Source organism: Rhinoraja longicauda, chromosome 13 (genome assembly GCF_053455715.1).
Source record: "Rhinoraja longicauda isolate Sanriku21f chromosome 13, sRhiLon1.1, whole genome shotgun sequence".
Classification (NCBI taxonomy): domain Eukaryota; kingdom Metazoa; phylum Chordata; class Chondrichthyes; order Rajiformes; family Arhynchobatidae; genus Rhinoraja; species Rhinoraja longicauda.
Genome location: NC_135965.1, coordinates 510,210 through 654,388, shown reverse-complemented (window position 1 = coordinate 654,388; position 144,179 = coordinate 510,210). Strand labels below are relative to the sequence as shown.

Here is a 144,179-nt window from a genome sequence, read left to right as displayed (position 1 = left end):
ACTGCAGCGGCGGTTTGTACCATGCACAGGATGCATTGCAGCAACTTATCAAGCCTCCTCCGACAGCACCAGCCCAACCCAGAGCACCTGCCCAACGTACAGCACCCGCCCAACCCACAGCACCCGCCCAACCCACAGCACCCGCCCAACCCACAGCACCCGCCCAACCCACAGCACCCGCCCAACCCACAGCACCCGCCCAACCCACAGCACCCGCCCAACCCACAGCACCCGCCCAACCCACAGCACCCGCCCAACCCACAGCACCCGCCCAACCCACAGCACCCGCCCAACCCACAGCACCCGCCCAACCCACAGCACCCGCCCAACCCACAGCACCCGCCCAACCCACAGCACCCGCCCAACCCACAGCACCCGCCCAACCCACAGCACCCGCCCAACCCACAGCACCCGCCCAACCCACAGCACCCGCCCAACCCACAGCACCCGCCCAACCCACAGCACCAGCCCAACCCACAGCACCCGCCCAACCCACAGCACCCGCCCAACCCACAGCACCTGCCCAACCCACAGCACCTGCCCAACCCACAGCACCTGCCCACAGCACCTGCCCCACCCATAGCACCTGCCCCACCCACAGCACCTGCCCACAGCACCTGCTCAACCCACAGCACCTGCCCAACCCACAGCACCTGCCCAACACACAGCACCTGCCCAACACACAGCACCTTCCCCACCCACAGCACCTGCCCAACCCACAGCACTTGCCCAACCCGGATTACCTGCCCACAGCACCTGCCCAACCCACAGCACATGCCCAACCCACAGCACCTGCCCAACCCACAGTACCTGCCCACTGCACCCGCCCAACCCTCAGCACCTGCCCAACCCACAGCACCTGCCCAACCCACAGCACCTGCCCAACCCACAGCACCTGCCCAACCCACAGCACCTTCCCAACCCACAGCACCTGCCCACAGCACCTGCCCAACCCACAGCACCTGCCCAACCCACAGCACCTGCCCAACCCACAGCACCTGCCCAACCCACAGCACCTGCCCAACCCACAGCACCTGCCCAACCCACAGCACCTGCCCAACCCACAGCACCAGCCCAACCCACAGCACCTGCCCAACCCACAGCACCTGCCCACAGCACCTGCCCAACCCACAGCACCTGCCCAACCCACAGCACCTGCCCAACCCACAGCACCTGCCCAACCCACAGCACCTGCCCAACCTGTGGTGTTATTGCAATGTGCCTTTAAGACTACACAGGTCTATTGGTAGGGGGTCATCAGAGGGCGACAGGGAGGAGCCCGGGGGAGCAGATGGCGGTTGAATAAACACTCGCGTAAAAACACAGTCGGACTCACTGTATCTTTTTAAAGAACACAACATGGTGTCAGAAGTCCTGTAGGGTGCGTGAAGTGTACTTTGAGTCAAACAACTATCGTTTGGAGCTTGTTGACGGCAAAAGAGAAAGAAGAGTGCGACATGCAAGACGACAACGCACAGAGAGCCCCGGTAGGACCAAATGCTACATTTAGCATCCAGCCTCCGGAGTCCTTCGACTTTTCAAAGCCGCAAGAGTGGGCCAAATGGATACGGAGGTTCGAAAGGTTCCGTCTGGCAAGTAACTTGAATGCCAGCTCCGAAGATAATCAAGTTAACACGCTGATTTATTGCATGGGAAATGAGGCAGACGATGTTCTGCGCGGGTTAACCCTGACAGTAGCACAAAGCGGAACGTACATAGGGGTGCGTGATGGCTTCCAACGATTTTTCATAGTAAAGACAAATATAATCTATGAGCGTGCCAAGTTCAACATGCGCAGGCAGGGAGAACATGAAACAGTGGATGCCTTTGTCACTGCGTTATATGCGCTGGCAGAGCACTGTAACTACGGGGTGCTACACGACGAGCTGATACGCGACAGGCTTGTTGTCGGACTGATGGATAAGCGGCTGTCCGAACGTATGCAGCTTGACGCAGAATTGACGCTCGAAAAGGCCGTCAATATGGCGAGGCAGAGTGAGGAGGTGAAACGGCAACAATCTTCTCTGCGAGGTGACACAAGGACAGAGACAAGTGATGCTAAATCTGTGGACAGAGTGTATAAGAGCAGTAGAAAAGGTGCCAAAAACAAACCTCACCAGGCTTATGGCCACCAACTCAAAACACACAGCGCCCAAGACAGCAGGGGGAAAAGTGTACAGTGCCATAAATGTGGCAGCTCTCCGTCCCATCCAAGGCAGGATTGCCCGGCAAAGGATGCGAAATGCCATTTATGTGGGAGAAAGGGACATTACAAGCATGTATGTAGATCACCCAAAACCATGCAGGAAGTTGAAGAGGACGAGGATGTTATGTTCCTAGGCAGCGTCACAGCCGATGGAGAGCCATGGATGGCAAACATCGACATAAATGATAAAAACGTGTCATTCAAAATTGACACCGGCGCCGATGTTACAGTCCTACCCCACACCGTGTTTAAAGAGATCTATAGAGACAGCGATCCACCTACCCTCCGTAAAGCAACCAAGCCACTGCTGGGACCCGGGAGGAGTCCACTAGAAGTTGTGGGCGTCGCTGGGCTGTTCCTGGTGAAAGGAGAGAAAAGGGTGATGGAGGATGAGTACGTCACACGACACCTGCACACTGCATTGCTGGGGAAGCCTGCTATCGGCAAGCTGGAGCTTGTGGTTCGGCTAGACAGCATCACCATAGAGACACTTAAGACTAGCTACCCGACTAGCTATGCAGCGGTCTCGGGGAGGTACGACAGCAGTATGCCATCAAGCTGAAACCAGGGGCCCAACCGTTCTCATTGAAGACACCCAGAAGGATTCCGTTGCCGCTGATGGGTAAAGTCGAGCGAGAACTGTCCCGCATGGAAGGCCTGGGGGTGATCACTAGTGTTGAAGAGCCTACTGACTGGTGTTCAGGCATGGTGGTGGTGCCGAAAAAGACAGGAGCCGTACGCATATGCGTCGATCTCACTAACCTCAACGAGTCGGTGTGTCGAGAAAAGTACATCCTGCCATCGGTGGAGGAAACACTGGGGATGCTGGCTGGAGCCAGAATATTCAGCAAGTTGGATGCCAACACGGGGTTTTGGCAAATACCCCTGACCGAAGACTCAGCAAAATACACAACATTCATCACACCCTTCGGTCGTTACTACTTCAAGCGGCTGCCCTTCGGCATTGCCTCTGCCCCCGAACACTTTCAAAACAGGATGGTGTCAGAGGTCACGGAGGGACTCGAGGGAATCGTCTGCCACATGGATGATGTACTGGTCTGGGGCCAAACACGAGAGGAGCACGACGCTCGTCTGCATACTGTGCTGGCGAGGATCCAAAAGGCGGGCATTACGCTTAACATTGACAAATGTGACCTGTCGAAGGAAGAGGTGACCTTTCTTGGTCAGGTCCTCTCCTCCAGTGGCATTAGTCCTGACCCGAGCAAGACTGAGGCTGTAAGGAAGATGGAGGAGCCGACCAATGTGAGTGAGCTGAGGAGCTTTCTCGGAATGGTTAACCAGCTGGGGAAGTTCATTCCGCAACTAGCAGAGAGAGACAAGGCTCTGCGAGACCTCCTGTCAAAGAGGAACTGCTGGCTGTGGGGCGTCGACCAGGCAAGAGCGTTTCAAGATTTGAAAAATGCACTGGTATCCCCACCTGTACTAGCCATGTACGACACGAACCGTGAATGCAAAGTCTCAGCAGACACGTCATCTTACGGCCTGGGAAGTGTACTTCTCCAAAAATGGGATGAGGAGTGGAGACCGGTAGCCTACGTGTCGCTATCTCTCACACAGACGGAGCAGAGATACGCGCAGGTGGAGAAAGAGGCCTTGGGCCTGACCTGGGCTTGTGAAAGGTTCCGCAACTTTCTCATCGGTAAACACTTCCAGATGGAGACGGATCATAAGCCTCTCCTGAGTCTGCTGGGGTCACAGGCACTGGATGCTCTCCCTCCACGGATTCAGCGTTTCCGGATGCGCCTCATGCGCTATTCTTACTCCATTTCTCATGTGCCAGGAAAGTGTCTGTGGACAGCTGATACGCTGTCGCGTGCTCCTGTGAAAATGGGGGAAACGCCTGACGAAAAGGAGTTGTTTGAGAATACAAACATCTATGTGGACATGATAATAGAGAACCTGCCGGCAAGCACTGCCTACCTGGATGAGTTGAGAGCGGAGCTAAAAAGGGACAGTGTGTGCGCACGGGTAATGCAGCTGTGTCAGGAAGGATGGCCAACGAATAGCAACAGTGAACCGGCACTCAGGCTGTACTGGGCAGAACAAGCATTGCTCACGGTAAATGACCGACTGTTACTCAAAGGGGACAGATTAGTCATACCCTCAACTATGAGGAACGACGTGCTGACCAGACTACATGAAGGTCACCAGGGAGTGGTGAAGTGTAGAGAGCGTGCACAACGGTCAGTGTGGTGGCCTGGACTAAGTCAGCAGCTGAACGAATTGGTCCTCAACTGCCGGACATGCAGCAAAGAGAGACAGAACCACACAGAGCCGCTGATGCCATCACAATACCCAGGCCGACCATGGCAAAAGCTGGGAGCTGACTTGTTCATGCTGGGAAGCAAGAACTACCTGCTGGTAGTGGATTATGCATCGAGATACGTGGAAATCGCTCCACTCAGCCCCACCAAGTCGACAGATGTAATCCACCACCTCAAATCAATGTTTGCACGTCACGGCATTCCGGAGACATTGGTCACAGACAATGGGCCTCAGTTTGCCGGAACCGCCATTGCTGCGTTTGCAAAGTCGTATGGTTTCCGCCATGTCACAAGCAGCCCGAGATATCCTCAGAGTAACGGGGAGGCCGAACGTGCAGTCAAGACAGTGAAGGGTCTCCTGAAGAAAGCGGCGGATCCCTACCTCGCTTTACTTGCATATAGAGCGACCCCACTGCAAAACGGGTACAGCCCAGCCCAACTCCTTATGGGGAGAAGGCTTCGCACTACGGTACCAACACTTCCAGCCCTGCTGAATCCTGCTCTTCCCGACAATGAAGTGGTTGCGTGGAAGGAAAAGGAGAAGAGAATCAGAGATGCACAACGGTACAACCTGCGGCATCGTGCACGGAGTCTGGACAGGCTCTTTCCCGGACAAGAAGTGTGGGTCACGGATCAAGGCGAAGCTGGAGCTGAGATCGGCAGCCACACCGCCCCCCGCTCTTACATCGTGGAGGGACCTCACGGGTCGGTCAGGCGAAACCGTCGCCATCTAATTCCCATGAAACCCTTGCCGGACCAGAGTGGGGGTGGTATGAAAGAGCAACTCCCGACTGGGTTGCATTCCAGAGCAGAGCTCAGCAGAACCACCAAAAGAGAACATTCCAGAGCAGAGCTCAGCAGAGCCACCAAAAGAGAACATTCCAGAACTGCCATCCACTCCCAGAACCAGGTTTGGGAGAAGAGCAGTGAGACCAGATAGGTTGAACTATAAGTGGAAAAAAAAGAGTTTCTAAAGAAAATGTTTTTCTAATTTAGTGAAAAGGGTAAAATCCTTTTCACTAAGACAATGTGTTTACATGTACTTATGTTGAATTAATTTAGTTCAGATAGGAACAGACCTTTCAGCTAAAGAGGCAGAATAATCCTCTAAGGTCTGGTGAATCAACCGCAGTCTACCGATTGATTCTAGAAAGGGGAGAGGTGGTGTTATTGCAATGTGCCTTTAAGACTACACAGGTCTATTGGTAGGGGGTCATCAGAGGGCGACAGGGAGGAGCCCGGGGGAGCAGATGTGCGGTTGAATAAACACTCGCGTAAAAACACAGTCGGACTCACTGTATCTTTTTAAAGAACACAACACAACCCACAGCACCTGCCCAACCCACAGCACCTGGCCGACCCACAGCAACTGCCCCACCCACAGCATCTTCCCAACCAACCTCCCAGTCACAACAAAGGCAGCAACGGCACAGGGAACACCACCACCTGGGAGTTGCCCTCTAAGCACACACCATCCTGACTTGGAAATATATTGCTGTTCCTTCACTGTCTCTGGGTCAAACTCCAAGAACTCCAGGATTTCAATGGATTAAATTAACGTACACTATTCTGAAGAGAATAGGAAAAGGGGGATCTGACATGTGTAGAATAGTTAGAAATAAGATAGAGCAAAGATAAGGCAAATAGAGCACAGAGCTGTATAGAGGTAGCGTGCATGTGCAAGGAAGTCACGATGGACCTTTACAAAACAGTGTTTTGGCCACAATTGGTGTAATATACACAGCTCTAAATGCATCTTTAGAAAACATCTGAAGGCCTTTGAGTGCAAAAGAGACTAATTAGAGAATTGTACGGCACAGAAACAGGCTCTTTGGTTCAACTCGTCCATTCCGACCAAGATGTCTATCTGACCTGACTCCATTTGCTGCACTACCTTTCCAAGTCATTTCCATCCAACTATTTGTCTAACTGTCTTTTTAATGTTGTTAGCTTACCTGCTTCAACTACTTCCTCTCACAGCTCATTCCATATACACACCAGCTGTGTGAAGAAGTTGCCCCTCAGGCTCCTTTTAAATCTTCCCTCTCTCACTTTAAACCTATGCCCTTTATTTCTTGGGTTCCCTACCCCTGACCCCCCCCCCCCCCCCCCCCATTTTATGCACTTCAGCCTTAACACTCAGTGTTCTTTGCTCCAAGGAATAAAGATCTACCCAACCTCTCCTTATAGATCCATCCCTCGAGTCTTGGCAACATCCTTGTGAATCCCTGGGAGGAAGACTGTCACCATTCACCGTATGCATGTTCCTCATGATTTTATAAATTTCCCAAAGGTCACCCCTCGTGTTCCTTGCTCTCCCTCATCCACCACCCTGCCCTCATCAATCCTATTCATCACCTCAACCAGATATGATTTTCCGCACACAAAGCCATGCTGACTATCCCTTCTTATCTTTCCCAATCCTGGTGGATCCTGGCCCTCAGAATCCCCTCCAGTACCTTACCACTGGCGTCAGTCAGGCTTACCACTGTAGTTCCCAGTCTTGAACTTGCAACTCTTCTGAAATAACATTCAACATCAGCCACCCTCCAGTCTTCCAGTACCTCACCCTTGGCTAAAGATGATGCCATTATCATCAGAGATACAAGATACTGCAGATGCTGGAATCTTGAGCAAAAAAATATAGTGCGAGAGGAACTCAGGAGGTCAGGTAGCATCTGTGGAGGGAATGGCCAGATGACATTTTGGGCCGTGACCCTTCGTCAGTCTGATGGATGTGGGGAGAGAAATCTGGAAAAGAGAGATGGAGGAACAGCCTGGCAAGTGATAGGTGGGTAGAAGTGAGGGACAGGTTGATTGGCAGATGGGTTTACTTTTATTATTGTCACGTGTACCGAGGGTTTTGATGAAGATAGTGACAATGCCAAGAGGTAATAGCGGATAAAAGGGTGTCAGATAAGGAAGGAAGTGGAGCAATGAAACATATCGAGCCCATTCGGCCCGAAGGGACCAGACTAACCACACAACATCTGTCCATGGTGGCAAGGCTTGCATGCTTTAACAGGCTAAAAGTGAAGATAACCAGAACCGCTGGCCACAATGCAACCCTCCCCAACTAACTCGATGCACTCTCTGCTTGTTTTGAGCAGGAGGTAAGTAGAATGATGGCACCTGCCCCGGAAGTCTCGATGCCCACCTGTACCCACAGTCAGCATCACAGACATCAGATCAGCCTTCATGTCAGTGAACCCACGGAAAGCTACTGGTCAAGATGGAGATCCCGACCGTTCCTCAAAACCTACACAGACCAGCTGCAGGAGTATTCACAAACCTCCGTAATCCAATCTGAGCTTCTCACTTGCTTTAAGAAGACCACTATCATCCCAGTGCCAAAGAAAACCCAGGTACCATGCCTTAGTGGTTCTGACACCCACCTTCAACACACTTGCCGTTGCACATTAACTCCAGCCTTACGGACAACTTTGATCTGCTGCAACATAGACAGCAAAGACTCCTATGGAAGAGTCCTACTTATTGTCTATAGCTCCAGCTTCAATACCATAATTCCAACCAAACCAATCGGCAAGCTGCTGGACCAAGTTGTCAGCACTGCCCTCTGCCATTGGATCTCGACATCTGACTCATAGATCACAATCTGTAAGGATAGGTGACAAAATGTACTCCATGATAAACCTCAACACCAATTCCCTGCAAGGTCACATTATCAACCCCATACGATACCCCTAAACACGCAGAGGAACGAGGCCCAGTTAAACGCAAACTCTGTTTACAAGTTTGGAGATGATACTCTAAAGTGCACCAGAAACCAAACAATGACAAGACACAAGGAGACAGAAGCAATGCAACCTTGCCCTGAATGTCAGTAAATGAAGGAGCTGGTCATTGATTTCAGGAAGCAGGGAGGACACACTGGTCAATGTTGCTGGTAAAGATTGTTGAGAGCTTCCACATTTCTAGCTGTGAAACAATTTGTCCTAGTCCTACCACATTGCCAAGAAAGCACACTTCTTCAGAATTACTTTACTTCTTCAGAATGCTGTGAAAATTTGGCATGTCTCCAATAACTTACCAAATTCTATAGATGCACAGTAGAAAGAATGTAGACTCTCACAGCTCGGTTTGGCAACTGCTCTGCCCAAAACGACGTAATTGTCAATAATTGTTCTTATAGCCCAGTCCATCATGTAAACCAGCCTCCCCTCCCCCCACCCCATCAACTCCATCTAGACAATAGACAATAGGTGCAGGAGTAGGCCATTCAGCCCTTCGAGCCAGCACCGCCATTCAATGCGATCATGGCTGATCACTCTCAATCAGTACCCCGTTCCTGCCTTCTCCCCATACCCCCTCACTCCGCTATCCTTAAGAGCTCTATCCAGCTCTCTCTTGAAAGCATCCAACGAACTGGCCTCCACTGCCTTCTGAGGCAGAGAATTCCACACCTTCACCACCCTCTGACTGAAAAAGTTCTTCCTCATCTCCGTTCTAAATGGCCTACCCCTTATTCTTAAACTGTGGCCCCTTGTTCTGGACTCCCCCAACATTGGAACATGTTATCTGCCTCTAATGTGTCCAATCCCCTAATTATCTTATATGTTTCAATAAGATCCCCCCTCATCCTTCTAAATTCCAGTGTATACAAGCCCAATCGCTCCAGCCTTTCAACATACGACAGCCCCGCCATTCCGGGAATTAACCTAGTGAACCTACGCTGCACGCCCTCCATAGCAAGAATATCCTTCCTCAAATTTGGAGACCAAAACTGCACACAGTACTCCAGGTGCGGTCTCACCAGGGCCCGGTACAACTGTAGAAGGACCTCTTTGCTCCTATACTCAACTCCTCTTGTTACGAAGGCCAACATTCCATTGGCTTTCTTCACTGCCTGCTGTACCTGCATGCTTCCTTTCATTGACTGATGCACTAGGACACCCAGATCTCGTTGAACTCCCCCTCCTCCTAACTTGACACCATTCAGATAATAATCTGCCTTTCTATTCTTACTTCCAAAGTGAATAACCTCACACTTATCTACATTAAACTGCATCTGCCATGTATCCGCCCACTCACACAACCTGTCCAAGTCACCCTGCAGCCTTATTGCATCTTCCTCACAATTCACACTACCCCCCAACTTAGTATCATCTGCAAATTTGCTAAGCGTCTTTGAGTATATGAAAAGCGCTATATAAATAAAATGTATTATTATTATTATTATTATGGTACTTTTAATCCCTTCGTCTAAGTCATTAATGTATATCGTAAATAGCTGGGGTCCCAGCACCGAACCTTGCGGTACCCCACTGGTCACTGCCTGCCATTCCAAAAGGGACCCATTTATCCCCACTCTTTGCTTTCTGTCTGTCAACCAATTTTCTATCCATGTCAGTACCCTACCCCCAATTAGTGCCCTAATTTTGCCCACTAATCTCCTATGTGGGACCTTGTCGAAGGCTTTCTGAAAGTCGAGGTACACCACATCCACTGACTCTCCCTTGTCAATTTTCCTAGTTACATCCTCAAAAAATTCCAGTAGATTTGTCAAGCATGATTTCCCCTTCGTAAATCCATGCTGACTCGGAATGATCCCGTTACTGCTATCCAAATGCTCAGCAATTTCGTCTTTTATAATTGACTCCAGCATCTTCCCCACCACTGATGTCAGACTAACTGGTCTATAATTACCCGTTTTCTCTCTCCCTCCTTTCTTAAAAAGTGGGATAACATTTGCTATCCTCCAATCCACAGGAACTGATCCTGAATCTATAGAACATTGAAAAATGATCTCCAATGCTTCCACTATTTCTAGAGCCACCTCCTTAAGTACTCTGGGATGCAGACCATCAGGCCCTGGGGATTTATCAGCCTTCAGTCCCATCAGTCTACCCAAAACCATTTCCTGCCTAATGTGGATTTCCTTCAGTTCCTCCATCACCCTAGGTTCTCCGGCCCCTAGAACATTTGGGAGATTGTGTGTATCTTCCTCAGTGAAGACAGATCCAAAGTAACGGTTTAACTCGTCTGCCATTTCTTTGTTCCCCATAATAAATTCCCCTGCTTCTGTCTTCAAGGGACCCACATTTGCCTTGACTATTTTTTTCCTCTTCACGTACCTAAAAAAACTTTTGCTATCCTCCTTTATATTATTGGCTAGTTTACCCTCGTACCTCATCTTTTCTCCCCGTATTGCCTTTTTAGTTAACTTTTGTTGCTCTTTAAAAGAGTCCCAATCCTCTGTCTTCCCACTCTTCTTTGCTATGTTATACTTCCTCTCCTTAATTTTTATGCTGTCCCTGACTTCCCTCGTCAGCCACAGGTGTCTCTTACTCCCCTTAGAGTCTTTCCACCTCTTTGGAATAAATTGATCCTGCAACCTCTGCATTATTCCCAGGAATACCTGCCATTGCTGTTCTACCGTCTTCCCTGCTAGGGCCTCCTTCCAATCAATTTTGGCCAGCTCCTGCCTCATGCCTCTGTAATCCCCTTTGCTATACTGTAATACCGACCCTTCCGATTTTCCCTTCTGCCTTTCCATTTGCAGAGTAAAACTTATCATGTTGTGATCACTGCCTCCTAATGGCTCTTTTACCTCTAGTCCCCTTATCAGATCAGGATCATTACACAACACTAAATCCAGAATTGCCTTCTCCCTGGTAGGCTCCAGTACAAGCTGTTCTAAGAATCCATCTCGAAGGCACTCTACAAACTCTCTTTCCTGGGGTCCATTTCCAACCTGATTTTCCCAGTCTACCTGCATGTTGAAATCTCCCATAACCACCGTAGCATTACATTTTTGACACACCAATTTTATCTCCTGATTCAACTTGCACCCTATGTCGAGGCTACTGTTTGGGGGCCTATAGATAACTCCCATTAGGGTCTTTTTACCCTTACAATTTCTCATTTCTATCCATACTGATTCAATATCTCCTGATTCTATGTCACCCCTTGCAAGGGAATGAATATCATTCCTTACCATCAGAGCAACCCCACCCCCTCTGCCCACCTGTCTGTCTTTTCTATACGTTGTGTACCCCTGAATATTCAGTTCCCAGCCCTGGTCCTCTTGTAGCCATGTCTCAGTGATCCCTACAACATCATACTCGCCCATGACTAACTGAGCCTCAAGCTCATCCACTTTATTTTTTATACTACGCGCATTTAAGTACAACACTTTAACTTCTGTATTTACCTCCCCTCTCACATCGTTCACAATTGGCCCTGCCCTTAATTTCTTTTCCCCTCTAGAACTTCTGTTCCCATTCTTCCGAGAGTCTTTTGCAATATCTCCTGTATTCCCTTTTACCTCATCTTCATATTCACAATTTGTTAACCCCTCCCCCCCACTACTTAGTTTAAAGCCACAGGTGTCACACTAGCAAACCTGCCTGCCAGAATGTTTGTCCCCCTGCTGTTAAGATGCAACCCGTCCCTTTTGTACAAGTCACCCCTAGCCCAGAAGAGATCCCAGTGGTCCAGAAATCTAAATCCCTGCTCTCTGCACCAGTCCCTCAGCCATAAATTCATACCCTCTATCTCTCTGTTCCTGGCCTCACCAGCACGAGGTACCGGTAGCAGTCCAGAGATAACCACCTTCGACGTCCTACTTCTCAGTGTTTTTCCCAGCTCTCTAAACTCCCGCTGTAGCACCTCCTTCCTCTTCCGCCCGACGTCATTCGTGCCCACATGCACAACGACTTCAGGTTGATCGCCTTCCCTCACTAGGATTTTCTGAAGCCGGTCCGTGATGTGTTGAACCCTGGCACCAGGGAGGCAACAGACCATCCTCAAGTCCCTCCTGCTGCCACAGAATCTTCTGTCCGTCCCTCGGACTATGGAGTCACCGACCACTACGGCTCTTCCAGACTTCGGTCTCCCCTGTCGAGTATCCTTGCCAACAGGTCCGCCACTCGGACTGGAAACGTCTTCTGCCCCGACAGTTCCCAAGAGGGTATACCTATTTGCAATAGGCACAGCCACTGGGGTCTCCTGTAGTCCACGTCCACTCCCCCCTGAAACAGTCTCCCACCTTCGCTCGACCTGGACCCTTGGCGTGACAGCCTCACAATAGGTCCTGTCAAGGAAACTCTCGCATTCCCGGATGGCCCTGAGGTCATCCAACTGCCTCTCCAACTCCACCACACGTCCCTTCAGGAGCTGCACCTGGACACAGTTCTTGCAGGTGTAGCTCGCAGAAGCTCCAGCGACGTCCCTGTCTTCCCACATCCTGCAGGAAACACACTGCACCAACTTTTCCGCCATCACCTTGTGCCTATAACCAGCTCTGGCTTAAAACAATTGTATCCTCCTCACCTCAGCCTCCTTGCCGAAGACTCGCACTTTTCTCACTGGGCACTTTTCTCACTGGGCACTTTTCTCACTGGGCACTTTTCTCACTGGGCACTTTTCTCACTGGGCACTTTTCTCACTGGGCACTTTTCTCACTGGGCACTTTTCTCACTGGGCACTTTTCTCACTGGGCACTTTTCTCACTGGGCACTTTTCTCACTGGGCTGCACCTGAACAGGGCTGCACCCTTTTGTAAGCCTTGCTTATATCACCAATTAAATTGCCTGATTGTCCAATTTACCTGACTTCTCACTTAAACTAGCACTTACTTTTCTGCTCAGCCAACGGGCGTCCTTGCTCTGCTCCCGGACTTTACAAATTGACTACTAGCTTCCTTTTGGCGCTCTTTTTAAACTGCCTGTTCAACTGTAATTAGCACTTACTTTTCTGCTCAGCCAACGGGCGTCCTTGCTCTGCTCCCGGACTTTTCAGTTCATGCTGCCTCACGAAAGCAGCGAATACAATCAAGGACCATTAACACACCCTACTCAATCTCTCTTCTCCCCTCTCCCATTGGGCAGAAGTTGCAAAAGCTGGAAAGCAGGTACCACTAGATTTAGCAACAGTCTCTTCCCAATGATATCTTGAATGGTATCTATCATACGTTGTAATCCCGATCAGCCAATATAGCTGGTCACAGCCTTGCACTGTTTTGATCTGCACTTTCTGTGTAGCTGTAACACTACATTCTGCCCTCTGCTCGTTATCTCTTTTACACTAACATGCATGATATCATTTGCCTGTTTGATTTCTGCAGTAACTTGTGACAATAATAAACAAATCCCAATCCCATATTCAGGCAAACGAGACAAGTGTAGGAAGGCAAGTTGGGCCAAAATAAACACAAAATGCTGGAGTACCTCAGCAGGACAGGCTGCCGCCCGGAGTTACTCCAGCACTTCGTGTCTATCTTTGGTTGAAACCAGCATCTGCAGTTCCTTCCCACACATTGGGCCGATCCTGTTTCTGTGCTGTGTAACTCCATAACCCTCTGGCCTTGGCAAAATAGAATGGAGTTCCTCCAGGAAGCGGAATGGAGGAGGTTTAGTCAAAATGGCCAGGGGGCATCCAACACCAAATACAAAGTGCTGGAGGAACTCAGCGGGTCAGGCAGCATCTGTGCAGGGAATGGATCGATGACGCTTCAGGTCGGGACCCTTCTTCAGACTAATTGAATGTTAATTCAGAACATTACCAATGCCCCAAACACTGATGTTCGCAATGTTGTTAATTTACCCGTATGTAGAGTTGAAGTAGAGTTCTTTGGCAGACAGATCGGCATTATCAAGTCCATCATTCGCACTTTATTCGGTAGTTCCAACAGCGCAATGTCATATTCAAATGTTGACCCGTTGTAACGGGGATGAGTGATGATATTTATGGCATGATACTCTTGTTCGGTCCCTTCTTTTCTCAATGTTTTCTGCCTTCCTGAAACACAAAGGCTGGGAAGTGATGGAAATTAATACAATCCCTAACTTCCAGTCTGCAGTAACTCAGCCCCTTGAGATCCACCTAATTCCATAACTTTTCAATTTAGAAACACAGAAAATAGGTGCAGGAGGAGGGCATTTGGCCCTTCAAGCCAGCACCGCCATTCATTGTGATCATGGCTAATCATCCACAATCAATAACCCGTGCCTGCCTTCTCTCCATATCCCTTGATTCCGCTAGCCCCAAGAGCTCTATCTAACTCTCTTTTAAATTCATCCAGTGAATTGGCCTCCACTGCCCTCTGTGGCAGAGAATTCTACAAATTCACAACTCTCTGGGAGAAAAAGTTTTTTTCTCATCTCAATTTGAAATAGCCTTCCATAGAAACATAGAAAATAGGTGCATGAGGAGGCCATTCGGCCCTTCGAACCAGCACCGCCATTCATTGTGATCATGGCTGATCATCCACAATCAGTAACTCATGCCTGCCTTCTCCCCATATCCCTTGATTCCACTAGCCCCTAGAGCTCTATCTAACTCTATCTTCAATCCATCCAGTGATTTGGCCTCCACTGCCCTCTATGGCAGAGAATCCCACAAATTCACAACTCTCTGGGTGAAAACGTTCCTTCTCACCTCAGTTTTATTCTAAGACTGTGACCCCTGGTTCTGGACTCCCACAACATTGGGAACATTTTTCCTGCATCCAGCTTATCCAGTCCTTTTATACTTTTATATGTCTCTATAAGATCCCCACTCATCCTTCTAAACTCCAGTGAATACAAGCCTAGTCTTTTCAATCTTTCCTCATATGACAGTCCTGCCATCCCTGGGGTCAATCTCGTGAACCTATGCTGCACTGCCTCAATTACAAGGATGTCCTTCCTCAAATTAGGAGACCAAAACTGTACACAATACTCCAGATGTGGTCTTACCAGGGCCCTGTACAACTGCAGAAGACCCTCTTTACTCCTATACTGAAATCCTCTCGTTATGAAGGCCAACATGCCATTAGCTTTCTTCACTGCCTGCTGTACCTGCACGCCAACTTTCAGTGACTGGTGTACAAGGACACACAGTCCCTTTATTCTAAGACAGTGACCCCTGGTTCTGGAGTCTCCCAACATTGGGAACATGTTTCCTGCATCTAGCTTGCACAGACCATTCTCTGTTCATTGTGACCAACACAAAGAGCATGGAATTCTGAAGTCCTGTTACATTTTGTGTGGCTAGAGTTTCCAGGATCAATATGTGAGAGATGTTGTGACTACAGACCTAGCCAGACATTGACAGATCATCAGTCAGCAGTGTCTGAGATGCAGCTTGAACTATAGTCTGACATTTGTAAAGCACTTCAAGAAAACAACAACTTACTCAGTATAATTAGAAAATATTTTCTATCTTTCTAAAGATAAATTGCAGCAATTTAAAATCTGGTCATTCACAAGTGATGGCGAATTAAAAAAAAGATTTTCTATAAACTGATTAATCACACCACCTAATTACCTCCCGAGGTAATTTAAAAATGACATTTTGACAAAATGACATGCATTGAGGCAGATTTTTGGTAAGGCATTATGAAAATAAACTTAATTGGGGACTAGGTGGGTGAATGGGAATAACGTTCCAAGATGGGTCTTTATCTGTTTCTGCGGTGTAGATGTTAGAAACATAGAAACATAGAAAATAGGTGCAGGAGGAGGCCATTTGGCTGATCATCCACAATTAGTAACCTGTGCATGCCTTCTCCTTATATCCCTTGATTCCACTAGCCCCTAGAGCTCTATCTAACTCTCTTTTCAATTCATCCAGTGAACTGGCCTCCCCTGCCTTCTGTGGCAGAGAATTCCACAAATTCACAACTCTCTAGGCCTTCAAGTGGAAGGTGCAGTCTTGGGTTTAAGATGGATTAGCTCTCCGGTGATTCTCTCAGTATAGGTTCTTTTGCAGTTGTATGGGGCCCTGGTGAGACCACATCTGGAGTATTGTGTACAGTTTTGGTCTCCGAATTTGAGGAAGGACATCCTTGTAATTGAGGCAGTGCAGCGTAGGTTCACGAGATTGATCCCTGGGATGGCGGGACTGTCATATGAGGAAAGATTGAAAAGACTGGGCTTGTATTCACTGGAGTTTAGAAGGATGAGAAGGGATCTTATAGAAACATATAAAATTATAAAAGGACTGGACAAGCTAGATGCAGGAAAAATGTTCCCAATGTTGGGCAATTCCAGAACCAGGGGCCACAGTCTTAGAATAAAGGGGAGGCCATTTAAAACTGAGGTGAGAAAAAACTTTTTCACCCAGAGAGTTGTGAATTTGTGGAATTCTCTGCCACAGAGGGTAGTGGAGGCCAAATGACTGGATGGATTTAAGAGAGAGTTAGATAGAGCTCTCGGGGCTAGTGGAATCAAGGGATATGGGGAGAAGGCAGGCACGCGTTATTGATTGTGGACGATCAGCCATGATCACAATGAATGGCGGTGCTGGCTCAAAGGGCTGAATGGCCTCCCCCTGCACCTATTTTCTATGTTCTATGAAAAAGTTTTTTCTCATCTCATCTCATCAAATGGCCTCCCCTTTATTCTTAGACTGTGCCCCCTGGTTCTGGACTCCCTCAACATTGGGAACATTTTTCCTGCATCTAGCATCCAGTCCTTTTATAATTTTATACGTTTCTATAAGATCCCCGCTCATCCTTCTAAACTCCTTCTAAAACCCAGTCTTTCCAATCTTTCCTCATCTGACAGTCCTGCCACCCCGGGGATTAACCTCGTGAACCTACGCTGCACTGCCTCAATAGCAAGGATGTCCTTCCTCAAATTAGGAGACCAAAACTGTACACAATACTCCAGATATGGTCTCACTAGGGTCCCGTACAACTGCAGAAGGACCTCTTTACACCTATACTTTACACCTTCGAAATTCTGAGAAACAATCTTCTCAAATACCAGGAAGCAGTAAAGTCTGCTAGAGCACAATACTTCTCCGACCTTATTTCCAAAAACTCTCATAACTCCAAGGTCCTATTTAGAACAATTACCTCTGTCATATGTCCCGCTCCCAGTACCAGCTTAGTTGGGTCCCCTGCTAAGTGCGAAGAATTCGCTAAAGTTGAGAACATTAGAATGAACATTTCCCCTCCCACCCGTGACCTAGCTGTCTCACTGGTCTGTTCATCTAAATTGGACTGCTTCCAACCCGTCACTCTATCCTCCCTTGCAAAGCTTGTCTCCGCTATGAAACCTGCAACCTGCCCCCTTGATCCTGCCCCCACTGCCCTTCTGAAGGATGTCATTGCAATAGCCGGTCCCAGCATCCTCTCTATTATCAACAGTTCTCTGGCCACTGGCACTGTTCCAACCAGTTTCAAGCACGCGGTGGTCCAGCCCCTACTGAAAAAACCTAACCTAGACCCCACCTTGCCTAGCAACTACAGACCCATTTCCAAACTGCCATTCCTGTCAAAAGTCCTTGAAAAGGCAATTCTAAACCAATTAGTGCCCTACCTGCACCAAAACACCATCCTGGAAAGTTTCCAGTCAGGTTTCAGAGCCCACCACAGCACAGAGTCTGCCTTGTTGAAGCTACACAACGACCTGCTTCTCGCCATCGTCACCGGCGACTGTGCAATCCTGCTCCTTCTCGACCTCAGCGCAGCGTTCGATACAGTGGACCACACCATCCTTATTGACCATCTCCGGTACGCGGTTGGCATTGATGGCACTGCCCTGAGCTGGTTAGCTTCGTACCTCAAAGATAGGAGTTTCGCCATCAACATAGGCAGTTATTCCACTGCTCCAGCTAGCCTCTCCTGCGGAGTTCCACAAGGCTCCATCCTAGGCCCCATTCTCTTCTCTCTATACATGCTCCCCCTTGGCCAAATCATTCAAAGGCAAGGCATTTCTTTCCACTGCTATGCCGATGACACTCAGCTTTACCTCCCCCTGAAACCCAACAACCAGTCAAATTTAAACAGCCTCTTACACTGCCTTGAGGACATAAAATGTTGGATGGCACAGAACTTCCTCCAATTAAATGAGAGCAAGTCTGAGGTCATCCTATTCGGCCCCCCCCCCCCGACTCCATCAAATCGATTACAGGCAGTCTTGGAAGTCTATCCTGCCTAGTCAAACCGCATGTCAAAAACCTCGGCATGATATTTGACTCTGCATTAAAATTTGATAAGCAAGTCAACGCTGTGGTAAAAGCCAGCTTCTTCCAACTTCGAACCATAGCTAAAATCAAATCTTTCCTCCAATTTGACGACACAGAAAAAATCATTCACGCTTTCATTTCCTCCCGCCTAGACTACTGCAACTCCCTATACACTGGGATCAGCCAATCTTCCCTGTCCTGCCTGCAACTGGTCCAAAACGCCGCAGCGAGACTCCTGACGGGTACCCGTAAAAGGGACCACATCACCCCGATTCTGGCCTCTCTCCACTGGCTCCCTGTACGGTACAGAATCAACTTCAAGCTCCTCCTATTCACGTATAAAGCCCTAAATGGACATTCCCCCACCACATCAAAAATCTTCTAACCCCCCTCTCTAACTCCAGGTCCCTTGGGGCTTGGGGCTACTCACTATCCCGCGGTCTAGGCTTAAGCTCAGGGGTGACCGCGCTTTTGCGGTTGCAGCTCCTAGACTGTGGAACAGCATCCCTCTCCCCATCAGAACTGCCCCCTCCATCGACTCCTTTAAATCCAGGCTCAAAACCTATTTCTACTCCCTAGCGTTTGAGGCTCATTGAGGAGGCGCTGTGAACTGTTTGCGTGCTACTGTATGTTTCATTTTTTTCCTTAGTACCTAATCAGATGTACAGCACTTTGGTCAACGTGGGTTGTTTTTAAATGTGCTATACAAGTAAAATTGACTTGACTTGACTTGACTTGACTATACTGAAATCCTTTAGTTATGAAGGCCAACATGCCATTAGCTTTCTTCACTGCCTGCTGTACCGGCATGTTTACTTTCAGTGACTGCTGTACAAGGACACCAAGGTCTCGTTGCACTTCCCTTTTTCCGAATCTAACACCTTTGAGATAATAATCTGCCTCCTTGTTTTTGCCGCCAAAGTGGATAACCTCACATTTATCTACATTATACTGCATCTGCCATGCATCTACCCACTCACTCAACCTGTCCAAGTCACCCTGCTAACATCCTCTTTGCCGTTCACACTGCCGCCCAGCTTTGTGTCATCTGCAAATATGCTAGTGTTACTTTTAATTCCATCATCCAAATTATTCATATATATTGTAAATAGTTGCGGCCCCAACACCGAGCCTTGTGGCACTCCACTCGCCACTGCCTGCCGTTCTGAAAAGGACCCATTTATTCCTACTCTTTGCTTCCTGTCTGCCAACCAATTCTCTATCCATATCAATACCCTACCCCCAATACCATGTGCTCTAATTTTGCCCACAAATCTCCCGTGTGGGTCCTTATCAAAGGCTTTCTGAAAGTCTAGATACACTACATCCACTGGCTCTCCTTCAACCATTTTACTTGTCACATCCTCAAAAAATTCCAGAAGATTAATCGAGCAGGATTTCCCCTTCATGCTGACTCGGACCAATCCTTTTACTGCTATCCAAATGCACCATTATTACTTTAATAATTGACTCCAGCATCTTCCCCACCACCGATGTCAGGCTAATTAATTCCCCGTTTTCTCTTGAGCTCTCTTCTGGAATTCTTTGAGGATGTAACTTGGAAAATTGACAGGGGAGAGCCGGTGGATGTGGTGTACCTCGACTTTCAGAAAGCCTTCGACAAGGTCCCACATAGGAGATTAGTGGGCAAAATTAGAGCACATGGTATTGGGGGTAGGGTACTGACATGGATAGAAAATTAGTTGACAGACAGAAAGCAAAGAGTGGGGATAAATGGGTCCCTTTCAGAATGGCAGGCAGTGACTAGTGGAGTACCGCAAGGCTCGGTGCTGGGACCGCAGCTATTTACAATATACATTAATGACTTGGATGAAGGGATTAAAAGTACCATTAGCAAATTTGTAGATGACACAAAGCTGTGTGAACTGTGAGGAAGATGCTATGAGGTTGCAGGATGACTTGGACAGGTTGTGTGAGTGGGCGGATGCATGGCAGATGCAGTTTAATGTGGATAAGTGTGAAGTTATCCACTTTGGTGGCAAGAACAGGAAGGCAGATTATTATCTGAATGGTGTCAAGTTAGGAAAAGGGGAGGTACAACGAGACCTGGGTGTCCTTGTACACCAGTCACTGAAAGTAAGCATGCAGGTACAATAGGCAGTGAAGAAAGCCAATGGAATGTTGACCTTCATAACAAGAGGACTTGAGTATAGGAGCAAAGAGGTCCTTCTGCAGTTGTACAGGGCCCTAGTGAGACCGCACCTGGAGTACAGTGTGCAGTTTTGATCTCCAAATTTCAGGAAGGATATTCTTGCTATTGAAGGCGTGCAGCGTAGGTTTACTAGGTTAATTCCCGGAATGGCGGGACTGTAATATGTTGAAAGACTGGAGCGACTAGGCTTGTATACACTGGAATTTAGAAGGATGAGAGGGGATCTTATCGAAACATATAAGATTATTAAGGGGTTGGACACGTTAGAGGCAGGAACCATGTTCCCAATGTTGGGGGAGTCCAGAACCAGGGGCCACAGTTTAAGAATAAGGGGTAGGTCGAATGGCCTACTCCTGCACCTATTGTCTATGAAAAGTGAGATAATATTAGCGACCCTCCAATCCACAGGAACTAGAAACATAGAAAATAGGTGCAGGAGGAGGCCATTCGGCCCTTCGAGCCAGCACTGCCATTCATTGTGATCATGGCTGATCATCCCCAATCAATAACCCGTGCCTGCCTTCTCCCCATATCCTTTGATTTCACTATCCCATAGAGCTCTATCTAACTCTCTCTTAAATCCATTCAGTGATTTGGCTTCCACTGCCCTCTGTGGCAGATAATTCCACAAATTCACAACTCTGGGTGAAAAAGTTTTTTCTCACCTCAGTTTTAAATGGCCTCCCCTTTATTCTAAGACTGTGGCCCCTGGTTCTGGACTCGCCCAACATTGGGAACATTTTCCCTGCATCTAGCTTGTCCAGTCCTTTTATAATTTTATATGTCTCTATAAGATCCCCTCTCATCCTTCTAAACTCCAGTGAATACAAGCCTAATCTTTTCAATCTTTCCTCATATGACAGTCCCACCATCCCAGGGATCAATCTCGTGAACCTACGCTGCACTGCCTCAATTACAAGGATGTCCTTCCTCAAATTAGGAGACCAAAACTGTACACAATACTCCAGATGTGGTCTTACCAGGGCCCTATACAACTGCAAAAGAACCTCTTTACTCCTATACTGAAATCCTCTCGTTATGAAGGCCAACATGCCATTAGCTTTCTTCACTGCCTGCTGTACCTGCACGCCAACATTCAGTGACTGGTGTACAAGGAAACCCAGGCCTCACTGCACCTACCTCCCCCTTACCTAAACTAACTCCATTGAGATAATACTGATTCTGAATCTACTGAACATTGGAAAATGATCACCAATGCGTCCACGATTTCTGGAGCTACCTCCTTGAGTACCTTCCAGCAATGTTGGGGAGAGACCAGCATTTGATCCCAGCCCTTCATTCCCTCAACTGGTGATGGTGTCCAACGCAGCAGTATGTTTCTAAAAGACAGAACTTTGGGGAGGCAAATGCAGGAAAGACCATTTCCCCCTCAGTCAATCCTTCTTGTCCCACTGCCGTCGGGCAGAAGACACAGAAGCTTGAAAGTGCACAACACCAGACTCAGAAACAGCTTCTTCCCTTCTCTTATCGAGCTTCTAAACAGTCTTCCTAATAGTTAGGGCACTGATTGATTCACCTCATTAAGCTGGAAAGAATTCAGAGAAGAGTTACGAAGATGTTACAAGGACTCGAGGGCCTGAGTTATAGGGAGAAGTTGGGCGCGCTAGGACTTTATTCCTTAGAGTATAGGAAGTCCGATCCTGGGTCTCGACGGCTGAGAATGAAGGGCAGGCCGTGAAACCTCTTCAACTCTTCCCACCGTCCAACTCTGGACAGACAGCGGCCTGGTGTAAAGTTGTTTTCAGAGGCAGGACACTCACCCAAGATGACTTTAAATGACGTGATGTTGATGAGCACAGTGTCGCTCTGGTCTGGGTTGTCTGGGTCTGAGGGAAGATGAAGACAGTGTGCAGCAGTCACGACCCACTCCTTTCCTGCAGCACAGAGGGAACCATGGCTTAGTGTTAGCATGCACAGGCTTCTGTCAGCACGAACAACAAGCCTGTCCCCATGGGTCTCTACAGTACCGGGCCCCACCCTACAGTACCGGACCCCACCCTTTTCTCCAGAGAAGCTGCTGTACCGCCACTTCTTTGCCTTCTCTTCCAACCTGTCCATGTCTTCTGCTGCTTCCTTGACATTACCTGCCCCTCCACCTACCTTCATAACATCCTCAAACCTGGCCACAAAGCCATCAATTTCATCATCCAGATCATTAAAATACAATGTGAAAAGTAGCAGCCCTAATATTAGGGTTGCCAACTGTCCCGTATTAGCCAGGACATCCCGTATTTTGGGCTAAATTGATTTGTCCCATTCGGGGCAACCCGCCTCCCGGCCCAGGCGGCCGCCATTGGTGGAGCGGGAGCACGTGGCCCTTGGCTGGGTGAGGTCACGTGGGACACGGGGTGGTGACATCATCATGTCCCTTATTTGGGAGTGAGATAGTTGGCACCCCTACCTAACACCCACCCCAGCAGATCACCACTAGTCTGGCAGCCAACCAGAAAAAGCCCCCTTTTATTGCCACTCTTTGCCTTCTGCCATCCAGCCAATCTTCTATCTATGCTAATACCTTGCCTCTAATACCATGGGTCCCTATCTTGTTTAGCAACCTCACCTGCAGCAGCTTATCAAAGGCCTTCTGAAAATCCAAGTAAACATCCCTCACTACTCTCCTTTGTCTATCCTCCTCCATGAAGTCCAATAGATTTGACAGGCAAGGTCTTCTCTGAACGACTGCTGATCACACTGCCTTTGGCTTGTTTTATCAGGTGCTTCCAAGTACCTGATCCTTAATAATGGACTTAAGAATCTTGCCCACCATTGAAGTCAAGCTAACTGGCCCACAATTTCCTGTTGGAGACTTCATCAGAACAAAGTGTTTCTAGCACTTTCTGCTGTTATTTCCGGTTTCAGTACCTGCGATGTTTTCACTGAGTTTCACTCACCGATTAAGGAGCCTCCACAGAATGGGATGCCGCTCTTTGATAACATTGCCATCCAGGGTGAAGATCCCCTTGACACCACTCTGCCCTGAGCGATTTTGGCTTGGATTGATGGCCTCTGTATTCGGGGCTCTCCACACACTGGAAGGTTGTACACAAACAGTCATTCAACGTTGTACATTGCAAGTAACGTTCCGAGACTAAAGAATCAATGCACAAGGTTCAACACACTGAATTCTCAGACACATTCACTTCAGGCCCATTCGGGCAAGGTTCCCATGTTCCCATGTTCCCATGTTCCCTGCTGCACTGGTAAAAGGGTCTTGTTCTTTTGTTTCCCAACACACTTCACTGCACATCGAGTATGTGTATGTGACAAATAAATTTGACTTGACTTGACAGCTAATTTCTGCCTGAGGGCAATGGTTAGAATTATCCTGCTGATCTTACTGGCAATTAAAGCAGAGGACACACCGTGTGCAGGGAGGGCACAACATACAAGTGTGAGTAGGTGTGACAGAAGTGCAAAGATCACGTTGATCAATGTAAAATGCTTCATGCCACAAATGTGGAATGAAAGAGAGAGATGTTCACTATCAGGAAATAAGAAATGTCCCACAGCAGAAATATTTGCAAATTCAGCTGATAGTTAATAGCAAGTTTCAACTTTCCACTAAGCAACCAATAAGGTTAAAAGTCATGGAGACACAAGAGATTGCTGATACTGGAATCTTCATCAAAATATAGAACATAGAAAAGTGTAGCACATGAACGGATCATTCAGACCACAATGTCTGTTCCGAACATGATACCATGATAAACTAATCTCCTCTGCCTGCATGTGATCCATAGCCCTCATTCCCTGCACACCCAGCTGCCTATCTACATGGCTCCTGAACATCGCATCTGCCTCCACCACAACCCCCTGGCAGCATGTTCCAAGCCCACCCTCTGAATAATAATCATTCCCTGCACATTCCCTTTACACTTTGGCCTTGTACTTTACACCTATACACTCTAGTCCTTGAGATTTGGACCCTGGAAAAAAGATTCTGACTTTTCCCCCGAGACTACAAGCTTTTAATTTAGTTTAGCTTATCATTATCATGTGCACCGAGCTATAGTGAAGAAGGATCTTGACCCGAAACATCACCTATTCCTTCTCTCCAGAGATGCTGTCTGACCCGCTGAGTTACTCCAGCTTTTTGTGTCTGTCTATAGTGAAAAGCTTTTGTTTGCGTGCCATCTAGTCAACCAAAAGACATTCATGAATACAATCAAACCCTCCACAGTGCACAGTGCTTGCAGGGGCAATGCTACCCCACATGGCCTTGCGAATCCTCGTCCCTCCCTGCCCCAACTGGTGGAGTGACAGGATCCTAGGATTGTTGATGATCTCGGCCTGCACCCACCGCCTCACCTATGGACCGCCCCTCCCCTGGTTAACTTGAGGAAGGACCCTCACATCTAATGGTGCCAGTCCGCCTGGAGATTGCAGGTCTGGCCGCCTTCACAAAGTCCCTCTTCCCCTCCAATCCCCCTCTCCCGTTCCTCCTTCTCCAACGGCTGCCCTTCCTGGTCTCTCTCCATTTGCAGAATATCAACTTTCCCAATCGCAAATCACAATGAGAATTTCCCAGATGAACCAGCACCTGAAATGACAAACCAGCAACTGACCTGTGAGTTGTGGATGATCCCTTTAACTAGTGGTGCTGAGGGTCCTTCCTGCCACGAATGGTTGACTGTGACTCTGGGGCCGGGCAGTCACCAAGGGTCCTGTAAGAAGCACAGGACCCTGATTTAAATCACAATCAACATTTACAACAAACCAGCTGACTGCTCCCAAAGGCCCCGACCACAGACCACACTCACTGTGCCATCCACCAGCAACTCGCCCATCACTGCACAGGCCACGACCATAAACAACCCACCGGCACAGGGGAAGTCAAACAGAAAATGCAGAGACAGGCCTCAGTCAGGAGCAAAGATACCAGAGTAACAAGATGGACCACTCCGTTGACATCGCCTACACTGAAGTGGAGTGCACAAAGGAGCCGAGCGGCCGCCATCTTAGTAGGCAAAACCCGCCGTGCCCTCTGTCTCTCGCAGTGTAATCAGTGTTGTGGGGGAACAGTGTGTGTGATTATACCATTAAAATGCAGAATATATCTCATCTATCAACTCACATTTTGTTATTTTTATTTTTTAATGTTTTCCTCCTGCTTAATCTCTCAGATTTTATTATTTCTTCCTGTCTCTGTCCATTTCCCTCCCATCTTTCCTCCCCAGCCCCCTCTTTTGTGCAATTTCCCCTCTCTCTCTCTCTCTCTCTCTCTCTCTCTCTCTCTCTCTCTCTCTCTCTCTCTCTCTCTCTCTCTCTCTCTCTCTCTCTCTCTCTCTCTCTCTCTCTCTCTCTCTCTCTCTCTCTCTCTCTCTCTCTCTCTCTCTCTCTCTCTCTCTCTCTCTCTCTCTCTCTCTCTCTCTCTCTCTCTCTCTCTCTCTCTCTCCACACTTCTCATCACATGGTTCTCCCTATCATGATCACTGTTCTCTCACACATTTCATTAGTGCCTACCCATACACATTCACAATCAGTGACATCAAACTTATTTCCGTTACAGAGGTGCTAGCTTTAGACATGAATAGTTTAGTTTTGAATTTAACATATAATTGAGGGGGTTGATGCAATATAGTGCTAACCCTCACTTTTGTGAAAAATGCGTTACATGCATTAACACGATCCTTACCCTCTACCCTACAACCTGTAAAAAAATCATATTTAAATTCAACTGATAAATTGGTCAAATAACATAGGCACCTTCTTGATTTTTTTGTAATTTATGGATTTTTCAAATGTGAATATCTCATAACGACACATTTGTGGGTAAGCAGTATATTGCACCAACCCCCTTCAATTTTACATCATTCAAAAATGAGCTTCATAAACAAGGATAACACTTTTTATTTCTGTCATTGATGGTAAGATTTACATCATTTTGTGTGCAAGATATGCAGGGTTGCACTGTTTCGCATATCAACTAACCAATGAAAAGATCAGGTCCTGATTTATACCAGCTCTTCATCCCCCCCCCCCCCCCCCCTTGTCTGAAGAAGGGTCCCAACCTGAAACACCTCCTATCCTTTTTCTCCAGAGATGCTGCCTGTGTCTATTTGAATTGAATTCATGCTTCTGTACCACATCAGGCAGCATTGGTCATTTTAGTGGCTGTCAAGCGTTTTTAACTAATCAATTCATCAATTGAAAATTTCTTGGCTCTAAGTATTAAGTTAAATGTCTTTGCAATTATATTGTGGATACAGTAGAGTTCTATTGTTTGTAAATGCCTAATCTCTGCTTCCATGACTTTTTAAATTAAAACAACCCAGAGTGTTGTGAATTTGTGGAATTCTCTGCCACAGAGGGCAGTGGAGGCCAAGTCACTGGATGGATTTAAGAGAGAGTTAGATAGAGCTCTAGGGGCTAGTGGAATCACGGGATATGGGGAGAAGGCAGGCACGGGTTACTGTGTGGATGATCAGCCATGATCACAATGAATGGCGGTGCTGGCTCGAAGGGCCGAATGACCTCCTAGTGCACCTATTTTCTATGTTTCTATGTTTCTAAAAAGAGATACAGCTTGTGGAGGTGAAATTAAAATTAACAGAGAAAGTAAAGAAGAACAGTTCATTAAATATGTTCAATTGGCCTGATACAGACAGAGTGGATCTCTAGTGCAAATATTCAATCAGTAACATCCAAAGTTTAAAGATCACGAAGCAGCAACTCTTCAAGAAATAGTTATAAATGTCAACTATCAACTTATCCAAGAAGTGGAACAAAAATAATTGTTTGCAAACATTTTATATACGAAGAAATCGCTGAGTTGTGTACACTGCCCAGTCTAGCACACAGAATCTGCCTACTAAAATGGCGCTGAAATGTACCCATGCCCGACTACAGTTTTCAGAGTCGAGTGGTCTGTCTTGGTACTCCAGTATCTTTGGCCAGGAGCTTCTGGGAAGATGTTTCATTAGAATTATTCTGATGAATGGTCTGTGGATTTAAAAGTTGACAAAAGCTCAGCGAGGGAAACTGGCTGAATCTCTGGAATTGAAGCCGAATAGAGAAGAACGTTCCACCTGATACAAATTTCTCCTTCAGCAGATGCTGCCTGCTGAGCTGTGTGCTTCCAACGTTTTCAGTTTTATTACCGCACTGTCACCTCTGTCAAAACATCAGAGGTTGGAGTCTCATGCCAGAAACAAGACTAGCGATGGAGGGAGGATAGTGCTGAAGGATTGCACTGAAACACACCAGCCCTCTCAGACCCTCCACTTCAACGTGGAACAGCAGCGCCGGAACAAAGGGCTGAGGGAGGAAGCACTGAGGTGCTGTGGTGATGTCTGTGTGTATGTGTGTGTGTGTTTGTGTGTGCGTGAGGGCTGTGTGTGTGTGTGTGAGGCGTGTGTGTGTGTGTGAGGGCTGTGTGTGTGTGTGTGCGTGAGGGCTGTGTGTGTGTGTGTGAGGCGTGTGTGTGTGTGTGTGTGCGTGAGGGCTGTGTGTGTGTGTGCGTGTGTGGGCTGTGTGTGTGTGTGTGAGAGGGCTGTGTGTGTGTGTGTGAGGGCTGTGTGTGTGTGTGTGCATGAGGGCTGTGTGTGTGTGTGTGTGTGCATGAGGGCTGTGTGTGTGTGTGCGTGTGTGGGCTGTGTGTGTGTGTGTGAGAGGGCTGTGTGTGTGTGTGAGGGCTGTGTGTGTGTGTGCGTGAGGGCTGTGTGTGTGCGTGAGGGCTGTGTGTGTGCGTGTGTGGGCTGTGTGTGTGTGTGAGAGGGTTGTGTGTGTGTGTGTGAGGGGTGTGTGTGTGTGAGGGCTGTGTGTGTGTGTGTGTGCGGGCTATGTGTGTGTGTGTGAGAGGGCGGCGTGTGTGTGTGTGAGGGGTGTGTGTGTGTGAGGGCTGTGTGTGTGTGTGTGTGCGGGCTATGTGTGTGTGTGTGAGAGGGCGGCGTGTGTGTGTGTGAGGGGTGTGTGTGTGTGAGGGCTGTGTGTGTGTGTGTGCGGGCTATGTGTGTGTGTGTGTGTGTGTGTGCCAGGGCTGTGTGTATGTGTGTGGGCTGTGTGTGTGTGAGGGCTGTGGTGCTGTGTGTGTGAGGGGTATGTGTGTGTGTGTGTTTATATGTGGTTGTATGAGGGCTGTGTGTGTGTGTGAGGGCTGTGTGTGTGAGGGTGTGTGAGGGTGTGTGTGTGTGAGGGCTGTGTGTGTGGGTGTGTGTGTGTGTGAGGGTGTGTGTGTGTGTGAGGGCTGTGTGTGTGTGAGGGCTGTGTGTGTGTGAGGGCTGTGTGTGTGTGTGTGTGTGTGTGTGTGTGTGTGTGCACGCGCATGTGAGGGCTGTGTGTGTGTGTGTGTGTGTGTGCACGCGCATGTGAGGGCTGTGTGTGTGTGAGGGCTGTGTATGTGAGGGCTGTGTGTGTGTATGTGTGTGAGGGCGCTGTGTGTGTGTGTGGGCTGTGTGTGTGAAGGCTGTGTGTGTGTATGTGTGTGAGGGCGCTGTGTGTGTGTGTGTGTGTGTGTGGGCTGTGTGTGTGTGGGCTGTGTGTGTGTGTGAAGGCTGTGTGTGTGTGTGTGTGGGCGCGCTTGTGTGTGAGCTGTGTGTGTGTGTGTGTGTGTGTGTGTGTCTGTCTGTGTGAGGGCTGTGTGTGTGAGAGGGCTGTGTGGGCTATGTGTGTGTGTGAGTGTGTGGGCTGTGTGAGTGTGTCTAAGGGATGTGTGTGTGTGTGCGCGCATGTGTGTGTGTGTGCGTGTGTGTATGTGTGTGAGTGTGTGCTGTTTGTGTGTGAGGGCTGTGTGTGAGTGGTGTGTGTGTGTGCGTGCGTGTGCGCGCGTGTATGTGTGGGCTGTGTGTATCTGTGTGTGGGCTGTGGTGCTGTGTGAGTGAGCACATGATTTAATTGACATCATGGGCGGATGGAACAGTTCCTGATCTCTCAGATCGGGGTGCACAAACAAAAGCTAGCTGGAAAGTACGGGAAAGGTTAACATGGGAGAAAGGCTGGCAAATAGGTGGATAAAAGTGAGGGTTGCCTTGCTGAAGTCTTGTATTCTTACACTGCAGTCATTGCACTTGTGTACATATCTGTGGTTATGCTGATCTATAGAGGGAGAGTGAGGAAGGGGAATAAAGGGGGAATATGGGACAGGGATGGGAGGTGAGGATACGGGGAAGGAGAAATGTGTGTGCATAGAGGTGGAAGGGGCTGGGAAATGTGTGTGCATAGAGGTGGAAGGGGCTGGGAAATGTGTGTGCATAGAGGTGGAAGGGGCTGGGAAATGTGTGTGCATAGAGGTGGAAGGGGCTGGGAAATGGAGACATTTGATAAAAAGAAAGCTTGATTACAATGTTTATAAATAGAAGCATAAAATACAAAAGGCTGGATTTTCTGCTCTAAATGAATCACAATTATTAGACCACGCTTGAGTGTGGTGTCCAGTTCCTCGTGTGAAGACCAGGACTATAAGAAATTACTCATCTCAATGCTCCAGTGAAAGTCATCTTCATTCATGACGCACAATTGAAAATTGAAAGAAAAAGTTGCAGGAAATAGCAATGGGACAAAGCAGCTTTGCAGGGAAGGGTAAAGAAATTGGTGAAGAAATGCAAACTGGAATATGAGAGTAAACTGGAGAGCCTTGTATAGTCTTGTAAAAAGGAGACTATCGAGGGCAAATGTGGGCCCTTTATAGAGACAGATTTTAACAGGAATTAAATTATTCTCCACATCTGTCTTTACAGGCGTGAACACACAAAACTCACTGGATCTGTTACAGACTCAAGGGTCATTGAGAATAAGCAAGCTTTAGTAAGAATATCAGAAGCAAAAGCATAACTAGGGAAAGAGCAGGCCCCTCAGGGACCAAGAGAGAGGTTTGAGTGGAGCCAGAGACACAGGTGGATATTTCACCAACATTCCTCAGAAGGATGGAGTTGGTGGAGCTGCACACTGATAGCTCAGTGCATCTGTTGATATGGATGCACATTGAGCTGACACAGAGCCGAGGAAATCTGTGGAGAAGCGGGAATGCGTAGGGAGTCAGCATTGTGTATCAGCGGCTCCCACCCCCCACTTCATATAAATGGGGAGGAAGTGGAGAGGGTCTCCACCTTCAAGTTCCTAGGGACCACCATCTCCCAGGACCTCTCCTGGACTGCAAATACCAAGGCGGTAGTGAAAAAGTCACAGCAGAGACTGCACTTCTTAAGATTACTCCGGAAAAACAGACTGAAGGAGAATCTGCTGGTGACCTTCTACCGCTCCACCATTGAGAGCGTACTGGCATACTGCACCACTGTGTGGTATGCTGGCTGCTCGGCTGCAGACCAGAAGGTCATCAGGACAGCAGAGAAAATCATCGGCTGTCCACTACCTTCTCTGAAGAACATCACCAGCTCGCGCTGTCTGAACAGGGCCAGAATCATAATCAAGGACAGCACTCATCCAGGACACAAACTGTTTGCTCTCCTGCCCTCTGGGAGGCGCTACAGGAGCCTAAGGGCCAGGATGTGAGAGGGGAGGTAAATATAGAAGTTAAAGTGTTGTACTTAAATGCGCGTAGTATAAAAAATAAAGTGGATGAGCTTGAGGCTCAGTTAGTCATGGGCAAGTATGATGTTGTAGGGATCACTGAGACATGGCTACAAGAGGACCAGGGCTGGGAACTGAATATTCAGGGGTACACAACGTATAGAAAAGACAGACAGGTGGGCAGGGGGGGTGGGGTTGCTCTGATGGTAAGGAATGATATTCATTCCCTTGCAAGGGGTGACATAGAATCAGGAGATGTTGAATCAGTATGGATAGAAATGAGAAATTGTAAGGGTAAAAAGACCCTAATGGGAGTTATCTATAGGCCCCCAAACAGTAGCCTCGAGTGCAAGTTGAATCAGGAGATAAAATTGGCGTGTTAAAAATGTAATGCTACGGTGGTTATGGGAGATTTCAACATGCAGGTAGACTGGGAAAATCAGGTTGGAAATGGACCCCAGGAAAGAGAGTTTGTAGAGTGCCTTCGAGATGGATTCTTAGAACAGCTTGTACTGGAGCCTACCAGGGAGAAGGCAATTCTGGATTTAGTGTTGTGTAATGATCCTGATCTGATAAGGGGACTAGAGGTAAAAGAGCTATTAGGAGGCAGTGATCACAACATGATAAGTTTTACTCTGCAAATGGAAAGGCAGAAGGGAAAATCGGAAGTGTCAGTATTACAGTATAGCAAAGGGGATTACAGAGGCATGAGGCGGGAGCTGGCCAAAATTGATTGGAAGGAGGCCCTAGCAGTGAAGACGGTAGAACAGCAATGGCAGGTATTCCTGGGAATAATGCAGAGGTTGCAGGATCAATTTATTCCAAAGAGGTGGAAAGACTCTAAGGGGAGTAAGAGACACCTGTGGCTGACAAGGGAAGTCAGGAACAGCATAAAAATTAAGGAGAGGAAGTATAACATAGCAAAGAAGAGTGGGAAGACAGAGGATTGGGACTCTTTTAAAGAGCAACAAAAGTTAACTAAAAAGGCAATACGGGGAGAAAAGATGAGGTACGAGGGTAAACTAGCCAATAATATAAAGGAGGATAGCAAAAGTTTTTTTTGGTACGTGAAGAGGAAAAAAATAGTCAAGGCAAATGTGGGTCCCTTGAAGACAGAAGCAGGGGAATTTATTATGGGGAACAAAGAAATGGCAGACGAGTTAACCCGTTTCTTTGGATCTGTCTTCATTGAGGAAGATACACACAATCTCCCAAATGTTCTAGGGGCCGGAGAACCTAGGGTGATGGAGGAACTGAAGGAAATCCACATTAGGCAGGAAATGGTTTTGGGTAGACTGATGGGACTGAAGGCTGATAAATCCCCAGGGCCTGATGGTCTGCATCCCAGGGTACTTAAGGAGGTGGCTCTAGAAATAGTGGAAGCATTGGAGATCATTTTTCAATGTTCTATAGATTCAGGATCAGTTCCTGTGGATTGGAGGATAGCAAATGTTATCCCACTTTTTAAGAAAGGAGGGAGAGAGAAAACGGGTAATTATAGACCAGTTAGTCTGACATCAGTGGTGGGGAAGATGCTAGAGTCAATTATAAAAAACGAAATTGCTGAGCATTTGGATAGCAGTAACAGGATCATTCCGAGTCAGCATGGATTTACGAAGGGGAAATCATGCTTGACAAATCTACTGGAATTTTTTGAGGATGTAACTAGGAAAATTGACAGGGGAGTCAGTGGATGTGGTGTACCTCGACTTTCAGAAAGCCTTCGACAAGGTCCCACATAGGAGATTAGTGGGCAAAATTAGGGCACATGGTATTGGGGGTAGGGTACTGACATGGATAGAAAATTGGTTGACAGACAGAAAGCAAAGAGTGGGGACAAATGGGTCCCTTTCGGAATGGCAGGACCCCAGCTATTTACGATATACATTAATGACTTAGACGAAGGGATTAAAAGTACAATTAGCAAATTTGCAGATGATACTAAGCTGGGGGGTAATGTGAATTGTGAGGAAGATGCAATAAGGCTGCAGGGTGACTTGGACAGGTTGTGTGAGTGGGCGGATACATGGCAGATGCAGTTTAATGTAGATAAGTGTGAGGTTATTCACTTTGGAAGAAAGAATAGAAAGGCAGATTATTATCTGAATGGTGCCAAGTTAGGAGGAGGGGGAGTTCAACGAGATCTGGGTGTCCTAGTGCATCAGTCAATGAAAGGAAGCATGCAGGTACAGCAGGCAGTGAAGAAAGCCAATGGAATGTTGGCCTTCATAACAAGAGGAGTTGAGTATAGGAGCAAAGAGGTCCTTCTGCAGTTGTACAGGGCCCCGGTGAGACCGCACCTGGAGTATTGTGTGCCGTTTTGGTCTCCAAATTTGAGGAAGGATATTCTTGCTATGGAGGGCGTGCAGCGTAGGTTCACTAGGTTAATTACCGGAATGGCGGGACTGTCGTATGTTGAAAGGTTGGAGCGATTGGGCTTGTATACACTGGAATTTAGAAGGATGAGGGGGGGATCTTATTGAAACATATAAGATAATTAGGGGATTGGACACATTAGAGGCAGGAAACATGTTCCCAATGTTGGGGGAGTCCAGAACAAGGGGCCACAGTTTAAGAATAAGGGGTAGGCCATTTAGAACGGAGATGAGGAAGAACTTTTTCAGTCAGAGTGGTGAAGGTGTGGAATTCTCTGCCTCAGAAGGCAGTGGAGGCCAGTTCGTTGGATGCTTTCAAGAGAGAGCTGGATAGAGCTCTTAAGGATAGCGGAGTGAGGGGGTATGGGGAGAAGGCAGGAACGGGGTACTGATTGAGAGTGATCAGCCATGATCGCATTGAATGGCGGTGCTGGCTCGAAGGGCTGAATGGCCTACTCCTGCACCTATTGTCTATTGTCTATTGACAAATCGACTCAAAAACAGTTTATTTCCCTGGGCCATAAGAACAGTGAATGGAAGCACAAGACTTGTCTACTCTAATTTTCGTCGCACATTTTAAAAAAGGAACTTTTTTTTTAGAATTTTAAGTGTATAACCCATTCATTATTTATTAGGTTTTTAAATTGTTTTTTTTAATTGATACTGGCATTTGTTGTGTTGGTTCGTATGTCTGTGCGATTGTCTTTGAAGGATATGCACTGTCGCACTGTTATCAGCTGTAGCACTTCTAATTTCGTTGTACCTTGTGTACAATGACAATAAAGGCATATTATTATTATTATTATGCCACAGATATCCTGCCTCAAAAAAATGATCAAGTTTTTTCTGAAGGCTATTTGAAAAATTGGAGGCAAGATGTTATTTTATACATGGACTTTAGAAAGGCCTTTGACAAGGTACAGGCACAAAGGATGCAAGATGTTTTGGCAAACTGGCTGGGAGGGGGTTGACGGTGGTGAGGGACGTTTCTCTAACTGGAGGTCTGTATCCAGTGGTGTACGACAGGAATCTGGTGGGAACTTCGTTGTTCATCATAAATCTCAGGCATTCAAATCTGGCAATACAGGGTCAGAGAAGAATCCTGCTATGATGTCGGTGAGGCCGTAAAGAAAGCGAAAAGATACCTGGTGTAAACTGGAAGCTCAGGCAGACATTCGACAGCTGAGGCAGGGTGGCACGCTGTCACTTCCTATAGCTGAAGTTATAGCGAGGCATCTCTCCTGGACAAGCTCAACGACTTCTATGCTTGCTTCGCAAGAGAGAACACACCATATACCTTTTCAGGCCTCCAGTCACGCTGGCCTATTGAGGTGGTTCACGATTGTGGCAGCACCATGGGGTCAGAATCACGGAGGTGTATAGCAGGAACAGGCCCTTCAGCCCACGCGTACTGAGGACTATCCACTGCCGGTGGGATCCCACTGCCTGAGTGTGGGGCAGCTCACTGTAGGTAACGGGGAAACAGGCCTGGTGGCTGCTGGTGTCCATGTCCATGACTGTGGAGTCTACAGTCTCTGCTGTCCCGAGGCAGTGGGTCCACCGAGGCAGCATCTCCACACGTCACACAACACCGACATCACTCTCCTCATCTCCACACATCACACAACACCGACATCACTCTCCTCATCTCCACACGTCATACACCACTCTCCTCATCTCCACACGTCATCCACCACCGACATCACCCTCTCATCTCCACACGTCATACACCACCGACATCACCCTCATCTCCACACGTCATACACCACCGACATCACCCTCATCTCCACACGTCATACACCACAGACATCACCCTCTCATCTCCACACGTCATACACCACAGACATCACCCTCTCATCTCCACACGTCACACACCACCGACATCACTCTCCTCATCTCGGCTCTTCCCTGATCTCAGAAGGAAACGTGCGGACACTGTGGAACGTGTAAGTCTAGGGTTCGTGTTGCAAGTGAGCCTTTATTTAATTATATAATGTACAGTGCGATGATAATATGGAGCTTAATTCACAAGCAGTTGCTGAGGTGACCAGTAACGACACGTTTCAGAGGAACACACAAGGGAGATGAGGAATTTCCTGGTGTGTGGAAAGACTTGTACAATTACAACACTGATGCTCACTCACCCACAGGGCTGAATGGCTGGCATGGTGCTCTACAACTTTACATGATGTTGTACTTTATTCATTCACTGCACATGGTGGGTTGGAAAGGCCACCATTAATCCCTGGCTCTAATTGCTCTGTACTGGAGTGACGTGCTTGGGCTTCACCAGAATCAAGAGCAGGAGGAAGCTGATGAGCCTCTCACACCTGCTTCACCATCGACATGATCACGGATCAACCGGTCTCGATGTCAGCACCACCCTCCCTCCCGGTCTCTCCCCCTACCCTACGCCTCCCTCCCACTTCACATATCTGGCAATCTCCACACTGAATACATTCAATGACTCCAGCTCCACACTTCTCCAGGAGAGGGAACTCCAGCTGTCCAGGAGCATCAGACAGTCCTCCCTCTTCATTTGAAATTCTGCCCCCTAGCTCCAGATGTGCCCATTAGGGGAAACATCTGCCATCAGCCATTCTGTCAATCCCCATCAGAACCTTATGTCCAATAAGATCACCTCACGCTTCTACAATGCATTGAGGCTCTGTAGCTGGACACTATATTCTGCAGTTTATTTTCTTGTTTGCACTGCCCAATGTACTCATGTACAGTATGATCTGCCTAGACAGCACCCAGAACAAAGGTTTTCACTGGATCTCAGTACACAAGACAGTAACACAACCTGCTCAACCTCTCTTCACACATCAACTCCTTTGGTCCAGGCTTCAAGCTTGTGAACCTTCTCTGTACGGTCTCCAACACAGACACACACTTGCTCAGATCACAGATTGAGGTCGTACAATGCTCAGTCAACATACAATGCTCAGCAGGTCAGCATTATTACTCTGCATCTGGAGCCATGATGGGCCAAGGTGGACAAGGGCATCCTAAACACCTACTGGTGCTGGAAACACCGACTGCCACAGTGCACATTTAGTCTACTCAACCTTTGGCAATGGCGGAAAGATTCGTCCAAGTGTCACAAACCCCAACTTTCCTCTCAACCTACAAATCATTTCTCCTCAACATCATCCCTTGCTGTATCTAATTCCACTGCCCATTCCAGACGGTGCTTTACAACATCACTCTGTGTGAGGAACTTCCTCCACATTCCCCGTCATTTGAGAATCACCTGAACTTATAACTTCTGATTGTTCCACCTGCAGAGTCCAGCTGTGATGAATCCTCGATTTCGAGTCTCTGCTCCTGACTGTGAGAATATCAACCTCACTATACCTAGCCCCTGCACATCACTCTCCCATATCCTCCACATAATCCTGTTTGCTCTCTGTTCCTTCTCCACGGTCTTGGCATTCTTCTGGTTTCCAGATGGAGCCCTGCACTTAAGCGGTGGCCTAACCAGTGACTTGATTTTGCATGACTCCCTTGTTTTTGCTTTCAAAGCCCTATGAAAGTGAGCAGCTGTCAGGACCCAGACCCTGTGCAAGTGTCTGGGACAGTGGTCTGGTGTTTCTCCCAGTGCTGCCCACTCTCTGGCACCAGCCATTACTCAGAAGGATTGCTCATGTTATCCTCCAGCCACCGGGCATACTTGGAGATCTTGGTGTACACCCCGTAGACGCGTTTGCTACCACATCTCTCAGGGCCGCCCCAGGATACCAGGCCTTGAGCTACCCAGCTTTGGCTTTCCGACTCAAAGGTAACAAATGCCCCTCCACTGTCTCCCAGGCAGGTGTCTCTGCCACCCTCATAGAAGCCGGCACAGAACATGTTATCAGTCACGTTGTAGCTGTCAGACCGCGACTCGTAGCTGCTGCGGCACTCTGTCTGCAGTGTGACAGGCAGCTTCACATACTGCAGGATGTTGGACAGTGCGGGATGATCACTCCCAGGACCATCGTCCAGAGTCAGGTTAGTGTTGGTGATGCCCCAACCAGCCACCACCCCCAGTGTATTTGGTGCTGGCCCTTCCGTCCCCTGATGAAGACTGGGCAAACACAGAGGCATCACAAAGACACTCATCGAGACCTTTTCCTTCAACTTTACCAAAGCAATGTCATTGTTGTAAGTTCTGGGATCATAGGCTTTGTGGAGAATGATTTTTTCCACCATCCTCTTCACTGCAGTCTCCGTTTGCCGGACATCATGGAGCCCCAGGTAGATGGTGACATATTCGCTGGGCACCAGGGTGATGGAGTTGTCATGTCTCTGAGACCGTAACACGTGTGCTGCGGTCAGCACCCATGCTCCGGACAGCAAGGCCCCACTCCCAAACCACTTGGCCTTCGGCACACGGCTCACGTCCTCCACCACCATCAGCAACTGCCAGGGGAAGACGCCAGGGAGGGCAGTCCGCCCTCCAATGATCCGCTTGCTGAGAGGAGGCAAGGATCGAACTGGCTGCCCACAGACTATCATGGCAAATAAAAACAGGTCAGCAGTCCATTCAATAGCAGTGGCACAAGATGACCAGCAGTAGGCCATGTGCATGTGAGCCAGACACTGCTGTTGGTCATTTAATCTCCATTCCAATATTACAAAACACAAATCCTGAAAAACTTTGCTCTCTCTAAATTTGCCGGTGAACAGATTGAAGTCAGAAGTGAACAGGTTGCAGATGTTAACCAAACTAGCAATGGCATGCATGCACTCTGTAAGTTAGAACTAGGCATAAGCACCAACTATATTGGCCACAGGGCATTCACACTAATTACACTGGACACAAGAATAAAGCTGGGTAGGTATCACACTGGATATGATGCTGGTTATACAACTAGTGGTTGACAATATAAGGTATTAATGTGGTTAAACCAGAACAATGTAACATGCTGGTTCTACATTGCACTGGATGTTAGTTTTGAAAAACAGGCACATAACAGAATGAGTAGGAACGGGTGTTAATTATGACTGATTTTAATTTCCACAGGGAAGTTGAAAGTGGAATTAGGGAACTAGGCTAATCAAGAACATGTAAGAAATGATCTAGACACAGAAATTGTCCAATGACGAGGCAAAGGACAGAGATGAACTGTCACTGCATCCGAAGCAAACTGCAACAGTGGAATGGAAATGGAGGGAGAAATATTTCAGTAAATGGATGAGTAAAAGATCAAATAACATTGATTATAAGACAGGGAAAAGAGAAAGGCACCGAGAAAGGGATGGACGGCAGTGGGTGACTGGAACAGGAACTGAAGAAACAAATTCAGAAGATTGAAAAAAATGCCAGCCCACAACAAAAGGACATGGATACAAAGAAGGACAATGGCGAGGGGGTTGTTGTGGAGAGCATGCACTGCTCAGGAGGTGGGAACAGAGAGGGGGAAGGGTGCGGTGTGGGATGCAAGCATGAGAAAAGCAAGCAGCTGGAAGCACCGGAACAGTTAAACATATTCTGAGATGCAACAGCAATGACGTCACATCACCAGTGATTAAAGTGCATCTGCGTTCACACCAAAACCTCCAGCAGTGAAGAATGCAAAAAATACTTTGCATTCAGGGAGGCTAAGCAAGCACAAGAGGAGCAGAGGGACTCCTGTTATTTCCCAGGTTTCCCAAATATATCACACTGTCGACTTTCACAATTGCTGGAGTTCATTTTATAAGCATTTTCATCAACTTTGTACTAAATTACTTGTATTGCATAATAAAAACAGAAAATGCTGGAAACAGCATGCCAAGCAAAAGCTGCAGAGTGAAACAGAGTTAACTTGTCAGAGGGAGGACCCTTCAATGGAAGCAGGAAAGAGAAAATAGTTTGTTTTTAACAGGAGAGAAGGTGTGAGAAAGGTGGGTGGCAAAGGCAACTTCAGACAGGGTGAAGCTAAGAAGCCCTCATTTCTTTGCCTTTCTGTCCCTTTGTTTAGATTCCCTTTGCCACTACCTGTCCCCATTAACACCATGACCTATAACCTACCCATCAGAAATATCCCCGTTACCCTCTCATCCCTCCCGGCAACCTCATACTAACTTGTTTTCTTTCCCTCCCAGTTTTGACAAATGGTGTTCAATGTGAAACTGATTTTGATTTTGATTTCATTTGGGGCCAGATGGAACTCTTATTACTATCCCAGGGATTGTGTGCACATTAGAAACCAGCACAACAACATACTCCCAATGCTGGCGACACAGGAGACTGCAGACGCTGGAATAAGGAGGGGGAGATAAACCGCTGGAGAACTTCCGCAGGTCAGGCAGCATCTGTGGAGGGAAAAAACATCCTCGCCTATCCAGTCCCTCCTTACAACTCAAATCTTCTAGTCCTGGTAATATCATGAATCTTTTCCGCACCCTTTCCAATTTAGTGACACTAGTGACGAGAACTGCCCCCCAGGTCTTGAACTCTCCCCCCCCAAAACCTGTGGACAGGAAGGAGTCAGATAGTTGCATTACTAACAGCTCTTGAACTGCTGGGCGAGGGAGCTGAAGGAGATGAATGAAGATGCCAGCCTAGCGTGAACTAAACTGGTGGGACATCAGATTCAAGGGAATGTATCAGCACCCCCCACCCAATCCCAGGTTCTGCTCTCAATTAGTCAATCCACTGTTGTGTTCATAAAATTAGTATCAAATACACAAAGCAGAAACTCACTTGGCCCACTGCACCTGTGCTGCACTTATACTCAACTCAGGCTTCATTACATTCTGACTGCCTCTCCTCAGTCTTCCAACATCTCCTCTTATTCCCTTTCCTCTCATAGACTCATCGCTGTTTCCAGAAATGATCTGCTGTAACTGCCTCACCGCCGCTGTGTAATGAGTTCAATGCTCATTGCTTGGCGAGCAGGAAACTATTCTTTTTATCCTATTGCCTTCATTAATCACAGTATTTTATCTATGGGCTCCATAAGCAGAACCTCCCGTAAGTGGAAACAAGATCTAACCTATCCAACTCCTTCATCATTTTAAAAACCTTGGTCCAGCACACTGATACATCACGTTTTACAGAAAATGGAGGCTGGCCGTTCTTGCTATTGAGGGCGTGCAGCGTAGGTTTACTAGGTTAATTCCCGGAATGGCTGGACTGTCATATGTTAAAAGACTGGAGCGACTAGGCTTGTATACACTGGAATTTAGAAGGATGAGAGGAGATCTTATCGAAACGTATAAGATTATTAAGGGGTTGGACACGTTAGAGGCAGGACACATGTTCCCAATGTTGGGACCAGGGGCCACAGTTTAAGAATAAGGGGTAGGCCATTTAGAACTGAAATGAGGAAAAACTTTTTCAGTCAGAGAGTTGTGAATCTGTGGAATTCTCTGCCTCAGAAGGCAGTGGAGGCCAATTCTCTGAATGCATTCAAGAGAGAGCTAGATAGAGCTCTTAAGGATAGCGGAGTCAGGGGGTATGGGGAGAAGGCAAGAATGGGGTACTGATTGAGAATGATCAGCCATGATCACATTGAATGGCGGTGCTGGCTCGAAGGGCCGAATGGCCTCCTCCTGCACCTATTGTCTATTGTTCTGCCCTGCTCACTGTAATCACACAACACAGACACATTCCCTGTGTACAAAAAAGGCCAAAGACAAAGTTCTGGAGAAACTCAGTGGGTCAGGCACATCTGTGGAGAGAATGGACAGACAACGTTTCAGGTCAGAATGTTTCTTTAGACTCCTGACCTGCTGAGTTCCTCCAGCACTTAGTGTTTTGCTCAAATTTCCAGCATCTGCAGTTTCTTGTGTCTCCATTCCAGGTAACTGTTTTCACATTTCTCCTCTTCCATTTCCTTCCATTATGTACAGAGGAAAAATATGCTGTGTTGCTCGTATGGTGCTCCAGGATTTTGTAAAAATATATAACGTAATGTACAATATTATTCCAACCCCTGAAAATAAACTGCAGTGGATTGTGTTAAGCTGAAATCTCTTTCATTGGTTTGTTACATTTTCTAAAAAGCTTTTCTTTAGTTGTTTAAAAGCTGCACTGACCTGGTGTCCACACAGAATGGAACTTATGGAGATTTCTGATCAAAGATGGCGAGTTTTATTCATGTAATTCTTGGATTTAGCCATGGCCTTCCCTGCCCTCACCTTGGCCCACTGGCTCCCACTGGCTCCGACCCCTCTGGCCCCACACTACCCTCTTCCTTCAATTTCATCCCAGTGAGGGAGCCTCAGCTTCATAGAATCACATAATCGACAGCACAGGACCAGGAGCCTGCAGCCCACCCCATCCACACCACCATGATGCTCAACCACTCTATTCCCGTTTGACTCCTCCAGAAGATATCACAAGGATCTAAAAACCTGAAGCTTCCCCCCTGCACCTGCTCTTTAACCACACATTTATCCCTCCCAGATTTCAATATTTAACAGCACATGGCATGGCACGTAATTCTGAGATTACCACCCTCAAGATCCTCCTCCCTTTCGTACTTTGTACCCAACTCTTTAATCCCTCTGCAGACCCTCACCTCTCCTCTTACCCATATCATTAGCACCAGGATGGAGTGTGATCTCTGGCTACAGTCCCTACCTGCTTGCCATTCAGTATTTCTCTACTTCCTCAGAGACACCCTTGACCCTGACACCATCCTGGAGTGTTGCTCTTCACCAATGAAACGCCGATCTGTGCCCCGCCACAGTGGAGCCCACTATCACCACCACTCGAATACACTCTGATCAGCCAGCAGGAATCATCTTGTGCCTAACTCTTGCTTGATAAGGACACACTAGAATTGTCCTGCTCAGTGTCCTGTGCCTTACTGTATAAGTCTAAGCCTCCGAGACACATTTGCAGACATTCTGACTGCAGAGTATCACATGTTCCGATCACTTTACAAACAGAGCTGCCAGCTGTATAATTCAGGCCCTGAATCTCCATCCGCAAAATACTGACCAGGCCCACAATACGATAGATTCTGCACATTGTTTGCTTACTGTTAGCCTGACCCAGGACAGCTCAGAGCACAAGCTAGAGCAGCAAGCGTAAGGAAGGCCAACCTTGCCAAGGCAGCCTTACCTGGGTGGCAGCTCGGGAGATCTGTGCCCAGTTCATCATTCACCCAGAAGTTGTTTTCCATACACGTGTACGTAGCTGGAGAAAAACATTGCATTCAAATTAGCATGATCTAGAAAATGATACAGAAACAGGACACAGAGTAATTCCATTTGGATTTAAAACACAGCACTGCACACATGAAACGCAACCCAACAATGCTGCAGTAATGGCCACTCTGTCGAAGACAGGAGTAAGCTGTTGAGAGCTTCACAAGTTTTGGTGAGTGTGAGGGACTTTGGGAATGTCACCCTCAGCTTCCCTGACTCGGGATCACCCCCGCCTGCTTGCCTGCTGCAGTCTGCCACATCTCGCAGTCCACAAATTTCCAACCAAGGTGGCAATTCAGCTGCCCGAATCTGTGCTGGCTCTGAGACATCCCATCTCCATTGATTTCCCCATCGCTCTCACAGACCCATTAGTGTGCTCCTCGTTACCATCCTTAGTCAGAGCCTAATTAGGAGTCGTTTATAGCAGCCAATTGACTGACCGACCAACCTGCCTACCTTTGGGACAAGGTAGGAAACCAGAGCAATTCAAATTGGATATGGAGCCATGTTCAAACCCCACACCTGCAACACCTGGACCCCTACAACACCTGGACCCCTGCAGCACCTGGACCACTGCAGCACCTGGACCCCTGCAGCACCTGGACCCCTGCAACACCTGGACACCTGCAACACCTGGACACCTGCAACACCTGGACACCTGCAACACCTGCAACACCTGCAACACCTGGACACCTGCAGCACCTGGACCCCTGCAGCACCTGGACCCCTGCAGCACCTGGACCCCTGCAGCACCTGGACACCTGCAGCACCTGGACCCCTGCAGCACCTGGACCCCTGCAGCACCTGGACCCCTGCAGCACCTGGACCCCTGCAGCACCTGGACCCCTGCAGCACCTGGACCCCTGCAGCACCTGGACCCCTGCAGCACCTGGACCCCTGCAGCACCTGGACCCCTGCAGCACCTGGACCCCTGCAGCACCTGGACCCCTGCAGCACCTGGACCCCTGCAGCACCTTGACCCCTGCAGCACCTGGACCCCTGCAGCACCTGGACCCCTGCAGCACCTGGACCCCTGCAGCACCTGGACCCCTGCAGCACCTGGACCCCTGCAGCACCTGGACCCCTGCAGCACCTGGACCCCTGCAGCACCTGGACCCCTGCAGCACCTGGACCCCTGCAGCACCTGGACCCCTGCAGCACCTGGACCCCTGCAGCACCTTGACCCCTGCAACACCTGGACCCCTGCAACACCTGGACCCCTGCAACACCTGGACCCCTGCAACACCTGGACCCCTGCAACACCTGGACCCCTGCAACACCTGGACCCCTGCAACACCTGGACCCCTGCAACACCTGGACCCCTGCAACACCTGGACCCCTGCAACACCTGGACCCCTGGACCCCTGCAACACCTGGACCCCTGCAACACCTGGACCCCTGCAACACCTGGACCCCTGCAACACCTGGACCCCTGCAACACCTGGACCCCTGCAACACCTGGACCCCTGCAACACCTGGACCCCTGCAACACCTGGACCCCTGCAACACCTGGACACCTGCAACACCTGGACACCTGCAACACCTGGACACCTGCAACACCTGGACACCTGCAACACCTGGACACCTGCAACACCTGGACACATGCAACACCTGGAACACCTGCAACACCTGGAGTCAGGACCATCGCAATCCACTGGTGAGGGAAGCAGCAGCAGTAACTGCAGAACCACTGCTCCAGCCATTGCTGTTGATGGTTTTCCCGGGCTCTGTCCTCCAGAACAAGATACTTCATCTACTTTTCTTTGCATTTCAAAGTGTTGTACACGTTTACTAGGTCCCCTCAACCTCCCCCCTTCAACAACCCACCCTGCCATTCCAGTCTCTTCTCATATCTGAACTAGTCCATCGCAGGTAATATTCTGGGTAACTCCTCTCCTTCCAGCATAGATCAAACCTTTACGTAACTTTGACAGACTGGGGAAGGCTGAACAACAAGTATAGTTGAAGTAAATGGTGTGGGGCAATTTTGAAGTGTGCATTTATTCAATTGCCTAATGTAATCTTACTGTCTCTCGCTGTGCACACCCTTTATTGCCTTATCAATCTAACCCCACACTCCCATCTCAGACAGCTGGCTTCTCCCCTGCAGTAGCCTCTGGTCCACATTGAATAATTTCATCTACTCACTGTTCAGGTACGGATCCATCCGATAAAATAAGGCGTTACACGAATAGTTGATCCGACTCCCAAACAAGGTGAGGTTGTCATTTGAACGGAAAGTGATGAATCCATCCTCCAGAGGCAGTGGAGTCCCGCAGTCAATGACTGGAATGAAGAAGCCGCATTAAACACATGGGGTCGGTCTTGAGTAACGAAGCCCCTTCCCTGTCACCTGAAGTTTATATCTCTGCACTCTCCGCCTCTCCTCCCTACAGCACAGCACAGGACCAGGCCTCTGGCTGATGCCTAGACCATGTTTTCCACTGAGATGCACAAGATCCTGATTTATAAGAAGTTCATTCTTGCTGCAACTCCATATCCAAAAGCAGCAGCTCAGGAAAACGCATCGCACCCCCTTCCCAAAGGCCATGGGATGGGCAATTAATGCTGTCCTTATGGGTGGGCCCGGATCCTGAAACATGAGTGAGTTAAAACCAATCCCCTCATGCTAATCCTGCCCTTCACTCAATCTTTCCACATCACTTTGCCGACTCTATGCCCTGCTGGTGTTTTTCTTTTCCACCTGTCCGTGCACAATAAGGGCAGCTCTTTATTGCCACCTCTCACGAGTGCTCAAAATCATCGCGCACTCCACACGTCATCGCCTGAATAGTGGCTTATCTTCTGAACACAAACCTCTCTGTTAATAAACACCAGCATCTGCATCTTCGTTCACACACATTCATTATGGCACAGTTGGAGTCCTTTCAGCCATTGGGTTCATGCCAGGACACAATTAAAAATGTTCCCATCTGTTTGTGTGTGGTTAAATTCATGCAAGTTCCACAGAAGTCATTCACATTTATCCTGACCCTGCCGTGAACTTCTGTTTAACGAGCAGAAACAAACGGCCGGCCTCCCTCCCTCCCTCCCTGCCTCCCTCCCTCCCTCCCTCCCTCCCTCCCACCGACCATGAAATCACTGGCACAATCCACTCTATTCTCATGAATACACACCCACGCATTGTCCTCCCCACCCTCCTCCTCCCTGAAGTTAAACATATTGCAGTTCTAACTTTTCTCTCTTTGGATTAAAGTCATCAACCTGAAAAGTTGCCTCTGTTTCTCACCTCAGTTAAAACTGAGATGGGAAGAAACGTTTTCACCCAGAGAGTTGTGAAATTGTGGAATTCTCTGCCACAGAGGGCAGTGGAGGCCAATTCACTGGATGAATTTAAAAGAGAGTTAGATAGAGCTCTAGGGGCTAATGGAATCAAGGGATATGGGGAGAAGGCAGGCACGGGTTACTGATTGTGGGTGATCAGCCATGATCACAATGAATGGCAGTGCTGGCTCGAAGGGCCAAATGGCCTCCTCCTGCACCTATTTTCTATGTTTCTATGTTTCTCTCTCCACAGATACTGCCAGAGTGTTTCTCTCTCCACAGATACTGCCATAGTGTTTCCGGCACGTGGTTTGCTATTTGAAAGGATGGTTATTATCACTATGTATTAGGAAGCAGAGTGTAGGATGTTTAGAGTAACATCCCACACTCACCACTCACCTTTACAGGTAGGAACTCCACTGCTCCATGTCCCTGATTTCAGGCATTCAATCTGGTAGGCTTCCACCTCATCCCCACCCTGAAACAAAAGTCAGGCTGGCATCAAAGCAAAGGTGGCAGAGGCAAGCTCTCTGTGAGGCCAGTCACTGAAGTGTTGTCGGGAGCGGTGTGTGGTCCTGGTCAGTTGCAGGTACATAAGGTGGTCAAATAGGCTTTTGGCACTTTGGCCTTCATCAGTCAGAGTATTGAGTATAGAAGTTGGGAGGTCATGTTGCAGTTGTATAAGCCGTTGGTGGGACCGCATTTATAATATTGTGTTCACCATGTTATAGGAATCATATTGTCAAGTTTGAAAGGGATCAGAAAAGATTTACAAGAATGTTGCCAGGACTAGAGGTTGTGAACTATAGGGAGAGGTTGAGAAGGCTGGGTCTTTGTTCCATGGAGCATAGGAGGATGAGGGGAGATCTTATAGAGGTATACAAAATCATGAGAGGTATAGATCGGGTAGATGCACAGTCTTTTGCCCAGAGGAGGGGAATCGAGGACCAGGGGACAAGTTCAAGGTGAAAAGATTGAATTGGAATCTGAGGGGTAACTTTTTCACACAAAAGGTGGTGAGTGTGTGGAACAAGCTGCCAGAGGTGGTAGTTGAGGCTGGGACTATCCCATTGTTTAAGAAACAGTTAGACAGGTCCATGGATAGGACAGATTTGGAGGGGTATGGACCAAGTGCAGGCAAGTGAGACTAGTGTAGCTGGGACATGTTGGCCAGTGTGGGCGAGTTGGGCTGAAGGGCCTGTTTCCACACTGTATCACTCTGAGACGCTATGGAGGCTGAGAATCTATGGAAACCAATGACTGAGTAACCTGCTGAATCACAACCGGTCTGCTGAAGGAACTTAGTGGGTCAATCAGTATCTGTTGGGGTGGGGGGGGGGGGGGGAGAGAAAATTTCAAATGTTTCAAGTTGAAACATTCGAAAATTATACAAAAAACTTTAAAATTATATAAAAAGATTTGCATACTTGCAGCATCATAAGTTCATAAATTCATAAGTGATAGGAACAGAATTAGGCCATTCGGCCCATCAGGTCTACTCCACCGTTCAATCATGGCTGATCGATCTCTCAATCCTGGCCATTCTCCTGCCTTCTCCCCTATACCCCGTACTAATCAAGAATCTATCTATGTCTGTCTTAGAAACATCCATTGGCTTGGCCTCCACAGCCTTCTGTGGTAATGGATTCCATAGATTCACCACCCTCTGACTAAATAAATTCCTCCTCCTCGCAAGAGAGAATTAGTTTTAGCTCTTAGGGCTAGGGGGATCAAGGGATACGGGGAAAAGGCCGGAATGGGTTATTGATTTTGGATGATCAGCCATGATCATATTGAATGGCGGTGCTAGCTCTTGGGGCTGAATGGCCTACTCCTGCACCTATTGTCTGTTTCTATGAAACTCTGCATCAGGGTTGATGGTGCTCCACAGATGCTGCCCGACCCACTGAGTTTCTCCAGTGGTTTGTTTTATGATCCAAATTCCAGCATCTGCAGTCTCTGGTGCCTCCATATACAGGAAACAACGTTTCTGAAACAGCTAACCTGCTAATTATCATTCTGCTAACAGTGGGAGCTTGATTGCATGCTAGCCATCACATTTCCTGTGTGCTAACAGCAACTAAACTTCAAAAGTACTTCAGTGGTTGTAAAATGTTCTGAAAAATATCCCTGCATTTCCAAGGCTGGAGAAATGGTGTCCCTGATTATTTTCCAGTAACGCCCGACCACTGATGTTACATTCACAGTCTGGGATTGTCTGGTTTATCCCTGCCTCCCTTCCTGAACAATGGTACCAGATTCATTGTCCTCCAGCCACTTGTGGCCAGTAGTAATTTAAAACTCTTTGCAAGAGCCTCCAATTTTCAGTTCTCTATGCTATTATTCAGTACCCACATTCTTTGACATCCAGTCTTCCTTGGACTTGGACTTTTCACCCTTGTGGGAACACATTGGCCCAGAACGCTCATTCTTTTACTCTTGAAAATCTCCCATTGGAAGGATGTGGGCCTACCTACAAGTAGCTTCTCCATGCTCTACCCCTGAATACCCCTTTTATGGTCTTCAAGGATTGGGAAGCTTTTAAAGAACAACAGAAGGAAACTAAAAGGGCAAAACGGGGAGAAAAGATGAAATACGAAGGTAAGCTAGCTGATAATATAAAAGAGGATAGCAAGAGTTTCTTCAGTTATATAAAGAGTAAAAAAGAGGCAAGAGTGGACGTTGGACCGCTGGAAAATAATGTAGGCAAAGTGATAATGGGGAATAAAGAAATGGCTGAAGAGTTGAATTACTTTTTTGCATCAGTCTTCACAGTGGAAGACACCAGCAATTGGCCTGAAATTCCAGAGAGTCAGGGGGTGGAAGTTAGCGGAGTGGCTATTACTGGGGAGAAGGTGCTTGGGAAGCTGAAAGGTCTGAAGGTCCACCTGGACCGGATGGACTGCACCCTAGGGTTCTGAAAGAGGTGGCTTTAAAGATTGTGGAGGCATTAATAGTGATATTTCAAGAATCACTAGTCAGGAGCGTTCCAGACGATTGGAAAATTGCCAATATTACCCTGCTGCACAAGAAGGGAGCAAAGCAGAATAGTGCAAACTATAAACCGGTTAGTCTGACTTCAGTGGCTGGTAAAATTTTAGAATCCATTTTCAAGGATGAGGTTATGGAGTACTTAGAAGTTCATGGTTGGCAGACAGGAAGCAAAGAGTAGGAATTAACGGGTCCTTTTCAGAATGGCAGGCATTGACTGGTGGGGTGCCGCAAGGCTCAGTGCTGGGACCCCGGTTATTTTCAATATATATATTAACGATTTAGACAAAGGAATTAAATGTAACATCTCCAAGTTTGCGGATGACACAAAGCTGGGTGGCACTGTGAGCTGCGAGGAGGATGTTATGGTGACTTGGATAGGTTGGGTGAATGGGCAGATGCAGTGTAATGTGGATAAATGTGAGGTTATCCACTTTGGTGGAAAGAACAAGGCGGCAGATTATTATCTCAATGGTGTCAAGTTAGGAAAAGGGGAGGTGCAACAAGACCTGGGTGTCCTTGTACATCAGTCACTGAAAGTAAGCATGCAGATACAGCAGGCAGTGAAGAAAGCAAATGGCATGTTGGACTTCATAGGGAAAGGATTTGAGTACAGGAGCAAGGAGGTCCTACTGCAGTTGTACAGGACCCTGGTGAGACCACACCTGGAGTACTGTGTGCAGTTTTGGTTTCCTAATTTGAGGAAGAACATTCTTGACATTGAGGGAGTGCAACATAGATTCACCAGGTTAATTCCCGGGATGACAGGACTGACGGATGATGAAAGAATGGATCGACTGGGTTTATATTCACTGGAATTTAGAAGGATGAGAGGGGATCTTATAGAAACATATAAAATTTTCAAGGGATGGGGCAGGCTAGGTGCAGGAAAAATGTTCCCGATGTTGGGGAAGTCCAGAACCAGGGGCCACAGTTTATGAATAAGGGGCGAGATGAGGAAAGACCTTTTCACCCAGGAAGTTGTGAATCTGTGGAATTCTCTGCCACAGAAGGCAATAGAGGCCAATTCACTGGATATATTCAAGAGTTAGATTTAGCTCTGAGGGCTAACGGAATCAAGACATATGGGGAGAAAACAGGAACGGGGTACTGATTTTGGATGATCAGCCATGATCATATTGAATGGCAGTGCTGGTTCAAAGGGCCAAATGGTCTACTCCTGCACCTATTTTCTATGTTTCTATGATAAAATAGGCCGGTCAGCATGGTTTTGTGAAGTAGAGATCCTGCCTGATGAATGTGCTGGAATTCTTTGAAGAAGGAAATAGTAGGACAGACAAAGGAGAGTCAGTGGATGTTGTTTACCTAGACTTTCAGAAAGCCTTTGATAAAGTGCCACATGTGAGGCTGCTAAGGAAGATGAGAGCACACGGTAGCATGGACAGCAGGCTGGCTGGTTGGCAGAAGGCAAAGAGTGGCAACAAAGGAGGCTTTTTCTGCTTGGCCGCCAGTGACTAGTGGAGTTCCGCAGGGGTCGGTGCTGGGGCCACTACTCTTCACGTTGTATATTAATGATTTGGACCAGGTGATTGAAGGCTTTGTGGCCATGTTTGTGGATGATACGCAAATAGGTGGAGGGGCAGGTAGTGCAGAGAAAGCAAGGACTCTGCAGAAAGACCTAGACAGGTTGGGAGAGTGGGCAGAGAAATGGCAGATGGAATATAGTGTAGCAAAGTGTGGAGTCATGCATTTTGGTAGGAATAAAGGCATAGACTATTTTCGAAATGGGAAGAGAATACAGAAATCGGAGGTGCAAAGGGACTTGGGAATGCTGGTGCAGGATTCTCAAAAGGTTCATCTGGAAGTCGAATCGGTAGTAAAGAAGGTAAATACAATGCTAGCATTGTGTGTAGGAAAGAACTGCAGATGCCGGTCTAAGTCGAAGTTTAAGACACAAATGCTGGAGTAACAGGCAGCATCTCTGGACTGAAGGAATGGGTGACGTTTCGGGTCGAGACCCTTCTTCAGACTGATGTCAGGGGAAGTGGGTGGGACAAAGATAGAATGTAGTCGGAGACAGTAAGACTGGTGGGAGAACTGGGAAGGGGGATGGGATGGGGAAAGCAAGGGCTATTTGAAGTTAGAGAAGTCAATGTTCATACTGCTGGGGTATAAGCTACCCAAGTGAAATACGAGGTGCTGTTACTCCAATTTGTGCTCACTCTGACAGTGGAGGTGGCCCTGGTCAGAAAGGTCAGATTGGGAATGGGAGGGGGAGTTGAAGTGCTGAGCAACCTGGAGATCAGGAAGTTTAAGGCAGACTGAGTGGAGGTGTTCAGGGAAACGATCGCCGAGCCTGCACTTGGTCTCACCGATATACAGGAGTTGACACCTGGAACAGCGGATACAGCAGATGTGGTTGGAGGAGGAAACTCTGCCTCACCTGAAAGGACTGTCGGGGTCCTTGGATGGAGTCGAAGGTGGAGGTAAAGGGGCAGGTGTTGCATCTCCTGTGGTTGCAGGGGAAAATACCTGGGGAGGGGGTGGTTTGGGTGGGAAGGGATGAGTTGACCAGGGAGTTGTGGAGGGAATGGTCTCTGCTGAAAGGGGGGAGATGGGAAGATGTGGCCGGTAATGGGATCCCGTTGGAGGTGGCGAAAACGTTGGAGAATTATATGCTGTATGTGATGGCTGATGGGGTGGAAGGTGAGGGCAAGAGGGACGAATGGGGGGCAAGAGCGGAGCCGCGGATATCGAGGAGACCCTAGTGAGAGCCTCATCTATAATGGAGGGGGGGGACCTCCGTTCCCTAAAGAATGAGGACATCTCTGATGACCTGGTATGGAAAACCTCATCCTGGGCGCAGATGCGGCATAGACTGAAGAATTGGGACCATTTCCATTGGACCATCTCCCTACCATTTCTAGATCTCACCGTCTCCATCACAGGAGACAGACTATCGACTGATATCTATTACAAACCCACTGACTCCCATAGCTATCTAGACTACACTTCTTCCCACCCTGCTTCCTGTAAAGACTCCATCCCCTACTCTCAATTCCTCCGTCTAAACAGCATCTGCACCCAGGATGAGGTTGCCCAACCCAGGTCATCGGAGATGTTCTCATTCCTTAGGGAACGGGGTTCCCCTCTTCCATTACAGATGAGGCTCTCATTAGGGTCTCCTCTATATCCCGCAGCTCCACTCTTACTCCCCTCCCCCCATTCACAAGGATAGAGTCCCCCTTGTCCTCACCTTCCACCCCATCAGCCGTCGCATACAGCATATAACCCTCCAACATTTTCACCACCTCCAACGGGATCCCACTACTGGCCACATCTTCCCATCTCCACCCCTTTCTGCCTTTCGCAGAGACCGTTCCCTCCGTAACTCCCTGGTCAACTCGTTCCTTCCCACCCAAACCACCCCCTCCCCAGGTACTTTCCTCTGCAATCGCAAGAGATGCAACACCTGTCCCTTTACCTCCCCCCTCGACTCCATCCAAGGAACCCGACAGTCTTTTCAGGTGAGGCAGAAGTTCACCTGCACCTCCTCCAACCTCATCTACTGTATCCGCTGTTCCATGTGTCAACTCCTGTATATCGGCGAGACCAAGCGCAGGCTCGGCGATCGTTTCGCTGAACACCTCCGCTCAGTCCGCCCAAACCTACCTGATCTCCCGGTTACTCAGCACTTTAACTCCCCCCTCCCATTCCCAATCTGACCTTTCTGTCCTGGGCCTCCCCTTTGTCAGAGTGAGGCCCAACGCAAATTGGAGCAACAGCACCCCATATTTTGCTTGGGTAGTTTACACCCCAGCAATATGAACATTGACTTCTTTAACTTCAAATAGCCCTTGCTTTCCCTCTCTCTCTCCATCCCCTCCCCCTTCCCAGTTCTCCCACTAGTCTTACTGTCTCCGACTACATTCTATCTTTGTCCCGCCCACTCCCCTGACATCAGTCTGAAAGGTCTCAACCTGAAACGTCACCCATTCCATCTCTCCAGAGTTGCTGCCTGTCCCGCAATGCTGGCATTTATTTCAAGAGGGCTCGAACACACAGTCCCTATAAGGCGCTGGTCAGGCTGCATTTGGAGTAATGTGAGGAATTCTGGGCACCACATCCAAGGAAGGATGTGCTAGGCCTGGAGAGGGTCCAGAGGAGGTTTACAAGAGTGATCCCAGGAATGAGTGGGTTAACACATGATGAGCACCGAATGGCACTGGGCCTATTACTTGCCGAAGTTTAGAAACGTAGAAAATAGGGTGCAGGGGTAGGCCATTTGGCCCTTCAAGCCAGCACTGCCATTCAATATGATGATGGCTGATCATGCAGAATCATTACCCCGTTCCTGCTTTCTCCCCATATCCTTTGATTCCGTTAGCCCCAAGAACTATATCTAACTCTCTCTTGAAGAATGAGGGGGGGACCTCATTGAAAAGTACTGAATAATGAAAGGCTTGGATAGAGTGGATGTGGAGAGGATGTTTCCACTAGTGGGAGTGTCTAGGACTAGAGATCATAGCCTCAAAATTAAAGGACGTTCCTTTAGGAAGGAGATGAGGAGGAATTTCTTTAGTCAGAGGGTGGTGAATCTGTGGAATTCTTTGCCACAGAAAACTGTGGAGGCCAGGACAATGAATATTTTTAAGGAAGAGATTCTTGATTCGTACGGGTGTCAGGGGTCATGGGGAGAAGGTAGGAGAATGGGGTTAGGAGGGAGAGATAGATCAGCCATGATTGAATGGAGTAGACTTGATGGGCCGAATGGTCTAATTCTGCTCCTATAACTTATGACCTTATGACATCCTGCCTCATCTCTGCAAGAACATACTCCGTAATCAATGCTTTGCATCTGCCCGTCATGCCTGATGACTCCATACCCTGGAATGTGCAGTTATTCTTCAACTCGAGAGGATCAAGGATGGAGTTGGAGAGGTGATGGGGAATAAAGCCACTTCCTGCTGGACTGATCACAACTAGTGTGGAATGAATGGAGACGCTGTCTGTGAATTTCTAGTTACATTAGTTGCTGATATTACGCTCCGAGCCCAGCCTCAGATAACAGATTACAGCCAGAGTCAGGTTTTTATCCATGCCTTCTCAACTGTATACTTGCAAAAGTAAAACAGAACATTGGTGATCACTACACAGAAACGATGCTGAAATGAGCTTTAAGATAAAATACCTTCACAAATTTAAATCCCACGTTGCATCTAATCTGGACTTGATCTTTGAATGAATAAGCTTCCAGGACAGGTTCAACTTTGCCATTGAGGGGTGGCTGGATCACAGGACAATGAGTGCCTACATAAACACAAAGATATGTTGACATGTATCCTGTATGTTTCCTCATCTCTTCCCCAGCACAAAGACTATCTCAGGGTCCAGTCCCAAGTCGCAATCATTTCTATGAGGTGCTGTTCCTCCAATTTGCAGTGGGCCTCACTATGACACTGGAGGAGGCCCATGACAGTCATTTCTATCATCGATCCCCTCTGGGGAATCTTGCTTGCTCTCTCCAGCAGCTCTCTCTCCTGTCCGCAGTAGCCACACACCCTAACATTGTGAACTAATTAATCTGCAGCGTGACTGTGATGGGCTCTGGACTGGAACTATCAAGGTCTGGCCTTCCTCACAGCCTCAGCAGCATGAGCAGTTCCAGGAAAGTCACCAACCCTTTGCTGCAGTCTTAACTTGGGCATTGTCCAGGCTGCAGCCACACTTAGGGGAACCACATTCAATCATTCTGTTACTCAATCAGTAATTCAGAGGCTAGGTGATCTGGGAAACTGATTTTAAACATCACCCAGGCAGACAGGGAACTCAACTCAGTTCAGTAAACAAATGCAAATTAAAACAAATACCGTTAGCATTGGCCAGCATTGTCATTTAGACACAAGGTTGTGTCCTCGACGAAGCAAATCTGTTTCTCTTAAACATCATTATATATTTAATAACTTTTTATCTATTCATTTTATTGGACTGAATTTACTGCCCATCCATAACTGCCATTAAAGGTTGGTTGTTTTCCATAACCGCTGCAGTGCTCATGGTGAAGGTGTTCCCACTGCTGCTGCAGAGATTCTGGGGACTAGGACGAAGCAACAATGAAGGCAAGACCACACATCTCCAGAGAGGTGCAGTGTTTGGGAAGGGGGGCTGCAGGTGGGATGTCCCCCTGCACCTGCTGCTTTTGTTCGTCAGGGAGATAGATACATTTCTTGAGTTGGCAAGAGCCAATGGAGTAGCCTGGAAGAGATCAGCAGTGAATTTTGTAGATGTTTAACTCAGCCGTAGCACTTTGGTGGTGGAGGGAATTAATGTTTAACGTAACGGATGGCTGCTCATCAAGTGAGGTGCTTTTTCCTGAATGCGAGAATTTCCTGAGTTGTTGGAGCTCAACTCCTCTAGAAGAACATAGGTCTCCCCTCACAATCTTGCTTGTGTCTCGTTGATGGTGGAGAGATTCGTCACAGGATCCCCAACATGTAACATTCAGTGTTCATATTTCATATCTTCTCACAATATTGAGGCTGTTTGGTCCATCTAGTCCATAGCAGCTCTGGACTCATTTATTTATTTATTCTCTCTCATATGCCTATTAACACCTCCCCAATTTACCTCCCTCCCACTTAAACGTGGAGTAAATTATAGCAGTCAATTTACCGATCAAACAGCACAAATTTAGTATATGGGAAGAAATCAGAATGCCCAGAGGAAATACAGGCAGAACGTGCAAACTCCACACAAACAGCACTGGAGATCAGGATGCCAAGCACTTTGAACCTTACAATGAAAAGGAGGTAGTTGATAAAACTGCTGGAGACATTGTCCTGAACAACTCCTGATATCCTGAGACTGGGAGTACAATCACAAGTGAGGTACCACTTCAACCATGGCCATGATCTTCACTCGAGCCCAGATTTCAGTGCAGTGGGTTCTGCTGTAAGGCAACAGTTGTATTACCAAAGAACATCCTTTTGCAGAAAATCATGATGACAGTTGTGTCAATGGGGGGGGGGGGGGGGGGGGGGAGGGAGGGGAGAATTAGAGTCTAGAGAGTGAAGGTCACACTATCAGTTATTTTTCCTGCAGTATTTTCGAAAATAGAGGTCTTCTCAATAGCAATATTTTTGTTATTGGAAACAAAATGCTAAAGACTGTAAAAGATTAAAAGTGCTAACTGTTTTTAAGAGGCAATGGTGGCTGATTACTGTGGGGAGGTTTCATGGAAACAGGTTTTATTTCCCCTGTGCTGTTGCTTATTTTCTGCTTGTCAATTTCCAAAGTAACTTAAGTAGTTCTGCAAGTTCCTGGTTAAAATCACTTTATAACTAAGTCGGAATGCAAATAATATTCCCTCATTCATTACTCACATATACTCAATGTGTTTTTGAAACGCACATTATTGTAGAAGTACATGTTTTACTCGGGACCACAGGGCCATAATTGGTCAATAGCTGCCTTGGCATTAACAGCAGTCACTGTCACATCACCTTTATGTTCCCCAGTTGGACCAAGGCTACAATGGTCAACAGAGACAATAGACAATAGGTGCAGGAGGAGGCAATTTGGCCCTTCGAGCCAGTACCGCCATTCACTGTGATCATGGCTGATCATCCACAATCAGTACCCTGTTCCTGCCTTCTCCACATATCATTAAGAGCTCTGTCTAACTCTCTTGAAAGCATCCAGAGAATTGGCCCCCACTGCCTTCTGAGGCAGAGAATTCCACAAATTCACAACTCTCTGGGTGAAAAAGTTCTTCCGTTCAAAATGGCCCACCCCTTACTATTAAACTGTGGCCCCTGGTTCTGGACACCCCCAACATCTGGAACATGTCAAGAATGTTTATCATATGTACTGACAAAGGAACAATGAAATGGTGACCAGCTGCAGCATTGCAGGCCAGTGAACAGGACTCACAAGTACACAGTACTCATTTTCAGATAACAATAAACAAAAATATGTATACATTAAAAACCACAATAAATTAAAAAGGACTGGAGCTGATTGCTCCTCGTGAAACCCAAATCAGAGCAAGTTACTGGTGAATGAGTGCCACTAACTAGCATTGATAACAGCTTCCATCACTTAGATGATGATTTACAGTGAACTGATTGACATCATTAGCGGCATTAGATTTGTGTTGATTTTTGAGAACAGGGCGTGCCTTGACAATTCTTCATGCTGTGAAGTAGATGCAAGTGTTGTAACTGGCAACTGGAAAAACACAATGGAAGTTAATTTGAACCTGTCCTTTCTAATTTCTTGACTTTTTCCTATTGCAACCAGCATAGATACCAACCCTTCCCCATCTCCTTCCCAGATCTCCCTCTATCTTCCTGTCTCCACCTATATCCTTCCTTTGTCCCACCCCCGACATCAGTCTGAAGAAGGGTCTCGACCCGAAACGTCACCCATTCCTTCTCTCCCGAGATGCTGCCTGACCTGCTGAGTTACTCCAGCATTTTGTGAATAGATACCAACCTTACTTGCCTGGAGGTGCAAGTTAGTCTTGGAGTGCAGCTCTGAATGCTCTTGCTGGGATATCTGGTCTCACTACCCTTGCTGCATCCAGTGTTCTCAACTGTTTCTTGATATCAAGTGGGCTGGAGACAAGTTCCGTGCCCATGGCGTCAAACCTGTCTTCACCACCTCTTCAGCACTTCTGGCCTTGGTTCCAGCACCCACAAACTATTGATGGAGATGGGGGGACATCTCTTGGAACCTCCTCCGATGGCTGTTCACCTGCCCACCAACACGCATGACCAGATGTGATTGAACCCAGAGCTTTAATCTGATCTGTTGATCCTGAGATTACCGGGCTGTGTCAAGGGCACAGTATAGCGAGCTCGTGGTCCTTGGCTGCCATTACATCATCTTTATGTCTGCATGTGCTGCTCCGAGTAAGCTCTTTCTCCTCTGAACCAGAGGCTTGTCACCTGACTTGACCTGATGGGAAAGAGTAGAGTACAGCAGGCCGAGAGGTTACAGATGGTGGGGGCACATTCCTGTTGTTGATGACAGCCCTGCCTTGAGCCTGAAATGTTGCCTAACCCATTTAGCACAGTTGTAGTGGCACACGATGGAGTGTGCCTTCGGGAAGGCAGGAGAGGGCCTCCACTAATTATGCTGTCACGGACACATCCATCCACTTCAGGTATGGTCAAATATATCCATCTCTCATGGTGTAGGCAGTGATCTCTCACTCACCCTGTAACCATGCTCCAATTTCTCTGAGTTTGCACGTTGTGACAATTAGGATGAGATCTTCCTTCCCATTTTTGACCTGCTCCAATGAGACTGAATCAATTTGAGAGCTCCATGAGTTATTCCCTCATGCCTGTACACTGTGTGGTAGGAAAGGCCCTGCCCATGGATTGTGAGAGGAGTGGTTGCTTTCACATGTGCCTGAGCTACATGTTGCAGCTACATGCTGGAGGTCATGGCAGTGGCGCGTGCTCGTCTTCAAGCAGAGTACGTCACCATGGCTCCAAACCGTTAGCTGGCTGCCTCCTCTTAAACAGCACCACATGGATAGATGGATGAAGCAACTTCTCCAGGTCTCTATAGTTACGGCCATGTCCGACTACATCAGGTTGTTGTTCGATTCATCGACATAATGCGTAAATGTTGCTTCCCTCTCCCAAAGTGGACAGAGCCCGAGCCTGCACTTGATCTGCTTTCTGCACCTCTGCTCTCACCCCTTCTCCTGGGCAGATCAAGAATAGTTCCCTGGTTCCCTCACCTTCCACTCCACAAGCCTCATTTTCACATACACCTTTCATCATTTCTGCCAGCTGCTGGAGCCACAATCAAACACTGATTCAGCATTTTAAAAGGATGGCCCTCTTCAAAACTCCTTGGCCCACTCTGTCTTTTCCATCACCACTCCCCACCTTACAGCACTTTCCTGTCAATCACATGTCTTTTCAACTCTTCCCTTCATCTAATGATCCCAGTTTTTCCAGATGAAGCAGCAATTCATTTTTGATTTCTTCCATCCTGGCATACAGCATTCGCCATTGACAATGTTGGTGAAACCAAGCACAGATTGGGTGATTGATTCGTATGGATGCAGGGAATAGAGGGATATTGATCATGTGCAGGCAGATGACAGAAGTTTAGCTTGGCAAAGACATTATGGGCCAAACGACCTGGTCCTGTGCTATACTGTTATCTTATCATATAATATCTATACAGCCGGAAACAGGCCTATTCGGCCCTCCAAGTCCGTGCCGCCCAGCGATCCCCGTACATTAACACTATCCTACACCCACTAGGGCCAATTTTTACATTTACCCAGCCAATTAACCTACATACCTGTACGTCTTTGGAGTGTGGGAGGAAACCGAAGATCTCGGAGAAAACCCACGCAGGTCACGGGGAGAACGTACAAACTCCTTACAGTGCAGCACCCGTAGTCAGGATCGAACCTGAGTTCTATGCTCTATGCAGAACACTCACCATCAGGACACAAGACCCTGAGTTCTCTGATGCCTGTCATTTTAATTCTCCATCCCACTCTCACACTGGTCATTCTCTAGGACATCCTGCACTGCTACAATGAGGATCAAGGGAAACTTGAGGAAAGCACCTCATCTTCTATCTAGGACACTGCAGGCTTCGAGACTCAGTATTAAATTCTCCAACTGCAGGTAACTGGCTCTTTATTTGAGTCCATATCAGAACTGGCCCTTTCGACACATCGTCTCCCTGTGACGTTTGGCTGCTTTTCTCTTTCTCTCTGCAAGTCTGGTCCCACATGTCCCACAGATCAGCTTTTAACAATATCGAACCCAAACCAAAAGCAATACCTGATTTGAACAGCTATCCTATTACCCTTTTTCCACCCATCGCTGCCTCACCGTCTCCAATATAAAACTAATTACATTTCTGTTTCAGAGATTCCCACAGACCATGTAAGTGAGACCCTGGCACAGGCACACTCACTGCATTACATCTTAGAATAACGTCCCAGATTCCTCCATCATGCTGCACCCAGTGAACAAACCTACAACAGATGGCCACACGAAGCTAGAGCTGAGAATGAATGCCCATTGCTACTCACGGTTGATCACATTGCTGGAAAGACTAAATAACTGAGTGGCAATCAAAAATATGGTATCAGAAAAGTTGGTGAGACAAAACACAAGATCTAAATGCCAGAGTTATGGAAGAGGTGGCAATGGAGATAATGTGTGCGTTGTTTTTCATGTTTCAGTTATATTGATTCAGGAATGATTCCTGTGGTTTGGAAGGCAACAAATGTGCCCTCGCCATTTAAGGCAACAGGGAACGAGAAAACACCAATTAGCCAAAGTTCAGTAGTAGGGAACTGGTGAAGGAAAACACGCCTTCTTCATCACCGTCTATCTGAGTCCCCACTTTCAGGGAACCATCCGCTATTAACAACCCATAACACAAACCGAAAGCATGACTGATTTAAATGGTAATCAGGGCTGCTTGTAGCGCTCGACACTGCTCTACAACAATCCCGCAGCCGCTCCATTTACTGTGCAAGCTCCATCCTGGTTGAACACCTAAATACAACACTTCATTCTCGTCCAACTGTAATTCTATCTGCACATTCCCAATTGTGCTAGATCTGTCCTGTTGGGCATCCACAGAAGCACCTTGGCCAGCATGGATGTGTTGGACTGAAGGACCCGTTTCCATGCTGCATAACCCTGATGATTCTCTGACTAGGATTTTGTTTTTAATTTTACATAATGTTTCTGACGCCAACTTCATCCAAGGTAATCTTGTTAAAATCTCATTACCACAGCTGAGAAATAAACTGTACAAAATAGATAGACTCTGTAATTGAAACCATGAAGCTAATGCACTTTTGCAAAAACTCACCTGAATCCCCATTGTCCTTCAGGAAGGAGGTCATATGGTCTGGCCAATCTATAATTCCAGATGCAAGGAGTGTGTCCCTAAAAGGACTTGGCATCCACTCATATCAAAAGGAGGAATGATGCTTAGATAAGTGCTGGAATTGCTAGCACTTCCATGTCTCATGAAAGAATTATAACATTTGCGGAATTTTTCACAAAAAGATGTTTTTTCTTGGGCACGGGAGCTGAACGGCGTTTTACTGATGTGAGCTTCTTCTGCCAGTCTATCAGAGCATTGTCGCCTTGTGACCCACCTTTGTCCTGCATCCCTTAGCGTTGCCAAATTCCTTGGCTTTACATTCATAAGAAATAGCACCAAATAAAATGCTTCCTGAAGTCGGTAATCCATCTGAAGTCCAGTATTCAATGATCAAATGTAGATTTAGCTTGGAGAGGATCTCTTGAGCCCAGTAACGTAACAATTAGAGTAAAAATAAAATTGTTGGGGGAACTCAGTGGGTGGTGTGAATGAACAGATGATGTTTCAAATCAGGACCGTTCATCAGTCTGAAATAAGGTCCTGATCCAAAATGCCGTCTGTCCATTTCCCTCCACAGATGCTGCCCAACCTGCTGAGTTCCTCCAACAGTTGTTTTTTGCTCAAGATTCCAGTATCTAGTCTCTTGAATCTCCATGTAATAATTAGACATGCGATCTTGTTGATGCAAGATCAAGAAATCGGATAATATTGTCTTGCTTTGGTAACTCAGAATCTTACTTTCGATGTGCAGTTGGAAAGCTTTTTCGGAGGCAGCAATCATAATTCAGTTAGATTACCATAATTACTGAAAAAGATAAATACAGGCCAGACATAAATGTTCTAAATTGGGGTAAATTTGACAAGGCTGAGACATGAATTAGTAAAAGTGGACTTGTGCTTATGTGCCAGGGCCATAATTAAGGAGCCCACTAACTATACCAGAATTAGTACAGTCGTGTGGTTGGTACACAGTAAATACGTTCCAAACTGCTTCAAGGTGTTTAAGGACCGGCTCGGAAGCAGTAAAGTTGAAAATGAATTTCAATCCAGGGAAGTTTGCGTACTGCAAATGTGGAAGGAAATCAAAGAATGGACAGTAAATGATGGTATTGAGAAACGTGGGCCCTTGGAACGCACGTTAGCAGATCCCTGCGATTCTGGGACAGGCAGACAAACGCAGTTGAGAAATTACTTGAGATGCTTGCTGTCTTCAACCAAAACATATGGTAGACGAGGGTGGAGGTCACACTAGATCTGTGCAAAACACTGTCAGTTAACAGCTAGAGTACTGACTTAGGAACCTAATTACTATTATCACATTACTAGCCTTACCCTCATGTGTTGGGTGATTTGCTTCTACTCCGGTTCCAATGCGGTTGATAAGACTTGTACAACATTCACTCAGTATTTGATAAGTCCTCCTCTATTTTTGTTCTCGGGGGTCTACGTTTTTTATTATCTGCATTATCGATGTTCTTGATAACACTGTCATGGCCATTGGCTTGTTGCTGGATCTCCTGCACGTTGCAAAGGTCGTGGCAGAGGGTACAGAGGGAATTGCAGTGGATGTCTCCAACGTTTCTGCTTTTGTAATGATAAAAAACCTGAGAGATAGGGTGAACGCAAGATGAATAACAACAGATTTCAAGGAGATTGACAGGTTGCTGGAATGGGTGGACATGTGGCAGATTAAATTTAATGCTGAGAAATAAGAGGTGAAGAAATTTGGTAAGAAGAATGCCAAGAGGTAATATAAAGCAATTCTCCAAGAGCATTAAAATCACAGATGCGTGTTCATTGAAAATGGCTGAGCATGTTGAGAAAGAGTGCAGAAGATGTTTACCAGGATGCAGCCTGGATTTGAGGGATTAGCTTGAAGATTCGGTGGACAAACTTAGATACTTCTGTATAGAAAGGAACTGCAGATGCTGGTTTAAATCGAAGGGAGACACAAAATGCTGGAGTAAGTCAGCTGGACAGGCAGCCTCTCTCTCTCGAGAGAAGGAATGGGTGACAGCTCGGGTCGAGACCCCTCCCCAGATGACTCAAGGCCATCCTTCTCTCCAGGGATGCTGCCTGTCCCGCTGAGTTGCTCCAGCATTTTGTGTCTACCTTACATACTTCTGTCTGGAACTTGAGGGCGAGGGATACCTGACAGAAATATGTAAAATCATGAAAGCATAGATATGGTAGACAATCAGAACTTCTTCGCCAGGGTAGAAATGACAAAGACTAGAGCATTGTTTTGAGGTGAGCGGGGCAAAGTTTAAAGGCGATGTACAGAGCACGATGGGTGCCTGGAATGCTCTGCCAGAGGTGACGGTGGCAGCAGATACAATAGTGGCATTTAAGGGGCTTTGACATAGGCACATGGATATGCAGGGATATGGATCATGTGCAAACTGAGGAGATTAGTTTAACCTGGCATCATTTTTGGCACAGACATTGGACTGAAAGACCTGGTCCCATTGTGGATTGTTCGATATTCTATAGAATGTAAAGTGGCTCAAAACATCCCTGAGATCCCGGGCTTTGTATATAGTACAAGCAAGTCACGATGAACTTTTATAAAAATGTTTTTGCCACAATAGTGGTAACGTGTCTAGTTCTACGCACCACGCTTTAGTGGCTGTAAAGGCTAAAGAGAGGGAGTAACAGAGATTTACAGAGTCTAGGAATGAGGGACTTCGGTGAGACTAGAGACATTTAGATTTCAGGTCATGAACGGATCAGACTCAAGAGTTTGTGAGAAGCCGTTCCCAATGTTGGGGTGGGGGGAAAGCAAAGGTGGCGACTGGCGAAAGAACCCAAGTTACGGGAGCTTTAAAACATGGCCAATGGGTGGAAGACACAGACAGAAGTACAGGAGCCAGATTCAATCAAAGGATGAAACTTTTAGATTTCAGATACAGCGTGGATGCAGGCCCTTTGGCCCACTGAGTCCGCATCGACCAACAAACTACCACTATCCTACACACTAGGAACAATTTACAATTTTACCAAAACTTACAAACCTGTACGTCTTTGGAGTGTGCGAGGAAACCGGAGCACCTGGAGAAAACCCACGCAGTCACAGGGAGAACGTACAAACTCTGTACTGACAGTACCCATAGAGATAGGATCGAATCCAGGTCTCTAGTGCTGTGAGGCAGCAGCTCTACCACTACGCCACTGTGCTGCCCAACGTTTTTAAAAGAGAAAGGATTTGCAGTGCTCCTTGTTTGCTGTGACCATTTTATGATACGGTAACAGAAGAATTATTGTCACAGAGTGGTCAAGATACAGCATTGAAACTGGCCCTTCAGACAACCGTATCTGTGCTGATTATCAACCACTAATCCGACCACTGAATTACGCACACACGGGCAATTTACAGAGGCCAATTTACCTATCAACGTGCACTTCTTTGGGATGTGGGAGGAAACCGGAGCATCTGAGGGGGTTACAGGGAGAATGCACAAACTGCACCCAGACAGCAGAGGTCAGGACATTGCCGTTGTGAGCCAATGATTCTACCAGCTGCATGCTGTGCCACCCAAAGAGACCAGTGATAAATGTAATTGAGGTGTATTAAATTATGTGGGCTAGATGGAGTGAACAAGGAGGAACTTGGCATGGAAGTCAATAACTAAGTTTAAAATTAAATGATGAGCTACTGTAACCCAGGGATGCAGACAACAGAGCAGAGCAGAGCCCTACATGGTTCCATCATCCAGCATTGATTCAATGGACACGTCCCTCCCCTGACCCAGGGATGTCAATAGAAAGAACAATAGACACATCTGTGACCAAATTTACCTCATCAAAAAAAGAAATTTAATCAGAATTATCAATGATTCCATAACAGTGATATCTCAAACTGTCAATACATAATTATTTTCAGCTTCATCATTGGCATCACGAGTTTCAAGCATCAATATCAATAACATTATCTACAGCAGAATTAGTATCAATTTATCATGATGAAAATCATCTTCAACATAAATACCAAAAGCAGATAATACTAATGAAAGGTCACTGAATGAGGCCGAGTCCAGCGTGACCTGCAGCCAGAATAAGCAAACAGTTGATTCCCCACAGACAGAAGTAAATGTTAACAATGGTGATTCAGCATGAGGTTTAGTTACTAGTGGTGTGATTACTGCCTTTGCATGACACTTCCCTTACCTAGTACGCAAATAGATAAAAGAGAATCACTGATGGATCCAGCAAGAGAAAATGAAGCAATGTAGATAAGAGAAGTTGGTACAGGAACGGAACATCTGAGCAAGTAATCAGCATCAATAGCACCCAGAACATCAAATCCATCTACAAAAAGGGGTGCTACGGAGCACAATGGGCCGTTCTGCCTCACAGCTCCAGTGACCAGGGTTCAATCCTGTTTCTCAGTGGTGCCTAAGTGGAGCTGGACACTCTCCCTGTAACAAAGTGGCCAAGTTGTTTCAAATAGTTAAAATACTGACATCCATCCAACAGTGTGAACATATCCCAGGTATATCTGACAAAACACCGGCCATTCCATTCTGGTTAATGTTGATCTGATCTGTTTACTCTAAATCATCAGAAAAGTAATGGAAGATGTTATCAACAGTGCTGTTAAATGGTGCCAAATAATAATCTCTTCACCAATGCAGCGTTAGTGTGTTGTCTAAGACCACTTAGATCCAGCCCTGATCAAGTCATTCTTCGAACATGGACTGCAGATAATTCTACAGGTGAGGTGAGAAGGCTGGCCTTCATTTCAAGGTGGTACTTGACAAGGTCACGGTGGCACAGCGGTAGAGTTGCTGCCTTACAGCGAAATCAGCACCGGACACCAGGGTTCGATCCTGTCCACGGGCGCTGTCTGTGCGGAGTTTGTACGTTCTCCCCGTGACCTGCGTGGGTTTTCTCCGAGATCTTCGGTTTCCTCCCACACTCCAAAGATGTACAGGTTTGTAGGTTAATTGGCTTGGTAAATGTAAAAATTGTTCCTAGTGGGTGTAGGATAGTGTTAATGTGCAGGGATTGCTGGTCGGCGCGGACCCGGTGGGCCGAAGGGCCTGTTCCCACGCTGTACCTCTAAACTAAACTAAACTAAAATGGTCACTCTCCAAGGAACCCAGATAAAACAGAGCTCAAAGGGAATCGAGACTTATCTCTGGCTAAGGTCCCCAAGTGCCTGAAGTCGGCTACCATAGTGACGGTGCCGAAAAAAGCAAAGATCACCAACCATCCGGTTGCCCTAACTCCGATAGTCATGAAGTACTTTGAAAGGCTGGTCCTCTCACACATCAAATCCAGCATCGCTGCCTCACTGGACCCACATCAATTTGCATACAGGGCAAACAGATCCACAGAGGACGCCATCTCTCTGGCTCTTCACACTGTCCTGACTCACCTGGAGAGACAGGGCACGTACGTGAGGATGCTATTCATTGAATATAGCTCTGCCTTCAACACGGTCATCCCCACCAAGCTCATCACCAAACCCCACCAGCTGGGCCTCAGCTCGTCATTATGCGACTGGATCCTGGACTTCCTGCTGGAGCGACCGCAGGCAGTGAGAATGGGCCCGCACCTGTCCTCCACTATCACCCTGAGTACCGGCACACCACAGGGCTGTGTTCTGAGCCCCATGCTCTACTCCCTCTTCACACACGATTGTGTTCCTGCATTCGACACCAACACCATTGTCAAGTTTGCATACGACACAACAGTGATCGGGCTGATCACCAACGATGATGAAACAAAATACAGCGCGGAGGTGCAGAACCTGGCAGACTGGTGCTCTGATAACAACCTGTCCCTAAATACCACCAAGACCAAGGAGCTGGTCATCAACTTCCGTAAGGCACACACTACGGGGAATATGCCCTGATCTCTATCAACAGGGACAGTGTGGAGAGAGTGTCCAGCTTCAGGTTTCTGGGCACTCACATTTCGGAGGACCTAACATGGTCCAATAACACTGCTGTGCTGGTCAAGAAGGCACAGCAACGACTGTACTACCTAAGAACACTGAAGAAGTCTGGTCTACCCCAACAGCTGCTGACGACCTTCTACCGTTGCAACATAGAGAGCATCCTAACACATGGCATCCCTGTGTGGTACCTCAGCTGCACGGAGGCAGAGAGGAAAGCTCTTCAGCGGGTAGTCCATAGGGCTCAGAGGACCATCGGAACACAGCTACCAGCCTTGGAGGGCATCTCGAACACACGATGCCTCAGAAAAGCCACCAGCATCCACAAAGACTCTTCACACCCCTGCAACAGTCTGTTCGAACTTCTACCATCGGGCAGACGTTATAAGGCCTTCTACGCCCGCACCTCCAGACTCAGGAACAGCTTCATCCCCAGGGCCATAGCTGCTATGAACCGTCCTGCTGAGCCGGATGGTCACATCGCACAGTGATCCGGCACAGATCTACTTGCAATTTATTCTGTTTTAAAACTGTTCCAATTTCATTGGATTGTTTAAATTAACACTGACTAGCTAATTAAATTATTGCATCGTATGGGAGGCGCATTCCCAATCTTGTTGTACCCCTGTTGTATTGTATTGTATTGTAAAAGACTCCAGTAACTGGAGTTACGTTGCACAAAGTGATTTTTGGAGGTCAATCATCCCAGTGACAAGCCAAGACTACCAAGCTGGTGTCCTCAGTTTAGTTATCTTCAGCTGCATCAATGCCCTTCCACCCAAAGGACAGACATGGGAAGATTTGCTGATGAATTCACAATGTTTAATTCCATTGGCAACTCCTCAGTAAATTAAAGATTCCCTGTCTGATGCAAGTTCAACAGGCCAACTAATGCATAAATATGGTTAGTAAACAGAATTACTTGCCCAAGCTACTTGGACATTACCTTCTTAATCGACAACCTCCATCACCAAGGAAGACAAGGACAGCAGTGCCAGGACCATTGCCCATGCATGCACTCCATCAGATACATTTGCTATTTCTTATCCTTGTTGGGTCACCTATCCAGCAACATTGAAAAGGGTGAATTCACAACAGGAAACAGTGGTTCCAGATGTTGGCTCGCTATCACCATGACAACAGCAGGTAGGGATGGGACTTAATCCTGGCATTTCAATAATGGCCACATCTCAAAAGAAGAATAGACAATAGACAATAGGTGCAGGAGTAGGCCATTCAGCCCTTTGAACCAGCACCGCCATTCAATGTGATCATGGCTGATCATTCTCAATCAGTACCCCGTTTCTGCCTTCTCCCCATACCCCCTGACTCTGCTATCCTTAAGAGCTCTATCTAGCTCTCTCTTGAATGCATTCAGAGAATTGGCCTCCACTGCCTTCTGAGGCAGTGAATTCCACAGATTTACAACTCTCTGACTGAAAAGGTTTTTCCTCATCTCCGTTCTAAATGGTCTACCCCTTATTCTTAAACTGTGGCCCCTGGTTCTGGACTCCCCCAACATTGGGAACATGTTTCCTGCCTCTAACGTGTCCAACCCCTTAATAATCTTATATGTTTCGATAAGATCCCCTCCCATCCTACTAAATTCCAGTGTATACAAGCCTAGCCGCTCCAGTCTTTCAACATACGACAGTCCCGCATTCCTGGAATTAACCTAGTAAACCTATGCTGCACGCCCTCAATAGCAAGAGTATCCTTCCTCAAATTTGGAGACCAAAACTGCACACAGTACTCCAGGTGCGGTCTCACTAGGGCCCTGTACAACTGCAGAAGGACCTCTTTGCTCCTATACTCAACTCCTCTTGTTATGAAGGCCAGCATTCCATTGGCTTTCTTCACTGCCTGCTGTACCTGCATGCTTCCTTTCAGTGACTGATGCAGTAGGGCATCCAAATCTCGTTGTACGTCCCCTTTTCCTAACTTGACACCATTCAGATAATAATTAAACAAATTAAAAAAATGAAACAAAACTATCCACAATGCCGTAGGCATCACTAACAACATCATCATTATCTTCCCAAACTGTACCATGCATCAACAGAGTCATACACAGCGCAGAAACAGGCCCTTCGGCCCACCCTGTCTACACCGACCAAGTTGGAATTATAGATTAGTCCCATTTGCCACAGTGCCCATAGCCTCTAAACACTTCCGATCCATACATCTGCCCAAATGTCTTTTGAATCATCATCACTGCAGTTATTTTTACATGAATGAATGAATGATAGGAACAACAAAAAAGATAGACACAAAAATTGAATAGCTCAGGGGGTCAGACAGGTTTTCTAGAAAAAAGGAATAGGTGATGTTTCGGGTTGAGACCCTTCTTCAGTCTGAGAGTCAGTTCCCGCTGAGTTACTCCAACTTGTTGTGTCTATCTTTGGTTTAATCCAGCATCTGCAGTTCCTTCCTAACTAAAAAAACACATTGGGACTGATGTAGGATTAGTGTAAATAGGTAGTTGATGGTCAGCATGAATCTGTGGGCTGAAGGGCTTGTATCCGCACTGAATCTGTCTGTGAATTTAAATTATTTTACATTATGAACAGCATGATCACTTTTGTTATTATTAAACTCATCATTGGACATTTCCTATTTCATCATTGGGCATCAATAAAAGAAGTTTCAGGTCAGTGAACTTTCATCAGAACTTTTCTGAGTATTTCCAGCATTTTCCTGAGTCATAGTCATCATGGAACTGAAATAGGCCCTTTGGCCCACCATGCCCCATGTTCCTGTGCTTTACTGTTCTATGCCCTTGTGATAATCGTGCCTATTATATTGACCCCATTTCCCACAATTTGGCCCTTGGCCTTCCAAGCCTTGGTAATTAAAGTGCTTGTTTGGAAACTTCGGAAATCTGAGAGAGTTTCCATCTCAGGCAGTTGTGGTTAAGATTCCAACCTCCCTCCAAGTGAAAAACATCTTCCTCAGATCCTTGTGAAGTTGCTACACCTCAGCCTAGACGTACCTCCTGATTTTAGAAACCTCTGCTGTGAGGAAATGTTCCTTACTATCTACCCTATTGTCCTTCATACAGAAATAGACAACGGAAACATGTCCTTCGACTCAACACATTCATGCCGACCAAGTTGTTTAATCTAAACTAGTTCCATTTGCTAAAATTTGGCCCTTGTCTTTTAAATGGTGCTTTTGTACTTGCCTCAACTACTTCCTCTGGCAGCTTGTTCTATGCACCCACCAACCTAGCTCTGTGCGAAACAAAAACAGAATATAATTTTGTATAACTCAATCATGTCCATCGGCAGTTTTGAGGAAAACAAACCCAGCTGAAAGTCTCTCCGTACAACTGAAAGGCCCTACCCCTGATCAATCACATCCCTTCCATTGTTGTGACCAGAAATGCAAATCGTACTCCAGCTGGGACCTGACATAATCGCTTGCTCTTATCTTTTTTTCCCCCCATGCAACAAGCAAGTGCTCTATATACCTTCTTAACTACCCGTCCTACCAGAGTTGCCATCTTCAGGGATCCCTGAACTCTCTGAGCGGTAGAGTTGCTGCCTTACAGTGCCAGAAACCCAGGTTCCATCCTGACTATGGTTGCTTGTCTGTACGGAGTTTGTACGTTCTCCCTGTGACTGTGTGGGTTTTCTCCAGCTGCTCCGGTTTGTCCTACACTCTAAAAATGTACAGGTTTGTAGGTTAGTTGGCTTGGGAAAATTATAAATTGTCCCTAGTGTGTATAGGATAGTTTTAGTGTACTAGGATTGTAAATTGTCCCTTTTGTGTGAAGGATTGCGTTAGTGTATGGGGTTTGCTGGTCGGCACAGACTCGGTGGGCCGATGGACCTGTTTCCGTGCTGTATTTCTAAACTGAACTAAATATGAGAAGATCTCTCTGTTCCTCAAATACACCCCAAATCTTAAGATTCATTATGTATATCCTAACCAAAGAGCATCATCTCAGTTATCATGATTAAATTCTATCTGCCATTGACTGCCCACCTTACTAACTTATTAATATTGATCCAACTCCTGTGAATACCCTCCATTTTGATTTCTTTCAACTACAGTATTTTGCTGTGGTCCATCAATAATTTGAACTACATGTAGAATATTCCATGAACAAAAACGCCAAGACACTAAAACCATTAGACAACGACCAACAAAAGAGTTAACTCAAGAGATGGATGATCTGCGAAAAATGTGAGGTGGGGAGAGGAGGAATTGCAAATGACATCTCTGGGCAAATAGGATCAAAGCAGGAGATGGTCAATCACTCAAACAGAGCAATTAAGTGCAACACAAGATAACCAGGACATGAGAAGGAATCAAGAGCTCAAGACACTGAAACAAGGACCACAGTTTAGGTTGGTGTGACTGCCAATCACTGAACCTTGCCAGAGGGTCGGTGAAATGAAGGAACTCACCACTAACAACCCTTCCAATAAATGTGCCACAACTCCCAGGTCACCTATTGCATGCAGCCTGGAGGAGCACCTGGGGGGAGTGCAAGCAGTGCCACTGGATTGCCGGAGTCCACTGGATTGCCGGGGTCCACTGGATCGCCGGGGTCCACTGGATCGCCGGGGTCCACTGGATCGCCGGAGTCCACTGGATCGCCAGAGTCCACTTCTCTGCAACATTTGGGTTTGTTGTGACAGAATCTTTTCCAAACTCCAGCTGTTTGCAGTCAGGCCTCAAATCTAAATCTTAGGAATGCGTTAAATCTCTGGTCCGTGAGCAGCAGAATTGTGCTTTGTACCCGAGGCCATGCAGACATTAAATGGGTCAGAGCCCTTACCACCCTCACAAAGAGCTGCACCTCCACCAATAAGAAGCCCCACAAAGACGAAGCATTCAGCATTCAGCATCCATCTGCCTCAAGGTGTCGTCAGAACCGGGCCACAGTAGTCCAGAAACAGCTCAGTGCAACATGATGTCGAAAACACATAAATACGCACACGTCCACACAGATACGGCCCTGAATAAGCTGGGGCCTGTGACATGGGTCGAAACTGCACAGATTAGGAAACATTCAAACTGGTTCTTTGCCTAGTTTAAGTTGTTACATACACCATCAACAAAGGGATTGGACTCTTTCCTAACTGCAAAGGCTAACCACACTTGGGGGAATTGGAATGCACTTGACTAGGATGGGAAAGAATGTAAATTATGCTGATCCTTTGTTCCAACCAACTAGAAAAATGGTAAGCTTTACAGCATGGAAGCTGTGCTAATGCCAGCAATGCCAGCCAAAGGAAGAACTACATGGGTTACTCCCACTTCCCAGCTCTCGGTCCACGGCCATCAGCTTACAGCTCTTCCAGTGGTTATCCACATTACATCTACAGAATGACAGTTGTAAGATGCCTGGAGCCAGAGATACTAACGGATGATCACACAACACGAGAGGAGAGGGAGAATGTTTCAAACAAACTGAAACTAGCTGCCAGCAGCAAACCCACCAACTGATGTGAAGGCAAATTTCCAGCCGCGGTTATCTCCCGAATCGTCAGTGTGAAAGAGGACCTGGACACTGCTGCTGTTGGTCGTGATCTTTCCAGGACTCTTATCACCACAGAAAGGGCCAAACTCCTTCATTCCAGCTTTAATCTGCAGCAGAGAACAAAACACAAACTGGAAATCCCAGCACAGCTATTGACTCATTGAAAACAAAACAAGTCAGAAAATATGGCAAAATTATATGCATTGCACAACTTCCTCATTGAGCTTTTATTTTCATCATACAGTATCCAGTCTAATTTCACCCCCGAGGTTAACAAAAGTTATATGTAAAGTATGTCATTAAATCCATGTTAATCCTAAGGTCATTACTCTCCCCAACATTATCAGTCTGCCTGTAACCTGTTGGGTCACCGCATTGCTCACAACGTTAGTAAATGCAGGGAAGCATTGTGTACAGTAGGAACTTGGGTCTGATTCTGGGAAGATTCTTTGTGTAGTAGGTTGGCAGGTGTGGACAATCCTGGGCCTCAATAATGGCTGGAGCAGCTTCCTTTTGAAGAGACGAATTCCAACAGTGGCCCTTCGTCTCTTCAAGTTCCTCCCATACATCCCATTGCGTCCCAAGATGCATCCCATCAGGCTCTGGAGACTTGTCCATGTTAATTTGTGCCATTATCTCCAACAATTCCTCCTTCCTGACACACATTTCCCAGAATAACCAGTACCCCTTTCCTAACAGGCCATCCTCCACGTCTGTCTCCCTGATCAATAACCAATTTGAAATATTTATTTAGGATCTTGCTTACATCCCCTGGCCCAACATGTAGATTTCTCTTTTGGTCCCCGAGGGGTCTCACTCTTTCCCCAGCTACGCTCTTTGCTTCCCAAGACTATATCATGTCTTCTTTCTGTCCTACTACTTCTGCCTTCTCTTCTGCATTTGTTGTAACCCTCAAAGAACTTTGTCAAATCCAATCTATTCTGAGTTATTATTTTAAAAGCCTCCCGCCCACTCCCTCCCTAACATCAGAGGTTGTTTTTCTTTTCCCGACTAGCTCCTTATCCTCATCTACTTTTGTTTGGTCATGTCTTTTACATTGAAATCAGCCCTCCCACCAATTAACACCTTAACTGCAGGACCAATCTCATCTTTTTCTATGACCACATTGAAACATACTGGATAATGGCTGCTTTTTGCTAAGGATTTCTTCCCCAACACTTCCAATCCCAGGATAAGTCTGAGTGGAATGCTTCCCTCCAGATGCTGCTTTCAAACCTCATGAATTAAGTTTACAAAATTCAACCTAATCCAAGCCCCTGATATTAAACCAATCCCAGTAAATATTGGGGACGTTAAATCTGCCCATTATGAACAACCTATTTTTGTTACACTATACCTGCTACTCTAATTCCTGCCGAAGATTGGGAAATTGATAGAGGATCATTTCTTGTTATCTTATGCATTTTACAATTCCCTTTTGTATTCCAATTAAAACAACTGGAGTGAGACAGTCTCTCTGTATCATTAGAATTCTCCAGTCCAGTGACGTTGTTGTACATTTCCCAGTATCATCCTTGTACATTTCCCAGTATCCTCTCTTAAGTTGTGCACTTTTCCACTGGTGTGGTAATCACAACTATCCACAGCCACTTCATGAGACTGTTCCTACATGGTGGCAATCCCAGGGAGTTCATAGACTGAATGTCAAATGTAGGTACACGAGTTGTCCTCTTATATACTCACCACCTTCAGCCCTGCATCAATCTGACAAAGGAACATGGTTGGAGTTAACCAACTTTGGATCACTGATGATACAAGACGTTCCAACATTTGGTGGTGCTCACCTTCAGATAGTCATAAGGGCACAGCACATCTGGGTGATCTTCTAGATCAAAGATGCCGGTAAAGTCCAAGGTGATCACAAACCCATCTTCCAGTTCAATACGGTACAGACAATCTGAGCTCTTGGGGTAAGGATTGGGATAGTCTGGACTGGTGACAATTCCTGACCTTTCTGTAAAGACATTGTCGCTACACTCGACTGGTGGGAAACAAAAAGCAACAATCAGTCCTCTTTGATTAGAACAGAAGCTGATACATTATTTAAATGACGTGAAGATTAGATACTGGAGTTCAGAAAGAACTGGATAAATCGGGACAAGAAATACAGAAAAAGTAAATAATTAAGATGGTAAATGCAAAGTTTGTCCTTTTTTTCCCCCAGGGTAGAGGAGTCTAAATGTCGAGGGCATGAGTTTAAGGTGAGAAAGGAATGATTTAATAGGAACCTCCAAGGCAACCTTCTCCACACAGAGGGTGGTGGGTATAGGGGACGAGTTGCCAAAGAAAGTGGGATAGGTGGTTACAGTCGACATTTGGACTGGGAGAGAGGGGAAACAGACCCTTTGGCCAAGCCAACATGCCCCATCTAACTTAGTCCCATTTGCAATGGCACATGGGCAGGGACGAGTTATAATACTCTATTGTAGCTGAAGCACCAAAGCAAAGTACTGCCAAAACTGTAAAGGACAATGGGGTGAAATTACTTGGTGATTTGGTCTCCTTATTTAACGTGGGAGAGACTTGCATTGTAAACGGTTCAACAACGGTCACAAGATTCATTCTTTAGATGAGAACATTGTCCTAGGATGACACAAAGAAAATCAGACCCAAACAAATTGTAATTTAAAAGAATGAGCCATGATCATATTGAAAGATGAACGATTCAGAAGGACTTCACAAGGTGAATAACACGAGGACATTTTACAAAGAATATTAAGGCTGACAGGAAAAGGGAGGCCCACGTCAGGCATCGGCAGTCGGATCGAGCAAATCCATTGAGGAGTATCAGTGGGAAATCAGAGCTTGTAAATAGGACAACAGCTTTGGCTAATGTTAAAGGAAAATTCTGAAAGATTCAATGCTTATTAAGAGCATATAGATGAACCAGGAAGAGAGCAGGTACCCACAAGGATTAATGTGTGAGAACCACTGGAGATGAGCGTGGTGTTAAATGTGGCGGTTTAAACTAAATAGTGGGGGGGTGGGGTCAACAACGTGGAAGGGTATGCATGCAGTTAACGGGAAAGAGAGTCACGTTTAAATTAACAGGGCAGGGGGATAGGATCCAATGCAGGGAGACAGAGGCTCGTAAAATGAGGGCAGAAGCAAAAGGTAGAAGGGAGATAAGAAAAACTAACCTGAAAGCTTTGTGCCTTAATGCGAAGAGCATTCGTTATAAGGTGGATGAATTGAATGTGCAGTTAGTAGTTAAGGAATATGATATAGTTGGGATTACGGAGACATGGCTCCAGGGTGACCAAGGCTGGGAGCTAAACATGCAGGGGTATTCAATATTCAGGAAAGATAGACAGAAAGGAAGAGGAGGTGGGGTGGCATTGCTGGTTAAAGAGGAGATTAATGCAGTAGTAAGGAGAGACATTAGCTTGGATGCTGTAGAATCTGTATAGGTAGAACTGCGTAATAACCAAGGGGAGAAAATGCTTGTTGGACCACCAAACAGCAGTAGGGAGGTTGGAGATAGCATCAAACAGGAAATTAGGGATGTGTGTAGCAAAGGTACAGTAGTTAGCATGGGTGATTGTGAAAGGAAAGAGTGGAATTAACGGGTCGTTTTCAGAATGACAGGCATTCTGTGGTGCCGCAAGGCTCAGTGCTGGGACCCCAATTATTTACAAGATATATAAATTATTTAGACGAGGAAACTAAATGTAACATCTACAAATTTGCGGATGACACAAAGCTGGGTGGCAGTGTGAGCTGCGAGGAGGTTGCCATGAGGCTGCAGGGTGAGTTGGATAGGTTGCGTGAGTGGCCAGGTGCATGGCGGATGCAGTATAATGTGGATAAATGTGAGATTATCCACTTTTGTGGCAAGAACAAGAAGGCAGATTATTATCTGAATAGTCTGAAGGGTCTCAACCCAAAACATTATCCATTCCTTCTCTCCAGAGATGCTGCCTGTCCCGCTGAGTTACTCCAACAATTTGTGTCTTATTTGAATGGTGTCAGATTAGGAAAGGGAAGGTGCAACAAAGTCAAAGACACTTGGGTGTCTTTGTACACCAGTCACTGAAAATAAGCATGCAGGTAGAGAAGGCAGTGAAGAAAGCAAATGGCAGGTTGACCTTCATTGCAAGAGGATTTGAATTTCAGAGCAAGGAGGTCCTACTGCAGTTTGAGGAAGGACATTATTGCTATTGAGGAAGTGCAGCGTAGGTTCACCAGGTTAATTCCTGGGACGGCGGGAATCACAAATGATGAAAGAATGGGTCGACTGTGCTTGTATTCCCTAGAATTTAGAAGGAATCAAGGAATATGGGGGAAAAGCAGGAATGGGGTAGTGATGTTGGATGATCAGCCATGATCATATCGAATGGCAGTGCTGGCTCTATGGACCGAATGGCCTACTCCTGCACCTATTGTCTATGTTTTTGTTTCTGAACTGTATTTACTGTGGAGAAGGTCATGGAAGCCATGGAATTGAAGGAAATGAATAGTGATTTATTAGAACATGGAAACATAGAACATAGAAAAGCAGGCTGTGCTGACAGTCTTAAACCTCGTAAAGGTGGATAAATCCCTGGGGCCTGACTAGAACACAGGGGGAAGCTAGAAAAGAAATTGCTGAGGCCTTGGGAGATATATGTGCAACATCATTAGCCGCAGGTCTTTACCAGGAAGACTGGGATGGTGTCTAGTGTTTAGGAAGAGTTTGCAAGGACAAGTCTGGGATGTTAGACTTGGGAAAGATCATGGATGAGATGTTGAGAGACTGGAACGAGCTCCTGTGTAATTCTACATTTTCTTTGGTGGGCCAGCCTAGAACTAGAGGGCACATTTTCAAGATGACCGAGTCACCAGGTGTGATGGCTCCCTGGTGCCAGGGTCCAGGATGTTTCAGTCCGACTGCAGGACAGTCGCAAGGGAGTAGCCAATGTCATTGTATACATTGGTAAAAACAACATGGTTTGAAAAAAAGATGAATGAATGTTGGAAGTTAGGAAAAAGGGTAAACAGCAGGGCATCAGGGATTGCAATCTGTGGAATATTCCTGGTGCCACGTGCTAGTGATGGCAAAAATAGGGGGATGTGGGTAAGGAGCGGGTGCAGGAGAAATCCAGGTGTTTGGACCATTGGGATCTCTTCTGGGGCAGGCAAGTACAAGAGGATGGGTGGCACCTGAACAGGAGGGGGTTGGGGGGGGGGGGGGGGGGGGGCAAGATAAGATGCAATGAAGGGGCAACAATAAGAAAGGTTTCTGATAGTAGTTAAGGAGAAAATGTTTCCAGGATCACGAACCGCAGTGCATTGGACGAAGCTAATCAACAGAGAAAGAGGAAAATTAGTTCACACAGCAAGTTATGATCTGAATGTACTGCCTAGTAAGATGGAAGAAGCAGATTTAACAGAAGCTTTTAAAAGAGAGCTGACTAAAGACCAGAGACTGCAATGCTATGAGAATAAGCAGGGGAACTGAACTCATTGCATGCTTTTTCAAGAAACTGGCACAGACAGGATGGGAAAATGAGCTCCTGTGTGCTACAACAAAAGCAAACTGCTGGTGGAACTCAGCAGGTCGAGCAGCTGATGCGAGGTCACAACCTGAAATGGCAACCATGTCACGGCCACCACAGCTGCTGCTTGACCTGCTGAGATTCCCAGGAGTTTGTGTTTAGCTCCGGATTCCAGTCACTGTAGTCTCTTGCATCTCCTGTGTGCTATCGTGCTATGCCTCTCCGACTGTTTTTACATAACCATATATTGGCCAATTTGTGCACAATTGCAATGATACGCAGGCAAGTATAATTTTACACAGCCAATGCATTTGTGTGTGAGACAATGAGACATTTTTTCACAGGCAGCGTACTGCATGTAAACGAGATGCATGCATCACATGGGCCATTTGTTAGTGAGTGTGAGCAGGTCTTTGCACAGTTCCGTGTACAGTCAGAGTATGACAATACCTTTGCAAGTCCGATTATCTGAGTGAAGGATGTAACTAAATCTACAGGAACAGTAGAATCCACCGATGTAATTGTGACAGAAATGGTCACAGGCCAAAGATTCATCCAATTTCTCCACACACTCATCGACATCTACAAATAAAATTGGAATCAAAGAGTCATACAAACACATGCAGAGGAAAGTGTTCAGCTCTTTGCGTTCACCTTTACCTAAATTAGACTTCAGGATAATTCCTCTCCCTGCTCTGGGGCCATAGTTTTTACCTTGTGGTTACTCAAGGACCTTTTTGAATATGTGAAAGGTCTCCATCTTCACCACCCTTTCAGACAGCGAGCTCCACTTTCAGCATTCCCAAGAAACTGTTCACCCTCCATTTTCACGATCCTTGCTTCAACTACCTTCTCTGGCAGCTCATTCCATATACCCACCACCCACTGTGTGGAAAAAGTTACCCCTCAGGTCCCCATTAAATATTTCCCTGGTCACCTTCAACCTATGTCCTCTGGTTCTTGATTCCCCTACTCTGAGAAAAAGACTATGCATTCACCCGATCTATTCCCCTCATGATTTTATACAGCTCTGCAATATCACCCCTTCAACTTGCATTCTGGAAAACCGTTCCAGAAATAAGGATTCAAATTGCATTTTGACTGCTGTGGGTTTTAAACAAATCATTAAATCTGCAGTTAAACTGACCCTCAGTAACAGTAACCGTAAACTCATGTTCTTTAGAAAAAGAAATCGATTGTCTTTATCCAATCTGGCCTTTGTGTGACTCCAGACCCACCAATGTTATGTATTCACTGGAGTTTAGAAGGATGAGGGGATCTAATGGAAACATATGAAATGATAATAGGACTGGACAAGCAAGACGCAGGAAAAATGTTCCCAATGTTGGGGGAGTCCAGAACCAGGGGCCACAGTCTAAGAATAAAGGGGAGGCCATTTAAAACTGAGGTGAGAAAAAACGTTTTCACCCAGAGAGCTGTGAATTTGTGGAATTCTCTGCCACAGAAGGCAGTGGAGGCCAAATCACTGGATGAATTTAAAAGAGAGTTAGATAGAGCTCTAGTGGCTAGTGGTATCAGGGGATATGGGGAGAAGGCAGGCACGGGTTACTGATTGTGGATCATCAACCATAATCACAATGAATGGCAGTGCTGGCTCGGAGGGCCAAATGGCCTCCTCCTGCACCTATTTTCTATGTTTCTATGTTTCTCAACTACCTCCGTACAGCAGAAATGATGTTCCTGGTGCGGCCCTCAACATTCACATAGTAGGCAAGTAAATTTGAAAAAGAGACTTCTGCACTCGCAGCTCAATGTCTCAGCGGTACACCGTGTGCAAAGTGTTGCCCTGTCACCATTTCCCTTTCTCTTACATTACGCGGGTTGCTGGAGTGCCAAGGTCACGTCAATATCAGGCTTTGTTTAAAGTGTCGATAAGGAAACCAACTAACCGATGGCAGCATAGTGAGCTTCAAAGCCAGTGAAACGCTCTTCATTGGAAAAGTCTGTCTTGAATAAGACGGTCATGGAATTGTCAAAGGAGAAAACAGAGTCTTGGCCTGGGATTTTCTCAGTGTCTGTACTCTCTCTGCCACAGAATGTCTCCAGCATATCACCCGACGTGATCTGAAATCAAAAGGCACTGTTTACCACCACAACACAGCTCTATACCCGAGGAATAGAAGGAAGCCCCCATTAATACAGAGCCCGGCGGTACTGTAGGGCCACTCAGGCCCACGACACCACTCAGTGGGACATTTCCAAGTTTACATTGAAAGTCTTATCCACATTCCTTTCCAAAGCATTGATGGTTCTCTTGTTCACACTCTCCACAAAAAGATTTTCCTCACAATCCCTGCATTTTTATCCATCACTTCACATCTGTGAACCTGGCGCTTGAAGGATCTGGTGATCCTTTTTTAATTCTGCGTGTCACTCGACAAGGTCAGCATTTATAGCCCATCTGGAATAGCCCTGGAGAAGTTGCTGGCAACTCAGCGTATTGAACAGAATTCCTTTGGTGATGGAATTCCCAAGTGCTGCTGGGGAGGAGTTCCAGGATCAGACTGGAGTGCGACTTTGAGGGGAACCGGCAGGCAGTGGCGTTCCCCTGTGCCCGCTGCCTTTGCCCTTCATGATGGGAAGAGGGCGCAGGTTTGGGAGGAGCTGACAGAGTAATCTGGGACATTTAGTAGATGGAATGTACTGCAGCCACTGTGTGTTGGTGGTGGAGGGTGTGAATGCTTTAATGGTGGATGGGGTCCCAAGCAAGAGCACTGTATTGTCCTGGAGGACCAAGCTTCAAGTGTGGTTGCATCTGCTCAAGCAAGCAATTGAACAGCACTTCCTTACAATTCTCAGAGTCGCTCAGCAGTCACCATAAGACCCATAAGACCAATTGGAACCGAGTTGCACACAAAGTGCTGGAGTAACTTAGCAGATCAGGCAGCATCTCTAGAGAGAAAGGATGGATGATGTTTCAGGTCGGGACCCTTCTTCAGACTCTCCATTGTCCCCGTCTATACCAATCCCATTAAGAGCTGCAAAATTACGATAGGTGCTGAATCAACCCAACTATATTTACATCCAAATCATAGATATATGGATATAAAATCACCACTGATCATAGGCCTCCAGTCAGGATAACACCTTCCACCACTCCCCGTTGTTTTCAAAGGGCAGGCCACTTCTGAATCAAAACTACTGAGTCACCGCTCATCTCATGCATCAGAACCACCTACATCGGCCTACAATGCCGAACTTGGCAAATACCTCATTAAATCCACTGCCCTTTCCTCACTGATCACCTTAATTGCCTCAGAAAACTCAAGTTAATTACATGACGTGCTGCAGACAAAGCCACGTTGGGTGTCCCTGATTATTCCATTCTCGTGCAAATGTAAATAAACCCTATCCTAGAAATCCTCTCCAATAGTTACCCTACCAATGACTAGAGGCTCACTGCCCAATAATTTCCTGGATTATATCCCTACTTCTCAAACAAAGGAGCAGTTTCTATTCAAATCTACTACGCTGACCAGGTCCTGGGGTCAACCTAAACCACAAACTCAACGTGAACATGCTGTGACTACAAATCAGGTTTGCAATAGAAGTACAAGCAACGTTTCATGTGGTGAACAACTTGAACCTCCTGACACCACACAGCACCATCCAGGAGTGTGATATACTTGCCACTTGGTTGAATGAAAGCATCACCAACAACTCACCAGCAATTTCCAAAAAGTCACTAAGGAACTCTAGACTTGTCAGGAACATGCATATCCAGAAAATGCAACAAAAGTAAGTTTAATGGAAGGAAAAAGTTGAAAGATGGCCAGGAAACCATCAGTAGTGCCCACAGGTTGGAGCAAGGTTTGAGGCACACGTTGGGCAGCGTTGATGAGACAGGAATGCGTACTGTTGGTGGGGTGGGTCTGAGGTCAGGAGCTACAGTCAGGATCACACCAGTGGACATAACAAGGGCCAACCTCTTCCCTGGCCCTTCCTCACCCATTCGGGACCCTCCCCATGGTCAACCTCTCTGCCACGACCTCCTCTCTGCTTCCTTGGGACCCAGCTACTCTGTGAGAATCTCCCCAGGCACTTACCAACCCCAGGCACCTTCCCTGGCCCTCCTTCCCGTAGAACGTCCACTACCCCCTACCCCAACGCTGTGCCCTCCCATCCCCAGATGTTGGCGTTGAAATTGTTATTGAAGCTTTTCATGTTTATTTTCCATTCTTGCACGATTTGCTGCCAAATTTCTGTTATGAAATCAAGATGTTCCTGTGACATCATTGGTTTATTTCCCACACTGAGTACTGCAATCAACATTCTTTATCTGTGTTTCTATTTAAAGCCAGTCGTCCTCTCCTGTTCCCAGAAGCTCCAGTATTTGGGCTGTTTTGACATCTTAAGTTTGCTCTCCACTCTGCTACCATTTCTCAGAAACTGTCTGCAATACTTTACCAAACTCGATTTCTCTCAAAGTTACCCATTTCTAATTAAATTAAAATACATCCCTCCACAGATGCTGCCTGACCTGCTGAATTACAGCACCTGCAGTTCTTTAAGTCTCTAATTCCTACATCCCACAGCCATCCAGCCCTGCTCAACAATGCCATCAAGATGCTAGTCCCATTTGCCCAGGTTTGACCCATATCGCTCCAAACCTTCCCTATCCATGTATCTTTCAAATGTTGTTATCGTATCTGTGTCAACTACCTCCACGGCAGCTCGCTCCAGATATCCATCACCCTCGTGCACGCTCCTCATTTACTTCCCAATAACATTTTGAATTAATTCCATTTTGTAAATGCGGAAACGAGAATGATGGAATATTTTAAATAAACAAGTAAAACTGTTCAAAAAGTTGTGTGCAGCTGTTTACCTCTTATCCATCCCTACACCATGTGACCAGCAGATGGGGAAATCTAGAGAAGTCCCTCGAGATCCTAAACCCCTGCTACAGATCCTGAGACATCACACGACTGACAATGTCCTATCACAACTTCAGGAGTACCCTAATTCTGGCTCCCAGGAAACATCATAGATCATGAGAAAGCTTAAAGTTCCAGCGTGACACAATGGCGCAGTGGTAGAGTTGCTGCCTGGCAGCGCCAGACCCGGGTTCAAACCTGATCAGGTACTGTCTGTACGGAGGTTGTACATTCTCACTGTGACCTGCGTGTGTTTTCACTAAGTGCTCTGGTTTCCTCCCACACTCCAAAGATAGACAGGTTTGTGGATTGGCTTCAGTAAAAAAAAAATGTAAATTGTCCCGAGTGTGTAGGATAGTGCTAGTGTAATCGCTGGTCAGCGTGGACTCGGTGGGCCGAAGGGCCTATTTCTGCGCTGTATCTTTTGTTTAGTTTAGAGATACAGCGCGGAAACAGGGCCTTCGGCCCACCGAGTCCGCAACCACCCCCACACATTAACACTATCTACACACACTAAGGGCCAATTGCATTTATACCAAGCCAATTAACCTACAAACCTGGATGTCTTTGTAGTGTGGGAGGAAGTCTCTAAAGTCTCTCTCTGTGAAGAGAAATGGGAGCAGGCATCAGAGGGTCAGGAAAAAAGTGCTATAAAATGTGAGGGAGGCATTGTCAGCAGGAAGGCTGGGGACAGGGGTGCAGGCTGGGGTGGATGCTGGAACAGGGCACCGGGAGGGAGGGAGGAGATTAACTCTGGAATGCAGAGAGCAGTAGGTGGACGTGGAATTTATTGTTAGCCAGTGACTATCTATTGACTCACACCTGGTTAAGCAGGATGATACGGTGAGAGATGACTCTGGAGAGATGATCGCCTGTCCACACACAGAATGGCTCACTCTGGTTGCTGCAGGGAGCTTTTGTACTCTGTTCAATGACTGGGAACAGAGCTGAATTCCACAGCTCACAGTAACATAAACAACGTGACCTGTAATTGCTAATATTTATAGTAGCTGCATACTTGGGAGGATTTGTTAATTATACAATTACACTCAAACCCTCTGGCAAATGCATTCTGACTGCTGAGCATCGAGGGCAGATCAAAAACTGGTTCACTGTTCAGTGCAATTTATACAAGTAGCTCCCATACACACGTGCCCAATGCGGGTAGTATTAGTTTAGTTTAGAGACACAGCACGGAAACAGGCCCTTCGGCCCACTGGGTCCGCGCCGCCCAGCGATCCCCGCACATTAACACTATCCTACACCCACTAGGGACAATTTTTACGTTTACCAAGTCAATTAACCTGCAAGCCTGTACGTCTTTGGAGTGTGGGAGGAAACCGAAGATCTCGGAGAAAACCCACGAAGATCACGGGGAGGCAGCACCCGTAGTCGGGATGGAACCTGGGTCTCAGGCGCTGCATTCGCTGTAAGGCAGCAACTCTACCGCTGCACCACCGTGACTGCCCATGAGATGGGGCTGTATTTATATTATAGGTTGTAAGCCATTTGAAATGTCCTGAAATACAAACTTCAGACTGCAAAAAAACAGTCCTCTCAGGACTTCACATAATCTGTACCCTGATACAAGAAACAAATAAAATTCCATTGAGCCTGAAGAAGGATCCCGATCCAAAATGTCATCTGCCCATTCTCTCCACAGATGCTGCCTGACCTGCTGAGTTCCTCCAGCACTTTGTATTTTGCTCTAGTGTCCAAAAGATTAATGGCACAAATGAGCCATCAACGTTCGTGAATAACACTGGCCGCTGACGCTGGGCTCAGATTGGAAAAGCACAACACTACACAGGAGGCGATTAGGCCACCGTGTCCACTGGTGCGCGCCTTGTCCACTGGTGCCCGCCATGTCCACTGGTGCCCGCCATGTCCACTGGTGCCCCCCATGTCCACTGGTGCCCCCCATGTCCACTGGTGCCCGCCTTGTCCACTGGTGCCCGCCTTGTCCACTGGTGCCCGCCTTGTCCACTGGTGCCCGCCTTGTCCACTGGTGCCCGCCTTGTCCACTGGTGCCCGCCTTGTCCACTGGTGCCCGCCCTGTCCACTGGTGCCCGCCTTGTCCACTGGTGCCCGCCTTGTCCACTGGTGCCCGCCTTGTCCACTGGTGCCCGCCTTGTCCACTGGTGCCCGCCTTGTCCACTGGTGCCCGCCTTGTCCACTGGTGCCCGCCTTGTCCACTGGTGCCCGCCCTGTCCACTGGTGCCCGCCTTGTCCACTGGTGCCCGCCTTGTCCACTGGTGCCCGCCTTGTCCACTGGTGCCCGCCTTGTCCACTGGTGCCCGCCATGTCCACTGGTGCCTGCCGTGTCCACTGGTGCCCCCCTTGTCCACTGGTGCCCCCCTTGTCCACCGGTGCCCCCCATGTCCACTGGTGCCCGCCTTGTCCACTGGTGCCCGCCTTGTCCACTGGTGCCCACCATGTCCACTTACACCAACAAACAGCAACTTCAAGTAACCCTCTTCCCTGCCTCCAGCAACACAAAGGCCAGCAGATTGTGGCATATTGAGTACATTTATTCAAGAAGGGCAGTAAGAAAAATCAGGTAGCTACAGGCCAGTGAGTATAACGCTAGTGAGAGCAAGTTATTTATGATTCACCCAATTTATCTCTACTTGCAAAGGCAGGAATCAATCAAAGATAGTCAATGCAACGTCAGGGGGGAGAGCCCACCTGACCAATTTTGTGAGTAGCGGCCTGTGACCATGGCCTATCCCTATAGGGATCAGACCCAAGGCTCCTTATACTTGTTATAATAGAGCAGTGCTAAACTACCATCTACATCTTTGGTGGCCCGAGCACTATCCATGATTGGACTTTGCTGGTTTCACCTTGCACTAAACGATATTCCCTTATTGTGTATCTATACACTGTAAATGGATAGATTGTAATCATGTATTGTCTTTCTGCTGACTGGTTAGGATGCAACAAAAGCTTTTCACTGTACCTCGGCACACGTGAGAATAAACTAAATAAATATATATGATTTGGATATAGTGTAGGAGGTATGATTAATAAGATTAATCACACATAAACTGGTGGTGTAGTTGATAGCAAGGATACTTGTGACCACTGGATGATCTTGAATAGTTGGAAGTTCAGAGGCATGGACATGGTAGCCCAAAGGCCTGTTGCTGTGCTATGTCGCCGAGACTCCCTGAATACTCACCCAGGTAGATTAAAATGGGGTAATGCATTGTCTCTCCGCTATCTCACAGCTGCCAGTTCCAGCCCCCACTATTCTTGGGGTTGAAATACTTTCTTTCTCATCTCCTCCTTCATTCTTCCACTACTTGTCATGAACCTTGTGAGCATTTGGTGACAAGGCACTGGGCAAGTAACCAGGCATACTCACAAATGATTTCAAATCCCAATACAGCTGCTGTGATTAAAATAAAATACTGGAAACAGTTGGCAGATAACTCAGGATTAATAGAAAAAGAATGTTTTAGGTCTCAGACCCTTTATTACAATGAGTGGATAGGAAAGAAGCACAGGCTTCGCCAGCGACTACCACAGCTCCTGAACGCCTTAAGAACATTCCCCCAATTATTTTGTTCAGGAAAATTGATCCATCCTGTTCACCCTACCTCCACCTAGCTATTGTATGGCCTCATGTCCTTCATACTTGTGTTCCAAAGAAAACTATTCCAGCCTGCCTCATGTCAGAGACCTGACATTATTCAGCCATTGCAATAGCCTCTCCAGTGTTAATCAGTCCTATACAGTGACTAGAGGAGCACACGGGTGCGAAAACTAGCATTTCATACTTGAATTGACTGCGATTATTCTACGTTATCTTTGCTACACGGTAACCATGATTAAGGTGTACCCTAGTTCCTGGTTTGGACATGTTGCCCAGCATGTATAGAGATGTGTTACATAACTCTAGGTGAGACTAGATCAGTGGTGGGCCGATGTCTCTAGGTGAGACTAGATCAGTGGTGGGCCGATGTGCCTCAGTGAGACTCGATCAGTGGTGGGCTGGTTAATGTTTGTCATCTACATCAACGATTTGGATTGGAAAGTACACGGCATGATGAGATAGCACAAAATTGGTGGCATTGTAGCAGCGAGATCTAATAAATAATCCGGGAAAATAATATAGGAAAACCCGGAGTTCACATTTTTTCAGGAAAAAGTGAAAAGCTGCTGAAAATCTGAAATAAACCAAGAAAATGCTTGAATTACTCAATAGGCCAGGCAGCATCACTCTGCTGCCAACTTACCTTCACATAGTCGTATTCACAGAGGTAGGAGGGCTCGAGGTCAAAGTGCATGAAGTAGAGCTTGATCCGGAATCCGAAGGGCACGGTGATGTTCCAGGTCCTGTCTGTATCACTCGGATAACCCTCTGGATAATTGGGCGACTGAAACTTCCCAAACATCCCAACCAGCTCAGTGACATTTGCTCCACACAGGGGCAGGAAGCAAAGCACAAAGAACCTGAAGCGTCTGCCAAAGTAGAGCGAGCATTAGAACATTCAATGCTTTATCAATTCAACACAGCTAGGAAAATGAACACACCCAGCACAGAGTTTAACAACACCAGTGTATGCGAGAGAACAGGACACTGCTCAGTGGCATTTATAACAACATGATATAAATCAACACCACCTTCCGGAGGTGCTGCTGAGAGGCCGAGTCGGGCTCGAGCCTCGCTAGTCGGAGATAGAGCCTCGCAGGCCGGCGGTGGAGCCTCTCGGGCCACGATCTCGCGGGCCATGGCCTCACGGGATGGGACCCCGCGGTAGGGGACCGTGCGGGCCACAACCTCGCAGGCTGGCGGTGGAGCCTCGCGGGCCACGGCCTCACGAGTCAGAGGTGGAGGCTTGCGGGTCGACAAAGCCCGCGGCCATCAGTGTCTGTATCTGCGGAGCCCACGGCATTAGTGGAGAGGTCGACCCGACGGTCGATGATGGCGCCGACCGATGAACGAGGACAGACACTCGGAAGTGAGGACACCGCTGTTGAGGAAAGAAACAGAGGAGGACCTGGCGTGGGGGGGGCGGCCATGCGGGAGGGGGAGAACAATGGACAATGGAAGACGCAGCGTGGGGAAGAACAACGTGGGCCCAGCGTGGGAGGGGGGCGGCCATGTGGGAGGGGGAGTCCTATATGGGCAATTATTTGCATACCTTGAGTATGCAAGCAAAGAATTTCACTGTGACTTGTCACATGTGACAATAGAGTATTCAATTCAACTCACTGAAGCACAAGCACAGGCCACAGATTCCCAGCCTGATCCACCAGTCTCAAGCACGAGCAGGCCACAGATTCCCAGCCTGATCCACCAGTCTCAAGCACAAGCACAGGCCACAGATTCCCAGCCTGATCCACCAGTCTCAAGCACAAGCACAGGCCACAGATTCCCAGCCTGATCCACCAGTCTCAAGCACGAGCAGGCCACAGATTCCCAGCCTGATCAACCAGTCTCAAGCACAAGCAGGCCACAGATTCCCAGCCTGATCCACCAGTCTCAAGCACAAGCACAGGCCACAGATTCCCAGCCTGATCCACCAGTCTCAAGCACAAGCACAGGCCACAGATTCCCAGCCTGATCCACCAGTCTCAAGCACAAGCACAGGCCACAGATTCCCAGCCTGATCCACCAGTCTCAAGCACAAGCACAGGCCACAGATTCCCAGCCTGATCCACCAGTCTCAAGCACAAGCACAGGCCACAGATTCCCAGCCTGATCCACCAGTCTCAAGCACAAGCACAGGCCACAGATTCCCAGCCTGATCCACCAGTCTCAAGCACGAGCAGGCCACAGATTCCCAGCCTGATCAACCAGTCTCAAGCACAAGCAGGCCACAGATTCCCAGCCTGATCCACCAGTCTCAAGCACAAGCACAGGCCACAGATTCCCAGCCTGATCCACCAGTCTCAAGCACAAGCACAGGCCACAGATTCCCAGCCTGATCCACCAGTCTGAAGCACGAGCAGGCCAGATTCCCAGCCTGATCAACCAGTCTCAAGCAGAATCTGCACCCCAGCTTCATTTCCACCTTTTAACTAAATTTCCCCAGAAACTCATTTCCAGAACTATGAATCCATTCAGAAGGATTAAATCTGGTAAATGCACACTCCAGCCAAGGCTAACCTCTTCTGAGAGTTGGCCAGACCAGACACAGCACCACATCCACCACAGCTATTCCTTCAAAACCACATTCCAAGCACCATTGCTTTGAGAATCACAGGACATCATCCCACAACATCTCATTGTCCCTCCTTCAATATAATCCCTGTTGTACCATGGCAAATCTGGTAGCTACATGACACAGAGCAAACTCCCCCAAACTGCAAAATGGCCAGGTGCCCAACCAGACTAACTAATACAACACATATCTGCCTGACCTTTCACAAAAGAGAACTCTACAATTCATCTGAAAAACACTTTGATAATCCTTCAGCATGGGCCCAGAGGCAGCCCTCACTCATCACAGTCCCTCTGACAGTCCTGCAGTCCTCCTCCCTCACCCCCCCCCCCCCCCCACAGTGCGGCTCTCCCTCACTGGCCCCCCCTCCCACAGTGCGGCGCTCCCTCACTGCCCCCCCACAGTGCGGCGCTCCCTCACCCTCCCCCCACAGTGCAGCGCTCCCTCACCCCCCCCCCCCCCCACAATGCGGCGCTCCCTCACCCCCCCTCCCACAGTGCGGCGCTCCCTCACCCCCCCCCTCCCACAGTGCGGCGCTCCCTCACCCCCCCTCCCACAGTGCGGCGCTCCCTCACCCCCCCCCCCCACAGTGCGGCGCTCCCTCACCCCCCCCACCCCTCTCAGTGCGGCGCTCCCTCACCCCCCCCTCCCACAGTGCGGCGCTCCCTCACCCCCCCCACCCCTCTCACAGTGCGGCGCTCCCTCACCCCCCCCTCCCACAGTGCGGCGCTCCCTCACCCCCCCCCTCCACAGTGCGGCGTTCCCTCACCCCCCCCTCCACAGTGCGGCGCTCCCTCACCCCCCCCCTCCCACAGTGCGGCGCTCCCTCACCCCCCCCTCCACAGTGCGGCGCTCCCTCACCCCCCCCCTCCACAGTGCGGCGTTCCCTCACCCCCCCCTCCACAGTGCGGCGCTCCCTCACCCCCCCCTCCCACAGTGCGGCGCTCCCTCACCCCCCCCTCCACAGTGCGGCGCTCCCTCACCCCCCCCTCCACAGTGCGGCGCTCCCTCACCCCCCCCCTCCACAGTGCGGCGCTCCCTCACCCCCCCCCTCCACAGTGCGGCGCTTCCTCACCCACCCCCCCACAGTGCGGCGCTCCCTCACCGTCCGCCCCCCCACAGTGCTGCGCTCCCTCACACCCCCCCTCCACAGTGCTGCGCTCCCTCACCCCCCCCCACCCACAGTGCGGCGCTCCCTCACTGGCCCTCCCACAGTGCGGCGCTCCCTCACCCCCCCTCACAGTGCGGTGCTCCCTCACTGGCCCTCCCACAGTGCGGCGCTCCCTCACTGGCCCTCCCACAGTGCGGCGCTCCCTCACTGGCCCTCCCACAGTGCGGCGCTCCCTCACTGGCCCTCCCACAGTGCGGCGCTCCCTCACTGGCCCTCCCACAGTGCGGCGCTCCCTCACTGGCCCTCCCACAGTGCGGCGCTCCCTCACTGGCCCTCCCACAGTGCGGCGCTCCCTCACTGGCCCTCCCACAGTGCGGCGCTCCCTCACTGGCCCTCCCACAGTGCGGCGCTCCCTCACTGGCCCTCCCACAGTGCGGCGCTCCCTCACTGGCCCTCCCACAGTGCGGCGCTCCCTCACTGGCCCTCCCACAGTGCGGCGCTCCTTCACCCCTCCCTCCCTCCCACAGTGCGGCGCTCCCTCACCCCTCCCTCTCTCCCTCCCACCCACAGTGCGGCGCTTCCTCACCTCCCTCCCTCCCACCCTCAGTGCGGCGCTCCCTCACCCCCCCCCCTCCCACCCACAGTGCGGCGCCGCCTCACCCCTCCCACCCACCCACCCTCAGTGCGGCGCTCCCTCACCCCCCCCCCTCCCACCCACAGTGCGGCGCCGCCTCACCCCACCCACCCTCAGTGCGGCGCTCCCTCCAGCCAACATTGAATTCAACCGATATCTGCACAATTATTCGCGGACCCCGCCGCCGAAGGGAGGGAGCGGGGGGGGGAACAGGGGGAGTTGGGGTCGAGGCGGGGGGGGGTTGGAGCGGGGAGGGTGAGTGTGCGGGGATGAGGGAGTGGGGGGTGAGGGAGTGGGGGTTAGGGGGGAGTGGGGGGGGGGGGTGAGGGGGGAGTGGGGGGTGAGGTAGTGGGGGGTGAGGGGGGGAGTGGGGGGTGAGGGGGGAGTGGGGGGTGAGTGAGGGGGGAGTGGGGGGTGAGGTAGTGGGGGGTGAGGGGGGAGTGGGGGGTGAGGTAGTGGGAGGTGAGGGGGGAGTGGGGGTGAGGGGGGGAGTGAGCGGTGGGGGTGTGGGGGACAGGGAGAGGTGGAGGGCGAGGGTTTGGAGGGGTGGGGTGAGGGAGCGCGGGGGGGGGGTGAGGGAGCAAGGGGGGGGGTGAGGGAGCAAGGGGGGGGGTGAGGGAGCAAGGGGGGGGGTGAGGGAGCAAGGGGGGGGTGAGGGAGCGCGGGGGGGGGTGAGGGAGCGCGGGGGGGGGTGAGGGAGCAAGGGGGGGGGGGTGAGGGAGCAAGGGGGGGGGGGGGTAGGGGAGCAATGGGGGGGGGGGGGGGGGGGGATTGACGACCGACCCCCGCACTCACCCCCATCCCCGGCCTCGCTCCGCGGCCGCACAAAAAAATAAAACCCGCGGCTGCGGCACCCCGCCCCCCAGACCACAGGCCCCGCCCCCCCGACCACAGGCCTCGCCCCCCCCGACCACAGGCCCCGCCCCCCCGACCACAGGCCCCGCCCCCCCGACCACAGGCCCCGTCCCCAGACCGCAGGCCCCGCCCCCAGACCGCAGGCCCCGCCCCAGCCTAGGCCCCCGCCCCCAGGCCGCAATCCCCGCCCTCACATCGCAGGCCACGCCCCAGACCAGCGGCCCCGCCCCAGAACACTGGCCCGCACCCCCAGACTACAGGCCCAGTCCCCACACGGCAGGCCCGCCCTCACACCGCAGGCCACGCCCCAGACGATAGCCCCCGCCCCCAGACAACAGGCCCTGCCCCCAGACCGCAGGCCCCGCCCCCACACTGCAGGACTCGCCCCCACACCGCAGGACTCGCCCCCACACCACTGGCCCCGCCCCGAAGACAATAGGTCCCGCCCCCGAACCACAGGCCCCGCCCCCAGACCACAGGCCCCGCCCCCAGACCACAGGCCCGCCCTCACACCGCAGGCCAAGCCCCCAGGCCCCGCCCCCAGACAATAGGCCCTCCCCAGACAACAGGCCCCGCCCATAGACAACAGGCCCCGCCCCCAGACCACAGGCCCGCCCCACACTGCAGCACTCGCCCCCAGACTCCAGGCATCGCCCCCAGACCGCAGGCCTCGCCCCCAGACCGCAGGCGCCGCCCCCCATACCGCAGGCCAGCCCCCAGACCGCAGGCCCGCCACCAGACCACAGGCCCCGCCCCTATATCGCAGGCCCCCGCCCCCAGAGCATGGGCCCTGTCCCCAGACCATGGGCCCAGACCACAGGCCACACCCCCATACCGTAGTCCTCGCCCGCATACCGCAGGGCCCGGCCCCCATACCGCAGGCCCTGCCCCATACCGCAGGCCTCGCCCACAAACCACAAACCACAGCCCCCGCCCCTATACCGCAGGCCTCGCCCCCAGATCACAGGCCCCGCCCCTATACTGCAGGCCTCGCCCCCAGACCACAGGCCCAGAGGACAGGCCCGGCCCTGGACAACAGGCCCCGCTCCCAGACCAATGGCCCCGCCCCGGACCACAGGCCGCGCTTCCACACCACAGGCCCTGCCCCCTGTGCGCAGTCCCTGCCCCTTAGCAAAGGCCCTGCCCCCACACCACGGCCCAGACGCCAGACTGGCCACGCCCCCAGACATCTGGCCACGCCCCCACACCTTGGACCCCACCCCACACTGTGGACTCTGCCCCATATAGACCCTGCCCCCACATAGTCCCTGCCCGCACACAGGCCCCGCCCCAGACCCCAGCCCTAATGAACAGACCACTCCCATGCCCACCCCATGCCCTGCCCATCAACCAAAGGCCCCGCCCACTGACCGCCGGATTCCGCCATCATATTCCCCAGCCAACAGCCGCAGACCCCACCCCTACACCACAGACCCCACCCCCACACCACAGACCCCACCCCCACACCACAGACCCCACCCCCACACCACAGACCCCACCCCCACACCACAGATCCCATCCCCACACCACAGACCCCACACCACAGACCCCACCCCAACACCACAGACCGCAGACCCCACACCGCAGACCCCACACCACAGACCCCACCCCCACCACAGACCCCACCCCCACACCACAGACCCAACACCACAGACCCCACCCCCACCACAGACCCCACCCCCAGTACAGACCCCACCCCCACACCGCAGACCCCATCCCCACACCGCAGACCCCACCCCCACACCGCAGACTCCCACCCCCACACCAGACCCCACCCCCACACCGCAGACCCCACACCACAGACCCCACCCCCACCACAGACCCCACCCCCACACCACAGACCCCACACCACAGACCCCACCCCCACCACAGACCCCACCCCCACACCACAGATCCCACCCCCACCACAGACCCCATCCCCACACCACAGACCCCACACCACAGACCCCACCCCCACCACAGACCCCATCCCCACACCACAGACTCCACCCCCACCACAGACCCCACCCCAACACCACAGACCGCACCCCCACACCACAGACCCCACACCACAGACCCCACCCCCACCACAGACCCCACCCCCACACCACAGACCCCACACCACAGACCCCACCCCCACCACAGACCCCATCCCCACACCACAGACTCCACCCCCACCACAGACCCCACCCCAACACCACAGACCCCACACCACAGACCCCACCCCCACACCGCAGACCCCATCCCCACACCGCAGACCCCACCCCCACACCGCAGACTCCCACCCCCACACCACAGACCCCACTCCCACACCCCAGACCCCACACCACAGACCCCACTCCACCACAGACCCCACCCCCACACCACAGACCCCACCCCCACCACAGACCCCACACCGCAGACCCCACCCCCACACCGCAGACTCCCACCCCCACACCACAGACCCCACACCACAGACCCCACCCCCACACCACAGACCCCACACCACAGACCCCACACCACAGACCCCACACCACAGACCCCACACCACAGACCCCACACCACAGACCCGACACCACAGACCCCACCCCCACACCACACACCCCACCCCCACCACAGACCCCACCCCCACACCACAGACCCCACCCCCACCACAGACCCCACCCCACACCGCAGACCCCACACCACAGACCCCACCCCCACACCACAGACCCCACACTACAGACCCCACCCCCACCACAGACCCCACCCCCACACCGCAGACCCCATCCCCACACCGCAGACCCCACCCCCACACCGCAGACCCCCACCCCCACACCACAGACCCCACACCACAGACCCCACCCCACAGACCCCACACCACAGACCCCACCCCCACACCACAGACCCCACCCCCACCACAGACCCCACCCCACACCGCAGACCCCACACCACAGACCCCACCCCCACACCACAGACCCCACACCACAGACCCCACACCACAGACCCCACACCACAGACCCCACACCACAGACCCCACACCACAGACCACAGACCCCACCCCCACACCACAGAGCCCACCCTCACACGGCCCATGCCCCACACCCCGCGCCCCACTAAAACCCCATCCCCATGCCTCGCCCTTCAGATCCGACACACAGGCTCCCAGACCCTGCCCTCAGCCCGCACATTGCTCCTCGTAGTATATCTGTTCACTGATCCCCCCACTACCCAAGACCCGACTTCCCAAAATCCCACACATCCAGAGACTCCACATTCTCTGAAAGCCCATACACACGGGCAATCCGACTCCGTCTGAAGAAGGGTCTAGACCCGAAACGTCATCCATTCCTTCTCTCCATAGATGCTGCCTGACCCGCTGAGTTACTCCAACATTTTGTGTCTATACCCAGAAAAATTGGCTCCCTGTGACCCTGACTCCCTGAGACCCCATTCCCTGAGTGACCCACACCCTGAGCCACAGAGGGAACCTACAATCTGGCACTGCTCCTGCCCTAAACCCATTCCTACCCGTCTCCTCCACTGTAACTACATAGTCATAGAGTCTCAAAGTGATACATTGCAGAAACAGGCCCTTCGGCACAACTTGCCTACACCGGCCAACATGTCCCATCTATACCAGTCCCACCTGCCCGCGTTTGGCTCATATCCCTTCAAACCAGTCCTATCAATGTACCTGTCTAACTTTTTTTAATGTTAGGATTGTCCCTGCCTCCACTACCTGCTTTGGCAGCTTGTTGCATAAACCGACCTCCATTTTGTGTCGAAATGTTACCCCTCAGATTCCTATTAAATCTTTTCCCCTTCACATTAAACCTATGTCCTCTGGTCCTCGATTCACCTACTTTGGGCAAGGGCTCTATCCATCTACCCGATCTATGCCACTCATTGTTTTATACATCTCAATAAGATCACCCCTCAATAAATGGTGCTCTAAGGAATAGAGTCCCAGAACACTCAACCTATCCCTATAACTCAGACCCTCTCGTCCTGGCAACATCCTCGTAAATCATCTCTGTACCCTCTCCACCTTAACAACATATTTTCTATAACATGATGCCCAGAACTGACCACAGTCCTCCAAATGCAGCCTCGCCAACATCTTATACAACTGCAACATGACTTCACAAGTTCTCTACTTGTGCGGCCACGTTCAAGGATTTATGAATAGGCAAGATCTCTCTGTACATCAATGATACTAAGGGTCTTGCTTTTAACTGTATACTTTCCCTTTACAATCGACCAAAGATTTATAGTTCGCGGAGCAGCACAATTCTAACATGATAATTAATCTAAGATAGACACAAAATGCTGGAGAAACCCAGCGGGACAGGCAGTATCTCTGGAGAGAAGGTGATGTTTCAGGTCGAGACAGATCAAGGGTCACCTATTCCTTCTCTCCAGAGATGCTGCCTGTCCCTCTGAGTTACTCCAGCATTTTGTATTTATCTTCGATTTAAACATAGAAACACAGACATAGAAAATAGGTGCGGGAGTAGGCCATTCGGCCCTTCCAGCCAGCAGTGCCATTCAATATGATCATGGCTGATCATCCAAAATCAGTACCCCATTCCGGCTTTTTCCCCGTATCCCTTAGACCTAAGAGCTAAATCTCTCTTGAAAGCATCCAGTGAATTGGCCTCCACTGTCTTCTGTGGCAGAGAATTCCACAAATTCACAACTCTGGGTGAAAAGGTTTTTTCCTCATCTCAGTCCCAAATGGCCTAACCCTTATTCTTAAACTGTGACCCCTGGTTCTGAACTCCACCAACATCGGGAACATTTTTCCTGCATTAGCCTGTCCAATCCTTTAAGAATTTTATATGTTTCTATAAGATCCCCTCTCATCCTTCTAAATTCCAATGAATACAAGCCCAGTCGACCCATTCTTTCATCATATGTCAGCCCCACCATCCCGGGAATTAACCTGGTGAACCTACGCTGCACTCCCTCAATAGCAATAATGTCCTTCCCAAAAAATTAGTAGACCAAAATTGCACACAATACTCCAGGTTCAGTCTCACCAGGCCCTGTACAACAGCAGTCGGACCTCCTTGCTCCTAAACTCAAATCCTCTTGTTATGAAGACCAAAATGCCATTAGCTTTCTGCACTGCCTGCTACACCTGCATGCTTACTTTCAGTGACTGGTGTACAAGGACACCCAGGTCTCGTTGTGACTCCCCTTTTCCTAATCTGACACCATTCAGATAATAATCTGCCTTCCTGTTCTTGCCACCAAAGTGGATAACCTCACATTTATCCACATTATACTGCGTCTGCCATGCTTCTGCCCACTCACTCAATCTACGCAAGTCACCCTGCAGCCTCATAGCATCCTCCTTGCAGCTCACACTGAACACTGACAAGTGGAGTTACATTGGCTACCCTCCAGCTTTGCGTCATCCACAAACTTAGAGATGTTACATTTAATTCCCTCATCTAAATTATGAATGCATATTGTAAACAACTGGGGTCCCAGCACCGAGCCTTGCGGCACCCCACTAGTCACTTCCTGCCATTCTGAAAAGGACCCGTTATTTCCTACTCTTTGCTTCCTGTCCGCCAATCAGTTCTCTATCCATGTTAATACCCTACCCTCAATACTATGTGCTCTAATTTTGTGCACTAATCTCTTGTGTGGGACCTTTTCAAAGGCTTTTTGAAAGTCCAGATACACTACATCCACTGGCTCTCCCTTATCCATTCTACTTGTTACATCCTTAAAAAATTCCAGAAGATTAGTCAAGCATGATTTCCCCTTCATAAATCCATGCTGACTGTGACCGATCCCATCAATTATTTCCAAATGCGCTGCTATAACATCTTTATTAATCTATTCAAGCATCTTCCCCACTACCGATGTAAGGCTAACTGGTCTATAATTCCCCGTTTTCTCTCTCCCTCTTTACATAAAAAGTGGAGTTACATTGGCTACCCTCCAGTTCACAGGAACTGATCCAGAGTCGAGAGAACATTGGAAAATAATCACCAATCCATCCACAATTTCTTGGGCCATCTCCTTGAGTACTCTGGGATACAAACCATCTGGCCCTAGGGATTTATCTGCTTTCAGTCCCAACCGTTTACCTTAACATGATTTTCTGACTAATGTGGATTCCCTTCAGTTCCTCCCTCCCACTAGATCCTTGGTCCCCTTGTATTTCCAGGAGATTGTTTGTGTCTTCCTTAGTGAAGACAGAACCAAAGTACTCGTTTAACTGTTCTGCCATTTCCTTCTTTCCCATTATAAATTCACCTGTCTCTGACTGTAAGGGACTGACATTCGTCTTCACTAATCTTTTCCTTTTTACATACCTATAGAAGCTTTTACAGTCAGTTTTTATATTCCCCGCAAACTTCCTTTCATGCTCTTTTTTCCCCCTCGTAATTAACCCCTTTGTCCTCCTCTGTTGAGTGTTAAATTACTCCCAGTCCTCTGGTTTAACACTGTCCTTTACTCCCCTTGTCAGCCACGGTTGAGCCTGCTTCCCAGTTCCCATTTTTGCCAGACAGGGATGAACAATTTCTGGAGTTCATCCATGCGGTCTTTAAATCTTTGCCATTGTATCTCTACTGGCAACCCTTTAAGTATAATTTGCCGCTCTATCCTAGCCACTTATCGTCTCATACCCTCAAAGTCTCTTTTATTCAATTTCATGGCCTTAGTAGAAACATAGAAACATAGAAAAATAGGTGCATGTGTAGACCATTCTGCCCTTCGAGCCAGCATTACCATTAAAAATGATCGTGGCTGATCATCTAAAATCAGAACCCCATTCCTGCTTTCTCCCCATATCCCTTGATTCCTTTAGCCTGAAGAGCTAAATCTAACTCTCTTTTGAAAACACAGTCTCTGAATTAACCGTGTTAATCTCCATCCTAATGCAGAATTCCACCATCTGCAGTTCTTTCCTACTGATAATTAATCTATGTGCCAGAAGCTGCGGAACATTCTGGAAGGGGAGGGTGAACAGCCGGAGGTCAAGCTCCATATCATTAAAACATAAGAAAGAGAGCAGGAATAGACTACCCACCCTCCAGTCTGCTGTGCTGCCACAACTAATTCTTGGTGTCAACGCAACTTTCCTGCTCTTTTTCCATACTCCTTAACTAACACCTTAATGCTTTTAATATGCCTATCTCTACCTCAAACATGATTCACAACTGCCTCCACTATCATCCCCTCTAAACCTATCAGCAAGCTCCCAGACCTTGGTCTCCAGACCTGTCTTTGCAAATGGATTTTTGACTTCTTCATCCGCAGGCCTCAGTCAGAGAAGATCAGTAACAACATCTCCTCCTCACTGACCATCAACACAGTAGCACCTTGAGGCTGTGTGTCCAGTCCTCTTCTCTACTCTCATGACTGTGTGTCTAAAGCCCAGCTCCAGTGCCATCTACTAATTTGCTGATGACACCATTGTAGTGACTGAATCACACGCGGTGATGAGTCTGTGCACAGGAAAGAGACAGAACGTCAGGGTGAGTGGTGCTGCCACAACAGTCTCGTGCTCTACGGCAACTTCCAATGGCACACCTAGAGTTCACCGCTAGGGCTGCTCAGTTCAGCCAAATGTGTGGAATGAGGTCCTCGCCACCAGAGAGGTTGGCTGTGGAGATCGCATTGACATGACTTCGCTGGTCACCCTACGAATTTGGAGGGTTTTACATTGCTCTTTCTTCCCTCAGGAATCTTCAAAGAGAATGGGTCTCAGAATGGATGAGAAAAAGTAAATAATTTTCCATGGAGTGCATTTACTCAGTAAGTATCCTGGTGTCTACAAGTGTGCAAGGCTTGTCCAACAGAACGTTGCAAATTTCAGCAGAACCAAAACTTAATACATAATATACCAATTAAAATCTTTGTTATATTGCCCCTTTCACCTGCTCCAGAAGTCAGTGCTATTGCTTCACGTCCCAAATCCAACCCCCATTTCACTTCTCCTTGACTAACCCACCTGCACCACACCCACCTGTACCACACCCACCTGTACCACACCCATCTGTACCACACCCACCTGCACCACACCCACCTGCACCACACCCACCTGCACCACGCCCACCTGCACCACGCCCACCTGCACCACGCCCACCTGCACCACGCCCACCTGCACCACGCCCACCTGCACCACGCCCACCTGCACCACGCCCACCTGCACCACGCCCACCTGCACCACGCCCACCTGCACCACGCCCACCTGCACCACGCCCACCTGCACCACGCCCACCTGCACCACGCCCACCTGCACCACGCCCACTTGCACCACGCCCACTTGCACCACGCCCACCTGCACCACGCCCACCTGCACCACGCCCACCTGCACCACGCCCACCTGCACCACGCCCACCTGCACCACACCCACCTGCACCACACCCACCTGTACCATACTCACCTGTTCCACACCCAGGTCTCACTGCTCTTCTCATCAACATGTCACATCCCATTGCTTTATCAATCATTTCTCAACCCATCCCATTGCTCCATTTTCATTGCTCCCTGTCACGGCATCACACCCCAAAACCATTGGTTTTGCTGCTAAGATCCTCCTACCTCATGATGACAGAATCTTATATTAGAAATCATTTTTCAAAGGTCACTCTGGGAGCTGGTTGGGTGTTTGCACAAGCTCGATCGGTCATTTTGAGGCCAGGGGCTTGTTGTTACCACTTGAGGCAGTTGGAGCATGGGGCAGAATCTGTCATTTGCATCTGCTGTGAGGTCATAGATAGCCTGGTGAGATCACAAAGGTGTGCTGCAAGACCCACCTCAGAGTTAGCAAGACATTAACACTCAAAATGCTACAGTAACTCAGCGGCTCAGGCAGCAGCTCTGGAGAACATGGATAGTTGACGTTTCGGGTCAGGATAGTTTTTTCAGACATCTTTTTCAGTAGAAGGGTCCCAACCCAAAATGTCACCTACCCATGTTCTCCAGAAATGCTGCCTGACCCATTGAGTTACTCCAGCATTTCTGTGTCTTTCTTAGGTACAGCATCTGCAGTTCCTTGTTATTATATTACCAACAGTGGCATTGCCTGCACTATAGTATGCTGGGCAGTGCTTGGACAGTTACAGCTGGGAATGACTTACACTGCTGAACACTGACAACACTGGGCGTTGTTGCACTAGTTGTTAACATGGCGCTGTTTCAACTAATTAACCTTGGGCATTGTTGCATTAGTTAACATTGGGTGTTGTTCCTCTAGTTAACATTGGGTGTTGTTGCTCTAGTTAACACTGGGCGTTGTTGCACTTGTCAACATGTTGTTTCAACTAATTAACACTGGGCATTCCTGCATTAGTTAACTGGGCTTTGTTGCACTAGTTAACTGTGATGTTTGGTGTACTGTGTGGGGTGGGAGGACCCGTTTCTCCTCCGTGCAGCAAGTGGTGCTGCACAGGACAAAGGGAGATGTTTTCTGGCCTGCCACCCCACAATCTGACTGCATACTCCACACCTTGTACAGCCAACATAGCTATGTACAAAACATCTCCCTTTGTCCTGTGCAGCACCACCTGCTGCATGGGAGGAGAAACGGGTCCTCCCACCCCACACAGTCCACCAAACATCACATTAACACAGGCCATTGTTGCACTAGTTAACACAGGGCATTGTTGCACTAGTTAACACAGGATGTTGTTGCATTAGTAACACAGGGCATTGTTGCACTAGTTATCACAGGGTGTTGCACTAGTTAACACAGGGTGTTGTACTAGTTAATACAGGGCATTGTTGCACTAGTTAACACAGGGCATTGTTGCACTAGTAACACAGGGCATTGTTGCACTAGTTGACACAGGGCTTTGTTGCACTAGTTAACACAGGGCATTGTTGCACTAGTTAACACAGGGCATTGTTGCACTAGTTAACACAGGGCTTTGTTGCACTAGTTAACACTGGGCTTTGTTGCACTAGTTAACACAGGGTGTTGCACTAGTTAATACAGGGCATTGTTGCACTAGTTAACATATATAACATATAACAATTACAGCACGGAAACAGGCCCATTCGACCCTACCAGTCCATGCTGACCACTTTCACTGACCTAGTCTCATCTACCTGCTCTCAGACCATAACCCTCCAATCCCCTCCCATCCATATACCTATCCAATTTACTCTTAAATAATAAAATCGAGCCAGCCTCCACCACTTCCACCGGAAGCTCATTCCACACAGCCACCACCCTCTGAGTAAAGAAGTTACCCCTCATGTTACCCCTAAACTTTTGTCCCTTAATTCTGAAGTTATGTCCCCTTGTTCGAAACTTCCCCACTCTCAAAGGGAAAAGCCTACCCACGTCAACTCTGTCCGTCGCTCTTAAAATTTTAAAAACCTCTATCAAGTCCCCCCTCAACCTTCTACGCTCCAAAGAATAAAGACCCAACCTGTTCAACCTCTCTCTGTAGCATTGTTGCTACACAGGGCATTGTTGCACTAGTAACACAGGGCATTGTTGCACTAGTAACACAGGGCATTGTTGCACTAGTAACACAGGGCATTGTTGCACTAGTTAACACAGGGCATTGTTGCACTAGTAACACAGGGCATTGTTGCACTAGTAACACAGGGCATTGTTGCACTAGTAACACAGGGCATTGTTGCACTAGTAACACAGGGCATTGTTGCACTAGTAACACAGGGCATTGTTGCACTAGTTAACACTGGGTGTTGTTGCACTAGTTAACACGGCATTGTTGCACTAGTTCACACTGGATGTTGTTTGCACTATTTTACAGTGGACAATGGTTACGGGATCCCTCATTCATTGAGCAGGGAGCCTCCTGTACAGTCGGCAGTCCAGGATAAAGAGCAGAAGGAAGACCCCCATCCCCCATCTCCCATCGACCCATCAATCCCCTTCATCGTCCCTCCTGCCTGCTTGGTTCCACATTGTCCCCATCAGCCACTCAGAAGCCGTAGCATGGGAGCACCAGGTCACCCAGCTCCCGTGGGAGAGGATATTGCCTGCACAGTGGAGATTACTCGCACAGCATCTGTACCGTTTACCCAATTACACTAGCCATAGCTGTGACAGTTACACTCAACATTGTTTACAGAGTTTCATTGATTGTTGTCTAAACACTTAAACTTCACGTTATTCTAAAATAATGCACTGCCTGTTCTTTATCAATTACAATCCTCTCTCTCCTGGTTAAACTCGTCCATTACTGAAGCCTGCCTGTGCTGTGCGAAATCTTGCTCATTCTCTGACTTTCTTTCATATTTAGCCGTCTGCTCCATTGCTAACACCAGATGGGAAAATAAGTCTCCATTAACCACAACAGTGAGCTTTGTGATGATGTCCTCAATCATTTGATATCATTGTCCTGTAACGGATGGATGGCTATTGATATCAGTATTGTTTTGGTAATGTCGTGCTGGCCGAGATACCGTGAAAAACATTGTGTGTTATCCATCTAAATTGCACTGTACACGAGTACATTTAAGCCATGTAGAAGTACAACTGCAGTGCAAAGAGAGAAAAACACAGGATGCGATAGCATTATAGTGTTACTGTTACAGTGAAAGTGTAGATTTAAAAAATGTGGGCTGCACTGAGATCGGTTTCACCGTTCAGTCGTCTGAAAGAAGCGGGGAGGAAACTGTTTCTGAAACTGGTGGTGCGTGCTGTCAAGGTTTTGTATCGTGTCCACCGGGAGAAGGGAGAAGAAGGAATGACCAGTGGTCTTTGATTATGTTGGCTGCTTTCTCAAGGCAGCGTGCTGTAGACGGAGTCGACAAGGGTGTCTTTGGCCCCACTCAGCACTAACTCTCTCTGATGGCAAGGGATGGCAATGTTTGAGGAAACTAATCTTACCCTATCCTTGGCCTCAGTGCCTCAGTCTCTGGACTTTACCCCCCCCCACACACCGCTTGCTGAGCTCCCAACAGCCTCTGCCTCTTATCATCCGAGCAGTGACTTGCTTCAGGAAAGTTTGGAGAGGGCACTGAAATGATTCATAATGATAGCGTTAGAAATCAGTCTTCAGAAGGACCCAACAGAAACATCATCTGTCCATTTCCCTCCCCCGATGCTGAGTTTTGCTGAACACGGTCACAGCGGTAGAGTTGCTGCCTTACAGCGAATGCAGCGCCGGAGACTCAGGCTCGATGCCGACTACGGGCGCCGTCTGTACGGAGTTTGTACGTTCTCCCCGTGACCTGCATGGGTTTTCTCCGAGATATTCGGTTTCCTCCCACACTCCAAATGCGGACAGGTTTGTAGGTTAATTGGCTGGGCAAATGTAAAAATTGTCCCGAGTGTGTGTAGGATAGTGTTAATGTGCGGGGATCGCTGGGATGCGCGGACCCGGTGGGCCGAAGGGCCTGTTTCCGCGCTGTATCTCTAAATCTAAATCTAAACACAGCGTGTTTTGCTCAAGATTACAGCACCTGCAGTTTCTTGCATCTCCATGCCACTAGGAATGAGGTTAGAAGAATCAGAAAGGATGCGACTCTTTCTGTTAATAAAAGGAAAGCTGAGAGTTACATGCAGGGTTTGCAGGCAGATATCCAGAGGCTGTCGTGAGATCCACTTTGGTCTAGGATCGAAGTTCAGCACTGATAAATCCACAGGAAACGGGGAGAGGGTTTCTGTGCAGAGATGGTGAGAATATGGGGCTCTCGCTCAGTTGAACTGTGGTTGTGGGGAAATGGATAAAGATTTTAAAAAAGGGGAAGGAACACAGAGGAGGTGGGGATGGTTGGTTGGATATGGTGGGTAGAACGTTCCAACTATCAGGCCGGAATTACTCTGTCACATAAATGCTTAGTCTAAATAGTAACAACATTATCAGTGAATGATAAGGGGATTAATGACAAATTCTGAGTCACAATCTGTACCTGGTCAATATTGCAATTGAAAATTAGGAGTGAGTGGATGCTAAATATTTACAATGTCCAGGGCCTCACCAAAGAAGATGCAAAGGATGTAGAAATGCAAACAAATTTCAATTAATGAATGAGGAAAGCAACATGGAATGAAGTGAAGTACAGGATAGTAGAGGAAGTATAGGAGGAGGGCGAGGTTGATGAGGTGGATCTGTGTCTAACCCCAGGATCCACTGGCAGCTTCCAGCAGCCATTAAAAGTGAGGACATTCATCGTCTTCCCTCATAATCTTTACAAAATGGTCTCACCATCAGAGAATTGGAAACGTCACTTCATATTTAAAGAAAGGTCAGGCAAGAGAAACCAGGAAACTACCAACTCTCAGCTAACGTGCATTTATCAATGATTAGAGTCACAGAATTATAGAGTGATACAGTGTGGAAACAGGCCCTTTGGCGCAACTTGCCCACACTGGCCAGCATGTCCCAGCTACACTAGTCCCACCTGCACGCATTTGGTCCATATCCCTCCAAATCTGTCCTATTCATGCACCTATCAAACTTTCTTAAATGTTGGGATAGTCCCTGCCTCAATTCTGGAATTAATCCCCAGAATCATATGGCACAGAGACCATTCAGCCCACTGAACCTGTGCTATCCATTTGAAAGAGATCTCTGATCAGTCCCACTCAGTTTACCGGGTCCTTTGGCTCACATTGCTGATTATATAGCCATGATAAACTGATCTCATCTGCCCACACATGATCCATGTGCCTTGTGCACAGCCTGTGATTTCTCCTTCATGAATTTGTCCAGATTCCCTTTCAAAACCGTCCTTGCTGTGCCAGAAACCACCATCATGTAGAGTCAGGGTCCCATGCGAACAAAATCCCATCTCACCTTCCTGAATCGCCTGTTAATTATCTTACATCTGTGCCTGTCGGTCACAGAGCCGAATGCAATGAAACCCACCAGGTCCCTCCATGTGCCCGCACTCCACCATGGTCGCTAACATCTTGATATTTTCTGCCCTTCCTTTCCATTCCTTTTCCATTTTTGTGTGATCTGCAAACTCTGTATGTCACACAAGAATATGGCCTCCTCAAGTGCATTAGCCCACACTTAAATGGGTGGGCCAATTTATTAAAGTGATTTGGCCACACTTAAATGGGTGAGCCAATTTATTAAATTCCATCTTCCACCTCTCTTGTACAACTTCCAGCTGATCCATGTCGTCTTTAAAAAACACTATCTAAAACTCCACTAGTTTTTGTGTCGTCTTCAAACTTACCAATCAGGCCCATTCTCATCATTTATATATATTACATACCACAAAGTGCAGGAGGAACTCAGCGGGTCAGGCAGCATCCGTGGAGAAAATGGACAGACAACTTTTCGGGTCGGGACCCTTCTTGAGACAGATGTAGACATATGCTGACTGACACTGATTCCCAACTGATGATTGCCCATGATTCCAGCATTTGCAGTCTCTCATGTCTCCTTATTGACAGACTAGTTAGATGGTAATAAAAATTGCAAAAGGAATACAATTTAGAGAAGTGTGCAGGAAATGCATTTGTAGAGGGAAAACAAGGTGAAGGAGCACATGAGGGATGGTAAAAATTAAGGACAGAGGAGGAAGAGGATCTGAAACACATACAAGTTGTGTCGGGTATACAGGACACGAGTCTTTATTGGCTGTGGAGGAAGAGGGTGAGAAGGGATTGTAAGGTGGGTGTGGGGCAGCAAGGAAGATTGAGACCAGAACATGTGGATTTTAACTGGGATAAAGTTTTGATTCAATATGGAAACTATGCGAACAAAGGTGGGAGCCTGATTGATCAGTCTGACTCCTAATTAATGTAGTTTGCGTGATTTGCATTTTAAACCCGTAATCAGGCAGAACAGAGTGGGATTAAGAGTTCCTCCAGTCTGGCACCAGCTTGTTCCTGCATGGCTCCTCTTCAACCTTGCTTTTATCTGATCACCTCTGAACTTTCAGATTATATCAATTAGATTCTTCAAAACTCATTCAGAGTTAGAAAGTCTCTCAAGATCACAAGTTTTTTGTTCCTTAAAGATGTCACCAAGAACCTTTCTTGTGTTGTTTAGTGTCCAAAACCAGTAATTGATTTAAAGTTTGCATCCATTGTCAGAGTGAGGCCAAACACTAATTGGAGGAACAGCATCTCATATTTCGCTTGGGCAGTTTACAACGCAGCATTATGTGCATTGATATCTCTAACTTCAAGTCACCCTTGCTTCCCCCCTCTCTCCATCCCTCCCCCACCCAAGTCGGTCATAGCTTCAAAGTGATCTTGTTGAGTTTCATTGTCTGCAATTCGTTTTCATCTAGCCCACACTTTCAATGGCCTGCTTCCACTTTTTTGCATGTCTTTCATTCATTTCTTCTATATCTCTCTATATCAGTGTCTATATCTCTAGTTTCCCTCTCCCCTGACTCTCAGTCTGAACAAGGATCTCGACCCGAAACGTCACCTTTTCCTTTTCCCCAGTGATGCTGTCTGACTCGCTGAGTTACTCCAGCTTTTTATGTCTATCTTTGGTTTAAACCAGCTTCTGCAGTTCCTTCCCATCTGCCTGTGTTTGGCCTATCTGTACACTAAAACTCTCCTTTGTTTGTTGGTTTATTCTTGAACTACAGCCAAAGCAGTACATGATAGCGTGACAACTTTAGGCCCACCTTACTCACCGTTGTCCCTTTGGTGCTAATGGAAGAAGTTTCATTGAAATTGGTGCTATATTTTTAAAGTTATTCACATTTGTAAGTTAAAATCTATCTCCTAGGGAGGGAGGGGGGAGGGTGGGAAGGGGGTGGAGGGAGGGGGGGAGCGAGGGGGGGAGGGAGAATAAGGGGGGTTGAGGGGGAGGTGTGTGGGAGGGTAGGGGGAGGCGTGTGGGAGGGGAGGAGGGAGGGGGAGGGCAGGAGGAGGTGGGGAGGCGGGGAGGAGAGGGTGCTGTACCAATGCAGGAGCGGTTTGGGCCCAATGGGTCCACTTGGTCTAGTATCTCTCTAAGCCTTTCCTATCCATGTGTTTTTGAACGTGTAAATGTACCTCGCTCAAGCACCTCCTCCAGCAGATCGTTCCGTGCACCCACCATCTTCTGTCAACAGGTTGACCTCAGATCGCCTTTAAATCTTTCCTTTCTCACCTTAACCGATGCCTCCAGTTTTACCAGCCCTGACCCTGGGGAATAAGCTGCAGGTTTTCACCTAATTTACGCCCCCCATGATTTTATAAACTGGTGCGCAGCCCTCTCTACCCCCCTCCACAGCATGCCCACCCCCCCCCTCCACAGCATGCCCACCCCCCCCCTCCACAGCATGCCCACCCCCCCCCTCCACAGCATGCCCACCCCTCCCCTCCACAGCACGCCCACCCCTCCCCTCCACAGCATGCCCACCCCTCCCCTCCGCAGCATGCCCACCCCTCCCCTCCACAGCATGCCCACCCCCCCCTCTCCACAGCATGCCCACACCTCCCCTCCACAGCATGCCCACCCCTCCACAGCATGCCCACCCCTCCCCTCCACAGCATGCCCGCCCCTCCCCTCCACAGCATGCCCACCCCTCCCCTCCACAGCATGCCCGCCCCTCCCCTCCACAGCATGCCCACCCCTCCCCTCCACAGCATGCCCACCCCTCCCCTCCACAGCACGCCCTCCCCTCCCCTCCACAGCACGCCCACACCTCCCCTCCACAGCATGCCCACCCCTCCACAGCATGCCCATCCCTCCCCTCCACAGCATGCCCACCCCTCCCCTCCACAGCACGCCCACCCCTCCCCTCCACAGCATGCCCACCCCTCCCCTCCACAGCATGCCCACCCCTCCCCTCCACAGCATGCCCACCCCTCCCCTCCACAGCATGCCCATCCCTCCCCTCCACAGCATGCCCACCCCTCCCCTCCACAGCACGCCCACCCCTCCCCTCCACAGCACACCCACCCCTCCCCTCCACAGCATGCCCACCCCTCCCCTCCACAGCATGCCCACCCCTCCCCTCCACAGCATGCCCACCCCTCCCCTCCACAGCATGCCCACCCCTCCCCTCCACAGCACGCCCACCCCACCCCTCCACAGCATGCCCACCCCTCCCTAGCATGCCCATACTCCTCACCTGCACCATGGGCCACTCTCTCCACCACCCCCTCCCACCCCTCCCACATCACGCCCCCCCCCCCCGCCCCCTCCTCACCTCCACAGTTGGGCAATGCTGAGTTACTCCAGCATTTTGTGTCCATCTTGTCCATTTTGTGTCTGGATTGGCAGGACTGTCATATGTTGAAAGACTGGAGCGACTAGGCTTGTATACACTGGAATTTAGACGGATGAGAGGGGATCTTATGGAAACATAGAAGATTATTAAGGGGTTGGACACGTTAGAGGCGGGAAACATGTTCCCAATGTTGGGGGAGTACAGAACCAGGGACCACAGTTTAAGAATAAGGGGTAGGCCATTTAGAATGGAGATGAGGAAAAACTTTATCAGTCAGAGAGTTGTAAATCTGTGGAATTTTCTGCCTCAGAAGGCAGTGGAGGCCAATTCTCTAGATGCTTTCAAGAGAGAGCTAGATAGAGCTCTTAATGATAGTGGAGTCAGGGGGTATGGGGAGAAGGCAGGAACAGGGTACTGATTGTGAATGATTGTGAATGATCAGCCATGATCACATTGAATGGCTCGAAGGGCCGAATGGTCTACTCCTGCACCTATTGTCTATTATCTTCGATGAAATACTCTCCCCAGAGCAGTCGGCAGCTGCTTCTGTTTTTAACGGGTGCTGGGGGAGGGGCAACACTGTCCATCAGTCAGCAGGACAGAGGACAATAATTACAGGCAATTTATGTCACACATCATCATCCAGATGTCAACAACATCTGCAGAAAAACATGTAGCAACCCACACAAAAATAATGTGCAAAGCATTCAACCATCTCAAGATACTCTACTTCAGGGACAGTGAAAATGCTCAGGGACTGCATGTGTAGAGTCACACCAGCAGAGACTGCATGGGTAGAGTCACACCTTCAGGGACTGTACCCCAGGTAGAGTCACACCTTCAGGGACTGTACCCCAGGTAGAGTCACACCTTCAGAGACTGTACCCCAGGTAGAGTCTCACCTTCAGGGACTGTACCCCAGGTAGAGTCTCACCTTCAGGGACTGTACCCCAGGTAGAGTCACACCTTCAGAGACTGTACCCCAGGTAGAGTCTCACCTTCAGGGACTGTACCCCAGGTAGAGTCACACCTTCAGGGACTGTACCCCAGGTAGAGTCTCACCTTCAGGGACTGTACCCCAGGTAGAGTCACACCTTCAGGGACTGTACCCCAGGTAGAGTCTCACCTTCAGGGACTGTACCCCAGGTAGAGTCACACCTTCAGGGACTGTACCCCAGGTAGAGTCACACCTTCAGGGACTGTACCCCAGGTAGAGTCACACCTTCAGGGACTGTACCCCAGGTAGAGTCACACCTTCAGGGACTGTACCGCAGGTAGAGTCACACCTTCAGGGACTGTACCCCAGGTAGAGTCACACCTTCAGAGACTGTACCCCAGGTAGAGTCTCACCTTCAGGGACTGTACCCCAGATAGAGTCTGTCTGTTGCTTCGGCTGTGGTGTGTTTATTTATTCAGGATTATTTTTTGTGGTGGTTTGGTGATCGGGATATTCTGGCTCCATGTCTGCTGATGGACCAGGTGTGTCAGTAACCGGCCCAGGTGCAGTCTGGCTCCTTGCCGCCGACACCCTTGCCCTGAACACCAATGGTTGCCGGTCACCCCACATCGTATCAGCGTCTGCTGGGGATCGAGGCTTCCTGGAGACGGGCAGCAAATTATCTAACATTCACAACAAGTCACAGGTCCCCTGGAATTAATATTACATCCATGAATCAGTAATTGCAATATTTATAGTGAGTTTCTGAGATTTATTGGAGCTGTTGAGGTGATTTAGTTACATTTATCAGTGTGGCAATATCTCGCCCCCGGTGAACAGCGCTCCCTGATGGATGGCTGCTCTTTAACTTGCTCCGTCTCTGTCACGCAAAGACTCGCTGGAACGTGGCAAAGGCACATACATCTCACAGCACAATACATCAGCTATGATGCCAGGCATGGCATGCTCCCGGGCTGCTGCAGATTGATGGCGTTGTGCGTCTGCCCTGTCAGAGATCTTTCTCTTCTCTCCGCTCTCCCCTCTGCCCACTTTGAATCCTGTCTGCCAGTGACATTGGGGGAGTCTCTTTCCATCTGTACTTATCTTTAAACACCCTCCACGGTTCCGCTACTCCCGAAGGGCTCCGCCTACTCTCGCCTTTATGTCTGCCGTTGAGTCAGTCCTTTGTTCCTTTTCCAACTCGACACGCAGGAGTCCTTACCCACACCCCCAGAAACATGTTGGCCCCACACCCCTACTGTCTCACTGACTGGCCCCACACCCCCACTGACTGGCCCCACACCCCCACTGTCTGGCCCCGCACTCCCACTGTCTCACTGTCTGGCCCCACACCCCCACTGTCTGGCCCCGCACTCCCACTGTCTCACTGTCTGGCCCCACACCCCCACTGACTGGCCCCACACCCCCACTGTCTGGCCCCACACCCCCACTGTCTGGTCCCACACCCCCACTGTCTCACTCCACACCCCCACTGTCTGGCCCCACACCCCCACTGTCTGGCCCCACACCCCCACTGTCTCACTGTCTGGCACCAGACCCCCACTGTCTGGCCCCACACCCCCACTGTCTGGCCCCACACCCCCACTGTCTGGCCCCACACCCCCAATGTCTGGCCCCACACCCGCATTGTCTCACTGTCTGGCCCCATACCCCCACTGTCTGGCCCCACATCCCCACTATCTGGCCCCACACCCCCACTGTCTGGCCCCACACCCCCAATGTCTGGCCCCACACCCCCACTGTCTGGCCGCACTGTCTGACTGTCTGGCCGCGCACTCCCACTGTCTGGCCCCACACCCCCAATGTCTGGCCCCACACCCCCACTATCTGGCCCCACACCCCCACTATCTGGCCCCACACCCCCACTGTCTGGCCCCACACCCCCACTATCTGGCCCCACACCCCCACGATCTGGCCCCACACCCCCACTGTCTGGCCCCACACCCCCAATGTCTGGCCCCACATCCCCACTGTCTGGCCCCACACCCCCACTGTCTGGCCCCACACCCCCACTATCTGGCCCCACACCCCCACTGTCTGGCCCCACACCCCCAATGTCTGGCCCCACACCCCCACTGTCTGGCCCCACACACCCACCGTCTCACTGTCTGGCCCCACACCCCCACTGTCTGGCCCCACTGTCTCACTGTCTGGCCGCGCACTCCCACTGTCTGGCCCCACACCCCCACTGTCTGGCCCCACACCCCCACTGTCTGGCCCCACACCCCCACTGTGTGCCCCCACACCCCCACACCCCCACTGTCTGGCCCCACACCGCCACTGTCTGGCCCCACACCCCCACATCCCCACTGTCTGACCCCACACCCCCACTGTGTGGCCCCACACCCCCACTGTCTGGCCCCACACCCCCACTGTCTGGCACCGCACCCCACTGTATGGCCCCACACCCCCACTGTCTGGCACCGCACCCCACTGCCTGCCCCCACACCCCCACTGTCTGGCACCGCACCCCACTGTCTGGCACCGCACCCCCACTGTCTGGCCCCACACCCCCACTGTCTGGCCCCACACCCCCACTGTCTGGAACGGCACCCCCACTGTCTGGCCCCACACCCCCACTGTTTCACTGTCTGGCCCCACACCCCCACTGTCTGGCCCCACACCCTCACTGTCTGGCCCCGCACCCCCACTGTCTGGCCCCACACCCCTACTGTCTGGCCCCACACCCCCACTGTCTCACTCTCTGGCCCCACACCCCCACTGTCTGACCCCACACCCCCACTGTCTCACTGTCTGCCCCCACACCCCCACTGTCTGGCCCCACACCCTCATTGTCTCACTGTCTGGCCCCACACCCCCACTGTCTGGCCCCACACCCCCACTGTCTGGCTTCACACCCTCACTGTCTGGCCCCACACCCCCACTGTCTGGCCCCACACCCCAACTGTCTGACCCCACACCCCCACTGTCTGGCCCCACACACCCACCGTCTCACTGTCTGGCCCCACACCCCCACTGTCTGGCCCCACTGTCTCACTGTCTGGCCGCGCACTCCCACTGTCTGGCCCCACACCCCCACTGTCTGGCCCCACACCCCCACTGTCTGGCCCCACACCCCCAATGTGTGGCCCCACACCCCCACACCCCCACTGTCTGGCCCCACACCGCCACTGTCTGGCCCCACACCCCCACACCCCCACTGTCTGACCCCACACCCCCACTGTGTGGCCCCACACCCCCACTGTCTGGCCCCACACCCCCACTGTCTGGCACCGCACCCCACTGTATGGCCCCACACCCCCACTGTCTGGCACCGCACCCCACTGTCTGGCACCGCACCCCCACTGTCTGGCCCCACACCCCCACTGTCTGGCCCCACACCCCCACTGTCTGGACCCGCACCCCCACTGTCTGGCCCCACACCCCCACTGTTTCACTGTCTGGCCACACACCCCCACTGTCTGGCCCCACACCCTCACTGTCTGGCCCCGCATCCCCACTGTCAGGCCCCACACCCCCACTGTCTGGCCCCACACCCCCACTGTCTGGCCCCACACCCTCACTGTCTGGCCCCGCACCCCCACTGTCTGGCCCCGCACCCCCACTGTCTGGCCCCACAACCCCACTGTCTCACTCTCTGGCCCCACACCCCCACTGTCTGACCCCACACCCCCACTGTCTCACTGTCTGCCCCCACACCCCCACTGTCTGGCCCCACACCCCCATTGTCTCACTGTCTGGCCCCACACCCCCACTGTCTGGCCCCACACCCCCACTGTCTGGCTTCACACCCTCACTGTCTGGCCCCACACCCCCACTGTCTGGCCCCACACCCCAACTGTCTGACCCCACACCCCCACTGTCTGGCCCCACACCCCCACTGTCTGGCCCCACACCCCCACTGTCTGGCCCCACACCCCCACTGTCTTGCCCCACACCCCAACTGTCTGACCCCACACCCCCACTGTCTGGCCCCACACCCCCACTGTCTGGCCCCGCACTCCCACTGTCTGGCCCCACACCCCCACTGTCTCACTGTCTGGCCCCCCACCCCCACTGTCTGCCCCCCACCCTCACTGTCTCACTGTCTGGCCCCACACCCCCACTGTCTGGCCCCATACCCTCACTGTCTGGCCCCACACCCCCATTGTCTGGCCCCTCACCCCCACTGTCTGGCCCCACACCCCCACTGTCTGGCCCCACACCCCCACTGTCTGGCCCCCCACTGTCTCACTGTCTGGCCCCACACTCCCACTGTCTGGCCCCATACCCCCACTGTCTGGCCCCACACCCCCACTGTCTGGCCCCACACCCCCACTGTCTGACCCCACACCCCCACTGTCTGGCCCCACACCCCCACTGTCTCACTGTCTGGCCCCACACCCCCACTGTCTCACTATGTGGCCCCACACCCCCACTGTCTGGCCCCACACCCCCACTGTCTGGCCCCACACCCCCACTGTCTGGCCCCACACCCCCACTGTCTGGCCCCACACCCCCACTGTCTGGCCACACACCCCCACTGTCTGGCCCCACACCCCCACTGTCTGGCCCCACACCCCCACAGTCTGGCCCCACACCCCCACTGTCTGGCCCCCCACTGTCTCACTGTCTGCCCCCCCCACCCTCACTGTCTCACTGTCTGGCCCCACACGCCCACTGTCTGGCCCCACACTCCCACTGTCTGGCCCCACACTCCCACTGTCTGGCCCCACACCCCCACTGTCTCACTGTCTGGCCCCACACGCCCACTCTCTGGCCCCACACCCCCACTGTCTCACTGTCTGGCCCCACACCCCCACTGTCTGGCCCCACACCCCCACTGTCTGGCCCCACACCCCCACTGTCTGGCCCCACACCCCCACTGTCTGGCCCCACACTCCCACTGTCTGGCCCCGCACCCCCACACCCCCACTGTCTGACCCCACACCCCCACTGTCTGGCCCCGCACCCCCACACCCTCACTGTCTGGCCCCACACCCCCACTGTCTGGCCCCACACCCCAACTGTCTGACCCCACACCCCCACTGTCTGGCCCCACACCCCCACTGTCTGGCCCCACACCCCCACTGTCTGGCCCCACACCCCCACTGTCTTGCCCCACACCCCAACTGTCTGACCCCACACCCCCACTGTCTGGCCCCACACCCCCACTGTCTGGCCCCGCCCTCCCACTGTCTGGCCCCACACCCCCACTGTCTCACCGTCTGGCCCCCCACCCCCACTGTCTGCCCCCCACCCTCACTGTCTCACTGTCTGGCCCCACACCCCCACTGTCTGGCCCCATACCCCCACTGTCTGGCCCCACACCCCCACTGTCTGGCCCCACACCCCCACTGTCTGGCCCCACACCCCCACTGTCTGGTCCCACACCCCAACTGTCTGGCCCCCCACTGTCTCACTGTCTGGCCCCACACTCCCACTCTCTGGCCCCATACCCCCACTGTCTGGCCCCACACCCCCACTGTCTGGCCCCACACCCCCACTGTCTGACCCCACACCCCCACTGTCTGGCCCCACACCCCCACTGTCTCACTGTCTGGCCCCACACCCCCACTGTCTCACTGTCTGGCCCCACACCCCCACTGTCTGGCCCCACACCCCCACTGTCTGGCCCCACACCCCCACTGTCTGGCCCCACACCCCCACTGTCTGGCCCCACACCCCCACTGTCTGGCCACACACCCCCACTGTCTGGCCCCACACCCCCACTGTCTGGCCCCACACCCCCACTGTCTGGCCCCACACCCCCACTGTCTGGCCCCCCACTGTCTCACTGTCTGCCCCCCCACCCTCACTGTCTCACTGTCTGGCCCCACACGCCCACTGTCTGGCCCCACACTCCCACTGTCTGGCCCCACACTCCCACTGTCTGGCCCCACACCCCCACTGTCTCACTGTCTGGCCCCACACGCCCACTGTCTGGCCCCACACCCCCACTGTCTCACTGTCTGGCCCCACACCCCCACTGTCTGGCCCCACACCCCCACTGTCTGGCCCCACACCCCCACTGTCTGGCCCCACACCCCCACTGTCTGGCCCCGCACCCCCACACCCCCACTGTCTGACCCCACACGCCCACTGTCTGGCCCCACACCCCCACTGTCTGGCCCCACACCCCCACTGTCTGGCCCCACACCCCCACTGTCTGGCCCCACACCCCCACTGTCTGGCCCCACACCCCCACTGTCTGGCCCCACACCCCCACTGTCTGGCCCCACACGCCCACTGTCTGGCCCCACACCCCCACTGTCTGGCCCCGCACACCCACACCCCCACTGTCTGACCCCACACGCCCACTGTCTGCCCCCCCACCCTCACTGTCTCACTGACTCCACCTGAACAGTGCAAGTAGCTGCTGCCGGGATGTTTGCTGGGTCCTGCCTTGTGATATGAAATTGTCCTTCCCCCAAATCAGGAACTTGATCTTCACACCATCCTTATCCCTTTCCATAAATATCTTGAAAGTTATGACCACTATCAGACTGAAGAAGGATCCCGACCCAAAACTGGAGATGGTGCAGGAAGGATTCACAAGGAAGCTGCTGGGACTGGAGGTTTAGTTTATGTTTAAAGATACAGCGTGGAAACAGGCCCTTCGTCTGCACCAACCAGCGATCCCCGTACACTCGTTCTATCCTACACACTGGGGACAATTTACAGAAGCCAATTAACTTACAAACCTGCACGTCTTTGGAATGTGGGAGGAAACCCACACGGTCACAGGGAGAATGTACAAACTCCGTACTGACAACACCCGTAGTCAGGATTGAACCCGGGTCTCTGGCGCTGAAAGGCAGCAGCTCTACCATTCCGCCATTGTACTGACCAAAGATCTTGAGTTATACGGAGAGATTGGACAGGCTGGGTCTGATTTCCCTGGAGTGTGGGAGGATGAGAGGTGATTATGGTAGAGCTGTAGAAAATCATTCAAGGCATGGATGGGCTAGATAGTCAGTGTTGGTTGCCCATGGTAGGGTATTTAAAACTAGATACAGAGGTTTAATGTGAGAGGTGGGCGTTTAAAGGGGATCTGAAGGGTCATTTTTGCACAAAGAGTAGTTGGTTTCTGGAATGAGCTGCCAGAGGAGGTAGTGGAGGCAGGAACAGGAACAACATTTCTGGACAGGTACTTGAAATAAGTAGGGCATTGATAGATATGGAATTAATACAGGTAAATGGATTGGTATGGATAGGCATGATGGTCAGCATAGTGATGGTGGGTCGAAGGGCCTGTGTCTGTGCAGTAGCACTTTCTGACTGAGCTTAGAAACATAGCAACATAGAAAATAGGTGCAGGAGGAGACCATTCAGCCCTTCGAGCCAGCACAGCCATTCATTGTGATCATGGCTGATCGTCCCCAATCAATAACCCGTGCCTGCCTTCTCCCCATAATCCCTTGATTCCACTGGCCCCTAGAGCTCTATCTAATTCTCTCTTAAATCCATCCAGTGATTTGGCTTCCACTGCCCTCTGTGGCAGAGAATTCCACAAATTCACAACTCTCTGGGTGAAAAAGTTTTTTTTCTCACCTCAGTTTTAAATGGCCTCCCCTTTATTCTAAGACTGTGGCCCCTGGTTCTGGACTCGCCCAACATTGGGAACATTTTTCCTGCAGCTAGCTTGTCCAGTCCTTTTATAATTTTATATGTTTCTATAAGATCCCTCTCATCCTTCTAAACTCCAGTGAATACAAGCCTAGTCTTTTTAATCTTTCCTCATATGACAGTCCCGCCATCCCAGGGATCAATCTTGTGAACCTACGCTGCACTGCCTCAATTACAAGGATGTCCTTCCTCAAATTAGGAGACCAAAACTGTACACAATACTCCAGATGTGGTCTCGCCAGGGCCCTATACAACTGCAGAAGAACCTCTTTACTCCTATACTGAAATCCTCTCGTTATGAAGGCCAACATTCCATTAGCTTTCTTCACTGCCTGCTGTACCTGCACACCAACTTTCAGTGACTGGTGTACAAGGACACCCAGGTCTCGCTGCACCTCCCCCTTACCTAACCTAACTCCATTGAGATAATAATCTGCCTCCTTGTTTTTGCCGCCAAAGTGGATAACCTCACATTTATCTACATTATACTGCATCTGCCACGCATCTGCCCACTCACTCAACCTGTCCAGGTCACCCTGCAACCTCCTAACATCCTCTTCACAGTTTACACTGCCACCCAGCTTTGTGTCATCCGCAAACTTGCTAATGTTGCTTCTAATTCCCTCTTCCAAATCATTAATATATATGGTAAACAGTTGCGGCCCCAACACTGAGCCTTGCGGCACTCCACTCGCCACTGCCTGCCATTCTGAAAAGGACCCGTTTACTCCTACTCTTTGCTTCCTGTCTGCCAACCAATTTTCTATCCATGTCAACACCCTACCCCCAATACCATGTACTCTAATTTTAGTTACCAATCTCCCGTGTGGGACCTTATCAAAGGCTTTCTGAAAGTCTAGATACACTACATCCACTGGCTCCCTTCATCCATTTTACTTGTCACATCCTCAAAAAATTCCCGAAGATTAGTCAAACATGATTTCCCTTTCATAAATCCATGCTGACTTGGACTTATCCTTTTACTGCTATCCAAATGCACAGTTATTACCTCTTTAATAATTGACTCCAGCATCTTCCCCACCACCGAAGTCAGGCTAACTGGTCTGTAATTCCCTATTTTCTCTCTCGCTCCTTTCTTGAAAAGTGGGATAACATTAGCTATCCTCCAATCCACAGGAACGAATCCTGAACCACAGGAACTGATCCTGAAATCTGACTCTGAACTTGTAATCTGAAAGCCTGTAATCATTGCCTGGAAACCAGAGAGGAATGTAGTTGACCTTCGTTGCTGCCCGGTGTTTCCATTGTGGTATTTATCAGAGTAAACAGCCCCAACCCCTCCATTACCGCAGTGAATGAAGAGCAGTCAGATAAGGTTGTGGGGAAGAAGTGTCTGCTTCCTCAACACATTTGTGTGTGTAAATCATCCAACTGTCATGTTCATACATTTCAAATTTAGATCAAATATTTTTGTTTGATCAACTAATGCAAAATTAAATCTTGGCTTTTAAATCCGTTTGCTAATTGTGGGAGATAAATATTGTGTGAGGCGTCCCTGTCTAATGGGTTATTTCACTGGGCAGGAGATAATGACAGGAGTTATTTCCACCTCGACCGGCCTGTCCATCACCCGCTGATGCTTTGTCTGCCCCCTGACCCCAGATATCTAAATAATGGCCTTCCAAAATTAGTCACTGGTGCCCTGTCCTCCCAGCGTTTAGTAAACAGCCAAAGTCAGAGATCCATGCTGAACAGCCCATCACCTTCACGTCAGTGGGAGCAGCCAGCCAGTCAGGATTACTCAACCTGAACATTTATCGGCAGTGTGCTGGCAGGGTGGTGTGAAGGCTTGTTAGCAGATAATTGGCCATCATCTGCCTTACTGGAACGTGAAAATGTAAATGGCTGAGATCCCTCGGAGCTGGTTAACTCTTCGCAAGCTCTCACACGGCGCACTCTCCACTTTTGCAGCGTGGGAGCTGCACTGTGTTCAATCAGGGCAGCACAGCAAGGCCAGTAGACAGTGGATGGTGGCACTGGCATTGACAGTGGCAGTGGATGACAGCACTGGCACGGACAGTGGATGACAGCACTGGCATGGACAGTGGATGGCAGCACTGACACTACCAGTGGACAGTGGATGACAGCACTGGCACTGCCAGTGGACAGTGAATGGCAGCACTGGCACTGGCATGGACAATGGATGGCAGCACTAGCACGGACAGTGGATGGCAGCACTAACACTACCAGTGGACAGTGGAAGGCATCACTGGCACTGCCAGTGGTCAGTGAATGGCAGCACTGGCACTGGCATGGACAGTGGATGGCAGCACTGGCATGGTCACTGGATAGGGGTTGGCAGCACTAGCATGGTTAATGGACAGCGAATAGTAGCACGGGCCGGGCAGTGGACAGTGAATGGTGGCACTGGTACTGCCAGTGGTCAATGAAGGGCAGTACTGGCATGGACACTGGATATGGGATGGCAGCACTGTTATGGTCACTGGATAGGGGGTGGCAGCACTGGCATGGTCAGTGGAAAGTGAATAGTGGCACTGGCCGGGTCAGTTGACAGTGAAGAGGATTTTCTAAGATTACAACGGGATCTTTATGAGCGGAGCAAGTGGGCCAAGGAATGGCAGATAGAATTTAACTCAAACAAGGGCAGGACTAGTAGAGCCAATGATAGGGCCTGAGGGAGCGTTTTAAAACAGAGAGTTGTGGGGTGCAGGCACACGGTTCCCACAAAGTGTTGACACAGGTAGACAGGGCTGAAGAAACGTTGGTCAAGGCATTGAGTGCAGGTGATGAAGCAGCTGGATACGTCGTTGGAGAGACTGCCTTGAAGTACTCTGTGCTGTTCTGGTCACCTAGTTCCAGGAAGGATGTCATTAAGGTGGAAAGCGTGCAGGCAGTACTCATGAGGAAGTTTGACTGGGGGGCTTGAGCTACAGAGAGGTACGACAGGCTGGGTCATTTTTCCCTGGAGTGTAGGAGGACGGAATGTCATAGAAGATAATCCAAGTGTTCCCCAATTTGAAAGTATAGATGAGCTGTTTGGACTGGGACTCACTCAGGCTGGGCATGGAAGGATGCAGTCCGAATGGGCCAAATGTCCACTGAGTTTGTTCCCTCAAGCCTCTTAATTATGTACAAAGCATGAGCTTGTACTCTAGAATGTGGAATGAGGGTCCACACAACTTTCCTTGCTTGAACATTTGATTGTTGGACGTTATTATTGATGCTTTTCTGATTTAACATATAGTTTGAAACTTTGCTTTATATCTGAAAGATTGCAAACAGCAAGGGAGAGTGCGATTAGCCCCCTCTTGCCCAACAGAGGACTGAAATCCCTAAACTGGGCTACAGATTAACCTGGGCCCCCTCTCCTTTACTCTCTCTACACCAACAACTGCACCTCCACAGACTCCTCTGTCAAGCTTCTCAAGTTTGCGGACGACACAACCCTGATTGGACTGATCCAGGATGGGGAGGAATCTGCCTACAGAGGGGAAGTGACACAGCTGGCGTCCTGGTGCCATCGCAACAACCTGAAGCTCAATGCTCTTAAGACAGTGGAATTGATTGTGGACTTTAGCAGAGCTCCACCTTCCCCTCCCCCCAGTCACATCTATGGAGTCATTTAAGTTCCTTGGAACCATCATCTCCAGGAACCTTAAATGGGGGGCCATCATCGACTACACAGTCAAAGATGCCCAACAGAGGATGTACTTCCTGCGGCACCCGAAAAAACACAATCTGCCACAGGCAATGATGGTCCAGTTTTATATTGCCATCATAGAATCCGTCCTCACCTTCTCCATCAGGGTCTGGTTTGGCTCAGCCACCAAACACGACATCCGGAGGCTGCAACCATTCCCCCATTGACAAACTGTAAACTACAAGGGCCAGGAAACAAGTGGGTAAAATAATCTCACCCTGGCCACAAACTCTTTGAAGCACTTCCCTCTGGAAGGCGACTCTGGACTGTCAAAGCCGCCACAGCCAGACTTAAAAACAGCTTTTTTCCAGGAGGAGTAGCTCGACTCAACAACCAAAACTCTGGAGTTTCCATTTAGAGTAATAGAGTCATAGAGTCCTACAGCACAGAAAGAGGCCCTTCGGCCCATCGTGTCCATGCCGCCCGTTACCAAACACAGTCTAATTTTAATCCCATTTTCCCGCATTTGGACCGTAGCCCTGAATGTTGTAGCATTTCAAGTGCCCATCCAAATGCCTCTTAAACGTTGTGAGTGTTCCCGCCTCCACCACCACCCCAGGCAGTGAGTTCCAGACTCCAACCACCCTCTGGGTGAAAAAGTTCTTTCTCACATCCCCCCGAAACCTCCCTCCCCTTACCCTGTATCTATGTCCCCTCGTTGTTGAACCTTCCACCAGTGGAAGAAGTTCCCCGCCATCCACCTTATCTATGCCCCTCATGATCTTGTACACCTCGATCATGTCCCCTCTCAGCCTTCTCTGCTCCAGGGAAAACAACCCCAGTCTGCTCAGTCTCTCCTCATAGCCGAGGTCCTTCAACCCTGGCAGCATCCTGGTGAATCTCCTCTGCACCCTCTCCAAAGCTATCACATCCTTTCTATAATGTGGTGACCAGAACTGTACACAATACTCCAGCTGTGGCCTCACCAGTGTTCTGTACAATTCCATCATTACCCCCCTACTTTTATATTCGATGCCCCGGCTAATGAAGGCCAGTAACCCATATGCCTTTATGACCACCCTGTCCACCTGTCCTGCTGCCTTCAAGGACTTGTGTACCTGTACTCCAAGGTCCCTCTGTACCCCTGTCTTCCCTAGTGTCCTTCCATTCATGGTGTACTCCCTCTCCAAGTTATTCCTGCCAAAGTGCATCACCTCGCACTTTTCAGGATTAAATTCCATCTGCCACTGCTCCGCCCATCTGACCATCTCATCTATATCTTCCTGCAGCTTGCAGATCCCTTCCTCGCTATTCACCACCCCCCCTACCTTTGTGTCATCTGCAAACTTGCTGATCATGCCTTGTACGTTGACATCCAAATCATTAATGTAGATTACAAACAGTAAGGGACCCAACACCGATCCCTGCGGCACCCCACTGGACACCGGCCTCCAGTCACAGAAGCACCCTTCTACCATCACCCTCTGCCTTCTGTCACTAAGCCAGTTTTTTATCCATTTTGCCAAGGTGCCCTGGATCCCATGGGCTCTTACCTTCTTGACTAGTCTCCTGTGTGGGACCTTGTCAAAAGCCTTACTGAAATCCATGTATACCACATCCACTGCACTACCTCCATCTACCTCCTTGGTCACCCCTTCAAAAAATTCAATCGTTAGTCAGACACGACCTACCATTAACAAAGCCATGTTGACTATCCTTAATTAACCCTCGATCCTCCAAGTGAAGACTGATTCTGTCCCTCAGAATCTTTTCTAGCAGCTTCCCCACCACCGATGTCAGACTCACCGGCCTGTAGTTCCCAGGTTTATCCCTACTGCCCTTTTTAAATAATGGCACCACATTAGCTATCCTCCAGTCCTCCGGTACATCCCCTGTTGCAAGAGAGGCTCTGAAAATTTGTGCCAGAGCCCCCGCAATCTCCTCCCTTGCCTCTCTCAGCATCCTGGGATACATCTCGTCAGGGCCCGGAGACTTATCCAGTTTTAAGCCTGCCAGAGCCTCCAGCACTGCCTCCCTATCAATAGCAATATGCTCAAGAACATCACAACCCTCCTGCTCCATTTCTAAGTCCGCATCGCCCTCCTCCCTCGTAAAAACAGACGCAAAAAATTCATTTAAAACATCTCCTACATCCTCTGGCTCCACACACAGCTTTCCACTATGGTCCCTGATGGGCCCCACTCTTTCCCTCGTTATCCTCTTACCCTTGATATACTTATAGAACACTTTGGGATTTTCTTTTATTTTGCCCGCTAGTGCAATCTCATGGCCCCTTTTTGCTCTCCTAATTTCTTTTTTAAGAACCGCCCTACACCTTCTGTATTCCTCTAATGATGCCTGTGCCTTAAGTTCTTTATGCCTTCCAAAAGCCCCCCTTTTTTTTCGAATCAATCCTACTATATCGTTCGACATCCAAGGTTCTTTGGACTTGTTTGTCCCACCCTTAAACTTTAGGGGAACATGCTTCCTCTGTACTTTTTCAATTATTCCTTTGAATGACTCCCACTGTTCTGATGCCGTCCTCCCCAAGAGAAGCTGATCCCAGTCCACCAGGGCCAACTTCTGCCTTATCAGATTAAAATCGGCCTTGCCCCAATTTAGAAATTTTCCCTCTGGTCCCTCTTTATCCTTTTCCATCACCACCTTAAATATCACTGAATTGTGATCACTGACACCAAAGTGCTCTGCTACTGACACTTCAGCCACCTGTCCGGCCTCATTTCCCAAGATTAAGTCCAATACCGCCCCCTCCCTTTTTGGACTTTCAACATATTGGCTCAAAAAGCCCTCCTGGATGACCCTTAGGAACTCTGCACCTCTGGGCCCTTGACACTTTGGCTATCCCAATCAATATTCGGGAAGTTGAAATCCCCTACTATTACTACCCTGTTGTTTTCACACACCCCCGAGATTTGCCTACAAATATGTTCTTCTATTTCCCTCTGACTGTTTGGGGGTCTGTAGTATACACCCAGTAAGGTGCATGCCCCTTTTCTATTTCTCAATTCCACCCAAATAGCCTCATTTGAGGAACCCGCTAATATGTCATCCCTTCTTACAGCAGAAATAGATTCTTTGATTAATACTGCAACACCCCCTCCCCTTTTTCCCTGCTCTCTGTCTCTCCTGAAGATTCTATATCCTGGAATATTGAGCTGCCAGTCCTGCCCTTCCTTCAACCATGTTTCCGTAATGGCAACAATGTCGTACACCCATGTGTTCAGTAACACCTTCAATTCATCCCCCTTGCTTCCAATACTCCTTGCATTAAAATAAATGCCGTTCAGACTTGCCCTACCCCATTGTGCTGGGGCATTCTTGTTCTGCCTCCCAATCTGACCAGTTTTTTCCTTTATATTTTCCTTCTCCTCACCCCCTATACTAGCTCCATGCTGTATCCCAACCCCCTGCCAAATTAGTTTAAACCCTCCCCAACAGTCATTCTTCACATGTTTAAATTATAATGTTTTATTCTTAATTGTATACTGTATGTCGTGTTGTTACTTGCGAGAAAAGCACCAAGCAAATTCCTTGTATGTATACAAACTTGGCTAATAAATTTATTCAATTCAATTCAAAAATGTATTCAATTCAATCAGTGTCGGCCCGTGCACATCTGTATTACTTTGCATAAGTATCTTGTATCAACATCTGGGCCAGTGAGACAGAATCAGTCATAAAACCTGGTCAGCAGGGACAAGTTGGGACAAAGGGCCTGTTTCTGTGCTGTATGACTGTAAGGTCAAATCCTGTTCGTGTTGCTTGATTTTATGTGTTAATTGTTCTTCAGATCTCTGCACACTGTGACATCATGCTGAGAATTTATGCAACTTCTGTTGTGCTTTTTGCAAACGGAACATTCTGTTGATGCCAGTGATCTTTCCCCATTCTGCGTCAGCACATTTAATGCATCATTGACAAACTTTCTTTAATAACTACAGATAATTATCAGTGAGGAAACTTCAATAAAACTCCAATGCTTCCCTGAGTGGTAGTTGTACGTCAGATCATTACTCATGCTAATTGGTTATCACTGTTTCAATGGGACAAGTGCCTGTTTGGAAATGACAGCTGCCATCCTCACCATTTACATGGAGATGGGAAGGGTGGGGGTCAGTGCAGGGTCTGTGTGGGGAGAGGGAGAGGGGAGGGAGCATCACTGCAGGATGTGTGGGGATGGGGAGAGGGAGAGAGAATGCAGGTCACTACAGGATGTGTGTGGGGAGGGGGAGAGGGAGAGGGGGAGAGGGAGAGTCACTGCAGGATGTGTGTGGATGGGGAGAGGGAGAGAGAATGCAGGTCACTACAGGATGTGTGTGGGGATGGGGAGGAGCAGAGTTATAAAAAGACAGGTAATTGACAACACAGAGGGCCATTCCACCCATTGCATCTGTCCAGTGAGAAGCCTCCTCAGCCTCAGCCTCAGCCTCAGCTTTCAGACCTTCAACTACAATGGCACTACCTCTGTTCCTGCTTTTGGCTCCCCTGCTCAGGGAAAAACTCCCACGTGATATTTTTACATCCTATCTAAATCTTCTTCGTGCATTTCTTCAGTCCCACAATAATGTCCTTGTCTGAAATTAAAGCATAAATGCTGACAATCCTCGCATCACCAGAGAGAACAAGCAACACCTCCACATTTCCCAGCAGTTTGAGTCAGATGCCATTCATTACCAGAGTGCTCCACTGCATAGGGGGATGGGAAAGGGTGGCCTGCTCTCCTTGGAGCCGAGGGGGCTGAATGGAGACCTGATAAATGTCTGCAACATTACAAGGGGCATCGAAAACAGGAAACGTTTCCTTTAACAGAGGTCTAAAACTACAGGGCATAGATTTATGATTCAAGAGTGTTTCATTTTCAAATATACTGAAACTGAACAATAAAATTATTACTTGCAGCAGCACAACAGGTAGTCAACAGATAATATTATAAAACAAAGAAATAAAGTTCAATAAATTAGCAAAAATACTGTTTGACAAGGTTCCACATGGTAGGCTGCTCTGCAAGGTTAGAGCGCGTGGACCCAAGGAGAGATAGCTGAATGGGTAGAAAATTGGCTTCATGGAAGGAAGCAGAGGGTGATGGTGGAAGGTTGCTTCTTGGACTGGAGGCCTGTGACTAGTGGTGTGCCTTAAGTTTTGGTGCTGGGCCCATTGCCGTTTGTCATTTACATCAATGATTTGGATGAGAATGTACATGGCATGATTAGCAAGTTTGCAAATGACATAAAAATGGGTGGTATTGTAGATAGTGAAGATGGTTGTCAAGAATTGCAGCAGGATCATGATCGGCTGGGCAGGTGGTTTAAGGAATGGTGATGGAATTAAATACAGAGGAATACCATGTTATAGGAAATATGTTGTCAAGCTGGAAATCAGAGAAGATTATTGCCTGGACTAGGAGATGTGAGCAATTGGGAAAGGTTGAGTAGGCTGGGACTCTATTCCTTGGAGTGCAGAGGTATGAGGGGTAATCTTACAGAGGTGTACAAGATCATGAGAGGAATAGATTGGGTAGATGCACAGTCCCTTGCCCAGAGTAGGGGAATCAAGGACCAAAGGACATAGGTTTAAGCTGAAGGGGAAAAGATTGAATAGGAATCTGAGGGGTAACTATTTCACACAAAGGGTGGTGGATGCACGGAACAAGCTGCCAGAGGAGGTAGTTGAGGCAGGGACTATCCCAACATTTAAGAAGCGGTTAGACAGGTACATGGATAGGACAGGTTTGGAATGAAATGGACCAAATGCAGGCAGGTGGGACTAGTGTAGCTGGGACATGTTGGGCAAGTGTGGGCAAGGTGGGCCAAAAGGGTTGTTTTCTCACTGTATCACTCTATGACTTTACGACTTTAGCAATGTGAGGTGTTGCATTATGGAAAGTCTGACATAGGCAGGACCTACACAGAAAATTGGAGTGCTCTGCGGAGTGTTGTATAGCAGAGGGATCTACAGGTGCAGGTGTACAGTTCCTTGAAAGATGCATTGCAGGTAGATCGGATGGTCAAAAAGGCTTTCGGCACTTTAGCTTTCATCAATCAAAGTGTTCAGTATAAAAGTTGGGAGGTTATATTACAGCTATATAAGACATTGGTGAGACCACATGTTCAGTTTTTGGTCCCATTTTAGAGGAAAGATGTTGTCAAGTTGGAAAAGGTGCAGAGAAGATTTACGAGGATGTTGCCAGGACTCAAGGGCCTGAGCTATAGGGAGAGGTTGATCAGGCTAGGATTCTATCCCTTGGACTGCAGGAGGATGAGGTGTGATCTCATAGAAGTGTATAACATCATGAGAGGAATAGATCGGGTAAACTCACAGAATCTCTTGCCCAGAGTAGGGGAATTGAGAAACAGAGGACATAGGTGTAAGGTGAGTCGGGAAAGATTTAACAGGTACCTGAGGGGTAACTTTATCACACAAAGGGTAGTGTGTATATGGAACGAGCTGCCGGAGGAGGTAGTTGAGGCAGGTAATATCGTAACGGTTACAAAACATGTAGACAGATACATGGATAGGATACGTTTAGAGGGACATGGGCCAAATGCAGGCAGGTGGGATTAGTGTAGATGGGACATGTTGGTCGGTGTGGGTAAGTTGGGCCTATGGGACTGTTTCCATGCTGTGAACTCTATAACTATGACAATTAGTGCAAAACAAAACAAAAGCCTAAAGTTCCGAGTGCAAACAAGAGAGTTTGTAGTTTGTAGTTAATTTGGTGTTTGTTGTATTCAATAGCCTGATAGTTGTTGGGAAGAAGTTTTTTCTGAACCTGGAGGTCACAGTTTTCAGACTCCTGTACCTTCTTCCCAATCATATGATTAAAATTAATGTGTGTCCAGGGTGTGGGTCCTTGATGGTGCTGGACTGTTCCATTGTAATCTAGCATCTGCAATTCCTTGTTTCTAAATCCAGAACTGTCCAGGTTCTCGTTACACTTGCTACATACAAGGTAGGAAATGTCTGCATAATGCAGTTTCAGAATTCTGTGTCCACTGCCCCTCTTCCATTAAAAGCATTCAGTTAACACCTGGGTTACAAAAGTCCCAATTTTTACAATGTACACTTGTTGCTTTTGTGATTTTGTGCATCAGACATTTGCCTGAAAATTTGTTGTGTATTTTCTGTTGCTTTTATCCCTTTGCTAATAAAAGGAAATGTCCAGTCTGTCATTTTAACCGTGTTATTGACCTTGCCCTTGTACTAACCAAGATCCCGCTGTTCCTCCACAACACTCATTGTCCAATTGTTGTATCTTGGAATGCCACTAGCAGTGGCCTCCCAGATACAACCCTTCTGTTTCCTGCAATGGATCAATTTTCTGCTCATCCAAACACTTCTACACATGATCTTGTCAACTCCACCAAATTACATCCAGCACATCCATCAAAACCTTCCCTCAGTAAATGTACATTGCCAGCCCTCAATACTCTGGACTCAGTAATGGTCATCTGCTTCACAGACCATTCATAGCCCATCTGACTCCGATCTCCAGTAATGTGCGGCAGTTTTAATTGCCTTTGAGCAAACTGTTTAGGTTACAGTAATATGCGATGGACAGGGCAAGTGCAGGCTGGATGGTCTGTGAGGAGTCAGTGCACACTGAGACATACTCATTGGGTGCTTCATAACCCCATCGGTAATGAGCAGCATTATCCTATATCCTTGGGGCATTTCACGGTCTGGCCCACATCATTCCAGGAGCCCAGCAGAATACAATGGGTGAAACTGGTGCCATGAAGCTGGTGAACTTATTAGGGCAGCGTCTGTTTGTTCTGCCTTTGATGGAATGTACTTTTAATCAATTCTGTCCTGGTTATGAATTTGTCATGGGTGATGTATGCCTCATTACAGAAGCTATGGTGAGCGTTGCTGGGTTTGATGTTATTACAGATTATTAATTTATGACAGTGTCTTTTTTTAATGATTTTCTTAACAGTGAATCAATCTGTTCTGTGTTTTCTTTCAAACAATTAAATATCTGTGTTGATAAATAATGACTCAATCATAATGTAACACCGTCTGTCAATCTTTACATAAATCTGTGGTCTGTAATCAAGTTACTAAAGCCTTTATTCTCAACGCATTGTGTCTTAAAATTAATCTACTGCTGAAAGGCTGTAATTAATTTTTTCGGCTCGAAGTTTATTGATCACCACCTCTGAAAGGTTGGCATTTCTCAGCTTGCCCAGACTCATCCTTGTGCTTTGTGGTCAATGAGCCCCTGAGATCCAGCAGCCCTGTTCTTTCTCTTCTATCTGTGCAGAGTAAAGAGTGTAGTAATGGGCAAGAACAATCTGAACAAAAGGTTCACATTAAAATACAGGCCTGGTCATCTCACTGTCCACTCATTCTGTCACGAGGCAGAGGAAGGCTGGCACACTGATCCATCAGAATCAGAGAGCGGGAATGATACAGGGCAGAGGAAGGCTGGCACACTGATCCATCACAGAGAGGGAAGGATACAGGGCAGAGGAAGGCTGGCACACTGCTCCATCAGAGAGAGGGAAGGATACAGGGCAGAGGAAGGCTGGCACACTGGTCCATCAGAGAGAGGGAATGATACAGGGCAGAGGAAGGCTGGCACACTGCTCCATCAGAATCAGAGAGAGGGAAGGATACAGGGCAGAGGAAGGCTGGCACACTGGTCCATCAGAATCAGAGAGAGGGAATGATACAGGGCAGAGGAAGGCTGGCACACTGCTCCATCAGAATCAGAGAGAGGGAAGGATACAGGGCAGAGGAAGGCTGGCACACTGCTCCATCACAGAGAGGGAAGGATACAGCCAACCTGGGAGTATTTCTCCTCTGCTTTTACTGTGGAGAAAGACATGAAGACTGGGGAATGGATCGGTTAATTAAAGCTTCTTGAGGACGGGCAGTATTATGGTGGAGAAGGTGCTGATTGTCCTAAGACGTATGAAAGTAGACAAATCTCACTGGCCTGATCAGATATATCCGAGGACACTGTGGGAAGCTAGAGAGGAAATTGTTGGCGTCCTGGCTGAGATATATGAATCATCATTAGATACGAGTGAAGTGCTAGATGATTGGAGGGTGACTAATATTGTGTCTCTATTTAAGGAGTGCAAGAAAATGCCTGGGAACTATAGACCTGTGAGCCTAACATCTGTGGTCAGGAAGTTACTGGAGAATATTCTGACAGATAATATATATATGTATATATGCAGTTGGATAGTCAGGGTCTGATTAATCTGGCACATCTGTGTGGGAGATTGTATCTCACAAATCTGATTGAGTTTTTTTGAAGACCGTGACCAAAACGGTTGATGAGGGCAGCACCATAGACAGTTTCTATGTGGATTTCAGCAAGGCATTTAACAAGGTTCCGCATGCAGGCTGCTCTGGAGGGTTAGATCACATAGGATCCAGGGAGAGCTGGTTGACTGGATAGGGAATTGGCTTCATGGAGGGAAGCAGAGGGTGATGGTGGAAGGTTGTTTTTTGGATGGGAGATCTGGGACTGGTGGTGTGCCTCAGGGATCAGTTCAGGGCCCATTGCTGTTTGTGGTTTATATCACAAACCACAGGTTTGGATGAGAATGTACAAGGCAGGATTAGTAAGTTTGTAGATGATACTACAGTGGGTGGTATTCTAGACAGCGAAGAGGGTTATCAAAAATTACAACAGGACCTTGATGTTGGGCAAGTGGGTTAATAGAGTTTAATGCAGATAAGTGTGAGGGGTTCCATTTTAGGAAGACAAAGCAGTGCAGGACATTCACAGTGAATGACAGGGACCTGTGGAGTGTGGTAGAACAGAGGGATCGGAGCGCAGGTCCATAGTTCATTGAAAGTGGCATCACAGGTAGATTGGGTCCCATGTGATATAACCTTCCAGAGGAGCCATGTAGAACCTTATCAAATGTCTAGCAGAGGTCCATGTAGATAACATATACAGCTTTGGGCTACTTCTGTTATTGAACCTGGTGATGTGGGACCTCAGGCTTCTGTACCTCTTGCCCAATGGTAGCAGTGAGAAGAAGGCACGGCTCAGATGGTGATGATCCTTGATGATAGATGGCGCCTACTCGAGCCAGCGCCAGGTGACGATTATTTCAATGGTGGGGAGGTCTGTGCCCATGATGGACCAGGCTGAGTCTACCGCTCACTGCAGCCTCTTGCATTCCTGTGTGTTGGAATCGCCTTGTCAGGCCATGATAGAACCAGTCAGAATACTTTCAGCAGTACATCTGTAGAAATTTGCTGAGAGTATTCAGGGACATGGCGAATATCTTTAAACTTCTAAGAAAGTAGAGGCACTAGCAATCTTTCTTCATGATTGCAGCTATGTGCTGGGCCCAGGACAGGTCATCCAGGATATTAATGCCCAGGAATTTGATGCTATGAACTCTCTCCATCACTGACCCACCAATGTAAATTGGCATATGGTCTCCTATCTTCTCCTTTGTGAAGTCAACGATTTGTTTGGTGTTTGTGTTGATCAGAGTTTGTTGTTGCGGCAACATTCTAACAGTGTACGTATCCTGTCATTCGGCCAACACAACTAAAACCAAATGTGAGGGGATAGTGTACCCTTGGTGGCAGGACCCTGAACAGCATTGATGTACAGAGGGATCTTAGGTCCCAAGTTGAAAGCTCCCTGAAAGTGGCAACACAAGTAGATAAAGAGTGGTAAAGAGGGCATATGTTATGCTTCTGGAAATTGAGTGTAAGATCCAGGTCATGTTTCAGCTTTATAGGACTTAGTTCGGACACATTTGAAACATTGTTTGCAGTTCTGGCTGTCCCATTACAGGAAGGTTGTGGGGGCTTAGGAAAGAGTACAGAAGAGGTTTACCTGATCACTGCCTGGATTGGAGTATTAGCGATGAGGGGAGGTTGGACTGACTTTGATTGTTTTCTCTGGATCATCAGAAGACCAGGGGAGACCTGATAGATATATACATTTATGAGAGGCATGGTTAGGGTAGACAGTCAGAACCTTTCTTGCTGGGGTGGATATGTCAAAGACTAGGACATAGCTTTAACTTCAGAGGGCCAAAATTTAAAGGAGATTAGTGCAGCAGGTTTTTTTCACACAGAGGGTGATGGGTGCCTGGAACCGGCTGCCAGAGGTGGTGGTGGAGGCAGATACAATTGTGGCATTTAAGAAGTTTTTATATCGGCCCGTGGCTACGCAGTGAAAGGAAGGATATGGATCACGTACAGGCAGAGGATATTTAATTGATCTTGGCATTATAGACAAGAGACAATAGACAATAGGTGCAGGAGGAGGCCATTATAGACAAGAGACAATAGACAATAGGTGCAGGAGGAGGCCATTATAGACAAGAGACAATAGACAATAGGTGCAGGAGGAGGCCATTATAGACAAGAGACAATAGACAATAGGTGCAGGAGGAGGCCATTCGGCCCTTCGAGCCTGTACGCACCGCCATTCAATGTGATCATGGCTGATCATTCCCAATTAGTACCCCGTTCCTGCCTTCTCCCCATACCCCCTGACTCCGCTATCCTTAAGAGCTCTATCTAACTCTCTCTTGAATGCATTCAGAGAATTGGCCTCCACTGCCTTCTGAGGCAGAGAATTCCACAGATTTACACCTCTCTGACATTAAACGTGGCACAGACATTGTGGGCCGAAGGACCTGCTCCTCTGCTGTATTGTTCTCTGCTCTTGATAGCTTTGTGCTCGCCATTAAGAGACTAACTTAAGTTCAAGAATTATTTAATTCACTAGATTTAATTTCCATAGCAATTGCAGTGAGAGTTGAAATATCGCAAAGTTATTAATCCATCCATCTCGATACCAGACTATTAACTTAATCACCACGGTACAGTACCCAGGCAGTAATAAAAGACAAAATACACTGCCATACAAAAAAATACTCCTTGTTAAAAATGAATATGAGACAAATGATTAATTCAAATTACTATAATACAGCACAATATTGCGAAGAATGTCCAAAATAAAATAGTGCAAGTATTGGCAGTACATTGCAGTGAGGAGCCAAATGATGGAGGCAGGTCAGAGAGTCAGGCTGTTGGAAGCAGTCCCATCGGCTCACTACACATGAGCTGAACATCAAGCTGCCATCTATATTAATCCCACTTACCAGCACTGTAGCTTTCACTGCTGCAACGATTCACCTCCTTATCCAGATCCTTGTTCAATGTAGATCCGCGTCTCTACCTCCACCTCTCCCACAGGCAGTGCGTTCCAGAGTCCAACTACCCTTTGAGGAAAAATAGTTTCCTCAGATCTCCTGTGACCATTTTAGATTTGCCTGAAACCCATGCCCCTGGTTATACAGTATATGGCTCTGTTATCGGGTAAAGTTTCTCACTCTCTATCCCATCCCTACCCCTCATCATTTTGTCTCCTTCTGTCATACTCTCATCAGCCTCCTCGACTCCATGGTGAGGTACCGCCTCTCCCATCACTCCTCGTTTGCTCCATCCTTGGCAAGGTCCTGGTGAATCTCCTCTGCAGCCTCTCCAGTCCCATCATCTCTTCATTTCTGTTGTGACTGGAACTGCACAGTGCTCCAACTGTGACCCCAGCTGTGATGCCAGATGTCAGCCCAGCTGTGATGCCAGTTGTCAGCCCAGCTGTGATGCCAGATGTCACCCCAGCTGTGATGCCAGATGTCACCCCAGCTGTGATGCCAGATGTCACCCCAGCTGTGATGCCAGATGTCACCCCAGCTGTGATGCCAGATGTCACCCCAGCTGTGATGCCAGATGTCACCCCAGCTGTGATGCCAGATGTCAGCCCAGCTGTGATGCCAGACGTCAGCCCAGCTGTGATGCCAGATGTCACCCCAGCTGTGATGCTAGATGTCAGCCCAGCTGTGATGCCAGATGTCACCCCAGCTGTGATGCTAGATGTCAGCCCAGCTGTGATGCCAGATGTCAGCCCAGCTGTGATGCCAGACGTCAGCCCAGCTGTGGCCACCCACAGTTTGAATAACTTCCTTTCCCACCATCCAAGGCCCCAATCTCTGCAGGAGAAGCAGCGATTGACTTGCACTCTTCCAATCTAGATACTGCGTGCAATGTTGTCTGTGTGGTCTCAGAGTGTCATGGAGTCATAGAACGCAGAAGCAGACCCTTTAACCCATCTTACCCATGCTAACCACCATGCCCCATCCCCACTACACTGGAGGAACCAGATGCAGACTGGATGGCATTTTGTGGAGTACCTGCCTGGGTTCAGACAGCAAATGAGGATCTCATGCCACCACCTTAATTGCCCGTCCCCATCTGACTGAGTTCTCTACACTGTTACAAGGAGGTCCAACACAACCCTGACGACCATCATCCTATTTTCTGCCTGAGCATGTTGCACCTGCAGGATTCAATGTCACAAACTCCAGCTCTACGCACCTCACTTCCTCTCATTTTTAGCCAGAACTGACCTCTACCTGTCATCCTGCTGAGGTTTTGGTCCCTCTTGGTTAAAGGTCTCGTTGGGAGTTCCCACATCATTTTCTGTTTTATGTCAGAATATGTTTGTGCTGTGGCCAGCATAGCTGTCAGAGAGGGTATCAGAGGCTAAAGCCACACTCCCTGTGGGAATAGTAGTGGAGGAAGGCAGGAGTGTGCTAGGTTACTGTGGGACAAGGTCCCTGTGACTGGGGTCCCAGGGGGTCAAAGTGGGACAGAGATTGGAAAGACATAACAGTGTGTCAGGCAACATCACTGGAGAATTTGAACAGGTGACGTTTTGGGGAGAGACCCTTCAGACTGATCAGTGTCCATGTTCTCCAGGGATGCAGCCTGACCCATTGAGTTACCCCAGTAGTTTGTGCATTTCCTTCCTTGTTTCTACTTCGGACATTCTCTGCCACAGAGGGCAGTGGAAGCCAAATTGTGGATTATTCTCTGCCACAGAGGGCAGTGGAAGCCAAATCACTGGATGGATTTAAGAGAGAGTTAGATAGAGCTCTAGAAGCTAGTGGAATCAAGGGATATGGGGAGAAGGCAGGCACGGGTTATTGATTGTGGATGATTAGCCATGATCACAGTGAATGGCGGTGCTGGCTTGAAGGGCCGAATGGCCTCTTCACGCACCTATTTTCTATGTTTCTATGTTTCTGTGGACAGAGATTGGGATAGTCCCACCATAAAGCTGATGCAGAGGCACAGTGAGAATGTTTATGCCTGGCCAGCCTGCCTGGTTACTTGCAGGAGATATGACAAATAGCAAAGTCTATCTCCCAGCTATCACACAACATCATGTGGTGCAAGGACACTGGCCCTGGTTTTGAAGGTCACCCGCGGTTCACTGGTGACAAACCTGACGTATGGTGCAGATGAATCAGCTCCAATCTGCCGTGGACCAGAGACCACATTTTTACCACCATGGAAGGTTTGGGCCTAGCTGTGTCAGGATGCGACAAAGTCAAGGAAACCTGAGCTGGGGACAATTGCCATTAGCTGTGGCCTGGAGTAGATTTCTGCCACTGAGCGTCAGTCAGTCCCTGTGACTGACGGTCCTCCCACTCCCATCACAGGCAGACGTCAGTAATTATTGGCTGTCACGCTGAGCTACATGCAGAGAGGAACACAAGCTTTCAGAAAATCAGAAAATGGCAGCAAATCTGAAATAAAAGCAGAATCTGCTGGAAGTTCAGGAGGTCAGACAGCCTGTGAAAAAAGAAGGTAGACACAAAATGCTGGAGTAACTCAGCGGGTCAGGCAGCATCTCAGGAGGGAAGGAATGGGTGACGATACAGGTCGCGACCCTTCTTCAGACCTGAGTTACTCCAGCATTTTGTGTCTGCCTTCGATTTTAACCAGCATCTGCAGTTTTTTCCCTCCACATGTGAAAAGAGAAGGTAGTCTACATGGACCAGTAGGTGGAGACTGGCCCAGAAGGTGAAAGTCCACGGCACCCAGGGCAGGTTGACAAGTTTGGGCCAAAACTCAGACCAATCACAAAGGTGCTTGTTAAATGTGAGGCCAGGATTAGCCGCGGAAAGCCAATGCACCGGGGTACCACTCGGCCCATCACCTCTGCTGCTGCTAGCTCATCTACTGCCATGCAATAAAAACAGAAGTGTTGGGAAGTTCCAGCAGATCAAGCAGCATCTGTGGAGTTTGTGTTTCATATAAGTGATGTTTCATTAGAACTTGTCTATAACCCTCACTGTATCTTAATCAGCCAAATACTTTCTCAAGCATGGAGTCCCCAATTCTAACAACAACTCTAGTCAGCACCTCAGTCTGAATCTATCCTGTGACCCTCCACAAGGCCCTCATCCCATTACTTTGACTGTTCACCGTCTTAAGAGGATTTACCAAAGGACAGAGTCCTTTGCCTTGTGAGTGATCGAACACAAAGCTCACAGGGACAGGAATTCACAATTGTCAAATAAATTACAGGCCCTTGGCGGTGGAATGTTAATTTCCAGCATGCAGCTCACCCCCTGGAACTGTTATTAATATTTATACCCCTAATGAGGCCTTGGCGCCCCTCATTAATTTTCATCGGACAGTTCCGTTTCAGACTTCAGTCTGCATTCTGTGCTTGCCGAAACTTTCTCAGCTCCAGGCAGGATGAGAAGCAGGTCTAGCTGTGTCTCCGATTTTGCAGAGTTGAACCAGTGGAGAATCCCAGACCAATATAAAACATAAGAGATACTGTTGGCCAACGAATCCCTGGTCAGTGCTTTGGTCAAACTCACGAATCACAGAGTTCTCGCCGTCCTCCAGGCCTAAAACCTCAGCTGGTATCACACAGCATAACACTCAGCAGATCAGGCAGCATCCGTAGAGAGGACAGATAGATGAAGGGGCGGAATGTTAAACTGGTAGAAGGGATGTGGGTGGAAAGGGACAAGGAGGAGGGAGAGGGAAAAAGGGGAGAACAAAGGGAAATCGGAGACTCAGGAACGGGAGCGAAACACACAGAGGTGGAGAAAGGAGCAGAGGGGTGTGAGATGGTGGGGAAGTATGCTTGGGGCTGGGGAAAAGGAGGGGGTGGAGTGGGTATTACTGGAAACTGGAGAATTCAATGTTCATATTGTTGGGTTGTGGGCTGCCCGAGTGGAATATGTGGAGAGATCACTGCTTTACTTCACTCAACAAAGGGGTGCTGACATTTAATTTTCCATGATTCCCATCTAATCAAACTTAGACACATGACAACAACTGACTCAGGAACATCTCATCCACCCCACACCTTGGTTAAATGGTTTCCTTGGTTTGCAGTATCTGGCAAGATCAGAACATTGTCTGTGCGTAGATGTTTCTGAGAAGGCAGTGGCTCACCTCCTTCCTGAGCCAGTGAAATCCCTCAACTGAAGGTCACAAGAGACTTACACCCAGTGCAGTGAAGGAACAATGCTTTATTTCTGAGCCAGGATAATGCATAATTTGTGGGGAAACCTACAAGTGATAATGTTCCCATATGCCCACACCCCTTGGTCCTTCCATAGAGGTTGCAGGTCTGGAAGGAAGGAGTAAAGATGACTTCATAAGTTTCTGCCATGCACTTTGTAGATAGCATACATGTGGCGGTGCCTAACGGCTGCGGCTCGCTGGCGTTGTGTGTTGGTGTTGGGGTGTTTTGTTTTTGGTTGTGTATGTGTGGGGTGGGGGTGTATGTGTGGGGGGGGGGGTGTATGTGGGGGGGGGTTGGGGAAATCTTTCTTTTTTTAGGTCTCTTCCTTGGGGCGAGGCTTGGCCGCGGGGCCTTCCATCGCCCGGTGCGGCTCGGCCGCGGGACTGAACAGTGCCTGGAGTGGCTTGGCCGCGGGGCCTTCCATAGCCCAGTTTGGCGTGGCCACGGGACTGAACAGCTCCCGGCGCGGCAGCGAGGCCTTCCATCGCGCTGTGCGGCACGGCCACGGGACTGAACAGCGCCCGGCGCGGCTCGGCCACGGGACTTTCCAGCGCGGCGCGGCCGCGGGACTTTCCAGCGCCCGGTGCGGCTCGGCCGCGTGGACTTTCCATCCCCTTGCGGGGGCTGTGCGGATCGGTCGCCTCGGTAGGGGTCGAGTTGTCTGTACGTGGGAGGGGCATGGGGGGAAGAGAGAGGGGAAGTTTTTGGCCTCCATCACAGTGAGACGGTGTTTGGAGTCACTGTGATGGATGTTTGTGTTGGGGTTGTGTCTTGTGTTTTTTGTACTGCTGGCGAAGTAATCTCGTTCGGGAACGAATGACAAATAAAGCTATTTTGGATTTTTTTGTGGATTTTTTGGAGGTGAATGGAGTGTCGGTCAAGGCAACCACTATGTCCTGGATAGCGGCAGATTTCTTGAACGTTGTTGGAATTGCAGTTATTTAGTCAATGGAGAGTGTTCCATCATGCCCTGAGTTGTGGTAAGAGCTGGGAGTGGCAGGGTTGGATATCATATCATATATATACAGCCGGAAACAGGCCTTTTCGGCCCTCCAAGTCCGTGCCGCCCAGTGATCCCCGTATATTAACACTATCCTACACCCACTAGGGACAATTTTTACATTTACCCAGCCAATTAACCTACATACCTGTACGTCTTTGGAGTGTGGGAGGAAACCGAAGATCTCGGAGAAAACCCACGCAGGTCACGGGGAGAACGTACAAACTCCTTACAGTGCAGCACCCGTAGTCAGGATCGAACCTGAGTCTCCGGCGCTGCATTCGCTGTAAAGCAGCAACTCTACCGCTGCGCTACCGTGCCATCTGGTCCACTGGTCCCATCTAAAATGACACTATTTCTTGTTCTTGACTAGCCTTTTTCTGTCAGTGTTGTTTACCCAGTTTGACAATAGACAATAGACAATAGACAATAGGTGCAGGAGGAGGCCATTCGGCCCTTCGAGCCAGCACCGCCATTCAATGTGATCATGGCTGATCATTCTCAATCAGTACCCCGTTCCTGCCTTCTCCCCATACCCTCTGACTCCGCTATCCTTAAGAGCCCTATCTAGCTCTCTCTTGAATGCATTCAGATAATTGGCCTCCACTGCCTTCTAAGGCAGAGAATTCCACAGATTCACAACTCTCTGACTGAAAAGGTTTTTCCTCATCTCCATTCTAAATGGCCTACTCCTTATTCTTAAACTGTGGCTCCTGGTTCTGGACTCCCCCAACATTGGGAACATGTTTCCTGCCTCTAACGTGTCCAACCCCTTAATAATCTTAAATAAAACTTAAATAAAAATAATCTTAATAAAACTGCACACAGTACTCCAGGTGCGGTCTCACTAGGGCCCTGTACAACCGCAGAAGGACCTCTTCGCTCCTATATTCAACTCCTCTTGTTATGAATGCCAACATTCCTTTGGCTTTCTTCACTGCCTGCTGTACCTGTATGCTTACCTTCAGTGACTGATGCACTAGGACACCCAGATCTCATTGTACGTCCCCTTTTCCTAATTTGACACCATTCAGATAATAATCTGCCTTCCTATTCTAACCACCAAACTGGATAACCTCACACTTATCGCATTAAACTGCATCTGCCATGCATCCGCCCACTCACACAACCTGTTTCAGTCACCCTGCAACCTCATATCAACTTCCACACAGTTCACACTGCCACCCAGCTTTGTATCATTTGCAAATTTGCTAATGGTACTTTTAATCCCTTCATCCAAGTCATAGAAACATAGAAACATAGAAAATAGGTGCAGGAGTAGGCCATTCGGCCCTTCGAGCCTGCACCGCCATTCAATATGATCATGGCTGATCATCCAGCTCAGTAGCCTGTACCTGCCTTCTCTCCATACCCCCTGATCCCTTTAGCAAAAGGGGCCACATCTAACTCCCTCTTAAATATAGCCAATGAACTGGCCTCAACTACCTTCTGTGACAGAGAATTCCACAGACTCACCACTCTCTGTGTGAAGAAATGTTTTCTCATCTCGGTCCTAAAAGACTTCCCCCTTATCCTTAAGCTGTGACTCCTGGTTCTGGACTCCCCCAACATCGGGAACAATCTTCCCGCATCTAGCCTCTCCAACCCCTTAAGAATTTTATGTTTCTATAAGATCCCCCCTCAGTCTTCTAAATTCCAGCGAGTACAAGCCCAGTCTATCCAGTCTTTCCTCATATGCAAGTCCCGCCATCCCAGGGATTAATCTGGTGAACCTTCTCTGTACTCCCTCTAAGGCAAGAACATCTGTCCTCAGGTTAGGAGACCAAAACTGCACACAATACTCCAGGTGCGGTCTCACCAAGGCCCTGTACAACTGCAGCAGAACCTCCCTGCTCCTAAACTCAAATCCTCTTGCTATGAATGCCAACATACCATTCACTTTCTTCACTGCCTGCTGCACCTGCATGCTTGCTTTCAATGACTGGTGCACCATGACACCCAGGTCACGTTGCATCTCCCCTTCTCCCAATCGGTCACCATTCAGGTAATACTCTGCTTTCCTGTTCTTGCCGCCAGAGCTGCGGTCCCAGCACCAAGCCTTGCGGTAGCCCACTAGTCACTGCCTGCCATTCTGAAAGGGACCCATTTTTTCCCCACTCTTTGCTTTCTGTCTGTCATCCAATGTTCTATCCATGTCAGTACTCTACCGCTAATACCATGTGCTCTAATTTTGCCCACCAATCTCCTATGTGGGACCTTGTCGAAGGCTTTCTGAAAGTCGAGGTACACCACATCCACCGGCTCTCCCCTGTCAATTTTCCTAGTTACGTCCTCAAAAAATTCCAGAAGATTAGTCAAGCATGATTTCACCTTCGTAAATCCATGCTGACTCGGAACAATCCTGTTACGGCTATCCAAATGCTCTGCAATTTCGTCTTTTATAATTGACTCCAGCATCTTCCCCACCACTGATGTCAGACTAACTGGTCTATAATTTCCCGTTTTCTCTCTCCCTCCTTTCTTAAAAAGTGGGATAACATTAGCTACCCTCCAATCCACAGGAACTGACCCTGAATCTATAGAAGATTGGAAAATGATCACCAATGCGTCCACAATTTCTAGAGCCACCTCCTTAATTACCCTGGGATGCAGACCATCAGGCCCTGGGGATTTATCAGCCTTCAGTCCCATCAGTCTACCCAAAACTTTTTCCTGCCTAATGTGGATTTCCTCCAGTTCCTCCGTCACCCTAGGATCTCTGGCCACTAGAACATCTGGGAGATTGTTTGTATCTTCCTTAGTGAAGACAGATCCAAAGTACCGGTTCAACTCGTCTGCCATTTCCTTGTTCCCCATAATAAATTCCCCTGCTTCTGTCTTCAAGGGACCCACATTTCCCTTGACTATATTTTTCCTCTTCACATACCTAAAAAAGCTTTTACTATCCTCCTTTATATTATTGGCTAGTTTACCCTCGTACCTCATCTTTTCTCCCCGTATTGCCTTTTTAGTTATCTTCTGTTGCTCTTTACTATGTTATACTTCTTCTCTTTTATTTTTATGCTGTCCTTGACTTCCCTTGTCAGCCACGGGTGCCTCTTACTCCCTTTAGAATCTTTCCTCCTCTTTGGGATAAATTGATCCTGCAACTTCTGCATTATTCCCAGATTCCCATTATTGCTCACATATCACCCCACAGAAGTTGCCAAACTCTCAGCTGCTCATGTTGTGTGCAATGTATCCTCGCCTAGAACTGGTCCTAATGCCCCGGCCATCACAAGCCCATCCACTTGCACCACCTCCCAGTCACAGATGCTCCGCATCCTGCACTGTACACTCAGTAGCAGGTGCACTGTAATAATCCTGAACTCCGCCTGTGAAATGCTGCTTCCTAAACTGCTTGGTGATCACATAAAATCAGGAAATTGCCTAATGACCTTCTCCTGACGTTTCCGAGCTCCTTGCATCATGGGAACCCCTTCACCAGACTGACACCACTGACCTGTTGGCCTTGCCTGGGACACCTGTACCATGTAAATGATATTAAACACAACATGAAAGCCAATGGAGCAAAAGTCTTCTCGATCACCCTATCTACCTGTGACCCACAGAATTTGCTGTTGGCCTTTCCTGTGTCACCAGTACCATGTAAATGAACAATGATAAATGGAAGTAAACAATGCAAAAATGAACATGTCCATTTATGACATGATGGAAGGAATGTGATTGATGAATCAGCTGATGTTGGGACCAGGAACTCCACTTGTGGATCTCCACAGACAGGTCCTGGGACTCAGAAATTGACTTTCAAATGCCAACGTTATGACCTTGTGGACTCAATCCATTGGAACATTTCCCCTTCATACTCTGCTTTTTTAAGATCATATTTAGTGAAATGTAGTCTTGACGTTGACATTATAGTTTCGTCTCATTCCGCGATTGGCTCATTTGGCGCCTCTTGGTGGCATCATCGGTCAGTCTAGACCATCCACCACGGTGGAGACAAACATGAATGAAACACAAACTGCTGCCAAAACCCAGCCAGTCAGGCAGCATCTGCAGAGGGAAGCACAGAAAACATTTCATGTTGGGAACATTCTTCAATGACACACACTGACCCACACAGTGACACACACTGACCCAGACACACTGACCCAGACACACACTGACCCAGACACACACTGACCCAGACACACTTTGACACAGACAGTGACACACACTCTCCCAGACAGTGACACACACTGACCCAGTAACACACACTGACCCAGACACACACTGACCCAGACACACACTGACCCAGACACACTGACCCAGACAGTGACACACACTGACCCAGACACATACTGACCCAGACACACACACACACTGACCCAGACACACATTGACCCAGACACACACACTGACCCAGACACACACTGACCCAGACACACACACTGACCCAGACACACACTGACCCAGAGACACACACTGACCCAGACAGTGACAAACACTAACCCAGACAGTGACACACTGACCCAGAGACACACTGACCCAGACAGTGACACACACTGACCCAGACACACACTGACCCAGAGACACACACTGACCCAGACAGTGACACACACTGACCCAGACACACACACTGACCCAGACACACACACTGACCCAGACCATCAGCTGCACTAAAGGGCCTGTCCCACTTCGGCGATTTTAAGGCGACTGCCGGTGACTAGGCTGTCACCAACAGTTCGCTGGGGTGTCGCGGGCATGATCGTGAGGAGTCTTCCAAGAATCGTAGTGGATCTCAGCGTGTTGCTGAGAAATCATCCGGTGTGAAATTTCTCGACGACAGCTGGCTTGTCGCCAGGTATCGTTGCTTATTGTGGTCGTTGTCGCATGCTGTCCCCAGGTTTGCTAGGTTCTCTTCCTAATCAGATGTGCAGCACTTTGGTCAATGTGGGTTGTTTTTAAATGTGCTATACAAATAAAATTGACTTGACTTGACTTGACTTAGATGCATTTAAAAGCACATAATATTAAAATAAGTAAAGTCATTTCAAGATACCATAAAATGCTTGTGTTTAGCCAATTTATTTACCATCAGGACATTTGACAGGTAGATTGGAGGCGACAGTTTGACGGTCAGGTAAGCGTGGGGATTTTCACGATGTTTTTGGCCTCAGCCATTACATTTAAAGTGGGCTCCAAACCCAGATATGCAACCCAGAAACCAGATATGCATCTCCCGTACATTTTCAAAGAAAGCCCACACACTTTTCACAAAAATCCACTGAGCCACTTAATTTTTTTTAGTGAGGCCCACCGGAAATTGGAGGAACAGCACCTCATATTTCGCCTGGGCAGTTTGCAGCCTGGTGGTATGAACGTTGACTTCTCCAACTTTAGATAGTTCCTCTGTCCCTCTCTTCCCCTCCTCCTTCCCAGATCTCCCTCTATCTTCCTGTCTCCACCTATATCCTTCCTTTGTCCCGCCCCCCTGACATCAGTCTGAAGAGGGGTCTCGACCCCAAACGTCACCCATTCCTTCTCTCCCGAGATGCTGCCTGACCTGCTGAGTTACTCCAGCATTTTGTGAACACATTAAAAAAAAAATTAATACAGCTATTAGTAAACTGGAAGTCAATCCAGTTTATGCCTTGTTACAGTGAAGCTTGGTTTTCAAGTAACCCATACAAGATGTTATAGTTCAAAACTCTCAAGTACTTACCGACTTGTCAGTGATTTCAGCGAAAATTAGGACGCCGGAGAAGCATTGACAGCGCGGGAATTTTCGTGGTGTTTCAGAAGACGGTGTCATCTCGACCTGACCCGGCATTGTCGTCGGGTAAAAGAAAAGTTCGGCGATCTGCTACGACTTTGACAGTCGCCAAAAAAAATCGCCTTAGTGGGACAGGCCCTATTTACAATGTTATGATTTTAATCAGATAATGAAGTTGCTAAAGTTTACTTTAGAGATACAGCGCGGAAATAGGCCCATGGACAGTGTGCACTAACACTATTGTACACACTAGGGGCAATTTTCAATTTTGCTAAAGCCAATTAACCTACAAGCCTCGACGTCTATGGAGTGTGGGGGAAAGCGGGGCACCCGGAGAAAACCCACGCGGTCACAGTGAGAACGAACAGACTGCACTGATTGTCAGGATCGGTCAATGGCGCTGAAAGACAGCAACTCCACCGCTGCGCTGCTGTGCCGTCCAAAGTTCCCAAAGAAGGATCTTGATCGGTAGAGGTTATTTGGGAAGTTGCCTGGAGCCTGGCGCTATAGAAATGAAAGTTTGCTATTCTGTGCTAAATACCGTTGGTTTTATACGTGGGGTGGCTGGTGAGAATACACTGCTATGTGCCCATGAAACCTCTCACGATGGTGCTGGGATCAGTCTTACTTTCAAAGCAACAACTGGTTATTAT

The 144,179-nt window shown here is 49.0% G+C and overlaps 2 protein-coding genes across 9 annotated transcripts in view; both read right to left on the bottom strand.

The window, feature by feature from the left end:
• LOC144599344 (mannan-binding lectin serine protease 1-like) overlaps positions 1-25,261 on the bottom strand; it is a 28,859-nt gene extending 3,598 nt beyond the window's left edge. The window contains exons 1-4 of the mRNA XM_078410136.1: positions 25,171-25,261; positions 23,497-23,634; positions 22,366-22,479; positions 14,059-14,253 (exon numbers count right to left, since the gene is read on the bottom strand). Coding sequence (XP_078266262.1) covers positions 14,059-14,253; positions 22,366-22,479; positions 23,497-23,548 — 361 coding nt within the window. The 5' untranslated portion in view covers positions 23,549-23,634; positions 25,171-25,261. The remainder of the gene's footprint in view (positions 1-14,058; positions 14,254-22,365; positions 22,480-23,496; positions 23,635-25,170) is intronic.
• A 10,578-nt stretch (positions 25,262-35,839) lies between these two features.
• Positions 35,840-91,232, bottom strand: masp1 (MBL associated serine protease 1). 8 transcript variants are annotated; one of them, XM_078410162.1, is made up of 11 exons: positions 91,216-91,232; positions 86,742-86,968; positions 79,510-79,684; positions 78,050-78,181; positions 73,907-74,103; positions 72,061-72,208; positions 54,005-54,123; positions 46,261-46,339; positions 44,725-44,862; positions 42,491-42,565; positions 35,840-37,940 (listed from the first exon to the last, which is right to left on the bottom strand). In XM_078410162.1, the coding sequence occupies exons 1-11, from the start codon at positions 91,217-91,219 to the stop codon at positions 37,075-37,077; spliced, it is 2,160 nt and encodes a 719-aa protein (XP_078266288.1). In that variant the 5' UTR covers positions 91,220-91,232; the 3' UTR covers positions 35,840-37,074. The 8 variants fall into 8 exon arrangements, 7 of the variants coding, with proteins under 7 accessions (XP_078266288.1, XP_078266290.1, XP_078266292.1 ...); XM_078410164.1 differs by lacking the exon at positions 91,216-91,232 and adding an exon at positions 90,530-90,609 and having other exon boundaries at positions 86,742-86,967; XM_078410166.1 differs by lacking the exon at positions 91,216-91,232 and adding an exon at positions 87,722-87,902 and having other exon boundaries at positions 86,742-86,967.
• Positions 91,233-144,179: the final 52,947 nt, after the last annotated feature.

What these genes read in the sequence shown, in the direction of transcription:
- masp1 (XM_078410162.1), bottom strand. An exon ending in GCCCTTATGACTATCTGAAG is followed by an intron (nt 72,209 to 73,906) that starts GTGAGCACCACC and finishes TCTCTGCTGCAG; the next exon opens with ATTAAAGCTGGAATGAAGGA. An exon ending in ATTTGCCTTCACATCAGTTG is followed by an intron (nt 54,124 to 72,060) that starts GTGGGTTTGCTG and finishes GTGTTTATGTAG; the next exon opens with GCACTCATTGTCCTGTGATC.